The sequence below is a fragment of the Furipterus horrens genome, unplaced genomic scaffold, assembly GCF_987537825.1.
Source record: "Furipterus horrens unplaced genomic scaffold, mFurHor1.1.pri manual_scaffold_4, whole genome shotgun sequence".
In the NCBI taxonomy this organism is placed as follows: Eukaryota; Metazoa; Chordata; class Mammalia; order Chiroptera; family Furipteridae; genus Furipterus; species Furipterus horrens.
This window is the reverse complement of record NW_028327174.1, coordinates 148,931,574-149,075,752: the sequence shown is the minus strand read 5'-3', so window position 1 is coordinate 149,075,752 and position 144,179 is coordinate 148,931,574. Positions and strand designations below refer to the sequence as shown.

Here is a 144,179-nt window from a genome sequence, read left to right as displayed (position 1 = left end):
ATTATTTAATAAAGATATGTAACAATGTGAAGTGATGGATGAAATAAATAAACTTATTATGGTAATAATTTTACCATATATACATCTATCAAATCAGTACATTGTACACCTTAAATTTATACAATCTTTTATATAAATTATGTTAATAAAACTGAATTTAAAAAAGAAAAAGTGGTTTATATGTATATATCAGAGCAAATAGGCAAGAAAAAGAAATAAAAGGAATCCAAAATGTAATCTTTCAGGCCCCACAATAGGCAATTACAAAGGTTTTACCAGGAAAGCCTCATGGGGAAAAGCTGCCCTCCCATACAGATCTGGTGCACAGTAAGTGCACTGCAGTTTCTAAAGGGAGTTGCAGTCAAGAACTCAAGGTCCCCTGTCCAGCCATGCTCTTACAATACATCTGCATTCTTATTCCAGCATCTCCATTTAGAGGTCTACTTAGGGGACCTAGAAGACACTTTTCTGACACAGAACCAGTATTCTACTCCTAGCCCTCCCCTTTCTTCCTTTCTTTTGGCACTACAGTTTGTAAAACTGTAGGAGTCTTTGTTTGGGGATTACTCAACAATGAGTCAACTTCACCCACACACCATTCTGTTAGGTAGCAGCTAGGAATGAGCAGCCAGAAGGGAAATAAAAGCAGAGCCCTCATCATTACAATCTAACTAAGAACTTAACACAGGAGGCTAGAAGCAAAGGAAGACATGTCTCACCCATTGACCCAGCAGTCCTGAGCCTGGCTTGATAAGATTGCTAGGCATTCCACACAACACAAAGATAGTACAGGAGGAGGGGAGAGTGCTTGAGACTGGGCTTCTGTAAGCTTCTGTAATGATCTTACTAAGATTGCCAAGTGTCCTGAACAACACAAGGCCTAGAAGGCAGGAAGGAAGTCCTTGAAATTCTATGTACCATTTTCACTATCTGGGAAAGAACCCACACACATACATACCTACATTTGGGTAATCACGTCCCTCTGGGGGAAGCTGGCACCACTTTTACCCACCGACCAATATGTAACTCCCTCACTCCTATCCCGCCAACTATATAAGTCCTCAAAACAAAGGACCTGATGCTTCTTGCCACCCTTGCCTCTTGCCAACCTTCCTTTTGCCACCCAAGCTCTTGCCTTTTACCCCCACCTTAGCTAGGCCCTTTCCCTCCCATGAGAACTTAATACTAATAAACTTTGCTTGCACACTAATAGGCTTGCTGATCTGTAATTCTCTACTGCATCGGCAAGCAGAACCAAGTTTCTCCCACAATTTCACAGTGGAAAATGAAGTGGAGGGAGTTGATACTTCCTCTGGTTTTAGACTCTTCCTTGTAGTGTTGTAATAAGTGATTAAGGACTTGACTGCTACTTTCATTTTGGCTCATTTTTAATCAGCTCCTCCAACAGATGACAGCTTAGCTCTCTCCAGTTCAGTTGAGTTCTGGATGAGAGAAGCATGTGGATTCCAGAGATATTTCAAAGATAATTGATAGGTTTGGCTATTAATTTGATTCAGAGTGGGAAGGATAGAAGACAGTTAGGAAGGATAAAAAGCCAAGGAAGCTGCCTAGTTTTCTTATCTGTGCAACTGAGTAGTTGATACTTCCATTCACTAGAACACAAAACAAAGAACAGAAACAGAACAAAAGGGAGATACTTCCTTTTGGGGTCTGTGGGTCATCCAACTCAGATGGTCCATAAATAGTTGGGTATGTGAAAAGATATTTAGGGGAGAGGTCTGGATTGTGATATAGATTCAAGAGTCATTTATTTATAAAAGGTAATTACAGATATGGACATAGATACAATGACCTGGGACTAAGGCCCACCATGGTCTCATCTTACAGGTAACCACCCGGGGATCTCTACATAGTTCTTAATTATTTTATTTTACTTTTTATGACTCTAGCAAAACCCTTCTTAAACTTCCTGAATAAAATAGAGATAGCAGGTTATAATGGAGAGCCGATATTTAGAGTCAGCTCCATCATCCCTCTTCTCTGGTCTCCACATTCCCCAACCCTCACCCCCACAAGCTGGAGGATGATGGAACCAACTAAGCACCGTACTCAGACAGAAGACATCATGCCACTGAAACTCTGTAGAATAATTTCTTGAATCTTTTAATTTTTTTCTATTTTTTATTGGCAAGCTGAACTGAGCAAAAAGGCAGAAAACATGGGGTTGGGGGTTTAACTTCAACTGATAGGGGAACTCAAGAGTTAAAGATTTCAGCCTTAGCTGATAGGCTTAAGTAATCAACGCAGGTAGAAAGCTGTTGTTCCAAGAACTGGAATGTATGACTCCAACCTTTGTGCCCCAGAGGTTCTGCATGTGATGAAAATGGTATCTGAGTTGTTTACCAACAGAGAAAGCAGTACTAGGAAAATCATCCTGACTGCAACTTTTATCTGATTAATCTTTTTTCTAAACCCCTCACCTACCTTTTCTTCTCCTTATAAAAAGGTTGACTTGAGATGAAATATTAAGACGGTTTTGAGGGTACATAACCCACCATCTTCTCAGATCACCAGCATCTAAATAAAATGTCCATAAATATTCAATCCTTGTTTCTACTTATTGGTTCTGGTAGTGGCAGGCAGCACGAACTCTGGCTTTTCTGGTTCCACAACCAAAAATACTTAGATTAAAGCAATCTGACAAAAATGAGGATTTCCTGATTATTTAGTTCTTTTTACATTGTCACATTCCTTTGTTTTGTCTAAAATGCTCTTTTGAAACAAAAATCTGGCAAGAATCCCAAGTAGACTCTCTCCCATCTTCTATGTCCCCAGGAGACAGCATAGACCCCAAAAATTCTATGAAAAGAACACAAGCTTTGAAATCAGGTAGACTTGGGCTCAAATATGAGTTCCATTAACCAGATATGTGACCTTGTATCAACCACTTCATTTCTCTGAGCATTAACTGTCTACCTGCTTGGCTGGGATCCAGTATTTGCAAGGTCTTGCCTGACTGAATACATCTGCAACATGTAGCCTTTTGATAATGGAAGTTGGAGCAATGGGGGCTGGTGACAAAGCAGGAGCAGGGAACATCCTGACTATTAAAGTAGGAGCCATAGTAGTCCCTCTCTATATCGCGGTTCATTTATCGCAGCCTCACTGTATCACAGGATGTTTTAAAATACTATATTTAATTATTCATCACGGATTTTTCACTATATCGTGGGATTTTGCGGTACTGTATATGTATGTTGTTAAAGTTATGTAGGTTTAAGAGTAGAATAAATATAAGGTTCCTACTTCATGGGGGGGGGGTCTAAAACGTAATACCCATGATAAGTAAGGGAATACTATACTTGAAGATATCTGAGAACACTCCGCCTACCACTTTCTCGGGAGTTTCTCAGGAGTTTCTTAGAAGTTTCAGTTGTTAGTTTCACCTCCTGACTGCTGATGACAGTGGCTGATGTAATGCAATCTTATAACTAAATTTGGTGGACTTAGGCCGGTGTCATTGTCTCTCCATCCGAGGGCAATGGACCACCTGACCCTCGCTTTGCATTAATCTTGTGTTTTGTATCTGTGTTTTTCTTTTAATCTCCAGGTCCGCCCCTCTCTCTGGTACCTTAGGTTTCAACATCAAGCTGCACGGGTCGCAGCAAAATGATAATGTGTATAAAGCCTCAAGAACATAGTAAGTGCACAATAAATGGCAGCCATCATGATATTAGAATATTATTTAGCAATATAAAGAAATGAAGTACTGATGCATGCTATAACATGGATGAACTTTGAAAACATTATGTTAAGTGAAAGAAACAAGACATTGTTACCAGGAGGGAAATGGAAACAAACGTAGGTCCAGGTGCCTGCCAATACTAAAACCAATACTCAAGAAGCAGGTGCTGATGTAAAGGAAAGTGGTTTTATTCAGATGCTGGCAACCCAGAAGATGGAGAACTTGTCTCAATGCCTATCTCCACATCTCAGTGGAATTAAAGGGTTTTTAAATTTTTTAAATTTATTTTATTTTTTTCATTACCATTTGTCTCCCTTATACCTCCTCTCCCAGAGACAGAGGTTTTTATAAGGAGGGACTGGGGACGGAACAGAGATCAGGGGAGGGGGTTGAAAAGTTCTCTGCATGCAGACAAGCATAGTCCATTCCAATAAGGCAAGTGATAGTCTGGTGTGCATCATCCTGGTTTAGTCATCCTGGCTTTATGTTGTTCTGGCTCCATGGATGAAGGTCAGCAACTCTCCCAGAGATGAGATGCCTGAAGGTCAGAGTCTGTATCTTTTGAAGGTAGTTTCTAGGATTCATATACAAACATGCCATTTAACTACAAGCTACATATAGTCAGAGTCAGCATTTACAGAAACAATGCTAAAAGAATGGGGGGGGGGTGAATTAGAATTCCCCATGTTACAATTTCCCACTGTTACAGGGACCTGGCCTTGAGTGGGTGAGCTGGTAGTGTGTAGGTTGTTGACGGTACAGGAAAGATTTCACAAGGTAAGTCCAGGTAATTTTCAGGGTACATTTGTTAAAGCTATAGACAGTGAGACCAGAAAGGGCTTAGGGTTTTGGAAACAACAACAGGAGAGCCTAAACTAGGCTGCCTTGGTTCTCTAGAAATGTTATAGGAAAGAAATGAGCCTTTGCAGGGACATTTTAGTTCACTAAGAAGTCAGAGAAAGGGGGGCCTTGGGGACAGCATCAGGGGGTTAGCCCAGGACAAACTGCCACTGCCATTGCTCCCTGGTTGCAAGCCTTGTGGAGTCCTTTAGGGTTTAGGAAATACATGCCTCTGGAGGAAGAAGGGGAAGGGAAAAGTGCTGGCCTGCTCCAGGGAGGGAGAGCACACATTGGAACCTTCAGTGTAAAACTTTTTTTTTTTTTAAGATTGTATTTATTTTTAGAGAGAGGAAAAGGGGGAGAGAAACATCAATGTATGATTGCCTCTCACGTGTTCCCAGTTGGGAACTGGGCTGCAACCCAGGCATGTGCCCTGACTGGGAATTGAACCACCTTGGTTTGTAGGTCGGTGCTCAGTCCACTGAGCCACACCAGCCAGGGCTCTAAAGCTTTTTAAAGGTGGAGATCTTAGGTGAGGTCCCAGAGAAGGATCTCAATAGAATGTTCATCAGTTTTATGATGATGTGCCAAAGTGAAATTTACTACCTAATTTCATCTGTCTTTGGGTGAGGACAGCAAACAGCACTAATTAAATTTCTGTTATCTATCTCCCTGAGTAGGGTGATTTAAGCAATTAACCCTCTGGTAGGGGAGAAGTGTAAACCATTTACTCTTAAACAGGATTAGGATTTTGCAATTTATTAGGTGGCTGCAAACTGCTTGTTTAACTATATGTCTCAATTTCCCTGTTCCCCTTGTCCTGGCTTATTACCCTGCCTCAACACAAAAGGCCAGGCATAAGTGATCTTTTGCATGAATTCACCTGTGAAAGATCCAGATTAGAAAACTTCATAGAGACAGAAAGTAGATCAGTGGTTGCTAGGCTCTGGGATAGGATTAGGAAAGGAATGGGTAGTGACTGCTAATGGATACAGGGTTTCATTTAGGGTCATAAAATGTTTTAAAATTGTGTAGTGATATTTTTACGACTCTGTAAATATATTAGAAACCATTGATTTGTACACTTTTAAGTGAGTGAATTATATGTATATAAATTCTATTTCAATAAAGTTGTCATTTTAAACATAATGGTTAAAAACAACAACAGCAGCCACTCAAATGTCTGATTTCTTAAATTACTGACATTGCTCTATTTCCTCTTTCATTCCTCTTGGCCTAGATTCTGTGGGGATGACTTCTCAATATCACGAGTCATCACACTCAAAAAACAGTGAGAGCTAAATTTATTTTTTGGCTCCCTTTTTATCCCTCAAATTGTCAAGCTTATTCTTCAAGCTTTCCTTAGTAACCATTAGTATAAGATTAAAATATTTACTTTAAATCCTTCTGCTGTGCCTACATATTTTCTTTGTTAACATTCACTGTGACATACTAAATCATAGAAAATGTGAAATGTCTATACAGATAAGTAAAATATAATTGATTCCATCTTCCAAGTGAGATTATGAAAATATCCACAGTAGGATTAGCAGCCAATTTTTCTCTTTCAGATAAATATCTAATTCCCATTCTTACATAGTGATATCATTTTCTGAGTACAAGCCTATATTTATGATTTGAATTAAGTCATGAAGTATGACCTTTAATTTTTTTTTTTGCATCATGTTTCTCTCCTAAGAAGCATACTTTCTGAAAATTCCATTTACTGTATCATCTTCTATCAGCAACTACTTAATTTCCCTCCATACTTTACTTCTTCTTATATCCATTCTATTCTGCCATAGTTCTTGACATACACTTGACAAAAGTAAAAGTCTCTGGAATGTGTGCTCATGCATCCAAATCATGCTATTTATGGATACTTCATTGGGGAGGGTCTCACACCAGAAGTCCTAAGCACTGCATTTTTAAAGGCATAATGGAGCTACAGGAGGTCTAGAGAAGATCAACTAAAATGATTATAAAGAAGACTATAGTAAAAAAAGAGAGCGAGAGAGACTTTCTCATTTAAAAACAAAAATCCGGCCACACTCCTAGCACCGTTCTCTGTTCCGGTTTCCCGCACGCTTCCCGTACCTACCATGGCCACCATTCAGCAGCTGGTAGGAAGATGGCACTTAGTGGAGAGCAAAGGCTTCGATGAGTACATGAAAGAATTAGGTGTGGGAATGACTCTGCGGAAAATGGGTGCCATGGCCAAACCAGACTGTATCATCACTTTTGATGGCAAAAACCTCACTGTAAAATCTGAGAGCACATTGAAAATGACACAGTTCTCATGTAGCCTGGGAGAGAAGTTTGAAGAAACTACGGCTGATGGCAGAAAAACTCAGACTGTCTGCAACTTTATAAATGGCACATTGGTTCAACATCAGGAGTGGGATGGGAAGGAAAGCACTATCACGAGAAGACTGGAAGGCGGGAAAATTTTGGTGGAATGCATCATGAACAATGTCACCTGTATTTGGACCTATGAAAAGGTAGAGTAAAAATTCTATCATCCTTCTGGACAGAGATTAGCTGTGAGGATAAACAAGCTCAGTTCAATGAGCAAATCTCTCTGTGCTTTTGTTTTTTTCCATTACTATTCACTTACGTTCATCACAAACATTTTACATGCAACTATTTCCAAGTATGGGTTTAATTGGGACCAACTCTTTGGTTAGTAAATAAATGTGTTTATGCTAAAAAAATAAAAAATAAAAATAAAATAAAAACAAAAATCCTGGGAAGAGAAATCATCAATGCTTTTAAAATACTTAGAAGCTCATGCCATCAGACTATCCTACACACCAAACTTCCCATTCCTAATTTCAGTCATATATCATCATCCTGGCTGATTCTTTTTCTTTGTTAAATATTTGATTATAGTCTTTCTCTTCACCATTCATCTTGTCATTATTACTGATGATTCTAATATTTATGAAGGTAATCTAAGCAGTAGCCAGGTCATAACTCCTTGACTTTTTCACCTCCAGTGAACTTGTCTTCCAATCCACTGAATTATTCATTCTCATGGTCAGGTTTAAAATCAATCATTGTACCATCAACAAAATCTCTATTTCAAGCACATTGCTTTCTGATCACCACCACCTTTCTTTCCAGCTCATCCTTAGGTAACAAGTCTTTGACCTAAGGCACCTTCAGCTCACTGATCTTACTGCCTTTGCACTATCACTTCAATCATATTCTCCCTTTTCTCTCATTTGGTTGACATCCCATTATCAGTCACTGTCATCATTTCTTTTTAAAGTTTTAGTGTATTTTTTGCATTACCATTTAACCCCCTTAAACCCTCTCCCCATCATTTCTTTGCATACATCCTCAACTCCTTTGCTTCTATCTCCCTCCATCATTTTCATCCAACACATTTCCATTGTGTGTGTGTGTGTGTGTATGTATGTGTGTGTGTGTGTAAAACATCTTTTTATCCAGTCATTGCTTCTATATCTTGGCTATTTCTGATAATGCTACAATGAACATAACAATGCATATGCCTTTTCAAATTAGTGTTTTTATTTTCCTCAGATAAATACCCAGAATGATCATATGGCAGCTCTATTTTTAACTTTTAAAGAACCCTCCATATTATTAACCATAGTGGCTGCACTAATTTGTAATCCCACCAACAGTGTATGAAGGCTTGCTTTTCTCCACCTCTTTGCTAGCACTTGGTATTTGTTGATTTATTGATATGATTCTGAAAGGTATGAGATGATATACAATTATGGCTTTAATTTTAATTTTCCTGATGATTAGTGATGTTGAGCATCATTAATGTACTTTAAATATAAAGATGTAATTTAAATATAAAGACAAATAGATGAAAAGTAAATGGATAAAAAAATACATCACACAAACTGTTAAAAATAAGAATACTGAAGCATATCTATTAATATCAGATAAAGCAGACTTCAAACAAAGATACTATGAAAAAAGTGGGACATTTCAAAATAATAAAAGGAAGACCAAACAACAATAAATGTATATGTACCTAATAACAGGCTTTAAATACATGATGTCAAAATTGACAGAATTAGAAAGAGAAATAGACAATTTTACAAGTGTGGTTATAGAGTTTACATCCCTTGCTCAGCAATTGATAGAACAACTAGACAAAAATTTTGTGAAGAAACAAAATATCTGATCAACTCTATAAGCTACCTTGAGCTAACTGATATTTACAAAATACTACATTCAGGTAAAAAGTGATTTTGGATTAGGTGAGAGCAATCAAATGGTGACAAGTGATCAAATTCTAGATGTATTTTAAGACTGACTCAATAAAGTCATATAACATTTCAAAACATTGGTTATATATCTATGAACTGAAGATAAATAGTATCAACTTCATTGAGTATTGTGGAATTAAATGAGATAGTACATGTAAGATGCTTATCAAAGTGCATGATTCAGAGTAAATTATCATTACAGTTAGAATTAGTCTCACTATTACAATCTTTGAAAATAATTCATTCAGAAAATACTTATTGAGCTCTCTATGTGCCAGGGCCTAAGTTGGGCACAAAGGATACATATTTGAAAATTATGAGGTTCATCAAGAAGCTCATACCTTATAGATGCAATGGAAACCAAACACTGCACTTCACTGAAGTACCCACAGGAGCAGGAATGCCCATCAGTGATAACAATGGGACATAAGAGCCACCACATTCAGTCAGAGAAAGACAAGTACCATATGGTTTCACTTGCATGTGAAATTTAATGAACAAAGCAGACAAAAAAATTAAAACAGACTCATAAATACAGAAAACAGACTGACAGCTGTCAGAAGGGAGGAAGGTTTGTGGGACTGGGTGAAAAGGTGAACGAATTAAGCAAAAAACCAAAACAAACAAACAAGAAAAACCCAACCTTATAGATCCAGACAACGGTATGTAAATGGGGGTTAGGAGAAGGTAGAAGAGGGTAAAGAGGATATAAATCAGAAAGAGATTTGACTTTGGATAGTGAACACACAATACAATATACACATGATGTATTATAGAATTGTACACTTGAAATCAATATAATTTTATTAACCAATGTCATCCCAATAGGTTCAATAAAATGTTTTTAAGAAATGAAAAAAAAAATCAACCACATTCACTTGTCAATATGTGTTTCAGAAGGACACATCTGGGCTTCTGGCCAAGATGGAGACCTAGACAGACACACTGCTTCTCCCTCCATAACTAAGAAGAAATACAACTACCTCAAAACTAGAGACAACCAGAAAATCGAGCTGCATGGAAGTCCAACATACAAAGATATAAAGAAGAAATACTCATCCAGACAGGTAGAAGGGGCGGAGCCGGGATGGAGAGGATGTGGTGTGGTAGCGGCAGCAGTGGCAGGCCAGTAGAAGCACAGTCACACATTTTAAAAAGTCAGGAGGAACACCTGGAGAACATTCCCAGCTCCTTATCAGACTGAGCAGCTCACAGTCCAAGCACCAGGAAAAATCAAACCTCATTGCTTTTGACTGTGAAAACCAGTGGGGGTTGGGGCGGAGGAAGAAACTGCTGGTCTATCAGCAGAGTTTGCTTGTTTAAAGGGTCCCCATGATCCTAGAACATCCGCAGATCCACCCACTCTTGAAATGACAGCCAGGGCAATAGCTAAAGAGGCATCAGTCCCATACAAAGTGGGAGAAGTGCCCGGAAAAGGGGCAAGTGCTGAGCAAGTGACATTGTTCCCTCTCAGACCCCTCCCCCACATACAGTATCTCAACGTGGTGAAACGGGTCACCCCTCTACTGATGAATACCTAAGGCTCTGCCCCTTAAAACATAACAGGAGCGACAGCTCTACCTAAGACACAGAGGCAAACAAACACAGGAGCCTGTGAAGATGAGGAGACAGAGAAGTATGGCCCAAAAGGAATGGATCAAGGTTTCAGTAGGAGAACTAAGTGATGAGGAGATAGCCAACCTAACAGACACAGAGTTCAAAACATTGGTGATAAAGATGCTCACAGGCTTGACAGATATGCTTAAGTATAGCAAATGCATAAGGGAAAAAGCGAAGGCTATGCTAAATGAAACGAAGGAAAATCCACACAAAACCATTGGTGAAGGGAAGGAAATCGTGGTTCAAAACAATAATTTGGAACATAAGGGAGAAAAAAACAGTGAACCAGTACAGAATGTGGAAACAAGAATGAAAAAAAATAAACAGTGCTTAGAAACCTCTGGGACGACTTTAAATGTGCCAACATCTGAACCATAGGAGTGCCAGAAGGAGAAAAGGAAGAGCAAAAAATTGAAAACTTATGTGAGAAAACGATAAAAGAAAACTCTCCAAATTTGGTGAAGGAAATAGACATACAAGTTCAGGAAGCACAGAGAGTCTTAAACAAGCTAGACCCAAAAAGGACCACACCAAGACCCATCATAATTAAATTGCCAAAGGTTCAAGATAAAGAGAGAATCTTAAAAGTAGCAGGAGAAAAGCAGAGTTTCTTACAAAGGGGTGCCTATAAGACTATCAGCTGATTTCTCAAAAGGAACTTTGCCAACAAGAAGGGACTGGCAAAAAGTATTCAAGGTGATGAAAAGCAAGGACTCACAACCAATATTACTCTATCCAGCAAAGGTATGATTTAGAATGGAAAGGCAGAAAAATGCTTCCAGACAAGATAAAGCTAAAGGAGTTCATCATCACCACGCCATTATTATATGAAATGTCAAAGGGAGTTACTTAAGAAAAAGATCAAAATTATGAACATTAAAATGACAACAAACTCATAACTATCAACAATTGAATCTAAAAAATAAAAACAAAATCCAACTAAGCAAACCAGAATAGGAACAGAATCATAGGTGTGGGGATCATTTGGACGGTTATTAGCTGCGAGGGGGAAGAGGGGGAAATGGGAAAATGGTACAGGGATTAAGAAGCATAACTGTTTGGAACAAAATAGACAGGGGAAGTTAAAAATAATATAGGAAAGGGTGAAGCCAAAGAACTTATACGCACGACCCATGGACATGAACTAAGGGGGGTGGGATTGCTGAAGGGAAGGGGGGTACTGGGCAAAGGGGAACAAAGGGAAAAATAATTGGGACTACTGTAACAACATAATTAATAAAATACACTTTTTAAAAATCACCTTATTTCTATAGGGCTAGTTAGAAATAAGGTGATTAAAACAGGGGGAAATGATAGCAGGGCCCAGGTGTTAGAGTTTAGCCTTAATTGATAGGCTTAAGTAATTGAAGCTGTGACTGGATAGACTTTCTTTATCACCAAACCTTTGCTTCTGGAATTTTGCCTAGAGGGTGGCGGCAGGCAGCAGGACCCCAAATTGCTTTTCGGTAGCATAACTACTATTGAATCAAGATTAAAGCATTTCCATCTCCCTAAAAATTATCCTGTGTCTTGTTGTATCATCCTTTCCTCTAGCCCCATAGCCCAAGGCAACCAGTGATCTACTTTCTGTCTCTATAATTTTGCATTTTCTAGAACTTCATGTAGACTTTTATGCTTTGCTTCTTTCACTTAGCGTAATGCTTTTTTAGATTCATTTGTGTTGTTTTGTGTATCAGTATTTTGATCTTTTTTATTGCTGTGGATGTCTGTGACGCGATATTCTAGCGTCCGCATCGTTTAGAGCTGCGACTCAGAACATGGCGCGTTCCTAGAAGCCGCTTTCGGCATCAGTGGGCGGCGGCGCGTGGACTTGCAAGCGTGGGGCGCGGGACCAACCGACGCCACTTCGTGTTGGACAGTGGAAGCTGGAGAGCCGGGCTATTCGGACTGAGCCAATTGGTTTCCGTGGATCTCAATAGTGCCAGCACTGTTGTTCTTCAAGTCTTAACTCAGGCCACCAGTCAGGATACTGCTCTGTTAAAGCCAGCTGAGGAGCAGTTGAAACAGTGGGAAACACAGCCAGGTTTTTATTCAGTGTTGCTGGTAAGTTGCTTAAAAATAGTTATTATTTTTAATAAAATGAGACACTATTCTATTGTTTTAAAAACGTACTTGTGTTGGTGGTTTACTTAGTGAAACTGATCCAAATGTTTGGCTGCCATTGCACTGCCATTTACTAATTCGAGGCATGGCACTTGGAGGACATTTAAGAGATGTTTATTGTTGGGTGAGTATACCCAAGCAGGTTATTGGTAGTATCTGCTTAGAAGGTTACACTGCCAGTTTTCTATTTTAGCCTGTAAATGCTGCCCTCAAGACTGTAAAGGAGGAAAGAGGAAGGACATCTCTAAAATCAGAGAAGGAAAACTCTGACTCCAAAAAACCTCCGCTGCCTTGCGGCATACCTCTTCAGGGGAAAGGCTAAGGGAGTAAACCCCGACAGAAAATCCGGAGCCGGAGTCCCTAAGGCGGTTTGACATTGTAGTCAACACCGGCAACTCCTGCGGCGCACCTGAAGCCAAGCTGTATTGACTCCGTCTTTCCCTTGGACCCTTCAGCTGCGAAGAGAGGGGGGGTCTGCTGCATGGGCAACAGCAGACCCTCCATATCACCCTGCCCAGGCTCTGTAGCTTCAGTTTCACTTGAGAGGACACTCCAGCGTCATCACAAGATGTCGACTCAACACGGGAGGAGACAGATACCGGTTATAAGCTCATCCGATTGGCGAAGGAAACGAGCGCCAGGGGTCTCCTCTGACGGTGGGAGAGGTCATCGCACCTCACTGGACAGCTACCGTCTCGCCATGGCTCGCCTGCCCCACTGGGTGCGTGGGGATCAGAGAGGCGCCTCTCGAAAAGTGGGCCACAAAACACCCGCACCAGTTAATTCCAAGCAAACAACAAGAAAGAAGCCTCCGGCTCTTCGCCTCGCTAGCTGGAACATCAGGACCATGTGCCCCGGACTTACTGCAGACCTTCCGTGGATCAAGGGTGCCAGGAAAACCGCTGTCATCGATAGGGAACTGGCACGACTAAACATCGACATTGTGGCTCTACAGGAGACCCGGTTGGCCGACAACGGAACTATCAGAGAAACCAACTACACCTTCTACTGGCAAGGGAAGTCTCCGGACCAACCAAGACAGCACGGTGTTGGGTTCGCTGTGAAGAACACGCTTGTTAACTCCATAGAGCCACCCACAGGAGGCACAGAGAGATTACTTACCCTCCGATTGTCAACAACTTTCGGCCCAGTCAGCATTCTTAGCGCGTATGCCCCAACCCTCTGCGCCACCACCGAAGAGAAAGAACAGTTCTACCATGTACTGGACGAAGCGTTATCCAAGATTCCCAGAAGTAACGCTCTCTATCTCCTTGGAGACTTCAACGCAAGAGTAGGAGCCGACCACATGGCCTGGCCCACCTGCCTCGGAAACTTTGGGAGAGGAAAGATCAATGAGAATGGTCAGCGACTGCTTGAGCTTTTGTGTCACCACGGCCTGTGCGTGACAAACACATTCTTCAAGTGCAAAGAGATCCACCAGGTGTCATGGAGGCACCCCCGCTCCCGCCATTGGCACCAGCTTGACCTCGTCATCACCAGAAGAACAGATATTGGCAGCACCCTCCTCACCCGCAGCTACCACAGTGCAGACTGCGACACGGACCATGCCCTCGTGGTAAGCAAGGTGCGCATAATGCCGAAGAGGTTGCACCACTCCAAGATGAAGGGTCGCCCACGCATCAACACCAGTTGTGCCAGCAACCCAGTTAAGATCCAGCAATTCATCAACAAGATGGAAGATGCACTCGGCGAGGGAGTGGCGGCAGATGACATTATCGAATCCAATTGGCCACGTCTCCGCGACACCATATACAACTCCGCCATTATTGCTTACGGGAAGAAAGAGCGGAAGAACGCTGACTGGTACGAGGCTCACTGGGAAGAAATGGAACCCGTGATCGAGGCTAAGAGGAAGGCCCTACTGGCTTACAAGGTCACGCCCACTCCCAGTACACTTCAAGCTCTACGGGCTGCCAGGAACAAAGTCCAGAAGACCGCCCGCCACTGTGCCAACACCTATTGGCTAAACCTGTGCAGAAGCATTCAGGAAGCCGCCGATATAGGCAACGCACGAGGAATGTATGAGGGTATCAAGAAGGCAACAGGCCCAATCCCCTCCAAGATCGCCCCCCTTAAGTCCAAGACAGGTGAGGTCATCACTGACCAGGAACAGCAAATGCGGCGGTGGACCGAGCACTACCTCGAGCTGTACGCAACGAAGAACACCGTAACAGACACTGCTCTTAAAGCCATCCCAGACCTACCAGTCATGGAGGAGCTAGACACCCCACCTACTGCGGCAGAGCTCGGCAAAGCCATCGACCGCCTTGCTTGCGGGAAAGCACCAGGAAGCGACGGAATCCCTCCAGAAATCCTAAAGAGCGGGAAACCAGTCCTGCTACAGCCGCTCCACCATCTACTCTGTCTCTGCTGGAAGGAGGGTTACATCCCCCAGGATATGAGAGACGCCAACATTATCACCATGTACAAGAACAAAGGAGACCACAGCGACTGCCAACAACTACCGGGGCATCTCTCTCCTCAGCGTCATCGGCAAAGTATTCGCCCGGGTCGCTCTTGCCCGCCTGCAGACCCTTGCTTCCCGCGTCTACCCAGAGTCCCAATGTGGCTTCAGAGCTGGCCGCTCAACAGTGGACATGATCTTCTCCCTACGCCAGCTGCAGGAGAAGTGTCACGAGCAGCATAAACCACTCTACCTCGCCTTTATTGACCTCACGAAGGCGTTTGATCTGGTCAGTCGAAGCGGACTCTTCAGCTTGCTACGGAAGATTGGCTGTCCACCACATCTGCTTGCTGTGGTCATGTCCTTTCACGACAACATGCACAGCACAGTGTCCTACAACGGCGCAACCTCTGAGGCCTTCCCAGTCAGCAGCGGAGTAAAGCAGGGCTGCGTCCTCGCGCCTACGCTGTTCGGAATCTTCTTCTTCATGCTCCTCCAATACGTCTTTAAGGACTGCAGCGAGGGTGTCTTCATTCACACCAGATCCGATGGCAAGCTCTACAACCTGGCCCGTCTATGAGCCAAGACCAAAGTCAAAGAGGTGCTCATCCGTGAGATGCTCTTCGCCGACGACGCAGCTTTGACATCACACTCCGAAGAGGGACTCCAGCAGCTAGTCACTTGCCTTTCCCACGCATGCAAGGAGTTCGGACTAGCCATCAGCCTGACGAAGACGAATGTTATGGCTCAAGGCACGGGGACTCCCCCATGCATCACCATCGACGGATACACCCTGGAGGTTGTCAACGACTTCACTTACCTCGGGTCCACCATCTCGAGCTCTCTGTCAGTCGACTTGGAGGTCAACCGGAGAATCGCCAGGGCAGCCACAGTTATGGCCAGACTGAACCGGCGAGCGTGGAACAATTCCAGCCTCACTGAGAAAACCAGACTGCGCATCTACCAAGCCTGCGTACTCAGCACTCTCCTCTATGGCAGCGAGACGTGGACCACCTACGCAAGGCACGAAAGGAAACTCAACAGCTTCCACATGAGGTGCCTGCGACGCGTCCTGCATGTCTCCTGGCAGGATAAGGTCCCCAACACCGAGGTGCTGAAGCGAGCCAATATGAGCAGTTTGCATGCAGTTCTTAGCGAGAGACGCCTCAGGTGGCTCGGCCATGTCAAAAGAATGGATGCAGGCCGTATTCCCAAAGACCTCCTCTACGGCGAGCTAGCAGAAGGCAAGAGGATGACAGGGCGCCCAAAACTGCGGTTCAAAGACATCTGCAAAAAGGACATGACACAATGCTCCATCAATCTCAACACATGGGAAGTTCAAGCAGACGACCGCCTAGCCTGGAGGCTTGCGGTCAGGCAAGGTACGTCACACACAGAGGGTGCGCGCAACGAGGAGGCGGTCCAGAAAAGATCGAGGCGGAAGCAGCGTCAACAGCAGCAACAACGGCCATCTGCCTTAACCTGTACCAAGTGCGGCAGGGATTGTCACTCCCGAGTCGGACTGCACAGCCATTCTCGGCGGTGCAGATAGACTCTCAAGAAGCTACGCCATCATCTCTCGAGACGGACGGCTGCCGACGACGACGACTTTTTTAAAAAAGGACACATCTGTGATTCTCAGCATTTTACCACTCCCATAATTTTATTTTTGAGTCCCTATGCAGAGTCAGATCACCCAATAATAGCTTTAGGTCAAGAAAAATTGACAGAAAAGAATGAGTGATACCTGATGCAGGGTTTTCGGGTTGAATTTAGATTTTTCTGTCTTGAATGAGCACAGGGATTCCATTGTTTTTGGCTAAAGGAAAACTGACCTTTAAACAGTCCTGATTTCTGTGGAATTTAGAGGAGAATAGGGACTAAGAGCTAAAAACTCAAAATGGAGCATTTATAGTAGATAGTTGAGTAGCACATTGTTTAAGTCATACCACATTCTGGTCAATAAATATTTTGACAAGAGCCTTTTCAAAGTAATTTTTCAAAGCTATTGATCCTAGAGGGTCCTATATGGACTGGAAGAGAAATAGAGAAATTATGTAATATAATCTTGTAAAACTAGTGGGTAGAAGTGTTTCTATGGGCACTGGGTCAACACCTACATCTTTATCACACCCCACCACGAGCAAGTTCTGGGCCCAGAGAATACAAAGAAAAATGAGGCACTGCTAGAGGTTTCTTCCAGGAGGTGGTGTCAGTCTTGGAGGACACCTAGTAACCCAGGGATCATGCAACCAGCTCTGACTCAGATTAGGTTAGTCGCCTTCAGACAGACAGGACTGCTCAGGGCAAAAGCCTAAAGAAAGGGAGCCCCTGGCCTTTGGGCTTGATGCTTTGTGAGTAACCCTCCAGGCACAATCGCCACCACCTACAACCCTACTCTGTGACCATAGGGACTGACTTCATAGGCTTCCCACTTCTCTCAGTAGCCTTCCGGCTTCTCGTGAGCTTTCACTGAATGATGCTGCACAGCCAACAACCTCAGATTATTATAGCAAATATCTGTCCCTGTCTCCTGTTACACAAGGGCCAATCTAAAAATCTACTGTCAAATATAAGGTCAATAAGATTTATGTCTATATATTTTTCTAAGATGTTAATAGTTTTGGTCCTTAAATTTAGGTCTGTTTCTTTCTGCCGAATATTATTCCGTTGTGTAAATATGCCTTTTGAGGCAGCATGAAGGGAACTGGAGAATATTATGCTAAGTGAAATAAGCCAGTTGGTGAAAGACAAATACTGTATGATCTCACCTATAAGAGGAATATAAGGAACAAAATAAACTAATGAACAAAATAGAACCACAGGCATGGAAACATGAATCGTACTGACAGTGACCTTCTCGTGGAAAGAAGGGGAAGGGACTAGTTAAAGAGCATGTATGAATGCCCCATGGGTATGGGCAATGGTGTAGGAATTGACTCTGGGAGTGGGGGAGCGGGATGGGTGGAGGAGGAGGGCAAAGGGGGAAAAATTGGGACAACTGTCCCAATAACAATAAACAATAATAGAATAACAATAAGAGAATCTTAAAAATAATAACAATACTCACAATAAGCAACAATAAAAAATTAAGATGATAAAAAATTAGGTTTTTGGTCCATTTTGATGTATTTGTACATGGTGTGAACTAGGGGTCCAACTTCATTCTTTTAAATGTGGATATCCATTGTTCCAACATCATCTGTGAAAAAACTATTGCTTTTCCCATTGAATGACCTTAGCATCTTTGTCAAAAATTATTTGACCTTATATGTAAGGGATTATTTTTGAGTTCTTTAGTCTATTCCATTGTTCTATAGGTTTGTCTTTATGCCAGTATGACATTTTGATTACTGTGCTTTGTAGTAAGTTTTGAAATTAGGAAGTGTGCATCCTCCAATTTTGTTCTTTTTAAAAATTGTTTTGGCTATCCTGGGTCCTTTGCAATTATACATAAATTTTAAAATCAGTTTGTCAATTTCAACAAGAAATCTAGCTGAAATTCTGATAGGGATTATGTTGAATCTGTAGATTAATTTTGGGAGTACTGCCATCTTAATAATATTAAGGCCTTTAACTCATGAACACTGAATGTCTTTCCTTTTATTTAGGTCTTCTTTAATTTCCTTCAAGAACATTTTGTAGTTTTCAGTGTACAATTCTTACAACTCTTTTAATCAAATTTGTTCCTAAGTATTATATTTTTCATGACACTATTGTAAATACAATTGTTTTCTTGATTTTATTGTTTAATTTATTGCTATAGTGTAGCAATGCAACTAACTTTTTTTGAGCTGACCTTATAACCTACAACTTTGCTAAATTTATGTATTATCTCTAATTTTTTTGTGGACTCTGAAATTTTCTACATATAAGATAATGTATCTGCAAATAAAGATAATTTTACTTCTTTCTTTTCCAATCTGGGTGCCTTTTATTTTTTTCTCTTGCCTAGTTGCACTGCTAGGACTTCCAGTACAATGCTGAACAGAAGTAATGAAAGCAAGCATCTCTGTCTTGTTAGTGACCTTAGGAGGAAAGCATTCAGTCTTTCTCCACTGAGTATAATGCTGAGTTTTTCATAAATGCACTTTGTCATGTGGAAGTTTCCTTCTATTCCCAGTCTGTTGAGTATTTTTACTATTAAAGGGTAATGGATTTTGCCAAAAGGGTTTGTTTGTTTGTTTGTTTGTTTGTTTTGCATAAATTGAGATAATTGTCTCCCCTTCTTTCTATGAATTTGATTATGAGCTTGATTATGCTAAATTATTTTTGCATTCTTGGTTTAAATTCCACTTAGTTATATGTAGAATCTTCTTAATTGTTGCTGAGCTTGTCTGACTAGTATTTTGTTGAGGATCTTTGCATCTATATCCATAAGGGATATTGATCTAAAGTTTTCCTTTCTTGTGATGCTTTTATCTGATGTTGACAGAATAATTCTGATCTCATACTATGATTTAGAAAGTGTTCCCAACTCTTCTATTTTTTGGAATAGTTTGACAAGAATTGGTGTAAATTCTTCTTCAAATGATTGGTGAATTCCACCAGTGAAACTATTGTATTCTGGGCTTTTCTTTATTGTTATAGGTATGTTCAGATTTTCTGTTTCTCTCTCAGGCAGTTTTAGTAATTTCTGTGCTTATAGGAGTTTGTCCATTTCATCTAGGTTATTTAATTTTTCCCCCTTCTACTTGTAGTTAATTGAGAGTTCCTTCCTCTCTTTCTTCTCCTCACCTTATCTCTCTTTAATTTTTTATTGAATTTATTGGGGTGATATTGGTTAATAAAATTACACAGGTTTTAAGTGTATGATTTTATAATAATCATCTGTATAGTGCATTGTGTGTTGTACTATTGTTCATGGTATTCTCTTGTAATATTTTTTAATTCCATAAGGTCTACAGCAATATACCCACTTTTATGCCTGGTTTTGGTAATTGGAGTCTTCTTTCTTTCTTTTTTTTCTTTGCCATGCAAGCTACAGTTTTGTCAATTTTGTTGATCCTTTCAAATAATCAATTTTTGTTTCCAATGATTCTCTATATAGTTTATTTAATTTGTTTTTTATTGTATTTTTCCTATACCATTTGTCCCCATTATACTCCCTCCAACCCACAATTGCCACATTGTTGTCCATGTCCATGAGTCCTTTTTCTTTTTTGCTCAATCCCTCCACCTCCTCCAGAGTTGTCAGCCTGTTATCTATCTATGAGTCTGTCTCTATTTTGCTTGTTAGTTCAGTTTGTTCATTAGATTCCACATATGAATGAAATCATATGGTATCCGTCTTTCTCTGGCTTATTTTACTTAGCATAATGTTCTCCAGGTCCATTCATGCTGTCGCAAGGGTAAAATTTTCTCTCTATTGTTTTCATATTCTCTGTTTTCTTGATCTCAACTATCTTCATTTCCTTTCTTCTACTAGTTTTGTGTTGTTTGCTCCTCTTTTTCTAGTTTCTTAAGAGTTAAAGTTAAATTATTGGTTTGAATTTATTTATTTATTTTTTTTTTGCATAGGAATTTACAGCTGTAAACTTTCCTCTGAGTGCTGCTTTCACTATATCCTATAAGTTTTGGTATGTTTCATTTTTAATTTCATTCATTTCAAATTATTTTCTAATTTCACTTGTAATATCTTCTTTGACTCTTTAACTGTGTAAGATGTGTGAATTTCCTCACATCTGTGAATTTTTTCAGTTTTCCTTGTGTTATTAATGCCTAGTTTTATTCTATTGTGTTTAGAGAAGAAACTTTGGATAATTTTAATCTTTTAAAATTCATTAAGACTTGTTTTGTGGCCAAATATGTGTCTCTCCTGGAGACTGTTTTGTGTATGCGTGAAAAAAAATGAGTATTTTGCTGTTTGGGGGTGAAGTGTTCTATAAATGTCTGTTAAATCTAGTTCTCTATAGCGCTGTTCAGGCCCTGTATTTCTTTCTTGGCCATCTGTCTTGTTGTTCTACTCATTATTGAAAGTGAGGTGTTGAAGTCTCTAACTATTACTGTTGAATAGTCTGCTTTTCCCTTCAGTTCTGTCAGTTTTTGCTTCACATATTTTTGGGCTCTGTTGTTTTGTGTGTGTATGTGTTTATAATTGTTAATTTTCTCAATGGATTGACCCTTCAATGAATATGTAAAATTCTTTGCCTCTTGTAACAGTTTTTGTCATAAGTCTACTTTGTCTAATATTAGCACAGCCACACCAGCTCTCTTTTGGTTACTATTTGCATAGAATACCTTTTACCATCCATCCTTTCAACTTATTTGTGTCTTTGGATCTAAAGCAAATTGCTTTTACACAGCATATAGTCAAATTATGTTTTTTATTCATTTTGCTCACCTCTGCCTCTGCATTAGAGAACTTAATACATTTACATAAAGTAACTATTTATAAGGGCTTACTTTTGTCATTTTGCTATTTTTTCCCTATATGTCTTACATCTTTTTTGTTCTTCATTTTCTCCATCACTTCCTTCTTTTTTGATTAATGAATTTTCTTCTCGTGTACCATGTTTATTCCCCTCATGTCTTTTTCTGTGTATTTCTGTTTTCTTCTTAGTAATTATCCTGGGAATTACAATACAGCTTCACTTTATGTTAATGAAATTTGAATTAATATCAACTTATTTTCAATAGTATACAACCTTTCTTTATAATTCCATCCTCCTCCTTTCTAATGTTTTTGTCACAAATTACATGTTTTTATATTGTGTGCCAATCAACATAGATGTCAAATTATGTTATGCATTTTTATTTTAAATTATCTAGAAAAAAAGAGAAGAGTTACAATGTAAAAATATACACTATCAGCTTCTATATATACTAATGAAGTTACCTTTTAACATTGTTCTTGATGTCTTCATATAGCTTTATGTTACTGTCTAGCATCCTTTCATTTCAGAATAAAAGACTCATTCTTGCAGGGTGCATCCACTAGTGATGAATTCCATGCTTCTGTATATCTAAGAATGTCATAATTTCTTCTTCATTTTTGCCATATATGGAGTTTTTGATTGACAATGTTTTTCTTTCAGCACTTTAGATTATGTCATCCCACTATCTTCTCGACTCCATGGTTTCTGAAGAGAAACTGATCGTTACTCTTATTGAGAATACCTGATACATGATGAGAAAAATTTTTCTTGCTGCTTTGAAGATTCTCTGTCTTTTTTGACAGTTTGGCTATAATGTATTTTAGTGTGAATCTCTGAGTTTATCCTGCTTGGATTTCATTGAGTATCTTGAATGTATAAATGCTTATCTTTCATCAAACTTATGACATTCTTAATCATTATCTTTTCAAATGTTCTGTCTCATTCTCTCTCCTTTCCTCTGAGACTCCTGTTATGCATATGTTGATATCCTTAATGGTGTTCCACAGATCTCTTAATCTCTAATCATTGTTCTTTATTATTTTCTCTTTCTGCTCCCCAGACTGGACAATCTCAATTGACCTGTCACTGATTCTTTTCACTCTGAAATTTGCTATTAAACTTCTCTAGTGAATGAATTTTTTATTTTAGTTATTTTACATTTCACTTGTAGAATTTTTACTTGGTTCCTTTTTATATATATTATTTCTTTACTGATATTCTCTATTTGGTTAGACATCATTGTCCTGGTTTCCTGAGCTATTTGAACATATTTAATGCAGTTGATTTAAGGTCTTTGTCTAGGAAGTCCTACATCTATTGCTTGTTCTGATTGTTTTATCTTTTGCCCAGGCTGCTCTAGCCAGTACTTTAGCCTCTAAATGCTTTTGGTAAACACTGCCTGGGATGCCACTCCAGCCCTGGGAACACTTCAAACCAGATAAAACAAAGGCAAGACCTTGCGTAAGTACTTTAGAAAGCCCTGAGATAGGTCAAAAAAATTCTTTGAGTATAAGGTCCATCTTGCTCCCTGTGGCACTAGCACCTGCATCAGGTGTGTAGGCTGCCATCTTCATGGCTGCCATTGATTTGGGACATAAGGGATAACAAGTGGGCAATTTAAAATATTACAGCACTCTTTCACTGCAATGTATCAGTTGCTTTTTTATTAAGCTTTCTGTGGTTATTGTAAGTTATCACTGTAAAAACAGAGTCACTCAGAAAACCATCAAGATGCTGTAAGCAGATAAGAAAGTTTATTGAGGGAGTAGCAAGCCGGGAGGAAGCCGTGCCATGAGAACAGCTCCAACTCCAAAATCCTAAGGGGGAAGTGCGTCGCTTTATAGGGGGGAAGAAAAAAGGTATTATTGTATTCAGTATGTTTATCTTGCAGCTGTGAATTTGACGGGCTGATCAAGACCAAACTCGGTTCGGTTTGGCACACCCTGCGATCACAGGAAACTCCCGGCTCCCAGCTCAAAATATGGCTATCTCCCAACCAGCTGCAAGCACTGGGCCTGGATGGGGTAGCATAGGAACCGAGGCTGTCAATCAGTAGATTGCAGGACTATTAGAAATTTATTTCAACAGTTTTTTGCCAGTTTATTTGTTTCTTTTGTGGCGGAATGGAACTTTGGAATTGCCTACTCTGGCATATTCAATAAATTGAAATAGCTCTGCAACTCACTTTATAGGCAAGAACATGTTTAATTTTGTGAATGTTTTATGTGTACTTGAAAAGAATACATAATCTCCACTCTTAGTAAGTGCAATTTATATATCCAGTTTATTAGTAGTATCATCCAACATTTCTGTATTCTTACTAATGCTTTTTTCTGCTTAACAGTAATTGCTAAAATATATTTAATTTCTCACTAACATGATAGATATGTGTATCTCTCCCTAAAACTCTGTTTATTTTTGTTTTATATACTTTGGACTGTGTTAATAGGTGTTTGTTAGTTTAGATATATTTCTTTCTAGTGAACTGAATGTTTATTGTTATTCAGTAACCATCTTTATCTTTAGGTGTACTTTTAACCTTAAAGAATAACATGAATAAAGCAACATCAGCTTTTAATTGATTAGGATTTGCCAGCATATATTTTTCTATCTTTTAATTTTAATTTATAGGCTTTGTATATGTCTCTTCAAAACAACACATAAATGGATCTTTTACTGTTCAATATAACTTCTTTGATTAGAACATTTAATTTGTGTAATAAAATTATTAATATATTTTGTATTTTCTCTTTGTTTTGCCTTTCTTATGTTTTATTCTCTCTATTTTCTTGATTTCTATTTTATAGACTATTTTTTCTCATTCTATTTTCCTCCTCTAATAGTCTGGAAATAAGTTATGTGCCCAATCTTTATTATTTTGAAAATTCTCCTGGAAAATGTAATATGCATTCTTAATGTATTGGATCCTAAAGTTCAGTAATATTCATATCCTTTTCCTGACCAACACATGGTCTTTGGGAATTCTCATTTCTATCATCACCTGTCTGGATTTATGGGCTATTTTTTTATGTATTCATTTTCAGCTTATTTTTCTTAATATTACAAGATATTTTTATCATTATTTACACTGAATATTTGTTGATATTTATCATACTCATTGCTCTCCAATTCCACTTGAATCTAAGGCTTACTATTTAATGTCAAATTCCAGTTTGAAATATATCTTTTACAATGTCATGTTTTAAAGCAACCCCTCACTTTTAGCTTTCTTTCTTTTTTTAGGAACAAAGTAACATCACCAGATGTATCTATGGGTGAGCAAAATTTCACACATATACCTTTGCTTTACCCTGAAAAGGAGCAGTTGGTAGGGCAAATCTGGTATTTGAGAGGGAACAAGGGAAGAGAAAGCACTATAAAAAAGTCATAAAACCTGAAGTGACGATATCTCAGTGTTCACTCATTTGGGGAACTTCATTCTCAAAAGTTTTATGGCTTGAATAATAAATTCTATGGTCACTTAATTAAGACCAAATGACTTGCATTCTTCCTGGCTCTAGAGCCATCTTTTCATTTGTATTTAACACAAATATTTCTTTGCAGAAGATACTTTCACTTTGATGAAATGGAGTAGTTTGTAGTAGTCCAATGTTTTCACTTGTGAATAAGCAGAAAAGGCAGATAAAATACCAATAATACCAATAATAACAATTATAATAATAATAAAAGTAGGAGAAAGCTGCTAAAACATTGAGGATAAGGAGCCAAGATTCCAAGGAAAGTTGAGCTGAAGTTAACAGCTGCTTTTCCTCCAAAAGCATTCCTAACTGTGTGTGTGAAGCAAGAAGCAGGAATGTAAATATTATAGGAAGAAGGCTGCTCCTAGGAGACAGAGATAAGCAAAGCCTTTGGTTATCTTGTGGATTGAAGAGAAAATTGGAGGCTTGAATTGCCAAGAATTCAGTAGAAAGAGTGTTGGAGAACTGAGCCTGACATACAAAGAGTTTTCACCTCAAAACATTTGCCAAATAATGAAGTGGCATAAGGCAGAGGCAAATAAAAGCCTCTTAAAGCAGGATTGAAGTTTGGGAAATTTTTTGCTTTGTTTTGTTTTGTTTTCCAGTCTTACTCTACTGAGGAGATAGTAGTTATGATGCATAACTGCTAGAGGAAGATTTCATCATTTTAAAAACTGATTAATCCAAAAGATGCAAGAAAATGAAGCATGAACCACGGGGACAAATAGAGGGGGTAAAAGCAAGATTGTAGAAATAAATCCAAATATCTAAATAATTACAATAAATATAAATAGACTATTCCAGTTCAAAGGCAAGTGATAGTCATACTGCTTTTTTTTAAAGCCCAAACACATACTGCTTGTAAGAGACACTTCTTAAATAAATAAAGAGGGATATTTTAAAATAACGAAGGGTTTGGCCTACATGATAAAGTCACACTATTTATCCCTTGTAATCTCAGTATTTGTAAGAATCCCCAGTATGCCGGCATTCCTTTAGTTGTTATTTGTTGCCTTTCCCTCCCATTTACCTCACAATTCAATTCCCTAACAACACTAGTCATCTTGGGTTCCTGCCTGCTTGCCTTCATCTTCATTGCTTTGTCCCCAGAGTGGACACAGCCCTCTTCCTTCATTCCTCACAAACACAGCACTATGGTTTGTAGCAGATAATTGCTCAAGTTTGGGATGACAGAAGAACATTTCTACAGAAAGGAAACAGCTTTAAACTGAGTAACACACTTCAGTGTTCCTCCGTTCCTGGGTTATTTTTCCTGAAGGAACTTAATCACAGTTTCCCATCTCCTAGCCAGCTACCTGTTGCCATCAAATCTTCACTTTCCCCTGGATTCCAGAACCCTAAGTTTCTATTACTCAGTATGCCAAGAGTAAAACTAAAAGATCCTTGTTATTTAATTTTACAGAACATTTTTTCCTGCCCCTTAAATTCACCCTTTTAAATGTGTGGATTGAATGGTTGTGGGAGCTTGCTAAGCCTGCATGTATTTAACAGCCCTATCACAATATCCTTCTAAGTATAACAGCAGTCTTTCTTCTGATGTATGTTCTTACGATGCAGAAACAGCCCAGGTTTTTAAAAAGCATGTCTTCACCCCTTTGTTTCCTGCTATGGTTATATTACAGATGCCAGAAGAGAGGGAGAGAGGGCATGTAGGAGCAAAATTTCTCATGACGTAAGAAGAGATTGGATCTACAGTTCAGAATTTGCTTTGGCAACAAAAAACAGTATCTTCTGTGAGATTTTTGGGATAAATGGAAGGATAGAGGGACAACGAGGAGCAGAGAGGTGGGTCAGGTGTGTTAATTCAAAATGAACAGCCCTGAAAGTGAAGTTGTGAAGTTTAACTCTGAAGGGAGCCAAGCTGAAATGCGTGGGGAAAAGAAAAAGGTTGTGAGTTGGAGATGGGGTTAGGGTTGCATGTGAGATGATTTTGATCTTAGTTGAAAGAAAAAGTACCCTGCAGAACATAAAATCCATAAGTGGCGGAGTAATTTTAAGATGAAGGTGAGAGAAAGCAGGGTTTCTTAGATGTTGACAGGACTGTTCACTCTATTGGCTCTTCACATGTAAATTCGAAACCAAAAATCTCACCCCTCAGATCTCCCCCTCTGCAGCACTTTGGTTCTCTGCCAAATGCTGGCTAATAAGTAGAATCTGCAAGCGCTCTGAACACAAAGCTGCAGCTTTTCAGGGGAGAAATCCAAACAAGATCACGAGGTAAGAATGAAACTACTATTCTGCTAGATTTTTGTTGGGTTTTGCAAAATAAGATCTTGGGAATCATGAAGAACTGTTTTTTTTATTTGTATAAAATAAATTGGGCTGATTTGATATTATTATTGCCAATAGCACTATAAGTTGATGATAGTTGCTACTAACTTATAAATCCATTAAAAAAATTTTTGAGTGGTTTGGAAAATAAACTAGTTGCTGAAATAGTCTAGTAGCCTTTATAGTAAATGCTGCCCTACCCCATCACAAAACTTCACAAAGGAAGTTGATAATTCTACGTCATACTCCTAAAGCTTATCCAAGACAAACTTAAAATTGTTTAGGTGCTATTTCCTCAAAACCATCTCCTAAAAAATAAACCATTTGTGGGGGAAAAAAAAGAATTGAAATCCTAAATGGGCAAATATAAAAGCGCATTCGTGTTGCTACTTTTCTTAAAGATTTTTCTTTTAAGTTCTTATTGCTCTCTTTATTTCTTGCTGTCTCGTGGCACTTTGTTTTTCTTGCCCTTTTCTCTACCTTATCTTTTCATGCATGAATATATGCCTCCAGACTATTTTAATGAAGAAAATGGCACAAAATCCAAAAGTATTGTGGCTGCACACAAAGACCCACAGAAGGTCTTTGGAGACTTGAAGGTGGAATGTATAGGGCTAGGACTGGATGAATAATCTTCCTGACTCCCTCCTCAGCACTGTGCTTCAGCTTAAATTATCCCTGTATGCCGCCATGGATGCTGTTCCCAACATCCTAACCTATTGCTTCTCACTTTTGTCTTTCTAACACTTGATGTTTCTCTTTTAATTCCATCCCCGAAAGGCACAGCTCTGTGTTCAGAAAAATTCAGAATTCTCTACTTCCCAAAGTTTGAGGTGTTTGAACTGAATCACATATCTTGGTAGTACAGTATACTTTAAATAGTTAAGAACTCTGCACAGGTATCACTCTCTGCAGTGCAGATTTTACATTTTGTGTATTCTTTTTTGAAAGAGCCATGAATTTTCTACTAACCTTTGACTGGTAACTGAATAATTCATTTTCTCAGCAAGGCATTGACCTAGTTATTTCTCTCCTTCCCATCATTAACTCACAATATTGATATCCAGAATGTACCAACTACCCCTTTCCATTATACACAGGGAAGAATTCTTAGGGAAATTTTCACTTAGGGGTTGAAATAGGGCTTAAAGTAAGGGCAGAGACTGAGAAATGGGAGTTTCCACTCCTGGCCAGGGTCTATATGTTAAAGAAACAGAACTCCCAACTAACTTCATGGAATGTGCTGATCTTTAGTGGTAAGAAGTTCTGCTCCATGGATGAATTAAATCATTCTAATAAAACATGCAGTGGTAAGGGAGGTGGCTGGAAGGCTGGTGGGGGTAGGGTAGGAGAGTGGGGTTTGCCAGCAGCATTGGGGGAAGAAAAATTATACATCAGGGAATTTCTATGCCAGTAAATCTGATAGCATGAGGTCTTTTTTTTAAAGATATAAGTGTGGCTATCTTTCATTCAACAAGTTAAAATTTTGGCACACACAGTGGTAATTGAAAATGTTAGTCAATATTCTCCTTTTTTTATGTCAGTTTGCAGCAGGAACATTTAGAAACATTAAGACCAAAAATAACCTCCTTGAACAACATAAAGAAACCTTAATTTTGTCAAAAACTGAAAGGATGCTTGGTTCAAGAACTTTAGGAAATCATGGAACCTATACCCTCTTGTTGGTTTTCCTCTGGCGTCTATGGTGCTGACATCTACATACAAAATGAACCTTTAAAGGCACACAGCCTTAAAGGACAGGCAAAATTCATTGGCGATAGTGAGGGTAATGGGGAGTAAAGAGGTTGGGGTATTTCCTCTTTGAAGCAGACTCCTGGCAAGATTCATATACAGACCTTGTTATTTTTGGTAGATCACACTATATCTGTGAAGGTTTTTGTTTTGTTTTTGCCTTATAACCAAGGACATATACAAGACTGGTAGAAAGTGCAGAAGTGCGAGTGCTGCCTGAGCTCCCATGGTGGCCCCTGAAGTTCCAGAAGGATATTTCAGCAGCCAAGGGTAGGAGGGTTCTACCTAAGACATGGAAGCTAAATAATATATTATTAAACACTGAATGGGTTAACAATGAGATCGAAGAATAAATGAAAAGATACCTTGAAACAAATGAAAATGAGAAGACATCCCAAAAGTCTGGGGGATACAAGAAAAACGATCCTAAGAGGAAAATTCATTGCATTACAGATCTATCTCAAGAAACAAGAAAAATCTCAAATAAACCATCTAACTTCACACTTAAAAGAACTTGAAAAAGAATATCAAACAAAGCCAAAAATGAGAAGAAAGTAATAATAAAGATTAAAGTAGAAATAAATGAAATAGAGGAATAGGACTACTTCAAACTAAAAAGTTTTTGCACAGCAAAATAAAGAGATAACCCACTATATTGGAGAACATATTTGCAGATACATCTAATAAGGGGTTAATACCCAAAATTTAAAAAGAACTTATAAAACTCAATACCAAAAAATCCAATGAAAAGTGGGCCAAAGGCCTGAATAGACACTTCTTTAAAGAGGACATACAGATGACTAATAGACATATGAAAAGATGCTCAACCTCATTAATCATCAGAAAAATTTGAATTAAAATTACAATGAGATATCATCTCATACCAGTCAGAATGGCTATCATCAGTAAATCAACATACAAGTGCTGGTGAAGATGTAGAGAAAAATTTCCCCTTTTGTACTGTTGGTGGGAATGCAGACTGGTGCAGCCACTATGGAAAGCAGTATGGAGTTACCTCAAAAAATTAAATATGGAACTGCCTTATGACCCAGATATTCCACTTCTGAGAATTTATCTGAAGAAACCCTGAAACACTAATTTGAAATAATATACATACCACTAAGTTCATTGCAGCATTATTTACAATAGCCAAGATTTGGAAGCAGCCAAAGTGTCTGTCAGTAGAGGAGTGGATAAAACAACTATGCTACATTTACACAATGGAATACTACTTGGCTGTAAAAAAAAAAAAAATTTAACCATTTGTAACAACATGGATAGACCTGGGGAACATTATCTAAGTGAAGTAAGCCAGTCAGAGAAAGATAAATAGCATATGATTTCACTCATATGTTCATTATAATGAACAAACTGAACTATCAAGAAAAGTAGAGACAGACTCATAGAGAGCAGGCTGATAGCTTCAGAGGCATGTGGTGTTGGGGAGTAGGAGGATGGAGCAAAACAGAAAAAGAACTAATGGGCATGGACAACAGTGTGGTGATTTTTGGGGGGAAGAGGGGTGGGTGAAGTTGGAAGAGAGTATAAGGGGGATAAATGGTAATATGGGAAAATACAATAAAAATAAATAATTAAAAGTTTAATAAACTTAAAAAAAAAGTGAGAAAGATGAATTCCAAACAACATTATTTAGTGCATCTCTAATCCTCTTTGTGAAGCTATTTTTCATTCTGTTTCTATCATTCTCAAACATAAAAATATTAGTGAGATGACATTAAAATATGACACCTATTCTACATGCATTGCCATCTGAGGGGAACTGTACCCTGCCAGTCACCAGTCTCATAAGTAACTTCCATTTGCCTTTTCCATTGGTGTTGCCAGAACCAAAAGGAATCCACCCACAAAACTGGGTGGGTGCTTCACTTTTAACTAGCACGCTGGTCTACATCTAACATCTAATTCCCCTTTACTTTGAACACCTTATAAATTGGATGACTGTCACAATTTCCCTCACAATACTAGTGCATCTGAGACCTTTTGCAATTGAAAGAATATTTTGCTTGTTACTTCTCTTGAATTTTGTAGCAAAGATTTAATATTTTCATTAAAAATTTGACAGAATTTTATAGTTTTGTATGTCTGTTACATTCAAATCTCAACCACTAACTTGTTAGCCTGCTGGCCCTATCAGTGGCAGTTGTTTAAAAATGAAATGCTATTGAAAAAGTTCTACTTTCTTTATAAAGAGGAAATTATATGCCTTTTCCCATCTATATAAGAATGCTCACCCTGGCTGGTGTGGCTTAGTGGATTGAAGGCCAGCTTGCAAACTAAAAGGTTGTGGGTTCAATTCCCTGTCAGGGCACATGCTTGGGTTGTGGGCCAGGTCCTCAGTTGGGAGTACGTGTGAAGCAACTGATGGATGTTTCTGTTCTTCTTTCTCCTTTCCTTTCCCTCTCTCTAAAAATAAATAATCTTAAATAAACTAGAAAGTTTCCATGGAGTACCAAAATTTTAATTAAAAAAAGAGAATTAAAAAATTAATTTTAGAGAGACATGGTTTGTTGTTCCACTTACTTTTGCATTCATAAATAAGTTGATTTTTGTATGTGCCCTGACCCCTGTAGAAAATTTTTATAAGAACTTATTTGAACTAAATGGACAACAATGCAGAGAAGCAAGATCTCAAATGCTTCAAAGAATGAGTTTTGCGATTTCCTTTATACCTTTGGAATTAAGGAGGTAACATAAGGAAGATTACATAAAGGTGGAAGAAAGCAGGTGGATATTGAATTACAGGATAGTTAAAAAGATTCTGTGCTCTCCCAATGGTAGTTACTCCTTGAAAGGGGTATTACTTTTGGGATTTCAAAGGTGTGTTAATCTATAACAATGGACAGGGCTGGCTTAAAACCTTCTGCTAAAGAAATTATAGGTCTGGGGTGACACCACCCACCATGACCAGCTGGTTAGAAATTTATGATCACCTCACCCTGTGAGATTACTTTTGGTTAGCTTTATTATAGTTCCTCTTTTTTTGTCCACACCCCTGTGTTCTGTCACTTAGAGGCTTATTACACCCAAACATAAATTTTTCTCTAAACTGAATTTATTAGTTCCAGAGTTTTCCATCCCGAGGTTTTGTTGTTGTTGTTGTTCATTATCTTTTATACACATTATGTATTACTTGTCCACATTCTTTAGCAATCCTATTTAAATAATACTTTATCAGTAGTCAGCATGATTTCTTCATATCGGTAGAGGAGGAGGAGTAGTAATAGTAGTAGTAGTAGTAGCAGTAGTAGTAGTAGTAGTAAGTTTCCTTGAGTAATATTTCTTTTTAATATATTTTTTAAAGTTTCAGCCATAAACATAGGTGTGAACATTAATTCTAATATAATTGGTGGTTATCTTCACCTTTTTTTAGAAAAAATTACTATCACTTGTATGAGATCCATATTATGTGAATTATATGTAGCATTACTTCATCAAAGAGGCTGCATACTTTTCTTTAGCGACTTGCTCAAGAGCCATATAGTTTGTGAAACCATAATAGTAATTGTCATTATGCAGTGGTCATTTAATAGAATAAAGTGGATGTTATTAACTCAAAGGAGTATAAGCTGATTTGTTACTGAACAGCAAGTTGGGGTTTTGCTGCCTGCTGCCACTCTCTAGACAAAATTCCAGAGGCAATGGTTTGGCAATAAATCAAAGGAGTCTTTATTCAAAAGCTGTCACTTAAGCCTATCAAGTCACAGCTTTAATCACTTAAGTCTAACAATTAAGGCTAAACTCTTAACACCTGTGTTCTCCTATCATTCTCCATTAGTTTTTAGTTATTTTATTTCTATAGGGTAGTTTACAAATTAAAACAACATAAGATACAAAAGCTACACAATTTTGGAAGAATGGTAGGCTTTTGCCTCAGAGGCCATCCCCTCTAGAACAGTCAAAGAAAAAATAACCCTGCTACCTCTGCCAGGCCAGCCGACCTTAGGCTGCACCCAGAATTCCTTCCCATCCAAAATACCACCCATTGGGAAATGCAGGCAGCTGCAGCACAATCATCCAGGCATCCATGAGAATGAAGAGCCCAAGAACAAGCCCTCTTTATTTCCATTGGCTCTGGATGTTACAGAATCCCAGCTTATGCTATTCTGGAACAGCTTTTCTTGGTTTCAATTTCATAAAATATATTTTTCAATCTCTTTACTCTCAACCTATGTGTGTCTTTTGATCTAGGGTGAGTCTCTTGTAGACTACATATGTAAGGATCTTGTTTTCTTATTAGTTCAGCCACCTTATGTCTTTTGACTGGAGCATTTAATCCATTTGCATTTAAAGTAATTGTTGATAGTTATGTATTTATGGCTATTTTATTATTTATATATTTTAATTTCTTTTTCTTCTTCATCTTAAGGAAGTCCTTTTACATTTCTTGTAATACTGGTTGTGTGGGGTGATGACTCCTTTAGTTTTTTCTTGTCTGGGAGGCCCTTTATGTTTTAATTCTAAATAATAGCTTTGCTGGGTAATCTTGGTGTAGGTTCTTGCTCCTCATTTCTTTGAGTATTTCATGCCAATCCCTTTTGGCCTGCAAAGTTTCTGTTGAGAAATCAACTGACAGTCTTATGGGAGCTCCCTTGTAGGTAATTAACTGCCTTTCTCTTGCCTCTTTTAATATTCTTTTTCTTTAACCTTTGGCATTTTAATTATAATGTGTTTTGGTATGGGCTTCTTTGGATTCACTTTGTTTGGGCCTCTAGGCACTTCCTGGACTTGTGTGTCTATTTTCTTCACCAAGTTAGGAATGTTTTCTGTCATTATATATATATATATATATATATATATAATTATTTATTTGTTTGTTTGTTCGTTCATTTATTTATTTTTAGGGAGAGGGGAAAGGAGAAAGGAGAAAGAGAGGGAGAGGGACCTGACGTGCAACCTAGTCATGTGCCCTGACTGGGAATTGAACCAGCAACACTTGGCTCACAGGCCGATGCTCAATCCACTGAGCCACAGCAGCCAGGGCTTGTCATTATATTTTTAAATAGGTTTTCAATTTCTTGCTCTCTCTTCTCATTATGGCACCTCCATGATGCAAATGTTGGTACACTTGATGTTGTCCAAGAGGCCCTTTATACTACCCTCATTTTTTGGATTCTTTTTTCAATTTGCTTTTCTGATTGGGTGCCTCCTGTTACCATATCTTCCAAATTGCTGATTCAGTTCTTTACTTCATCTAAACTACTTTTGATTGCCTGTAATGTATTTTTCATTCCAGTTAGTATATTTTTTATTTATTACTAGCCACCACTGGTGCCCTGCCTGGGGCCACCCAACATGAGCTACAAAATGATCTGCAGATGGCTGCTACTTGTGCTGGGCTTGAAAGTGCCTGGGGGAGACCAAACTGTGAACCGAGGCCAGCTGCCACTAGTGCCAGGCCTGGGCCACTTAACAAGAATTACGGAGCACACCAAGACCAGATGCTGTTTGTCTGGGGTTTGTGAACTTTTGAGAGATTTTAGGAAAGTGTAGCATGAGCCAAGGCAGGCTGTTTGTATGAAAAAGCCACTGGACATGATTTGGGTGAGCCCACAGGTCAGATGGGGAGGGGGTCTCAGGAACTCACCAGGGCAGGCAAACAGTGTTATCCAGGTTGATGGAGACTCAGATATAGTGTCCACCTACAGGAGAAAAGCTCAGAAAGCAACACTGGCCTCTGTCAGCACTTCTGTTTGAAATAAAGCCAGCCCTCCAATCCTTGCCTCAAAGCTAGAAAATTCAGTTTCTCTTGTATGTCCCTGGTGCTTTTTGAGCTGCTGCCCCAGTGCTGGAGCCCAGAGTGAGTGAATCCAAGTAAATCTGTGTGCCAGTCCCTTAAGAGAATGGCCTGAGACTCTTAAGGCCCTCTATCTCACTGAGTCGCAATCCCTGCTGGTTTTCACAACCAGAAGTTATGGGGACTTCTCTTCCTGGCACTGGAACCCTGGGCTGAGGAGCCTGGTGTGGAGCTGGGACCCCCTCATTCCTCAGGGGAAACCTCTGCAGCTGACTTACCCCTCCTGTTCCACATCTCCAACCCTCCTACCAGTCTTGATGTGGCTTTTTCTGTATATCCTAGAGGACTTCTGTTTAGCTAGATTTCAGGTAGTTCTGAATGTTGGTTGTTCTGTAATTCAGTTGCAATTTTCATGTGGTCATGGGAGGATGTGAGTGCCATATTTACTTACTCTGCCATCTTGAATAATAATCTCAGTTCCTTCTTAAACACAGATGTTGATGTTCCTTTAATTGTTTTAACCATGAAATAGAGTGTTTATTTAATTCAGTTAATGAGTCTCTTTGACCACCACACTTGAGGTTGTGAAATCTATATATTTTAGAATCCATGTACAGTCTCTCTTTCTTTATCTTAAAATACATTTTATTAACATATGAATATAACACACACACAGAAAACTGCACAAATCATGACTGTGCAACTTAATGAATTGTCACAAAGTGAACAAACCGATGTAACTGTAATAAAGAGATAGAAAAGTAAAGAATTCCAGAAGCCTCTTCATGCTCATCTCTACCTCAAGAATAGCCATTATTATGTATTCTAATGTCATATATTTAATTTGCTTGTGTGGTTTCTGAACTATTTATAAATTAATTCATACATTACATACCCTTTTGTGTTTGGCCTTTCACTCAACATCATGTTCGTGGGATGCATCCATCTTGTTGAATATAGATGTAGCTTGTTTATTTTCATTACTGGTTAGAATTCCTCTAAATAAATGTGCCACAATTTATTTATTATAATGTAGATGGGCATTTGCATTGTTTCCAGTTTAGAGTTATATGACTAAGACTGTAATAATCATTCTCTTACATATCTTTTGGAGACACGTTTATGCCTTTCTACTGGGTATATCCCTTCAAATAGAATTGCTGGGCCAAAGGCAGCTTCAGTGGATACTACCAAATTACTTCCCAAAGTGTTGTAGCAATTTACACTCTCATCAGCCATGTATACAAATTTCAATTGTCCTGAATTCTTGCAAATACCTGCTATTTTCTGTTTTTCTCATTTTAGCCATTCTGATAGGTGGGCATTATATAGGCATTATGGTTCTTATCAACTTTAATGCATACATTTTGTTTACCCTTTCCTAGAAAAAGGTTATGTCAGACTGGGACATTTATTTTTTTTTTTCCCCAGACTTAAATTAGCTAGCAAATACACTTTATAAAAATTATTTTTCCCTAGAATTATAATTTTGGAGCTGAGCCACTCCTCTGTTGTGTCCCAGTTGCAAAGCAACATTAATTAGAGAAGAGAACAAGCCATCTTTTATATTTGGGTTTCAAAATGATAGTCAGAAATCACTTTTTAAAAAATGTTATATGATAGTATGAAAAAAGGATTATTTTCTTAACTCATGGTCACAAATTGAGTTTTTATATACTTTGAATACAACATACATTAAGGAAACAGTCAAGTTATTGTTGAATCATTATAAGCTAACAATAATCCATCCTCAATTTTGATTGGGCATTTTCTTTTTGCTTATCCAAATAGTTTCATTGTCCTCAGTGACTGATATTACAATCTTTTCTCTCTTTTTCAAATGTTCTGCAATTTCATACTTAATATATCAAGATGTGGATTTCTTCCTCTACTTTTTTAACTTGCTTAAAATTTACTGAATTTCTTGGATCTGAGGATTAGGTCTTTCAAAAATTGTGGAAAGTTCTCAGCCTTTATATTTTTAAATATTTCTTTTAATAAAAATATTTTATTGGTTATGCTGTTACAGTTGTCCCAATTATTCCCCTTTTGCCCCCCTCCACCCAGTAGCCCCATTCCCTTCAGCAATCTCCTGTCCTTAGTTCATGTCCATGACTCATGCATATAAGTTCTTTGGCTTCTCCATTTCCTGTATTATTCTTATCATCACCCTGTCTATTTTGTACCAACGATTATGCTTCTTAATCCCTACACCTTTTCCCCAGTTTCCCTTTTCCCCCTCCCAGCTGATAACCCTCCAAATGATTTCCACATCTATGATTCTAATCCTGTTTCACTTGTTTGCTTAGTTTGTTTGTTTTTAGATCCAGGTGTTGATAGTTGTGAATTTGTTGCCATTTTAATGTTCACAGTTTTGATCTTCTTCTTTTTCTTAAATAAGTCCTTTTAACATTTCATGTAATAATGGCTTGGTGATGATGAACTCCTTTAGCTTACTTTGTCTGGGAAGTACTTCATCTGCCCTTCCATTCTAAATGACAGCTTTGTTGCATAGAGTAATCTTGGGTGTAGGTTCTTGTTTTTCATCGCTTTGAATACTTCTTGCCAGTCCCTTCTTGCCTGCCAAGTTTCTTTTAAGAAATCAGCTGATAGTCTTATGGAAACTCCTTTGTGGGTAGCTCTCTGTTTTTCTCTTGCTGCTTTTAAGATACTCTATCTTCATCCTTTAACATTTTAATTATGATGTGTCTTGGTGTGTTCCTCTTTGCATCCAACTTGTTTAGGACTCTCTGTGCTTCCTGGACTTGTGTGTCTATTTACTTCACCAAATTAAGGAAGTTTTTTTTCATTATTTTTTTCAAATAAGTTTTCAATTTATTGCTCTTCCTCTTCTTCTTCTGGCATCCCTATAATTTGGATGTTGGTGTATTTTGAGATGTCCCAGAGGCTTCTTATACTATCTTTGTGTTTTAAAAATTCTTTTTTCTTCTTGCTGTTCTGGTAGAATACTTATATCTTCCTTATGTTCCAAATCATTGATTTGAGTCCCAGCTTCATCCCTTCTACTGTTGCTTCCCTGTCGGATTTTTTTAATTTCACTTACTATAATCTTAATTTCTTGTTTTTATTTCATTTTATTGTTGTATTCAATGAGTTCTATGAATATCCTGATCACCAGTGTTTTGAACTCTGCACCTGATAGGTTGGCTATCTCCATTTCTGGGATTTTGTTCTGTTCTTTCATTTGAGCCATATTTCTTTATCTTCTGAATCTGGCAGTTTCCCTGTGTTTGTTTCTGAATTTTGAAATCAGTTTTTCCATTTCTCGACTTTTCCTCAACACTTAATAGACTTTTCCAGCTGCCACTGCAATGGCAGCCACAGCCATCATCCAGCCCTGCAGCCACAGGGCTCTAAGACACCCCCTATCTTTAAATATTGTTTCGTATTCTATCATGTCCTTCTAAAATTCCAAAGAGATATACGTTACTGTCTTATTCTGCTGTGTCTCTTATTTCCATCTATATGTGTCCCTGGATTGTATTCCAAGCAATATCTTCAGATATATTTTCTAGCTCACTGACTCTTTATCTGTGTGTAATCTGCTATTTAATCAACTTATGGAGCTTTAATTTCACTAATATATTTTTCATTTCTAGATAGTCTATTTGAATTCTTTTAAAATCCATTTGTTCTTTGTTCATACTTTGAATTTTTTTAGAACTCTAAACAAACATATTAAACTCAGGTAATTTATATGTTATTTCTCATTGTTCTACTACATGAAGCCTTTTCAGATTAGTTTCTGTTATCTGTTTCTTTTGTGGGCTCTCACCATAGTGCTTAGTATTCTTGTTTGTGTTATAAATTGTGACTGAAAACTAACTACTCATTTGGCCCGGACATTTTTCTGTGTAAATACTCTGTGGCTTGGTCTGCAGCTGAGTTTCTCAAGATAAGATTTGTGTTTGCCCTTCCCATTTGTCGGAACTCTACCAACCTAAAACCATTTTATATTAAATTCTCTCTTTCAGGTTTTTGGAAGCACATAGATAGTGTGATTTCAGACTGTTACCCCACATAGGAGCCGACTTTTCACGAGAAGATCAATTCTCAGAGGAATAGTTTTCTTTCCATCAAGTACCAGAGTTGAAACAAACAAGCTCCCTAGCTGTCCCCTTCTGAAGGTGGGTTTATTTATCTCAATCAACCTTACATTGTGAGTTTATCCTTTTGGGCATCCAGGTTTATGAAGCAGCTTCCAATTAGAATCCCCATCTTAGGCATATCTTGGGATTTACCTCCTGGCTCCTGCACTTCATGTACTTGTCGGCCCTGTCTCTAGCATTTAGCAAACAATTTTAGAGAAAAGCCAAACTTGCTTGCATCCCACTGTTTTAGACACTATACATTCTTTACTTTCATGCCAGTCCAACAGTAAGTTTGGAAAGATGTTTTAAAAATATTTTTTCAGCATTTTAGTTATTTTGGTCAAGAGGGTTGATCATAGCTAACCTATTATGCTTGAAACAGAAGTTTCTGATTAATTAACTTTATATTGAGCAAATGTTAAAATTTTAAACATTAAACCATATTAATAAATTAATAATTTCTCTTTTCTGTCTCTTGGGGTTTTATGTAATGCTTGTTTTTCAGAAAAGGATTCTACTTCTTTAAAAATTTAAAACAATTTCCTCTACCAGCAAGCAAGTATAATGATTTCTCCTTATAATGCTGCTAATCTACTCACTAGGTAGATCCCACCACTGATGGTATATGAACTGGGCCTCCATCTCACTTTCCCTTACAGCAGCATATAATCCAGGTGACATGGACCCATGCCACATTTTCAAATGTTTAATTTTGTTTTCTTAGTTGCAAAATCTTTTTGACCTCTAAAAGTTTAAGCAGAAGCCCACTATTGATAAGGGGTTTCTTCTCTGGGTGTAGGATGTGGGAATAAAAGTCTGAATAGCAACAGGTTTGGATTCCTTCACCCCTTTGCAGGTACACCTCATGAATTTTTTAAATGTTTGCTTGAGGTTTTAGATATGGGAAGTTGGCCAAATTATTTGATTGCTATGTGCCTCAGTTTCCTCATCTGTAAAATAAGGAAAATAAGAGTGTCCCCTACAAGGTTGCTATGACAATTGAATGAGTTAAATATATAAAGCACTTGGCACATAGTCAACTGTGTATAAGGATTAACTTTTTAAAAACACAGAGCTTTTAACTCTGCACACTCCTATTACTTTTTTCATGCTTCTCTGATTTTTTTAAAAATGCATCATTTTTATATTGTCCATTCTTACTTTAAAAGAATTTAAGAAGTTACCCTGGCCAGTGTAGCTCACTCGGTTGGAGTATCATCGCATAAACTAAAAGGTCACAGGTTCAATTCCTGGTCAGAGCACATGCCTGGTTGCATGTTCAGTTCCTAGTCAGGGCACATAGGAGAGGCAACCAATCAATGTTTCCCTCCATTCTGTCTCCCTCTCTTCCCCTCTCTCTAAAATCAATAAGCATATCCTCAGGTGAGGGGAAGGAAAGGGCTGAACTGGGAGCCTACACAGAAGCACAGCAAAGAGAGTCAAAGAGATAGGAAGGCTTTTATCCACCCTCTCCATTTTTGGCTTAAAGAGACTGAGACATGCAGAGATCCTGGGTCTAAGCTTAGGAGTAGTGAGTTGGTTATTGTATCTCTGCTTCTTTGAAATCACTAAAGACTTGGTCCAACACACAGCTGTCTTCAAAGTATGTGAGGCATGAGGAGGGGCACTGGAGGGGAATAAAACACAATGAAATAAATAATTCAAAATGTTTAATCACACTAAAACTAGAGGTCCATAAGCCAAACCAAAAGTCAGCTTCTTTAAATGTTTTAGAAAGATCATTGACTCAAGAATGAGAAAACCTGGGTTCTATTAGGTCGATTTACATAACGTTGTCATTTTTGTAGGTCAAAATGAAATAATGACAATTATACAGTCCAGCTCTGTCATGCTGTAGATCTTTGGGATTTGGACAGGGTCTCCACATCTGTCCAGTGATGCCAGCCTTATCTGGTTTGCAGGTTTTTGGAAAGAACTGATCTACATTACATAACTCATTACTGAGTGTCTGCTATGGATAATTGTTTGGGAAACAAAGATGACAAAAGTACACCCTTGTTCCCAAGTTGCTGGCAGTCCAGCAGAGGAGACAGAAGGTCAAACACAGTTGGATACAGTAAGCAACTAAGAGAGGAACCAATAAATTCTGCTTGATTCTTGGTGGTTAAAGAGACAAAGGTTATAAGGGTTAACTAGCAGCATTTTGAGCAAAGGACAAGAGGCATCTATGGCAAGGGGAATAGCTTGGGCAAAATTATGGAGATGTAAAAGCGTGTTAGGAATCGAGGAACAGTAAGCAGTCCAGTGGGTCTAAAATGTACAGAGTGTGAAAGGAGGGGCTGTGTGGAGCTTGAAAGTTTAAAGGGGCAGGTAGTATCATTGTATAAAATTGATTGGGTAAGACCACCTCCAGGAAAACTGTGGAAGAGCATAGAAGTGCTTTACAAATTCTAACTGTTTTTCACCTGGAAGATGTAAATGGAATTTTCTCTAAAAATTTATACCATCCCTCTCCTCCTCTCACAAGGAGTTTGGCTTGTACCATAGATTGATTTGCCAGATTTCTTTTTTCAGTGTTTCCTCTTCTAGGAGAATGTTTTCTCCTGGGTCCAGGTAAGTGACATACAAGAACTTTCAGAGTGGTGAAGTCAGGGGACAGGAAGTGGTTCAGTTTAGGTAAGAAAAGTGCTATCCCACTGTTGCCCAGACTTCAACCTCCCCTTTTTCCACATCACTTATTCTGATCTCCCCCAAGAAAGAAGTGAAACCACTACACCCAAGGGAACAGTGTGAGCACCCTCCCATCTCACCCACTCCTTTCTGCTTCCCTGCAAAATCTCCCAGGATGAAGTCTTATAGTGTTGCCAAGCTTATTTATACACTCTATTTCCTCTCCCTCCTACCATTCAGGGCCAGTTTGGGGGTGCCCACACAGTTTTGTATGATCTCACCATACCCTCATAGATCCTCTGCCCCTGTAAGAGCATGCAACCTTGACAAGGCAGTGAATGGAATTTAAGGCCCAGGAATTCAATTCCATCTCCTTCATCCAATGACTCCCATGGAGTAAGAGAAAGAACCACATGGTCTTGATTTCAGACATTGGTTTTGCTACTTATTAGCTATGTGGCCTTTTGCAAGACACTTAATTTCACCTCAAAAATAGAGACAGCCATATTCAAATACCAAGGTCATGGTGACAATTGGAGATAATGTATATAAAGCATATGACCCACAGAAGAGGCCAAATACACCATAATTGCTCTCACCATTATCAACACCAACACCAATATTCAGAACTTGAATTAATGAAGACTCCCTGATGATTTCATTTCTTCCCTCTTACTATCCTCCATCTATTCCTCACATGGCAACCAGAGCACTCTTTTAAAAACCTCCCATATTACTTAAAATCCTTCTTTAGTTTCCCATTGCACTTTTAATAAAGTCCAAACTTCTTTTGGCCTCCAGGTTGCAGCCTTCCCCCCCACCCACAACACCTTCCCTTTTATCTCCACCTTCATTACATTATACTCCCCCACTGCCCACTCTGCTCCAGCCACACTGGCCCTCTCAGTTCCCTAAACATGATAAGTTCTATCAGGACCTTTTACCCTGAGCTTTTCTCTGACCAGAAGGCACCTTCTGTCCCCTCCATTCTATATTTCCTTTACACCCTTTGTGTACGGCTTAAATGCCACCTTCTTTAACTACATTACCTTAGTACCACTCTATCTTATCTTCTTTACCAGCCTAATTATTATTTATCACTGTTGATAAATGATTTATTTGTATGATTATTTGCTCAATATTTATATCTACCTCTCCAAAAGAGAATAAACTATAGGAGGGCAGAAAACAATTAGCTAGGCAACCCCAGTGTCCAGCCCAGCATGAGACAAGTGTTTGATTTATTATTGTTGTTATTGTAAAGCAGCACTCTGTGCTATGGCACAAACAAATACAAATCTCAGCATCATTTGTGACTTCAGGATCTCAGGGGGGTTAGGATTTTCTTACAATGATTACTAAATCATGTTTCTTTTCAAAGCACTTAACTACTTACGAGGGAAGTGATTTTCCATCTTTTTAATCTCATGTCACACATAAACTAATTACCAAAATTCTGCAGCACACCAAAAAAAAAAAAAAAAAAACAAACAAACAAACAAACAAAAAAAAAAACCAAAGATGTTTTTGGTGATCTGACAAAAATATATATGATTTTAATTTTTTCACATTGAAAGGGTATTGCTGTGTTGGCTGCTGTCATTTTTGTATTTCACAGTCTAAGGGAAAAGGGGTCAGTGTCCCTGGCCAAATAGGTATTGCATGTTTTAAAAATTCTTGTGGCACACTGGTTGAAAATCGCTGTGCTAAGGCATCAAAGGTTGAACTTTCAATTTTCTGTATTATCCAAATTTTCCATAAGAAGATGTATTTTTAATAAAAATGTCTTGTAAACTCTTTATTTTAACAACAAGACTCCTCACATGAAACCAATGTGATTAATTAAATGACTTTGTTTTAAAACAAAAATTCACAGTGAGGAAAGAAAGACCAATGATCAACTTAACATTCTTATTGGTATCAGTATTTTAAAAGAGGGAAATTGCTAATCAAAGGGCATAAGAGAAGGTTAGCGATTCAATAAATGGTTTTCCAGTTTGTCAAATGTAGAAAATATGACAAAGAGAAACAATTTTCATACAGTTTTCCATGGGTTAGTGCTAATGGAATACCTAGTCCCTGGTGAATAAAAAGCACTCAATATTTGTTGAATGTAAGTTCCTAGAAGCAAAGTTCGTTTGACATTTCATGTAATAGTAGTTTGGTGATGATAAGTTCCTTAAGCTTTATCTTGTCTGGGAAGCACTTTATCTGCCCTTCCATTCTGAATGATAGCTTTGCTGGATAGAGTAATACTGGTTGTAAGTCCTTGCTTTTCATCACCTCGAATACTTCTTGCCAGTTCCTTCTTGCCTGCAAAGTTTCTTTTGAGAAAGTAGCTGATAGTCTTATAGGCACCCCTTTGTAGGTAGTTCTCTGCTTTTCTCTTGTTGCTTTTAAGATTCTCTCTTTATCTTGAACCTTTGGCATTTTAATTATGATGTGTCTTGGTGTGGTCCTCTTTCAGTCTAGCTTGTTTGGGACTCTGTGCTTTCTGGACTTCTATGTCTATTTCCTTCACCAAATTTGGGGAGTTTTTCTTTATTATTTTCTCACGTAAGTTTTCCATTTCTTGATCTCCCTATTCTCCTTCTGGCACCCCTATGATCCGAATGTTGGCACATTTAAAGTTGTCCCAGAGGTTCTTAAACCTCTCCTCAGTTGTTTCAATTCTTGTTTCCTCATTCTGTACTGGGTGACTGGTATTTTTTTTTTCCTTATGTTCCAAATCATTGATTGGAACCTCAGTTTCCTTCCCTTCACTGTTGGTTTTGTGTGAATTTTCCTTTGTTTCATTTAGCATAGCTTTCACTTCTTCTCTTATGCATTTGCCATACTTAAGGATATCTGTCAAGTCTGTGAGCATCTTTATCACCAGTGTTTTGAACTCTGCATCTGTTAGGTTGGCTATCTCCTCGTCGCTTAGTTCTCCCACTGGAACCTTGATCCGTTCCCCATTCTGTGTCATACTTTTCTGTCTCCTCATCTTGACAGGCTCCTGTGTTTGTTTGCCTCTGTCTTAGGTAGAGCTGTTGCACTGGTTGAGTTGTAAGAGGTGGAGCCTTAGGTATTTGTCAGCACAGGGCAACCCGTTTCACCACATTGTGGCACTGTGTGGAGGGGAGTGGTCTGAAAGGGAACAATGCCACTTGCTTAGCACTTTCCCCTTTTCCAGGCACTTCTCTCACTTCCATATGGGCCTGACACCTCTCTAGCAGTTGCCCTGGCCATTGTTCCCAGAGTGGGTGGGTCTGCAGATATTCTAGGACTGTAGGGGCCCTTTAAACAAGCAGACTCTACTAAGAAACCAGGAGTTTCTTCCTTCCTCTCCAATCCCCACTGGTTTGCACAGTCAGATGAAATGAGGCTTTATTTTCCCCAGCACTGCAACTGTGAGCTGTGAGGTCTGGTCTGATGCTGGGAGTGCTCCCCAGCTGTCCCTCCTGACTCTTTAAAATGTGTGACTGTGCTTTCTGCTGGCCTGCCACTGCCGCTGCTGCCACCACACCACATCCTCTCTGCCTCAGCTCCGCCCCTCCTACTTATCTGGATAAGTATTTCTTCTTTATATCTTTGTTTGTTGGACTTTCATGCAACTTGATTTTCTGGAACTTCTGGTTGTCTCTAGTTTTGAGGTAGTCGTATTCCTTCTTAGTTATGGAGGGAGACGCAGCGTGTTTGTCTAGGTCGCCATCTTGGCCAGAAGTCTTTTTTTTTCAGGTTTTTAAAAAAATAATTTAAATATATATCATTTCCTCTGGAATGTTCCCCTCCCACACATACACACACTTCTTACCCTCCCTCTCTTTTTTTTTAAAGCTATTGCCTTTTATTATCTAAATATGGCTTCTTCCAGGTGACATCATTATTCTCAAAACCCTCCCTTTCCTTGTGTGTCCAGCTCCCAAGGCCAATAGAGAAAGTGACACATTCCTCATTTTCCATTGCCCTTGTTAACCCCAGCCCTAGGCCCAATGACTTATGTTAATTTCTTGATATTTTTGTCACCGGGGACCCCGATGATCTTTTCTATTCCATGGTGATTCTGCTGTTATCAGTCGTTATCACTTGAGTGCCTATTTTGTTGTTCCACAAAAGCTCATCCTACCATTATCAGCAGAACATTTCTACCTCTAGGATAGGGGACATTGGAATTTCCAGTTTACAGATAACCCTGCCCCCTTCCCATCTTTCTATTTCTCTAACTCCCATCTTTAAAAAATTCTTTATAAAAATATTTTCAACATTGTAGTAAAATAGACATTAAAATTTACATTTTAACCATTTTTAAGTATACAGTACTATGACCTAACCCTTTCATATTGTTGAGCAACCACCTCTAAAACTTTTTTCATTTAACTAAACTGAAACTCAATATTCATGAATAGTAGTTCTATTTCTTAGTTAATTTTTTAAATCCTCACCCAAAGATATGTTTTTTGTTGATTTTTAGAAAGAGAGAAAGGTGGGGGGAGAAACATTGATGTTAGAGAAAAACATCAATAGGTTGCCTCCTGTATGTTCCCTGACCAAGGATCAAACCTGCAACCTAGGTATGTGCCCTGACCTGGAATCGAACTTGCAATCTTTTGGTGTACAGGATGATGTTCCAGCCAACTGAGCCACCTGGCCAGGGCCCTTAGTTATTTTTTTAATACATTCTCCTAAAAGCTATTTCAGGCTTTTCCCAGTTATCCTCAAAAATTCAAACTCATGTGTATTTCTCCTAATCTCTCTAACTCTTTCCACAGTCTATTTTATGAAGAAGATTCAGGCCATTTACAAGACCCTCAAATTCATGTTCCTAGACCTTAAAATTTCACATCTCTCCCATTCTCTCCCTTTTCTTTCTCTCCTACAAAAAAAGAAGAATGCTTTTTCCTTTTCTTTTTTCTTTAATTTTTAGAGTTTACCTATTTTTAGAGAGAAGAAAAGAGGGGGAAAACATTCAAAGTGAGAAACACCAATCGGTTGCCTCTTGTAATCATCCTGAACCCACAATCCACGCATGTGCCTTGACTGGAAATCAAACCAGTGACCCTTTGCCTTCCAGGAGGACATCCAACCAATCGAGTCATATAAGACAAAGCTGCCTCCTCCTTTTCAAAGCTGACCCTTCCACTAGAGTTATTTCCTCTCTCTGTCTCCTCTAGGATTTTATTATGTCAGTTTTCTCCTTTTTATTTGTTCCTTTCCCTCTACATTAAAATATTCACAAGAGTCCCATATCACAATAAAAAAGCTCAATATTAACAATAATAAAATCATGTATTAAGTTTCTGTTATGTGCCAGCTACTAGGCAAAGTGCTTAAAATACACCTTCTCACCCTGGCTGGTGTGTCTCAGTGGATTGAGTACTGGCCTGTGAATCGAAAGGTCACCAGTTTGATTCCCTCTCAGGGCACATGCCTGGATTGTGGGCCAGGTCCCCATTTAGGGGTGTGTGAGAGGCATTGATTGATGTTTCTCTGAAACATCGATGTTTCTCTCCTCTTTCTTCCTCCCTTCTCCACTCTCTGAAAATAAATAAATAGAATCTCTTAAAAAATACCTTCTCATATAATTCTCACAAACCCAATGAGTTCAAATTATAAGGAAAATCATTATTTTGAAGAAACTGAGGCTTTAGAAACTAATTTGCCCAAGAGCACCTAGCTAGAAAGCAGCATAATTTCTTCTACACCTACTCTGTCAAGATGCCATTATCTCTTTTTTTGTTTTCCTTTTACTACTATACTTCTTGGAAAAGTCTCACTTCTTTTTTCTTCACACTCTGCAGTCCACTGCAGTTTCTTGGAGAGCCCACCATGCTGAAAAGACTCTCTCCAAGGTCTCTTATCTCCAGCTGGGTCTCTGTAGTGCTCATCACCAAATGTTCCTTTTTGAGATCTCCCTTAGCCTTCATAATATGAGCTCTTCTTTTTTTCTGGTCTTCTTTGCTAACTCTTTTTTTGCCCCTTAAATGTAAGATTCCTCATCATTCCATCTAAACAGATCTTCCTCTTCCTGCCCCACACTCAGTTGAGACAATCTTATTTATTCCCACACCATCAACTATTATGCTTTCACAAATGAAGACCAAATCCACATGGCTAAGTTTGGCCTCCCCCAACCATAACTCAGTTCCAGCTTCCTGCTGAAACTTCCACGTAATTGTGCCTCAAGAATCTCAAACACCACCTGCTCCATATCACACTCATTAACTGTCCCTGCCAATGAACTCCACATTTGAATTTCCTACCCTGAACCATTGTTGCCACTTTCATTACCCTTCACCTCTAATCCTCCCCAGTCCAGAGCTGATACACCCACATCTGAAAAGTGCTGTGAAGGCTCTGTGGCAGATGCAACCCTGAACTGGAGTGAAAGCTAGGTTCTAACCTTACCTAGCCACTAGGGACTGTGTGACTTAGTGGAGCTGGAACAGACATCTCCTGGACCCTTTCTCATGCTAGTTTCTAGTGTGACAGGCTAATAAGCCAGGACAAGTGGAATAGGGAAACAGAGACAGTTAATAGCCAAGTCATTTACAGCCATCTAGTAAATCCCAAATTTCTATCTTCCCTTACCAAGGACACAAGAGTAAATGATTTACACTTCTCCTCAGCCAGAGGATAAATAGTTTAAATTACTCTACTCAGGGAAATAGATAACAAGAATCCAATTAGCGCCATTGGTGCCAACTACACCCAAGGACGATGAAGTTAAGGGAGTAAATCTTATTTTGTCTCATCAGCATACAGCTCATGAATATTCTATTGAGGTCCTCCCCTAACATCTCCTTTAAAACTGCCAGTCTTTAAAACCCTCAAGATGAAGAACCCAGGGTGCACTGTCCCTCCCAGGACACTGTGTCTTTCCCTTTCCCATTTTCTTACTCTACAGGTGAGGATCTCCTCAACTCTAACGAACCCCATGAGACTTGCAACCAGGGGAGCAAAGGGCAGTGACAGCTTGTCCTGGGCTAACCCCCTGAATCTGTTTCCAAGGCTTCCTTTTCTCTGATTTCCCTGTGAGCTGACAGCAGTCTCACCTTGGCTCACTTCTTTCACTGAGACCTATTTCTCAGTGAGCCAAAATAGCCCCACCTAGGCTCTCGTCCAGTTTCTTCTTCTGTCCTACGCCTTTTTGTTTCACTGTCCTCAGCTTTAATAAATGTACTCTCAAAATCACCTGGACTCGTGTTGTGAAATCTTTCCCACATAAAGTCAAGAACTCACATGCTACTGGCTGGCAGCAAACCCATTTCAGCCTGGTCCTCTTCTGGTAAGACTAGGGCTACATGAGATGCATACAGCACTCATTAACTTCATCCTTTCCTTATGAGTCACTAACTTGCCTAGATCTGTCCTCACTGCTTTTTGCCAGGCTTTATATATATATATATTGTTTCTTTTTTTAAAATTTTTGCTCAGGAAGAATATTTGCCCATAAGTCACACAGGATTTAAGATTTTATTTATTTAGATCTAGTGAGAGGGGAAGGGAGGGAGAAAAAGAGGGAGAGAATCATTGACGTGTGAAAGAAAAATTGATCGGTTGCTCTCAAAAGCCCCCAACAGGGGACCTGGCCCACAAACCAGGCATGTGCCCTGACTGGGAATCTAACACCCGGACTTTCCATTTGCAGGCTGACACTCAGCCCACTGAGCCACACCAGCTGGGGCTACCAAGCTGTTTTAATTGGCCTCCTAACTAGCCTTCTTTTCTCTCTTTTCTTCCTTCAGATGGTTCTTTACATAGCCATAAAATTGCATTCCCAATACACATTTTTGATGATATTTCACTTGCTTTAAAAACTTTCAAGGTTCCTGTTAGCTATAGGATAAAATTCAGACTTCTTACTTTTGTACTCACAACCCTCTGCATGGAGGTCCATATATAAATTGGATTATATATGTGGTTGGGATAAGCAGTTGGGGGGGGAAATCTCTTACTTATTCTTCATACTAAAGGTAATAGTGAATCAAACCTTTAGGTATTAAAAAATAAACTATGAAAGTTTTAGAAAGTGGCATAATAAATTTATTTGTAATCTTAGAGGAAGGGAGTTCTTTTGAAGCAAGACACAAAACTCTGAAGTTCTTTAAAAAAATTTTTTTGAATTTAAGCACATAATATTTGAAAACATGTATGAAAAAGAAATGCCATTAACAAATTCTAAATATAAATGGTTGTGGGGAAAATTTCCAACACACGTCATAAGCTGGGGTTTTATTTCTTAATTTACAAAGAGTTCATATAAATCAATAATTTATAGAAATTGACAACAAATGTTTTTAAAAAGATGCTCAGTTCCACTAAATAATAAAAAGAATAAAATTTGAAGCTATGAGATATTGCCGCTAAGGCTACAGAGAAAAGGCATGAGCAGGGATTGCTGAAAAAATTATGAATTAATACAAATTACTAGAAGTCAATTGGGTGATATTTATTAAAATAGAAAATGCACATACCCTTTGATCCAGCAATTCCACTGCTGGAAATTTATGCTACTAACAAATTTACAAAGATTTACCAAGAATCATAACACACACACATACGCTCACTCAGCTGTCAGTTGCAACACTGGTGATATTAGAAAAAGAAAGGAAAAACTGGAAATGGATAAAGTGTTAATCAATAAAAGATTAGTTATGGTATTTTTATATGATTGAGTACTAGTAACATAATCATGCTTCTTGTAAAAGAATATTTCTGACATGTGAAGTGTTCATGATGTAGTAGTGTTAATTGAAAAATGAGAAAAGGCAGCTTACAAAATATTTGTGCTGTGATTCCACTTTTTCATAAAAAGTAGATATGCATAGTATTTCTATATTGAAAAAAAAGTCAGAATCTATAGCACATATGCTTTCCTGTCATTTATGCATTTCTAAGTACATATACACCATTTTTATAAATATAAAAAACACTATAAAAGTTTTCAACTTTGTAGAAAAGAGAAAGGCAATTAATCTGTGCCTGTATATGCTCTACATTAAGCAATAAACACTAGAGTCCATGTCATAGAGATTTATAAAAATTAATAATTAACTAAGAATAGCTCACTGAAAGGACTACAGTTAAAATAATATAAAAGTTCTGTTTAGAGTTTGCCTGGGGGAACACGATATGTTCCCATTCATCTAACCTACTCAACTGGCTCTATTTGCATTGCCTCATTTATCAAATGCTGCCACCCAATATTGCTTAATCCATGTGTGTGTATAAATAGTGTTCGAATATAACTGCATCAATTACTACCAAGTGTTACAGCAGGAAACCTTATCACTTGAAACCAGCCCTTCATATTTATAACTTAGGTGAGTATCATAACCAGCATGCGAGAATATTTGTCATATGTTACTGGAAAAGCAGCACAAAAGAGCCAATGATGTTTATATTGCTGTATAGTCTGAAATATTTTGATTTAAAAGTAGGAGAGTAAAGAGTAAATTTTTAATTCTGAAAAATTAGTGAAAGGAGTGATCATGTAGATTATTTACAGAGAATGCTTTGTTTTTTAGAATAGGATATGAAAATATTTCCTGACTGTGCTTTTTTTAAAAAGTATATTTTATTGATTATGTTATTATAGCTGTCCCAGTTCTTTCCCCTTTGTCCCCCTCCACTCAGTACTACCATTTCCTCCAGCAATCTCACACCCTTAGTTCACATGCATATAAGTTCTTTGGCTTCTCCATTTCCTTTAATATTCACATCATCCCCTATCTATTTTGTACCAACCAATTATGCTTCTTAGTCCCTGTACCTTTTTCCCTGTCCTCCCTCTTTCTCCTGTTGATAACCCTCCAAGTGATCCCCACACATATGATTCTATTCCTGTTCTGGTTGTTTCCTTAGTTTGTTTTTGTTTTTATTTTTTAGATTCAGTGGTTCGTAGTTGTGAGTTTGTTGTCATTTTAACGTTCATAGTTTTGATCTTCTTTTTCTTCAGTAAGTCCCTTTAACATTTCATATAATAACGGCTTGGTGATGATGAACTCCTTTAGCTTTACCTTTTCTGGGAGGCACTTCATCTGCCCTTTCATTCTAAATGATAGCTTTGCTGGATAGAGTAATCTTGGTTGTAGGTCCTTGCTTTTCATCACATTGAATACTGCTTGCCAGTCCCTTCTTGCACACAAAGTTTCCTTTGAGAAATCAACTGATAGTCTTATAGGTACCCCTTTGTAGGTAACTCTCTGCTTTTCTCTTGCTGCTTTTAAGATTCTCTCTTTATCTTGAACCTTTGGCATTTTAATTATGATGTGTCTTAGTGTGGTAGTCTTTGAGTCTAGCTTGTTTGGGACTCTCTGTGCTTCCTGGACTTGTATGTCTATTTCCTTTGCCAATTAGGGCAGTTTTCTTTTATTACTTTTCCAAATAAGTTTTTTAATTTTTTGCTCCTTTTCTTCTTCTAGCATCCATATGATTTGGATGTTGGCACTTTTGGAGATGTCCCAGAGTCTTCTTAGTCTCTTCTCATTTTTTTTGAATTCTTGTTTCCTCATTTTGTACTGGTTGACTATTTATTTCTTATGTTCCAAATCATTAATTTTAACCCTGGTTTCCTTCCCTTCACTATTTGTTCTGTGTGAATTTTTTTTTTTATTTCACTTAGTGTAGCCTTCTTTTCTTCCCTCGTGCATTTGCCATACTCAATCATTTTGAACTCTGCATCTGATAGGTTGGCTCTCTCCTTTTCACTTAGTCTTTTTCTGGGGTTTTGATCTGTTTTTCCATTTGGGCCATGTTTCTTTGTCTCCTCAATTTGACAGCCTCCCTCTGTTTGCTTCTATGTATTAGGTAGAGCTGCCGCACCTATTATGTCGCCCTGGTGAAGTTTCCCAGAGTGGGTGGGTTTGCATACATTCTAGGATTGTGAGGACCCTCTAAATGGACTCTTCTGAGAGACAGGCAGTTTCTTCTATCACCCCAACCCGCACTGGTTTTCACAGCCAGAAGCGATGAGGTTTTATTTTCCTGAGGCTTGAACCATGAACTGCACAGTTTAGCATCAGGCTGGGATCACTCCCCAAGAGTCCCTCCTGGCTTTTAACCACCACATGTGAATGTGGGACCAGTTGCTTTGCTGGCCACAGCCACTGCCTTGCCACTGCCACCTCGTCTCTACCACACTGCACCCTCTCTGCCCTGGCTGTTTGTCTCCACATCTCCTACCCATCTGGATGAATATTTCTCTTTAAGTCTGTGGTTGTCAGATTTCCATACAGTTTGATTTTCTGGCAGTTCTGGTTGAGGTTTTTTTGTTTGTTTGTTTTGTTTTGTTTTTGTTTGTTTGTTTTTTTGAGGTAGTTGTAATTCTTCTTATGGTTATGCAAGGAGGTGAAGCATGTCTACCATTGTCTCCATCTTGGCCAGAATTTAGGATATCTTTATTTTTAGAGAGAGGAAGAGAAACAAGGAGAGAGAAAAAGAAACATTGATGTGAGAGAACATTGATTGGTCACCTCCTGTATGTGCCCCGACTGGGAATTGAGCCACACCTTTTGGTGTACAGGACAATGCTCAATGCTCCAACCAACTGAGCCATCCAGCCAGGGCTTTTTTTTTTTTTTTTTTTTATGTCCATCCAGGAAATTTTTTTTCTAGGACATAAGAATCCTTGGATAAAAGACAAAACAAAAAATCCAGCAATGCAATTTTCATGTTATCAGTAAAGTGTTACCTAAACACCTACTGTGCGCTGGGTACTATTTGACTTATTTTCTGTACAATTCAACATTTAACTATAATAAGGTTACTGAACTGCACTATTATTACGCATTAGGATTAAAAAGTAACAATTCTATTCAGAAAGTTATTATTTCAAAAAAGTTGGACAACCAGCTAAGCATTTGAAGTTAAATTCCTAGTTCTGATTATTTTCTTCCTACATTTGGGTGGGGGAAAAGAGGAGACAAGGTAGGGAAGCTCTGGCATAACAGATGGAGTCAGGAGACTAGATTCTGGTTCCAGTTCTGCTTTTGTATGCTGAGCAAGGCGCTTAATCTTTCAGTCTTACTTAGCCCACTCATCTATAAAGTTAGGAGCTCAACCACAGCAGGCCAAGGGATAGGTGAAGGTGGTTGGAAGGGACAACATAAAAATAAAATAAAATTAGGAGTTCACTTAATGATGTCTAAGATTCTCTACTTCTAAGTGTTCTTGATCAGTAAAGGTGAGAGAATCAGAGGAAGAAGATAAGAATTGATGTGAGGACCTCAAGCTCTGTAGGATAATATTCCCTCCCAGGGGCAGAAGAGGGAGTACTCAACTGCCCTAACATTGAAGGATTTTGCTCATGAGACTGGCTATGTAGAATGGTTGCATGGAAGATTCTAGGTCCATCGAGACAAGAAAATTTCAGCCTATTTGGGGTTGTCCAAGGACAAATATAAAGGGGCATGAAGTTTTATTTTCTAGTGAGTCTTTTGACCCAGGAACTAAATGCTGCTTTCTTACTCTGCTAGAACAGCTGAGCAATATGAAGTTTATAAGAGATCTAAATGTTAACCACTACTGGGATATTTTGGATTTCATTTTGCTTAATCTAGGAAAAAGAGGGCAATACTTAATAAAAGAAGCAATAACTACTAGTGGAATTCAGCAATGTCAGGGAGATTTTAAGACTAAAGAAGTCCTGCTTCTCCCACAAACCACCACATCACTGCCTTACCTTGATGTTGAAGCCAGGTTGTCGTACACTATGGAAAGGATATGGAGCTTTCTGCAATTTATGACAGAGAACTCCATATTCTTTCATTACGGTACTACAACCCAGTTTGATAATCAAGGTATAACATCATTGATAATCCTTGCTTGAACCAAGTATTAAATTGGGGACTGTAAGATGATGATTTTTCTAATTTTATCATTCCCTCTGTAATAAATAAATTCTTCATTCTTTCTTAAGAAATGCTATGGAATTACGGTTTGTTTGTTTTTTCATCAAATGCTTTATAGTCAATTACCATTATTATTCTTTTTGGTGCTCAAAGTGTGCCAAATTTGGCCAGCAGAAGACATTTCATGTGTCCTTCTGACACAACCTCACTCATTTTTAAATGACTCACTGCTGCCCTGGCTGGCATGACTGAATGGGTTGAGTGCTGGCCTGTGAACAAAAAGGTTGCTGGTTCAAGTCCAAATAAGAGCACGAGCCTGGGTTGCAGGCCAGGTCACTGGTTGGTGGGCATGTGAGAAGCAACCAAACAATGTTTCTCTCTAGAAATTTAAAAACAAAAACAAAAAAACTTTAAATGACTCGCTGCTTTCTGGCACCACAGGATATTCCATGTTCACTTCTATTTTCCCAGCCCATGTCTAATCCCAGTTCCCTTTAGTGAAAAAAAGTACTTAGAAACTAAGATATGGGCATGCCAATGTTACTGATTCAAATTTAACATCACAGGAATTTCCCCTTGGCCATATATATATATATATATATATATATATGTGTGTGTGTGTGTAGCTCCTTTTCCCTGCAGTGAAGATCCTATAATATTAATACATCTATTTATTTGCTGTATCCTCTAGTAGAGCAGTCTCAGAATTACAATACCAATATTACCATATAACAAAACCGCTGAGTATAGCTTAAGATTTTTTTGCTGTTCTTTTTGTTCTGTGACTATATTCTAGCATAGACATATATTCAGAATACTATGTTCAAATATTACTGAAATAATTAATTTCTCTTGGTGGTTATGTTATCAGTTTTATATTGTGTTCTGTCTGTTTTCATGTTGAGACAATTGAACTAATCTATGTTTTAATCTAACAGAAGTCTGAAAAATAAAGCCTGAAATGAAGTATTCCCCAGCAAAGATGAACAACTTAGCAGGAAAAGCCCCAGTAAAATCTCCCAGGTTGAGAGGTAAGGACTTAAGCATTTCTGATTGTTTTTACACACTATTTTAAGAAATCTGTTCTCAAATATTTATTACCCAATGTCTATACATGCTACCTCACCAAAAGTTACTAAGACCATAAGAGCTGAAATTAAAGGAATGACTCATAAGTATGCAATTTAGCAGCATGTAGTTTTAACTGGACTACATATAGCCAACGTTTTTTATTTCTTTTTTATTTTTATTTTTTAATTATATTTTATTAATTGTGTTGTTACAGTAGTTCCAATTTTTTTCCCCTTTGCTCCCCTTTGCCTGGTATCCCCCTTCCCTCCAGCAATCCCACCCCCCTTAGTTCATGTCCATGGGTCATGCACATAAGTTCTTTGGCTTCACCCTTTCCTATATTATTCTTAACATCCCCCTGTTTATTTTGTACCAACTGATTATGCTTCTTAGTCCCTGCACCATTTCCCCATTTCTCCCCCTCCTCCTTCCACCTTCCAGCTGATAACCCTCAAAATGATCCCCACACCTATGATTCTGTTTCTATTCTGGTTTGCTTAGTTGGATTTGGTTTGACGTTTTAGATTCAGTTGTTGATAGTTGTGAGTTTGTTGTCATTTTAGTGTTCATAGTTTTTATCTTCTTTTTCTTAAGTAAGTCCCTTTGACATTTCATAGAATAATGGCTTGGTGATGATGAACTCCTTTAGCTTCACCTTGGTCTGGAAAGCATTTCATCTGCCCTTCCATTCCAAATGATAGCTTTGCTGGATAGAACATTCTTGGTTTTAGGTTGCTTTTCATCACATTGAATACTGCTTGCCAGTCTCTTCCTGCCTGCAAAGTGTCCTCTGAGAAATCAGCTGATAGTCCTATAGGCAACCCCCTGTAGGCAATTCTCCACCTCTCTCTTGCTGCCCCCAGGACTCTCTCTTTATCTTTCACCTTTGGCATCTCAATCATGATGCGTTCTGGTGTGGTCCCCTCTGTGTCCAGCTTGCCTGGACCCTCCATGCTTCCCAGACCTGTATGTCCATCTCCTTCGCAAAATTTGGGAAGTTTGCCTCATTTATTTTCAATTCTTGCTTCCTCATTCTGCACTGGTTGACTGTGTTTTTCTTCCTTATGTTCCAAATCATTGATTTGAACCCTGGTTTCCTTCCTTTCACCATTGGTTTTGTGTGGATTTTCCTTCATTTCACTTAGCATAGCCTTCATTTCTTCTCTTATGCGTTTGCCATACACAAGCATATCTGTCAAGCCTGTGAGCATCTTTATCACCAGTGTTTTGAATTCTGCATCTGTTAGGTTGTCCATCTCCTCATCTGTTAGGTTGGCTATCTCCTTGTCACTTAGTTCTCCCACTGGAATCTTGATCTGTTCCCCCTTTTGGGCCATACTTCTCTGTCCCCTCATCCTTACAGGCTCCTGTGTTTGTTTGCCTCCGTGTCCCAGGTAGAGCTATTGCTCCTGTTATGTTGTAAGGTGTGGGGCCTTAGGTATTCGTCAGTGCAGGGCAACCTATTGTGGCACTGTATGTGGGGGAGGGGTCTGAGATGGAACAATGCTGCCTGCCCAGCACTCGCCCCTTTTCTAGGCACCTCTCCCACTTCGCACCAGACTGGCACCCCTCTAGCTGCTGCCCTGGCTGTCATTCCCAGAGTGGGTGGGTCTGCAGATGTTCTAGGACCATGGCGGCTGTTTAAACAAGCAGACTCTGCAGAGACCGGCAGTTTTTTCCTCCACCCCAACCTCCACTGGTCTGCACAGTCAGAAGCAATGAGGCTTGATTTTCCCCGGTGCTTGGACCATGGTCTGCAAGGTTCAGTGAGGAGCTGGGAACACTCTCCAGGTGTCCCTCCTGACTTTTTAAAACATGTGACTGTGCTTTCTGGTGGCCTACCACTGCCACCACTGCTGCCGCCACCACACCACATCCTCTTTGCCTGGCTCTGCCCCTCATACCTGGCTGGATGAGTATTTCTTCTTCATATCTTTGTTTGCTGGACTTCCATGCAGTTTGATTTTCTGAAACTTCTGGTTGTTTCTAGTTTTGAGGTAGTTGTATTCCTTTTTAGTTGTGGAGGGAGATGCAGTGTGTCTGTCTTCATCCTATAGCCAACTTTTAATTACTTGATGCATCACAAGACAGGAATGGCTCAGATAATTTAAACCTGCTAATAGTAATAAGCATGATTATAGCCCTTCATATCAATCCCTTCTTTCCACCCACACCTCCTGCCACCAAGTCTCAAAAAGTTTTTCAAGATTAATTAACAAATTATAAACTGATCCATTTTCTCTTTTTTAAATTAATCACATATTTATTGAAATGAACAATTAAAATGTAACCATCAAAACACTCTCTGTAATAGCATAATCAATAAAATACAATTTAAAAAAGAAAAATTAAAATGTAGATAAATGATTTAAATTTTCTTTAAATATATACTTTTAAAAATAATAAATTAGTATTTATTTATTTTTATTATCATTATCAAATATTATGTTTTTTATTGTTTAATATTTATTTTATTTATTTTGTTTGTTTATTTATTTATTATTTATTATTTTGGGGGGGACCCCCACTCTGTAACAATCCCCCCTCTCAGACTTAAGACACTTTATAATCTTATAAACGACAATGGGCAAAGGTCTTATGCTCCTCTAGCTGCTTCAAGTTGGACAAGGTTGTCATCCTTTCTACCCTTGGGTCCAGAAATCCCTAATAAGAGTGGGGGTGTGGAGGGGAGGTTGGCCTTCCCACATGGGGAAGGATCTTGCAGAGTCCAGGTCAGTTGGCTCTCCCTGAGCAATGGCATGCTCGGTTTAACACGCTGGCATCCTTGTTGTATTTTGGGGACAACAGATTTGGTAACAGGATTAAAAGACAACACTAAAACCATAAGCACTAAATGATAAAAGGCAGGGATTAATTTTTCAATGTCCCACATTAGGAAAAAAAAAAAAGGCTTCTTTGGAGGAAGATGTGCAAGGCACGTCACACCTGTCCAAAGCCCTTTTGCCCACTATACTTAGTTTGGGCTGAGGGGAATATTTTAGGTTTCCCCCCCTCTCAGACCTCTGGGTCCTTTCTGTCCAAGCCATTAGGACAGAAAAGAGACACCAGTTTTAACGTGAAACCCACAGACCACCCCATACTTCACCTATCCAACCACTTAGTTCAGTCAAACCATTGAGTCTCAGGAGGCAGCGATGCAGACAAGATTAAGTGAGGCCTATACATACAGGAAATCACTCAGGTAATGAAATCATAGGCTTATGTCCTATGAAAAAAGAACACACATGTTAATTTATGCAACATAGCCCACAAACCAGTCTCTAAATCTCTGAGACTGTCTTATTGAGAAGAAACCCAGTTGCAAGTAAATTCTTGCCTCTAAATTAAGCATCTTTGATGATTAAACTGATCCATTTTTATTCAACAAATACCTTTGGTGTATCAGACTTGTGGTCTTAACTTACAATTTCTAATAAAGGAGAGAATGCTAGTGAAGATATTTGAATAATCCATGTCCCCAGTAGCGCAGAATTCACCAAATGATGCTCAAATATATCCAGTTACAAACTCAAAGGGTTTGGAATAAGCTGAAGGGTAGTAGTCATAGCTTCAAGATGAAAGGACAATATACCTCTTTGATCCTTATATTATCTATCCTGGGCAACAATTATACAAATTTATACTGATATTTATCATACAGGAACAGTTATACAAAAGAGTTAACAGAGATCTGGTGGACTAGTGCGAAAACAGGAGGAATGATGGTGGGGGCTGCATGTTCTTATCCTGTGTGCTCCTCTCCATTTCCCTGAACATCTTTAAGGCTAGAAGAGAAAGCAGTGTTAAAGTATATCATTTTTGCCCCCCTGCCCCAAGGCTCCAGCCCACCCAGGGTGTTTGTTCTTCGGTCACCAGGGAAAACACAAATTTGGGTCTGATTTCTAAATGGCCAGGAAATCACAGTTGTTAGTCCTTTTATCTGAGTCAAAGTGCTCTGTGCAGAAACAGTGACTCAGTGAAGTGCCTCTATATCCCCAAATACCCTCTTAATAAAGAATGGATTGTCTTTGTACCTCAGGAGATGTGGGCTCTTTTTCTTTTTAATTCTTGCTCAAAGATATGTTGTTTTATCTTATCTTATCTTATCTTACCTTATCTTATCTTATCTTATATGAACATTGCTGTGAGAGAGAGGCATCGATCTGTTGCCCCTGTACATGCCCTGACCAACTTAGTCACCCAGCCAGGGCAAGATGCGGGCTCCTTAAGACACTGGAATAAGGAAACAGGCTGGAGTTTACACCAGAGATACTGGCATTGATGCAAAAATTACAATATAACTTCTCCTTTAAGGGTGCAGTGACTATTTATACCATTTAGAACATCAGCAATAAAGATAACCGCCAAATCACTTATATGACTTTGAAATGCATCACATTATTTTTATCCTTCCTTAACAGATCTTCCTTTCCAATAATGTTGGCTCAGCTTAATACTAAAATTGTCATTATTTAAAACTTCTGGTCAAAAGTTCAATGGAGAGCTGTGAGGTGTGATACAGGTATGAACCACTTCTCAAAACCCAAGGTATAGTCTGGCCAGGTAGCTCGGTTGGTTAGAGCATCATCCCTATATGCCAAGGTGCAGTTCAATACCCAGTCAAGGCACATACAAGAATCAACCAATGAATGCATAAATAAGTGGAACAACAGATCAATGTTTCTCTATCTCTCTTCCTTCCCTTCTCTCTAAAATCAATAAACAAATTTAAAAAAAATTTTTTTAACTCAAGGTACAAGAAATGTCACATATTTTTCTGAAGAAAATACTCTGAGCCCCCAAGAAAGAAAATCAGAGAGAAATAAGGAGACTGGTGACATGACAATAAGGGAATAGGGGTTCAAAGAAGAATGTGGCTCCTAAAGTCAAATGCCACAACAGGCAAAAGGTAGTAAGCGGTGAGAAGACACCTTGGTGAAAAAAGTGTTTGGAGAAGAAATGAAAAATGAAGTGATTCACTTCTGTAGTTCTTGTCAGCCATAGTCCAGCTCTCCAAGTGGCAAAACTATAGGCAGACCCCCTCCCATTTACTCACTAGAAATACCTGAGGGAATTTCATCATGCTGTTGCTATAATGAAATTAGTTATTTGCTTAAAAGTCACAGTAAGACACTGCCCTCAGACAATAAACATGAGGGAGACTTAGGAAGTGGCAACACTCCTTACATAAGCTTGACCTGGCGCTTGGACCCCAGTGAAGCACTCTCTCCAACACAGTCTCCATGGCTATGTCAGATTTGTGATTTCCACCTGAAAATACAACCCTCACACCACATTTTCAGCTGCCCTGCATACCAAAGTATACCTTCTATCAAATACTCCCAATGTAAAGTACCTTTAATACTTCAACTGAAGTCACCCCAATAAATTATAGTCATAGTTTGTCCCACTAGACACTAGGCTGTACATTTATACCTTTAACTCATCTCTTCTTTTACATCCACAATACTTCCTCAGTATCATGACCCTCACTTCTAACTACCCAAGATCCATATCCCACTCCTCACAGAGTCCACTCTTAATATTAGACATGCCCGTCATGCCCTTATGGAATACAGATAAGCATATAAGGAATGAGCATGCTTACAGTATCATCTTATAGCTTTTACTTCTGAAGAAAGAATGTGATACAGTAAATAAAGTATTGTATTAAATTAGTTGTCAGGAGACCAAATTCAAAGCTGGTTCTAGGAGAGCTTTGTAAATTATCCTTCTAACTCTAAAAACACTATATAAATATGAGATACCATAGTTGATATTTCTGAATTGTAAAGCAATGTTAGGGAATTCCAGGGGGAATGTGAGTATAATTAAGTGGCTTTGCCCTATTTAGATAGTTGAAGATACTTAAAGGTAGATGCCCATTTAAATTGGAGGCAAGATATAGATAATTCAAAATAGTAGCCTACAGATATTTATTCCACTTAACTTTCAAAAGCATACTAGGAAGGCAAATCTCCTAGAAAAAAAAATTCATCAAATGGATCCTAAAGTCACAAGTAATTATTTTTATTTTCTGAATTACTGTAAATAATTGAAATCTGGCTATATTATAAAAATTGCTTGATAATTCATTTACTATAATGTTGAAAGTTGAGATTTTTTTAAATTTTTTCTTATTTTTTTGGTTTTTCAATTACAGTTGTCCCATTTTTTCCCCATTTCTCTCCCCCACCCAGCCCACCCCTTCTCCCACAATTATATCCCTCCCCGTTGTCCATGTCCATAAGTCATTTATACACGTTCTTTGACTAAACCTTTCCCTTACTCATCCCCCTTTTCTCCCTCCCCCCTCTCCCTTGACTGCTTTTCTGCTCTTTGCTCTATTTAGTTCTTTTGTTTGTGTTGTTCTTTAGTTTCCTGTATTAGATGATATCATATGGTATTTTTTTTTCCTTTGCCTGGCTTATTTCACTAAGCATAATTCTCTCTAGTTCCATCCATGTTGTTGCAAATAGCAGGAGTTCCTTCTTTCTTTCTGCTACATATTATTTCATTGTGTAAATGTACCACAGTTTTTTGATCCACTCATCTACAGAGGGGCACTTAGGCTGTTTCCAGCACTTAGCTATTGTAAACAGGGCTGCTATGAACATAGGGGTGCATAAGTTCTTTTGAATTAGGATTTTAGGATTTTTCAGGTATAATCCTAGCAGTGGAATCGCTGGTTCAAAAGGCAGTTCCATTTTTAGTTTTTTGAGGTAATTCCATACTGTTTTCCATAGTGGCTGCACCAGTCTGCATTCCCACCAACAGTGCAGTAGGGTTCCCATTTCTCCACATCCTTGCCAGCAGTTGTTGTTTGTTGATTTGTTGATGATGGCCATTCTGACTGGTGTAAAATGGTATCTCATTGTGGTTTTTCTTTGCATCTCCCTGATGGCTAATGATGTTGAGCATTTTTTCATGTGTCTATGGACCTTCTCTATGTCCTTTTTGGAGAAGTGTTTGTTCAGGTCCTTTGCCCATTTTTTAATTGGGTTGTTTGTTTTCTTGATGTTGAGTCGTATAAGCTCTTTATATATTTTGGAAATCAGTCCCCTGTCTGTGATATCATTGGCAACTATGTTTTCCCATATGGTTGGTTTCCTTTTCATCTTGCTCAGGTTTTCTTTTGCTGAGCAGAAACTCTTTAGTTTGATATAATCCCATTTGTTTATTTTTTCCTTTATTTCTCTTGCCTTAGGAGATGTATCCGTGAAGATATCATTACGTGAGATATATGAAATTTTCCTGCCTATGTTTTCCTCTAGGACTTTAATGGTGTCATGGCTTACATTTAAGTCTTTGACCCATCTTGAGTTTATTCTCGTGTGTGGTGTAAGTTGGTGGTCTAGTTTCATTTTTTTGCAAATCCCTGTCCAGTTCTCCCAGCACCATTTGTTAAAGAGACTCTTCTCACTCCATTTTATGTTCCTTCATCCTTTATCAAATATTAGTTGACCATAGAGGCCTGGGTTTATTTCTGGGCGCTCTATTCTGTTCTACTGATCTATATGTCTATTCTTATGCCAGTACCAGACTGTTTGGTCACAGTGGCTTTGTAGTATTGTTTGATATCTGGTGTTGTGATTCCTCCTGCTGTGTGATTCTGTCTCAAGATTGCTTTTGCTATTCAGGGTCTTTTTTGGTTCCATATGAATTTTTGGAGGATTTGTTCTAGGTCAGTGAAATATGTCATTGGTATTTTAATAGGGATTGCATTGAATCTGTAAATTGCTTTGGGTAGTATGGCCATTTTGATGATGTTGATTCTTCCCATCCAAGAACATGGTATTTGCTTCCATTTATTTGTACCTTCCTTAATTTCTTTCTTCAATGTTGCATAATTTTCAGAGTACAGGTCTTTTATCTCTTTGGTTAAGTTTACTCCTAGGTATTTTTTTTTTTTTTTTTGTAGCTATAGTAAATGGTATTTTCTTTTTGTCTCTGTCTCTGATATTTTATTGTTGGTGGACAGAAATGCCTTAGATTTATGTATATTTATTTTGTACCCTGCTATTTTGCCAAATTCACTTATTACATCTAGTAGTCTTTTAGAGGAGTTTATAGGGTTTTCTAGGTATACTATCATGTTGTCTGCATATAATGTTAGTTTTACTTCTTCTTTCCCAATTTGGATGCCTTTTATTTCTTTGTCTTGTCTGATTGCTGTGGCTAGGACTTCCAACACTATTTTGAATAGAAGTGGGGAGAGTGGACAGCCTTGTCTAGTTCCTGATTTCAGGGGGAATGCTTTCAGTTTTTGTCCATTGAGTATGATGTTGGCTTCAGGCTTCTCATAGATAGCCTTAATTATGTTAAGGTATGCTCCCTCTATTCCCATTTTGCTGAGTGTTTTCATCATAAATGGGTGTTGTACTTTATCAAATGCTTTTTCTGCATGTATTGATATGATCATGTGATTTTTGTCTTTCATTTTGTTTAGGTGATGTATTATATTTGTTGATTTGTGAATATTAAACCATCCTTGCATCCCTGGGATGAATCCCACTTGATCATGGTGTATGATCTTTTTGATGTATTGCTGGATCCTGTTTGCCAATATTTCATTGAGGATTTTAGCATCTATGTTCATCAGTGATATTGGCCTGTAGTTTTCTTTCTTTGTTGTGTCTTGACCTGGTTTTGGGATTAGGGTAATACTGGCTTCATAGAAAGAGTTTGGGATTTTTCCCTCTTCTTGGATTTTTTGGAATAGTTTGAGGAGGGTAGGAGTTAGTTCTTCCCTAAATATTTTGTAAGATTCGCCTGTGAAGCCATCCGGTCCAGGGCTTTTGTGTGCAGGGAGATTTTTGATTACTGTTTCAATTTCCTTCTTTGTTATTGGTCTGTTGAGACTTTCTACTTCTTCTTGATTCAGTTTTGGAAGGTTATATGTTTCTAGAAATTTGTCCATTTCTTCTAGGTTGTCAAATTTCTTGCCATACAGTTGTTTGTAGCAATTTCTTACAATTGTTTGTATTTCTGTGGCATAAGTCATGATTTCTCCTCTTACATTTCTGATTTTGTTTATTTGGGTCTTCTCTGTTTTTTTCTTGATGAGCCTGGCTAGAGGCTTGTCGATTTTGTTTATTTTTTCGAAGAACCAGCTCCTAGTTTCGTTGATCTTTTGGATTGTTTGTTTAGTCTCTATGTTATTTAATTCTGCTCTGATCTTGATGATTTTTTCCTTTTTTTTTTTTTTTTTTTTTTTTTTTGCCCTAGGCTTTGTTTGTTGCTGTTGTTCTAGTTCTTGTAGCTTTAGGGTTAGATTTTTTATTTGAGATTCTTCTAGTCTTTTCAGATATGCCTGTATTGCTATGAACTTCCCTCTTAGGACTGCTTTTGCTGTGTCCCATAGGTTTTGGACTGTTGTGTGTTCATTGTCATTAGTTTCTAGAAATTTCTTGATTTCTTCTTTGATGTCATTGTTAACCCAGTCATTATTTCATAGCATGTTATTCATTCTCCATGAGTTTGGGAGTCTTTGATTTTTTTTCTATGAGGTTGATTTTCAGTTTCAAGGCATTGTGGTCTGAAAAGATGCTTGATATGATTTCAATTTTCTTGAATTTGTTGAGGCTTGTTTTGTGTCCTATTATGTGGTCTATCTTTGAAAATGTCCCATGTGCCTTTGAAAAGAATGTATATTTTGCTTCTTTGGGGTGAAAAGTTCTATATATATCAGTTAAGTCCATATGGTTTAGTGTGTTGTTCAATGCCTGTATATATTTGGTGTTTCTTTGCTTGGATGATCTGTCTATTGTTGATAATGGAGTGTTGAAATTCCCCACTGTGAGTGTGTTGTTGTTAATATCCTTCTTGTGGTCTTCTAGTATTTGCTTTATGTATTTGGGTGCTCCTATGTTGGGTGCATATATGTTTATCAGTGTTATATCTTCTTGATGGATTGTTCCTTTAAGTATTATGAAATGTCGTTCTTTGTCTCTTTTTATTGCCCTTGCTTTGAAATCCGTTTTGTCTGATATGAGGACTGCTACCCCAGCTTTTTTTTCAGGTCCGTTTGCTTGGAATATTTTTTTATATCCCTTTACTTTCAGTCTATGTAAATCTTTTGTTTTGAGGTGTGTTTCTTGTAGACAGCAAATATGTGGGTCCTGTTTTCTTATCCATTACGTTACTCAATGTCTTTTAATTGAAGCATTTAATCCATTTACATTTAAGGTTATTATTGACGTGTATTTATTCATTTCCCTTCGTATCTCTGTTCCTCTACTCTTTTTTTTTTTCTTCTTCTTCTTCTTTCTTAGAATATTCCCTTTAGCATCTCTCGCAATGCTGGTTTGGTGGAGATGTATTCTTTTAGTTTTCCTTTGTCTGAGAAACTCCTTATTTCACCTTCTATTTTGAATGAGAGCCTTGCTGGGTAGAGTATTCTTGGTTGTAGGTCTTTGTTTTTCATTGCTTGAAATATTTTTGACCATTCCCTTCTGGCTTGTAATGTTTCTGTTGAGAAATCGGTCGATAGCCTTAATGGAGCTCCCTTGTATGGTATTTGCTGTTTTTCTCTTGCTGCTTTTAGGACTCTCTCTTTGTCTTGGAATGTTGCCATTTTAATTATGATATGCCTTAGAGTGGGTTTTTTTTGGGTTCCTCTTCATTTGGAACTCTCTGTGCTTCCTGAACTTATATAACTTTTTCTCTCATCAGGTTGGGAAAATTTTCTGTCACTATTTCTCCTATCAGTTTTTATATTCCTTGTTCTTCTGATCTCTCTTTAATTCCAATAATTCTGATATTGTTTTTTCTTTATGTGATCCTGTAATTTCATTATTTCTTCTTAATACTTTTTCAATCTTTTTTCATTTTGCTGTATTGTCTGGGAATTTTTCTCTACATTATCTTCTAACTCACTAATCTGATCCTCTGCTTCGTTTAGTCTGCTTTTGACTGATTCTACTGTGTTTTTCAGTTCAGAGAGTAAATTCTTCATTTCTTCCTGGTTCTTGTTAATAGTTTCTATGTCTTTTTTTATGCTGATGTAGTTCTCTGCAAGTTCCCTGTAATTTTCTTGGAGCTGTTGGTAACTTCCTTGGAGGTTGTCATAGTTGTTTTTAAGGTTGTCGAGTATATTGAGCTTCTTTACCACCATTGTTTTGAATTCCGTGTCTGACATTTGGGCTATGTCTATTTCATCTACCTCTCTTTCTGGGGATTCCTCTTTTCCTTTCATTGAGAGGTTATTTCTGCCTCTTACCATGTTGGATTCTTCTTGTTTATTTATTTTTTGAGTTTGTCTGCTTTGACTTCCCACCTTTGTGGTATGAGACTTTTTATAGGAGATCTGGGGGTTTCAGTGGTGCAGTCTCATTGATCTCCTGAGCCTGATGTTCTTGGGTTACCCTTTATGTCATTTGTTTATGCCGTCTGGTTATATTTCAGATGCTCTTTGGTAGGATCTTCCTTCTGGCTAGTTGATTGAGAGTCACTCTATCCACTTTGTCTTGTGTTCTTTTGTGGAGATGCTGTTAAAAACATAAACACCCAGCCCAGGCAGGAGACCCATGCCCTCAAAAATATCCCCCACCCTCTATCCCACTATTGTCAGCCAACGAGCCAGTATTAATATAAATGTAGAGAGATTAGAGCTTTTATACTATAGGAAGAATAGATAAGAGTTGTTTTTAGGGAGGAAAAATATAATTTTTGAGAGAGGGGATGATAGATTAATAATAGTTGAGACTACGCAAGACAGTAGGTAATATTTATATTGTATGTTAATAACAATAGAAGAAAAGAATGGAAAATGCAGAATATAGTAAGAAAGTGGGATTGTATAGTGTTGGATTTATATAGTAATTATATTCTATTTATTTAGAGTGAAAGGGAGTCTAAATTAGACACACAAATAAACAATGATTAAAGAGGAAGGATGAGAAGGAGAGATTATATAAAACGAATTAGAGATATAGTTTTTTGTGTTGTTTTTTCCCCCCTTCCTCTCTTCTCTTCTTTTTTCCCTTTTTTAAGGAAGGGGGAGGGAGGAATGTTTTTACTCAGTTCAGCCTTCGTGTGTCGTCTTATTTTTCTGCGTCCCCAGCTGGTCTAATATGGCAGGTCAGAGTTTCTTGTTCCTTGCAGCAGCAGTGTGCACCCGCGGTGGTTGGCACGGGGCGCTCCCTTGGCGCCCGCTGCAGTCAGTCGATGTGCCTTTGCGCGCGCGCGCCCCTGCGCACGCAGGGCAGCCCGGGAGCTTGCCTCAGTCCCGCTGAGCCGAGCTCCAGGAGTTGGTCTCTTACCTCTTAGGGTGGGGTCCTGGACACTTGTGCACAGTGGAAGCGAGCCTCTGTGAGTCGCTGCTCCCGCTCTGCAGCTGCCTGCTGTTCCTGCATCATCCGCTCTGCAGCTGCCTGCTGTTCCTGCATCATCCGCCTGGGCGGGCACCAGCAGAGCCTGAGCAAGTGGTCTGCTTTCTGGCCTGAGCCCACTGGAGCTGGCTAGGGGTGTCTGCTCATGGTCTTCTGCATGATCAGTGGGCCCTCCCTGTGCCCGTTGGGGCACTGATCCTATGTTTGTTGGGGCGTGTCCGAGGGGCACCTGGACTCGCAGCTCTGCGCACCTGGGCCAGTGAATGAGGGCACTTCCCTATGTGTGCCAGTGCGACCCAAGGGTAGGGTTGGGGAGCGGACGAGCGCACCTCTGCGCCTGTGCTCCTCAAGAATGTCCCACCACCCCCAAACTTTCTACCCCCCTTCGCAGTCCACAAGAGAAAAATATAAAGGAAAATTACATTCTCACTTGCATAGCAGTACGCTGTCTCCTGTCCTTCAGCGCCAATGCCACCTGGTCGAGTCTCGTTTCTGCCAGTGGGCAGAGACCCACTCTCCTCCCAACTCCTCTCTGGGGAAGGCTGTGGTCACCAGAAAGCCTTTGTGTACTTCCAGCCGCAGCTCGGGCAGCCACCTCAGTCAGGAATCCTGTCTCGTCCCTTTTTCTTCTGCTATCCTCACTAAACAGGTTGTTCCCAGATGGTTTTTCTCTAATCCAGCAGTGCCAAGGCTCGACTCCTGCCAGTGTCCAGCTGCTCACTGAGATGTTCTGTCTGCAATTAGTCCAAACTACAGACGGGTCTCAGGAGCCTGAAAGCGCATCCTCCCCTCACTGCTCCGCCATCTTCTCCGAAAGTTGAGATCTTATGACTCAAGTGTTACAACTTTCTTTTCTATTTGACTCTGAAAGTCTTTTTGTGATTATCAAGTAGCAACTCTAATTTTTTTTTTGAGACTTTAAATTTTCTTTGGCTAATTAAATGCTAATGAAATTTGAATTACTGAATAATTAATTTTTAAATTCAACTGATTTGTGTTTTTTAATCTCTAAAATTGCATTGTAGTACTTTATTAGATGAAAGTAGATAGAAAGAGTAGCTTTGATATTAGACACACTGAGTCACAACTTCTTACCAGACCTGTAACCTTGGGCAAATGTGATAACCACTAGATCATCACCTGTAAGGTGAGGAGGCTAATCCCCTTCTTCTATATTATTGTTAAGCATTAAATGACATAGCATGTAAAATTATTAGCACAGTGGTTGTTCCACTGTAGACACTTAGTAAATGACAGCTATTTTTAAAATCAATAAGCTTTATAGACTACAGCCATGGCTCCAAAATTATCAGGCTTTGTATGACCATAATAGTTCCCCCTCAGTTAGGCAAAGATTGATATATGTTGGATATAGATCCACAGTTATTTGTCAGCAAAATAATGACCTGAGCTCACTTGAGAGTTAAAGCCTGACCTGAACCACCATAAAGTGTTTATTCCACTTTTATAAAATTTCCTATGTTTCCCTATAACATTATCAATTTTTGAATTTGGGGTACTGCCTTAGTTTCTGCTGGGAGTGCTAAATATATACCACATATCTTCTACATGACAATTCTACAATCTAAAAAACTCTGAATCTTGAAATACAACTGGCCCCAAAGTTTCTTATAAAATAGTATGACTCTGAAGTTGCTTTCTCAGTCTGCTACACTCAAGGTTTCTAAACTGATAAAAATGGATGAAATAAAACAGTACACAATTTTTTTTATTTGTTTAGAGTCCCAACAGAAGGTCAAAGAAGTTTGCCAGATAACCTCTATGCAGCTACGCTCCGGCCTTACCATAGAAAAGAGGGCCTGTTACTTTACAAGAAGAGCCAAAAAGCATTCACCAAAAACAGGTAAGGGGAAACTACTTTCCTGGAAATTTTTCAATTTAGTGATGAGCATCTATTTGCCTTCAGTTACTACATCTAAATATATAATCTTTTTTCCCTCACTCAAATTTTTCTTCTGGAAGAGTAAAGATGATAAACTATTTTAAGCCATTTTTAAAAGTTATATAACAAGTTTTTAATGTAATGGGAAAAATTGTAACTTTATAATGTTAAGTAAAAACAGAGGATATAAAATTATATATATAGGCATACCTTGGAGATATTCGAGTTTGGTTCCAGACCACCACAATATAGTGTGTATCACAATCAAGTAAGCCATGATCTTTTGCTGGTAGGAGGTGTTCCCCTCAAAGTAATAAATGTAACATCTGTAAAACATAATAAAGCAAAGTACAATAAGGTGATGTATGCCTGTATATTTACAATATCTTTTAAGTAATTTTTTTTTCACTTAAAAGAGGTAAACTAAAATGTTAATAATGGTTGCCTTTTGGGTGTTGAGACATGGGTCACTAGTGTTCTTCCAACTGGACTCCAATGGGTGTGCCCTTCTGGGGTGTAAGTGTGCCAGAAAGTACTGATCCCTTCAGACTATGAAGAGGCTAAAGTCCCGGGGCCACCCACCACTGTCAACAAGCAGCCTTGAATGTGACTCTTCAAAACAGAGGTTGTGAGATGGGAAGGGAATCTGGGCAGAGTGCGGACTGATAGTCCACTTCTAACCCCACCCCTGTCTCACAGCTGGAAAGTACAATGAGCGACATCTGCTATCCCCTTCCTGTCGGCCTCCCCTTCATCAGTCTTTGGAGAACCTTGCCTCTGATATACCTATGATCCGGCGACATAAGAGGACAGTAAAAGTTTCAAGTATCCGAGGTGTGACTGGTAACAGGGTGGTGTGGGAGTGAGGAGGGAGGTAAGACACAGGACCCTGCAAGTGCTACTCCAGAAAACAGCCCCAAGTCCAGGTCTTCATGTATATTAGAAACTTCTGTCCATTTTCTGTTGATGTGCCCATTTGTGGTATCTCAAAGAGGTGCAAGGTAACTGCTCTAACAATGCATGAACATTTTATAATTAACAGTCCATCATTATTTTGAAATACTTGCTATGGATTGGAACCCCGTATAAATTATTGCTGGGAAAAATATATTATCTTTTGCAGAAAAGAAACCCAAACACATTATCCCCTCAAATTTCAACATTTTGACAATGAAAGAAAAGAAGGTGCTATTATATTTTTTAAGTATAATTTTGACTCAGACATTTTAAATAGTTGTTAAAATGTTTTTATATTGCATCACCTACTTGAGCAAATAAAGTCTAAGTTGATGGTGACTATCAAGACTTGGAGAGACCATTAAGAAACTTGATTAGAAATTACATGTTGCCATTTCAAGCATCATTCCTGACATAAATGCCTTAAGTTCTGAGAAGCACATTGAAATTTCTTACTATTGTTAAATCCTTTTACTTTAGAAGTTCACATACAAATTCAATATTTAATATCTCCTTAATGTTTTATATATTTTATTAGCATAATTCTATAATATAAAGAAAATACAATAACATTTTTTCTCCAGGACCCTTCTAGGTAGTTCCTAAATCTGCTCCAGTTTACCCCAGCATGCCATTGAAATTTTATAATTTCCTATGTGCATTGGAATATTTTTAAAAAGTTGGGAGTACTGCTCTAAGTGTCTCTGTTATTTAGCCAGAGGACAGAATGGAGATCACATCTGTGTTCTCCATGACTGTTGGAAGTCTCTGAGTAACACCACACCCTACAGATCGGTATTTATTTATCCAGGTCATTGGGGAGCCTAGGAACCAGAGGTTTCCTCAGGCAATGTCTATCACTTTTCCGGCTTCCTTCTTCCCATCAAAATTTTCCATAAACATATTAGCATGGCCTCCCATGGCCTTCATTCAGTAAATTAGCATCTTTAATCCCATTCAGCCTTTGAGTTAAGTTTAATTTGCACCAAAGTCTTTCATCTATCCAACAGTGATGGACAAAGTACAGTTCAAATTTTTTAAAAAATTTTTTGAGGAAGCATTTTTTAAAAAATTGCTAGGAGATTGCTCATGAGTACAAATTTTTGAATTCTTAATGACAAGATTTTCACTTGTTACAGAGGATTTTGTTTCCCTGAGCACATACAACGATCAATCCGTTAGTTTTGTTTCTGCGGATGGAGGTTATGAGATCTATGTTGAAGATTTGAAAAAAAACCAAGAGAAAGGTAGAATATTTTCTTTTGTCTGTAATGATATAATGATGACTAATAAATAACAATCAGTTTACCAAAACTATAAACAATGCATTGACTCGGATGTGGCAAATCGATGATATGCTGTGCGGTAACTCCAATATATTGAATGCCTGAATATCATTGTGTTGAGAACGATTCAAAAACTTAGTTGGGATTTATCAGGAAAGAGTGCTGATATTGAGAAGTGGTATCTGCTGGGAAACATGAAAGGCAGACCATATGTATATATTTGATACCACTAAATTACCTATTAGATCTTTCCAACGTTATCGATATCACCAAAGTAAAACTTCTAGTAGTCCTGACTGGTGTTGCTCAGTTGGTTGGAGCAATGTCCTGTGAACTGAAAGGTCATGGATTTGATTCCTTGTCAGTGCACATGCCTCGGTTGTGGGTTCAGTCCTGAGTCAGGGTGTGTTCAAGAGGCAATTGATGGATGTTTCTCTCTCACATTGATGTGTCCCTCTCTCTCTCTCTTCCTTTCTTTTCCTCTCTCTAAAATCAATAAAAATGTCCTCTGGTGAGGGTTAAAAAAATAAAAAGGTATACACCTCCAGTGCTATGAACAATTATTTTAAATATTTTATGCAAAATTCATAGAGCATATCATATAGTTTGAGACCACAAAATAAAAGGCACAAAAGTTTTGCTTTTATTAACATGTAATAAAAGAGGAGGATATTTTCTGATATTATCTATATGTGAAAGTTGAAATCTTTTGATAGATCACCAAAGGAATTTTATGCTTTCTCTTTCAGACAAGGTGTTATTCCGTTACTATGGGTCTCAATTACCTGACAACGAAACAGGTAATTTGTAGATCTGGGTAGCTGTAATGTTTGAATTCTTAAATTTGGGTAAAGTCAAATCCAAAGATGCTCCACATGGGAAACAGTTCTCTCCAGCCCAAGCTCACAGTAAAATCTAAGGTTCTTAGAGGATTTACTCCATCCCAACCATTTTGCAGTTTAATAGAATAAAGATTTGGCTATATTTAAGAGACCTGGAATAATAGTGGTTTAAACTAGGCAAAATTCTATTTCTGACTTGCCCAGGGACCCAGCTCCTCTCTTTGTGGATCTGCCAACATTTGCATGTTTCAAGATTATTTGCCACCATGACAATGTCCAATGAGCAGGACAGAGGAAGATGGGTACATGAATTCTTGGGTCATGAATTCTCTTTCCCACTAAGGACACAGATTGGAAGTTGCACCTGACACTTCCACTTGCCTCAAATTGGTCAGAACTTAGTCACATTTCTACACTTAGCTACAAAAAAAAAAAAAAAAAAAAAGGCTGGCTGGAAAATATTCTAATGTTGAGGGACAACTATGTGTGGCTTTACATGCAGACAGTACAGCTGACACCCAGAATACTAATTAGAGTCACAATTCTATAATTAGAAAGCATCTAAGAAAACTAACCTTTCTTCTTCAAGTGGCTTAGAATTATCCCCTTCTTGTCTAATGCCTCTTTAGTTTCATTTGGGTGCAAATATTTGTAAGAGACATATTACTGAATGAAGTAGATATTTTACATGACATCTGAGATTCATTTTTTGGGTATTAAATTCATTTAAATTAAAATGAGTTACAATTTTAACTTTAGAATTTATATATTTTTAATTGCAAGGTGATGATGTTGATGGTTGGAAAGTAATGGTAAACCTGAGTCCTACAAACGACAAAGACTTCTTGCTGCATGCCAACAACAAGGAGCACTCAGTGGAGGTAATAGAAATACACACTTAGCTGTCATGATTGGTACCACTCATTTGTGCAGATTTGGATATTTGGGGTATTTTGAGGAAGGACTTACGTTTGTGCTATTGTACTATACATAAAACACAATCAGTTACTACCAATAACTTGCTTCTGGACTAGGAGAGAGAGAGAAATGGCATATGTAGCCTTGCTACCAAAAGTCTGGTCTCTGCCAGCAGTACTGCAACACCTGGGATTCTATTATTATAGAAATGCAGAATTTCAGGCTCCCTCATAACTTAATTAGAATCAGCATTTTAACAAAAATTAAGGAGATTCATATGCACATTGAAATTGGAGAAGCACTACTATATATAATGATCTCAAATTCTTCCTATTTGGTTTTAGAAACTACTATGTTCTTCCACAAAGTGGTTTTTTTTTTTTTTTGTAAAATATAGTTTTCTTTGGAAAATGCAAAACAACAACAACAAAAACAAAACACTTCTTATTCTAAGCCTGCTAAAGGGAAGGTCATAAACATTTCTATATGCCAAAATTGAGAGCATAACCATCTACATTCTAATCATAGGATTCACTGCATAGTCTTTTCAGCAGTATTTTTATATTGGTCATGATGAAGATTATAAACATCTTAAGGAACAAAGAAGCCAAAGGTTGAGACAAGGAAGAAAATGAGGGTATAATATAGAAGATGAATTATATAAATACACAAAATTATAAAGCTAACTCATACAGCCATGCATGGTATTAATATAAAACTGGATGGTAACCAGTATCTCTCTTAACAAAACAGTACTTAGCATATGTAAGTACTCAATAATAAGAGATGACCCATATTGAGCTCTATTAAGTACCAAGCACTATGCTAAATATTTTACAAGTATTATCTCATTTAATTCTCATAGTAACTCTATGATAGCGTTTTTGTATTGGTCAGGTATTGCTCTGTAAAAAACCACCCCCAACACTTAGTGACTTAAAATAATAATAATTTATATCACTCACATGTCTGTGGGTAAGAGGTTGATTGATCTAGAAAATTGGTTAGCCAAAAATCTAAGGCTTAAGAAGTAAAGCAATGTACCCATATCTCAGAGATAATATGGGGCAAAAGAGGGGTACAAATCCAGAACTGTTGCATTTAGATCCAATCATTCTAAGCCATATGTCTCTCTAAGAATACTATCAGTAAAACAAATAAAATATTCCCACATTGACCCTATACTTCTTTCTTCTTCCCCCTTCTCCTATCCCCTACTTAGTAAGTGGCTTTACTAAAAATACCAAGTTATAAATAATTATCTCCCTCTCATTTCTAACACAGGGATGTGAAATTGACTCTGGATTTTCTATTCACATATTGGTTGCTCTCTCTTTTGTTTCCTCAGCTACAAAAATGTGAAAATCCATTGCCAGACCAGACCTTCTTTTTCCTTCATAAGGAGCCCTGGCCCTCTTCATGTGTTTCATTTGAATGTAAGAGCAATCCTGGAGTATTTATAGGTGTAAAGGATAACCATCTTGCTCTAATTCAATTGAAGGACCAAACTGAGCATTCAAGAAGAGAGAAAACCATATTTAAGCTCTCTAAAACTTAATGTGATGGAAAGCTATGGATCCTGGCATGGGTAGCTCAAGTAGCTACCATTGAAGAGATGTCAAAAAAAGAGAGTGAGATAATATTTAAGGGAAATAGAGAGTGCTTAGCATGCTGAATGTTTCTCTTCTGTTAAAAAAAATTTTTTTTTGTAATCCTCAGTTCCGTTTTTTATTTCCCGCTATATCATTGCATATTCAATATAAGTATTGATATATTAAATACGGCATTGGTAAAGAGACCTGCAAATATTCTGAAGACATACAAACCTTCATATTTTTATACTTTCAGCCCAGAGAGAACTTTATATTTAGAGCTGAGACCTCTGGGAGAAACAAAGGCCTTAGCCCAAGTACAATTTTAAACAGAGATCCATTTTAAAAAACTACATAAGGACATAATTTTCTCTGTTTCCAAACAATGGGCTTAACTACTAGAGCTGCTAGTAAAAACCTAGATTGACTATCTCACAAACATCAAGTTTGTAGATGCCCCAAACCAGATACCTAATGGTTACGCAGATAATATAAATATGCTAAAAAGGCAATAGTAATTTAAAAATTAAGAAATATAAATAAAATATTTGTACAGTAAATTTCACCTCTAATTATTTCATTTTAAAAATTCTGATTTTTATAGACTGAGTTAAATAAAGCAAGGCACTCTTATATAAGGAAGTGAAATAAATTTTAGTTCAGACCTAATTGGAATAATTAGAAATATTTACCAAACTAAAACACTTTTTTTAAAGAAAAAGCACTGAGCCACAACATAGGTTAGGGCATCCAAGTACCATGGTGAGGCTAGAGATCTTAGATGAGACACAAGATTAATATTATAATTTTAATAATTGGCTGTCCCTTATGTTTGTAGCATACCATGTCCTTCTGACCTGGGCTTCCAGGGATCAATGACTTTTGATATACTTGCCACCTTGGACAAAATTTTTTCTAATCCTTTCTTTCTACGTGCACCAGTATTTTTGTTGTCCAGCTTCTGAATGACCCTGCTTGCTATGAAATATTCATTTGATTTCTTTTCTACCTTCATTTGTTTTGACCAACTGTATTCTTGATATACCTTTGGCACCCATGAGCTTTATTTTCAAATCATCTGACATCTGAATGCTAAAACCTTTTTTCTGCTTTGTCTACCTGATGTCATAAATATTGATGGCAATGTTTTTTTTTATTAAACATCTTTGTGTTTTACTGTTACTAAGGTAAGAAAATAATTTATATTCAACCACAATAACAACATTTTAAACTACTAATGGAATAGTGTTTACTTATCTTAGGGCCTTAACAATTTCCACTGCAATTTTTCATAGGCTTAACACTGACAATAAGTGATAAACATAAGAACAGAATAATTATGAAATATGACTTTTTCTGAAATTGTAGGCTTTTTGACTTCTAATTTGTTGAGATATATTGGATATAATTGCTGGTAGAACATAAGATAGAAGAGGCTGAGAATTACTGTATAGAGGCAAGCAACTGTAGAACACTATATCTTGTTTCATTACTTTGTCAATAATTTTACTATAGAGACAAAAATAAAAGCAGGCTCTATATCACCACCTTTGAAAACACTAAATGTTGATCATGTGTATCTGTATGTAACCAAATATATCCATTACATTGTTTATATTCTTGAATAAACTGTATTTTCAAAAGTATGTAAGGCTATAATGATTTTATCATAAAATGGCTCAATATTCTGAAATTCTTAAGTGAAAGTAAGCATATCACAATTCACCAATATTGGTATCTGGAGTAGGTCATTTGCATGATACTTTTGGTGATTCAAAGCTAAGTAAGATTTTCCAGACTTCTGGTCAGGATGGCAGCATAGCTAAATATGGTACTCATCTCCTCACACAACCACATCAAAATTACAACTAAACTATAGAACAACCATCATTCAGAACCATCAGAAATTGAGTTGAATAGAAATCCTACAACTACAGAATTAAAGAAGAAACTACATTGTTACTAGTAGGAGGGGCAGGATGGACTCTTCCCACACCCACATGTGGTAGATAAAAATTAGGAAGGATATCAAAGGAGTAAAGGGTCCCAGCTCCAGACCATGCCCGCCAGGAAGATAAGTGCCAGGAAGATAAGTCCCCATAACTTCTTTTATTTATTTATTTTTTAATTTTATTTTTCGATTTTTCAATTACAGTTGTCCCATTTTTCCCCCATTGCTCCGCCCTCCCAGCCCATCCCTTCTCCCACAATCATATCCCTCCCCGTTGTCCATGTCCATGAGTCATTTATACACGTTCCTTGACTAGACCCTTCCCTTACTTATTCCCCTTCTCTCCCTCCCCCCTCCCCCCTACTGACTACTATTCTAGTCTTTGCCTATTTAGTTCATTTCTTTGTGTTGCTCTTTAGTTTCCTGTATTAGGTGATATCATATGGTATTTTGCTTTCTTTGCCTGGCTTATTTCACTAAGCATAATTCTCTCTAGTTCCATTCATGTTGTCGCAAATGACAGGAGTTCCTTCTTTCTTTCTCCTACATAGTATTTCATTGTGTAAATGTACCACAGTTTTTTGATCCACTCATCTACAGATGGGCATTTAGGCTGTTTCCAGCACTTAGCTATTGTAAACAGGGCTGCTATGAACATAGGGGTGCATAGGTTTTTTTGAATTAGGGTTTTAGGATTTTTCGGGTATAATCCTAGCAGTGGAATCGCTGGTTCAAAAGGCAGTTCCATTTTTAGTTTTTTGAGGTAATTCCATACTGTTTTCCATAGTGGCTGCACCAGTCTGCATTCCCACCAACAGTGCAGTAGGGTTCCCTTTTCTCTACATCCTTGCCAACATTTGTTGTTTGTTGATTTGTTGATGATGGCCATTCTGACAGGTGTAAAGTGATATCTTATTGTGGTTTTTACTTGCATCTCTCTGAGGGCTAGTGATGTTGAGCATTTTTTCATGTGCCTGTGAACCGTCTGTATGTCTTCCTCAGAGAAGTGTTTGTTCAGGTCCTTTGCCCATTTTTAAATTGGGTTGTTTGTTTTCTTGATGTTGAGTCGTATAAGCTCTTTATATATTTTGGAGATCAGTCCCCTCTCTGTGATATCATTGGCAACTATGTTTTCCCATATGGTTGGTTTCCTTTTCATCTTGCTCAGGTTTTCTTTTGCTGAGCAGAAACTTTTTAGTTTGAAGTAGTCCCATTTGTTTATTTTTTCCTTTATTTCTCTTGCCTTAGGAGATGTATCCATGAAGACATTGTTATGTGAGATATCTGAAATTTTCCTGCCTATGTTTTCCTCTAGGACTTTTATGGTGTCACAGCTTACATTTAAGTCTTTAATCCATCTTGAGTTTATTCTCGTGTGTGGTGTAAGTTGGTGGTCTAGTTTCATTTTTTTGCACGTCCCTGTCCAGTTCTCCTAGCACCATTTGTTAAAGACGCTCTTCTCATTCCATTTTATGTTCCTTCCTCCTTTATCAAAGATTAGTTGACCATAGAGGCCTGGGTTTATTTCTGGGCTTTCAATTCTGTTCCACTGATCTATATGTCTGTTCTTATGCCAGTACCAGACTGTTTTGATCACAGTGGCTTTGTAGTATTGTTTGATATCTGGTATCGTGATTCCTCCTGCTGTGTGATTCTGTCTCAAGATTGCTTTTGCTATTCGGGGTCTTTTTTGGTTCCATATGAATTTTTGGAGGATTTGTTCTAGGTCAGTGAAATATGTCATTGGTATTTTAATAGGGATTGCATTGAATCTGTAAATTGCTTTGGGTAGTATGGCCATTTTGATGATGTTGATTCTTCCCATCCAAGAACATGGTGTTTGCTTCCATTTATTTGTATCTTCCTTAATTTCTTTCTTCAATGTTGCATCATTTTCAGAGTACAGGCCTTTTATCTCTTTGGTTAAGTTTACTCCTAGGTATTTTATTTTTCTTGTTGCTATAGTAAATGGTATTTTCTTTTTGTCTCTGTCTCTGATATTTTATTGTTGGTGTACAGAAATGCCTTAGATTTATGTATATTTATTTTGTACCCTGCTATTTTGCCAAATTCACTTATTATATCGAGTAGTCTTTTAGTGCAGTTCATAGGGTTTTCTAGGTATACTATCATGTTGTCTGCATATAATGATAGTTTTACTTCTTCTTTCCCAATTTGGATGCCTTTTATTTCTTTGTCTTGTCTGATTGCTGTGGCTAGGACTTCCAACACTATTTTGAATAGAAGTGGGGAGAGTGGACAGCCTTGTCTAGTTCCTGATTTCAGGGGGAATGCTTTCAGTTTTTGTCCATTGAGTATGATGTTGGCTTCAGGCTTCTCATAGATAGCCTTAATTATGTTAAGGTATGCTCCCTCTATTCCCATTTTGCTGAGTGTTTTCATCATAAATGGGTGTTGTACTTTATCAAATGCTTTTTCTGCATGTATTGATATGATCATGTGATTTTTGTCTTTCATTTTGTTTAGGTGATGTATTATATTTGTTGATTTGTGAATATTAAACCATCCTTGCATCCCTGGGATGAATCCCACTTGATCATGGTGTATGATCTTTTTGATGTATTGCTGGATCCTGTTTGCCAATATTTCATTGAGGATTTTAGCATCTATGTTCATCAGTGATATTGGCCTGTAGTTTTCTTTCTTTGTTGTGTCTTGACCTGGTTTTGGGATTAGGGTAATACTGGCTTCATAGAAAGAGTTTGGGATTTTTCCCTCTTCTTGGATTTTTTGGAATAGTTTGAGGAGGGTAGGAGTTAGTTCTTCCCTAAATATTTTGTAAGATTCGCCTGTGAAGCCATCCAGTCCAGGGCTTTTGTGTGCAGGGAGATTTTTGATTACTGTTTCAATTTCCTTCTTTGTTATTGGTCTGTTGAGACTTTCTACTTCTTCTTGATTCAGTTTTGGAAGGTTATATGTTTCTAGAAATTTGTCCATTTCTTCTAGGTTGTCAAATTTCTTGCCATACAGTTGTTTGTAGTAATTTCTTACAATTGTTTGTATTTCTGTGGTATCAGTCGTGATTTCTCCTCTTTCACTTCTGCTTTTGTTTATTTGGGTCTTCTCTGTTTTTTTCTTGATGTGCCTGGCTAGAGACTTGTTGATTTTGTTTATTTTTTCGAAAAATCAGCTCCTAGTTTTGTTGATTTTTTGGATTGTTTGTTTAGTCTCTATGTCATTTAATTCTGCTCTGATCTTGATGATTTCCTTCCTTCTTTTTGCCCTAGGCTTTGTTTGTTGTTGTTGTTCTAGTTCTTGTAGCTTTAGGGTTAGATTTTTTATTTGAGATTCTTCTAGTCTTTTCAGATATGCCTGTATTGCTATGAACTTCCCTCTTAGGACTGCTTTTGCTGTGTCCCATAGGTTTTGGACTGTTGTGTGTTCATTGTCATTAGTTCCTAGAAATTTCTTGACTTCTTCTTTGATGTCATTGTTAACCCAGTCATTATTTCATAGCATGTTATTCATTCTCCATGAGTTTGGGAGTCTTTGATTTTTTTCTATGAGGTTGATTTTCAGTTTCAAGGCATTGTGGTCTGAAAAGATGCTTGATATGATTTCAATTTTCTTGAATTTGTTGAGGCTTGTTTTGTGTCCTATTATGTGGTCTATCTTTGAAAATGTCCCATGTGCCTTTGAAAAGAATGTATATTTTGCTTCTTTGGGGTGAAAAGTTCTATATATATCAGTTAAGTCCATGTGGTTTAGTGTGTTGTTCAATGCCTGTATATATTGTTCATAATGGAGTGTTGAAGTCCCCTACTGTGAGTGTGTTGTTGTTAATATCCTTCTTGTGGTCTTCTAGTATTTGCTTTATGTATTTGGGTGCTCCTATGTTGGGTGCATATATGTTTATCAGTGTTATATCTTCTTGATGGATTGTTCCTTTAAGTATTATGAAATGTCGTTCTTTGTCTCTTTTTATTGCCCTTGCTTTGAAATCCGTTTTGTCTGATATGAGGACTGCTACCCCAGCTTTTTTTTCAGGTCCGTTTGCTTGGAATATTTTTTTATATCCCTTTACTTTCAGTCTATGTAAATCTTTTGTTTTGAGGTGTGTTTCTTGTAGACAGCAAATATGTGGGTCCTGTTTTCTTATCCATCCCGTTACCCTATGTCTTTTAATTGGAGCATTTAATCCATTTACATTTAAGGTTATTATTGACGTGTATTTATTCATTTCCCTTCGTATCTCTGTTCCTCTACTCTTTTTGTTGTTGTTGTTGTTTTTTATCTTCCTTTTTCTTAGAACATTCCCTTTAGCATCTCTTTCAATGCTGGTTTTGTGGAGATGTATTCTTTTAGTCTTCCTTTGTCTGAGAAACTCCTTATTTCACCTTCTATTTTGAATGAGAGCCTTGCTGGGTAGAGTATTCTTGGTTGCAGGCCTTTGTTTTTCATTGCTTGAAATATTTTTGACCATTCCCTTCTGGCTTGTAATGTTTCTGTTGAGAAATCGGTCGATAGTCTTATTGGAGCTCCCATGTAAGTTATTTGCTATTTTTCTCTTGCTGCTTTTAGGATTTTCTCTTTGTCTTGGAATGTTGCCATTTTAACTATGATGTGCCTTGGAGTGGGTTTTTTTTTGGGTTCCTCTTTATTGGAACTCTCAGTGCTTCTTGGACTTGCATAACTTTTTCTCTCATCAGGTTCAGAAAATTTTCTGTCACTGTTTCTCCTATCAGATTTTCAATTCCATGCTCCTTTTCTTCTCCCTCTTGTATTCCAATGATCCTTAACTTATTTTTCTAATGCTATCCTGTAATTCCCTTACATCTTGTTCATATTTTTTCAATCTTTTTTCATTTTGCTGTATCATTTGAGAATTATTTCCTACATTATCCTCTAACTCACTAATATGGTCCTCTGCTTCATTTAGTCTGCTTTTGACTGATTGTACTGTGTTTTTCAGTTCAGAGATTGCATTCTTCATTTCTTCCTGGTTCTTGTTAACAGTTTCTTTTTTTTTTTTTTTTTCAGATTTAATGTGTTTTATTGATTAAAATATTACATTTGTGCCCCTTTCCCTTCCCTCTGCTCCCCTCCACCCGGTGGCCCCCTCCCTCCAGTTGTCCCCCACTTTTAGATTATGTCCATTAGTTGTGCTTACAGTTCCTCCCAACCTCTCTCCGTCTATTCCATTCCCTCCTACCATGATCCCCAATTCCTATATCATCTCCCTCCCTCTCCCCACTCCCCCTCCCTGTTGGCCTCCCCCCACTATGTTTCCCTTACCCACAGTTCCTTTTCCATTCTCGTTGCCTGTTTCGTTTGCCTTTGTTTCATCTCCCTAGCTTCTGTTTTTTAAACCAGTCCCTTTAACTTCTCATATAACAGTGGTTTGGATCTAATGAACTCTTTCAGTTTTATTTTGTCCTGGAAACACTTTCTCTGTCCTTCTATTCTGAATGACAATTTCGCTGGATAGAGTATTCGTGGTTGTAGGTTTTGGATTTTCATTACTTTGAATATTTCTTGCCAGTCCCTTCTTGTCTGTAGGGTTTCCCTTGAGAAGTCAGCTGATAGTCTAATTGGGACCCCTTTGTACATAATTCTTTTCTTCTCTCTTGCTGCTTTTAAGATTCTCTCTTTATCTTTAATTTTTGACATTTTGATTATAATGTGTCTTGGAGTGGTTCTCCCTGGGTCCAGTCTCTTGGGAACTCTCCTTGCTTCCTGGACCTGCAAGTCTATTCCCTTCCCCAAGTCTGGGAAGTTCTCCTTTATTATATTTTCACTCAATTTTTCAAGTTCTAGTTCATCTTCCTCATTCTCTGGCAAACCAATGATTCTTATGTTGGGCCTTTTATAGCTGTCCCAGAGGTTTCTGATCCTCTCATTGTTGCTTGCCATTTCCTCTCGCTGCATTGGTTGACTGCTTGTTCCTTCTCCATATTCCAGTTTGTTGAAATGGACTCTGGATTCCTCACCATCTGTCTCGTATGTGGTTTTGTTCCTTTCGTTATGAAAGTTTTTCGCTTCTTTCATATCTTTTTCCTGCTCTTTTGTGAATTCTGTAAGCCACCTGATAACAATGGCCCAGAACTGAGCCTCTGACAGGTTTCTTATCTGTTCATCTGTCAGGTTCTCTATCTGCTGCCTGGTGAGTTGTGTTACCGGGATCTCTATAGTTGCCTGCCTCATTTTGACAGATGCGTTTTGTTTTCCTGGGCCGGCTGTCGGGGGCAGGGGGCAGTGCCTGCGTACGCGTCACAATTCAGCGACCGCCGGCGCCTGCCTGTCCGCGACCTATTTCGCAGCCCTGTGGTGCTTTCTGTGGGGGCGGGGGTCCAAGATGGATTCACACAGTTATTCAGCTAGGAGACCGGGATCCGTCCTCCCGCCCCCCTGGGCCTCACTGTTCAAGGCGATGCTGCGGCTGCTCCCCAGCGCCCGGAGTCGCGCAAGCCAGGGGCTTGATTGGAGTCACGCACGCCAGGGGCTTGATTGCCTCCAGGATTTTTCGCCGCCCCGCCCCGCCGCTCCGCAAACAGCTTTGCCTTCTTTAACTCTTACCTGCCCAAATGGCACCGCTGGTTTATAACTTCATATGTTGGGCTTCCGTGTAGCTTTATTTTCTGGAATTTCTAGTTATCCTTTGTTTTAAAGTAGTTGTATTCCACTATAGTTGTAGAGGGAGACCTAGCGTGTCCGTCTAAGCCTCCATCTTGGCCGGAAGTCTCTATGTCTTTTTTTATACTGGTGTAGTTCTCTGCAAGTTCCCTGTAATTTTCTCAGAGCTGTTGGTAATTTCCTTGGAGGTTGTCATAGTTGTTTTTGAGGCTTTCAAGCATATTGAGCTTCTTCACCACCATAGTTTTTAATTCCATGTCTGACATTTGGGCTATGTCTATTCCATCCACCTCTCTTTCTGGGGATTCCTCTTTTCTTTTCATTGAGAGATTGTTTCTGCGTCTTACCATGTTGGATTCTTCTTGTTTGTTTTTGTTATTTGGATTTGTCTGCTTTGCCTTCCCACCTTTGTGGTATGAGATTCTTTATGGTAGATCTAGGGGTTTCAGTGGTGCAGTCCCTTTGATCTCCTGAGCCTGATGTTCTTGGGGTATCTTTTATATCATTTGTTTATGCTGTCTGGTTATATTTCAGATGCTTTTTGTTAGGATCTTTGTTCTGGCTAGTTGATTGAGAGTCACTCTATCCACTTTATCTTGAATTCTTTTGTGGAGATGTCAGTCCAGCCTTTGTGTGTTGTCTTGTTTTTCTGTATCCACAGCTGGTCTAATGAGGTGGGTCAGAGCTTCCTGTTTCTTGCAGCAGTGGACCCCCGCACTGCGTGTTCCTTTGGTGTCTGTTGGAGCTAGCCAAGGTGTCTTTGCAGGCATGCCTGTGAGTGGGTAAGGTGGCCCGAGAGCCCGCCTCAGGCCTGTCGTGTAGCGCTCCGGGAGTTTCCCAAGGTGGCCAGGGAGTTATCCTCAGGTCTGCCGCACTGTGCTCCAGGAGATGGTCTCTCGCCTGCCAGTGCTGGGCCGCAGACACTTGTGTATAGTGGAAGTGAGCAATTGGTGCCTATTGATATCGGCGAGGTATTTTGGCACTTGTGCGCCCCTGTTCGCCCAAGGCAGCCGGGGATCTAGCCTCAGCACAGCGCTCTGAGTGAGTGTCTGTGAGTCGCTGCTGCCTGCTGTTCTGGCGCCACAGCCGCCCACCGTTCCCACACCCGCCTGGGTGGGTACGCACCGAGCCCGAGCGAATGCTCTGCATTCCGGCCTGGCACTCGGGCCTGGCTCCCACTGGACCTGGCCAGGGGCAACTGCGGACAGTCTTCTGTGTATCCAGAGGTCCCTCCCTGCGCCCATTTGGGCACTGATCTTATGTCTGTTGGGGTGTGCCCGAGGGGCCCCTGGACTCTTGGCCCTGTGCACTTGGGCCAGTGAATGATGGCACTTCCCTATGCGTGCCCACGACCCAAGGGGAGGGTTGGGGAGTGAGCATGCGCACCTATGCGCCTGCGCTCCTCAAGAATGTACTTTCAACATGGACAACGGGAAGGGATATGATTGTGGGAGAGGGGGTGGGTTGGGTGGGGGAGAGAAATTGGGGGAAAAGGGGACAACTGTAATTGAAAAACCAAAATAAAAAAATTAAAAAAAAAAAAAAAAAGAATGTACTTTCACCCCCTAACTTTCCCCCCCTCTCCGTAGTTCACAAGAGAAAAATATAAAGAAAAAAATTACAATTTCACTTGCTCAGCAGCACGCTGTCTCCCATCTTTCAACGCCTATGCCACCTGGTCGAGTCCTGTCTCTTCCACCCGGTAGAGATCCGCTTTCCTCCTGACTTCCCTCTGGGGAAGCCTGTGGTCGCCAAAAAGCCTTTGTGTCCTTTCAGCCACAGCTCAGGCAGCCACCCCAGTCAGGAATCCCGTTTTGTCCCTTTTTCTTCTTTCACTATCTTCACTAAACAGGTTGTTCCCAGATGGTTTTTCTCTAACCCAGCAGTGCCAAGGCTCGACTCCTGCCAGTGTCCCAGCTGCTCACTGAGATGTTCTGTCTGCAATTAGCCCAAACTGCAGACGGGTCTCGGGAGCCTGAAAACGCAGCCTCCCCTCACTCCTCCACCATCTTCCAGTCACATTCCCATAACTTCTGACTGTAAAAATCACCAGAGATTGAAGCTGTGGGAGATAAAAACTGTTAGGCTCCCTGACAGTTTCTCTTACAAAGTCCATGCATGGACTTACTCAGACTCACTCCTTCTGAGCTCCATCACTGGGGCATCAGCTTGAAAGGCATCAGAAACATTCAGGGAGGAATTGAATTGTTCAGCATCAGGGTGAGAGCTGGGGGGGGGGGCAGCTTTTTCTCAGACACAAGTGCTGGCAGAGACAACTGTTCCATTTCTGAGCCCTCCCCCACAGAGCCACAGAGACAACAGGTGGGCACCCTATCTGAGACTCCATCAACCTGGCTCACACCGTGTCTACCCTGGTGGTTCCCTGAGGCCTTGCCCACCCAACTTTCAGGCCTACCCAAGCTGTTTCCATGAGTTTTCCATATAAATGGTTGGTCTTAGTTCATGGTTCAGTTTTTCCTAAATTATCTCAAACAAGCAGCATCTGGGTTCAGCAAGCCCTGTATGTCTTAGTAAGTTGCCCCAGGTCTGGCAATAGCAGCAGCCAGCCTTGGTTCACAGCTTGGCCTCACCTGGGCATCTCCAAGCCCAGCACAAGTAGCAGCCATGTGCAGAACTGGAGGGTGGACACAGCCCACACAGTGGATGTACCACGAGTACCAAGCTTGGTCATGATAGAGGTGGCTGTTTCAGTGGGCCCTAAAGGATACCTACTACATTAGGCCACTATCCCAAGCTTGGGAGATATAGCAGCTCTACTTAATACATAAAAACAAAAATAGGGAGGCTGCCATAATGAGGAGACAAAGAAACATAGCCCAAATGAAAGAACAGAACAAAACTCTAGAAAAAGAACTAAATAAAATGGAGACAAGCTACTAGAGCAGAGTTCAAAACACTGGTTATAAGGTTGCTCAGTGAAGAACTTAGTGAGAGCTTCAACAGCATAAAAAATTGCATGGAGCCCTGGCTGGTGTGGCTTTGTGGTTTGAGTGCTGGCCTGCAAACCAAAAGGTCACCAGTTTGATTCCCAGTCAGGGAAAATGCCTGGGTTGCAGGCTAGGTGGGGGTGTGCAAGAGGCAGCCACATATTGATGTTTCTCTCCCTCTCTCTAGTAATAAATAAGTAAAATCCTAAAAAGAAGTGCATGGAAACAATAAAAAAGAATCAGTCAGAAATGAAGGATAAACTAATTAAAAGAGAACAATTTACAGGGACTCAACAGTAGAGTGGATGAAGCTGAGAATCAAATCATCAATTTGGTATATAAGAAAGCAAAAAATACCGAATCAAAACAGCAAGGAGAAAAAATAATTTTAAAAAATGGACAGTGTAAGGAGCCCCTGGGACAACTTCAAGCATACCAACATTTGCATCATGGAGGTGCTAGAAGGAGGAGAGAGGGCAAGAAAATAGAAACTTATCTGAAAAAATAATGGAAGAAAACGTTCTTAACTTGGTGAAGTAAGTAGACATACAAGTCCATGAAGCACAGAGAGTTCCAAACAAGATGACCCAAAGAGGCCCACCCCAAGACACATCATAATTAAAATGCCAAAGGTTAAAGACAAAGAGAGAATCTTAAAAGCAGCAAGAGAAAAGCAGTTAGTTACCTACAGGGGAGCTCCTATAAGACTGTCAGCTGATTTCTCAAAAGAAACTTCGCAGGCTAGAAGGGACTGACAAGAAATATTTGAAGTGATGAAAAGCAAGGGCCCACAACCAAAATTACCCTGCCCAGCATAGCTATGATTTAGACTCAAAGGATAAAGAGCTTCCCAGACAATAAAAAGCTAAAGGAGTACATCACCATCAAACCAGCATTATATGAAATGATAAAGGATCTTCTGAAAGAAGAAAAAGATAAAAAATATGAATAATAAGAAGGCAATAAATACATATCTACCAACAATTAAATCTAAAAAACAAATTAAACAAGCAAGCAAAACAGAAACACAATAATAGATACAGAGAACATTTTGATGATTGCCAGATGGGAAGGAAGTTGGGGGATGGGTGAAAAGTGAAGGGATTAAGAAGTAAAAAATTGATAGTTACAGAATAGTCATGGCAATGTAAATACAGCATAGGAAATAGAGTAGCCAAATAACACAAATGCATGACCCGTGGACATGGACAATGGTTTGAAGATTGCCTGAGGAAGTGAGCAGAGGCTGGTTGGAGGGGGTCCAGAGGAGAAAATTGGGACAACTGTAAAAGCATAATCAACAAAATATAATAAAAAATAAAAATTTGACTAAAAAAATAAATGTAAGTAAGATTTTTTTTTCTAGTGGAGATTTTATTTTCTTTACCTTGTACTCCCAGTGCCCATCATGGTGACCAACACATTGGAGGTATTCAGTGATTTTAATCCAAAATTAAATAGCCAACATATACCTGCAATAGAACTTTAACCTAAGACTTCTGATTTCTTATTTAGGTATCTTTCAACCTGGCTATCTTTTGCCAATGTTTAATTTTTTCTTTTTAAAATACTTTCCACTATCACTGTAGTCAATATTATTTGATTAAAATATCAAATGTGTGGTGGCCTTTGTCACTTACTTGCATGTGTTTTGGTGGTCCATAACACATTACTGGAAGGAGCCTGTCCATTTTATTAGAAATGACAATTATGTCCAAACTTATTTTCCCTCATTTTATTTATATTCTTTGTTTTTTTTAAATGTATTTATTGAATAGTTTGATATTTTCAAGAAAATTTTATTTGAATGAGTAAAGTTACTTGGAACTGGAAAAGAAAACAGAGTAGAGATTTGGGGGATTTAGAAAGTTGTTAATTTAATTAGAATGTAACAGCTTGATTTAAGTCTTAAAATAGTGATTCATAACCCCCACATCTACAGCACAAAACAAACCAAAAAATAATAATGTTAAACTTTCTGCCTTATGCTGAGAAATTCTGCAGTAGATAGATAAATCTTAAGCGGTGTTACTCAAGTGGAAGTTGGGACAGGCTTGTCCCAAAATTTAGTCTCCCCTCAGACTGTCACCTACATAGCCCAGAAATCTCATCTAGCAGTTAAATACATGCCATGTTTACTGGACTCTGCTAGGCCCCATGAAAGCACAAAAGAAACCTAAGCTATGCTTCTTGTCCACAGGAAACTTAAAATATGTACTATATGTATTAAAACTCCAACTCTGCAGTACACAGTTATAAAAGGGTGAGAGAGAGCAGTGTGAATTTCTTATTAGGGAAATAAATAGGACTGAATTCTGTATCCCCATACCTTAGTACCCACCCCTGAGCTATTCATATATTAACTTTCAAGGTCATGTTAAACAAATTCCTTCTGCAGGTCTCAGATAAAAGGGAGTAAATTCAGTTGTTCCAAATCTTAATAGTCAGGGTTGGCGCTAGGGGGCTTAAGACTCTGAGGAATGAATGTAAAAGATGAAAGTAAAAGCCATTTGGTAGAGATGAAATCAGTGAACTATTTCCTGTTTAGGTGCCAAGATGAAGAAACACTTATTCTAGTCCAATTACCATCCCTAGCTCAGAGAACACTCCCATGAAGAGGATGCATGAAACACTGCCCAGCCTATTACACAGGCTTGGTTTACTACGTGTGGTTTGTGTGATTTCAGCAAGTTATGTAAACTCTCAATCTCTGTTTATCCTCTATAAAATGAAGAGGCACCAAATGTTGTAGTAGTTTACCTAATATCCATTGCCACCAACCCTACTTCCTTACCAACAGATCCTCATTTTACCCTGGGAAGCAATATGCACAACTAAAAATACACTCCCTCCCAGACTCCCATCCAGTTGATGTGATAACCATTTGACATTGTTCTGGACAATAAAATATAGGGAAGATAATGGTTTAAGAAAAATGTTTTAAAAGGAGACATACTCAACTGGTATGCTCTTTTTCAGTCTTTCATCTTCTCCCCTTCTTCCTACCTAGACCATAGGTATGTGACTGAATGTAGAGCAGCCAACTTCTGACCATGAGGTGATGAGCACGGGGACAAAAGCTTACACATTAAAAAATGTCAGGAGGGAGAGATGGGAGAACTCTGGTATAGTGAACAATATTGGTATTCTGCTCAAATACCCTTATATACTGGACTGTTTGATAATATTTCTATATGTATTCCATACTCATGCCACCGCCACTGCCACCACCACTACCACCACCATCTTTCTATATGCTTTCAATCACTTGCAGTTCTTCTTGCAAGGATTGCTCTTATGTACTGATGATGTTTTGCCCTCTTAAATAAAAGGTGAAAGTTTTTGTGAGTCTGCATTCTTCCCTCAGCCTCACAAGGTTTTTGAAAGCCCAGCTCCCTTGTCTCAGGTGAAAAAACTCTGCCCTAAATTTCACTCAAAAATTCCCCTCCAGAGTCCATGCTGAAACTACCCTATGCTAGACTTCAGCATATGATCATATTCTTGTCTTGGAACATTTCCTTAGTAAATCATATGTTCATAAATCAGGGTCTGCCTCTAAGAAATCTAATGTAAGACTTCATGTCACATATGATACTGTTTTGCTGCCATACTAACCTTGCAGTATTAATTGCAGACTTTCTTGTTGAGAAAGAAAAAATAAGCCCATGTGTATGTATATTAGTTAGTGTTGGGTTTTCTATTGAATGTGGCTTAAGGCAAACTTCACCCATAGAAGAATGGTAATACCTGCTTATTAGGAAGAACACTGATAAGAATTGCCTTTCACATAGCAAGCACTCAGCGAATGTGCACTTAGAAAGATAGGCAAACCTGGCTGATATTAAATGAGAAAACTTTTTCTTAGGTACAATTAGAACATAGACACAAAAGAATCTCTCCATGACTTAGGAGAAGCTACCTTGTAAGAGATAAAGTGGGGGGAAAATCAGAATGGATGAATCTAACAGGTATAGAAGTAACCCACCAAGTTAGCAAGTCTTTATTTGATTATATTCTTAAGCTATTAATAAGTTATATATAGTCTTTTATATGCACTAAGTATTAATTATAAATATAAAAAGAAAAATAAGTAGGACTTCTGGCCAAGATGGAAGTGTAGGTAGACATGCTGCGTCTCCCTCCACATAAGAGATAATACAACTACCTCAAAACTGGAGACAACCGTAAGTTCCAGAAAGTCGATTTGCATGGAAGTCCAACAAACAAAGATTAAAGAAGAAGCCCTGGCTGCTGTGGTTCAGTGGATTGAGCGTCAGCCTGCAAACCAAGTGTCGCTGGTTCGATTCCCAGTCAGGGCACATTCCTGGGTTGCACACCAGGTCCCCAGTGTGGGGCGCATGAGAGACAATCACACATTGATGTTTCTCTCCCTCTCTTTCGCCTTTCCCCTCTTTCTAAAAACAAACAAACAAACAAAAAGATATAGAAATGACCCCCTGCTCAAGCAGTGAGGAAGTGGAGGGCCCTTCAGTAAAAAATAAATAAAATAAAAAAGATTAAAGAAGAAATACTCATCCAGACAGGTAGTAGGAGTGGAGCCAGGGAAGAGAGGACACAGTGTGATGGCAGCAGCTGTGCCCGGCCAACAGAAAGCTTACCAACACATTAAAGTAGGAAGGGACACTTGGGAAGTGCTCCCAGCATCAGACCAGACTGAACAGTTCATGGATGCAGCACCAGGGAAATTAAAGCCTCATTGTTTCTGACTGAGGAAACCAGTGTGTGGGGGTGGTGGTGGAGAAAGAAACTGCTTGTCTCTCAGCAGAATCTGCTTGTTTAGAGGGCCCCCAAGGTCCTAGAACATCCACAGACTCACCTACTCTGCGAACCACAACAAGGACAACAGGCAGAGGGGTGTCAGTCCCATATGGGAAGTGGGAGAAGTGCTGGGAAAAGGGGTGAGTGCTGAGCAAGTGGCATTGTTCCCTCTCAGACCCCTCCCCCACAGACAGCACCACAACATGATGAAACAGGTTGCCCTGTACTGACAAATACCTAAGCTCTGCCTCTTGCAACAAAACAGGTATGACAGCTCTACCTAAGACACAGAGGTAAACACAGGATCCTGTCAAGACGAGGAGACAGAAAAATATGGCCGAAAAGAGGGAATGGATCAAGGTTCCAGTGATAGAACTAAGCAACGAGGAGATAACTAACTTAACAGGCACAGAATTCAAAACACTGGTGATAAAGATGCTCACAGAATTGACAGATATGCTTATGTACGGCAAATGCATAAGGGAAGAAGTGAAGGCTACGCTAAGTGAAACAAAGAAAAATACAAAACCAATGGTGAAGGGAAAGAAACTGGGATTCAAATCAATGATTTGGAACATAAGGAAGAAATAAGCGGTCAACCAATATAGAATAAGGAAACAAGATTGAAAAACACAAGCAGTGGCTTAGAAACCTCTGGGACAACTTTAAATGTGTAAACATCTGAATCATAGGGGTGCCAGAAGGAGAAGAGGAAGAGCAAGAAATTGAAAGCTTATGTGAAAAAATAATGAAGGAAAACTCCCCAAATTTGGCGAAGGAAATAGACATACAAGTCCAGGAAGCACAGAGAATCCCAAACAAGCTAGACCCAAAGAGGACCACACTAAGGCACATTGTTATTAAAATGCCAAAGGTTCAAGATAAAGAGAGAATCTTAAAAGCAGCAAGAGAAAAGCAGAGACTTACCTACAAAAGAGTTCCCATAAGACTGTTGGTGGATTTCTCAAAAGAAACCTTGCAGGCAGGAAGGGACTGGCAAACAGTGTGATGAAAAGCAAGGACCTATAACTAAGATTACTCTAACCAGCAAAGCTATCATTTAAAATGGATTAAGTGCTTCCCAGACAAAGTAAAGCTAAAGGAGTTCATCATCACCAAGCCCTTATTATATGAAATGTTAAAGGGACTTATTTAAGAAAAAGAATATCAAAACTATGAACATTAAAATGTCAACAAACTCACAAGTATCAACAACTGAATCTAAAAAATAAAAACAAAAATCCAACTAAGCAAACCAGAATAGGAACAGAATCATAGGTATGGGGATCATTTGGAAGGTTATCAGCTGGGAGGTGGGATGGGGAGAAATGGGGAAATGGTGCAGGGATTAAGAAGCATAATCGGTAGGTACAGAATAGACAGGGGAAAGTTAAGAATAATATATAGGAAAGGTGAAACCAAAGAACTTAACTGCATGACCCATGGACATGAACTAAGGGGGAGTGGGGTTGCTGGAGGGAAGGGGGTTACTGGGCAGAGGGAAGCAAAGGGAAAAGAGATTGTGACAACTGTAACAACATAATAAATAAAATATACTAAAGATAAATTAAAAATAAAAATAACTAAATAATTTTAAAAATATTTTTTTGAACTATAAACAAATTTTCTGGTCTTTAGAAAAGTCATATTACTTTATATAAAATGATAATCTAAAATAAATAAATAAATAGATAAATAGTTAAAAGATTTAATAGTGAAAATTTAAAATGACCTATATTACTTCAAAATATCCTTGGATATATAAAAATAGTCACAGGGATGTAAAGTACATCATAGGGAATATAGTCAATAATATTGTAATAACTATGTATGCTGTCAGATGGGTACTAGACTTATCAGGGTGGTCACTATGTCTAATTACTATATTGTACATCTGAAATTATTATACTATTGTATGTCAACTGTAATTGAAAAATAAATTTAAAAAATTTTAAAAGATCATTGAATATAAGTACAGACCTTCTAAGATATAGAAATAGGATAACTAAAAAATTATGTAATAATTTGTTATTATTCAATACATCAGAAAACAATAGAGAAATCAATGAAACCAAAAGCTGAATATTGGAGAAAGCTCAATAAACTTGATAAACATGCCATGGCCGGTGTGGCTTAGTGGATTGAGCGCCGGCCTGTGAACCAAAGGGTTGCTGGTTCGATTCCCAGTCAGGGCACATGCCTGGGTTGCGGGGAAGCTTCTCATTTGGGGGCGCAAGAGAGGCAACCACACAATGATGTTCCTCTTCCCTCTCTTTCTCTCTCTCTTCCCCTCTCACTAACAAAAAAGAAAAAAATTGTGGGAGAATGAGTGATGGGGAGCAATGAGGAAAAAGTGGGACTATGGTAATAGAAAAACAACAAGTAAAATAAAAAGAAGAAATGGTAAAGTTAACACTGTCCTAAACATAAAAAAAAAAGAAATAGTAAAGTTAACACTGTACTAAATGTATACACTTTCTCTAATAATTCCTTCAGTTAGAGTATTGCTAACACTGTCACAACATTCTTATGATTCATCGTGTGTTATAGTTAATGATGGAATTACTAGAGTACACAGAAGCAGAGATAGAATTTTCATGAAAACTAGGTATTTCTGTGATGTTCACTACATATTCTTTAGTAAGTATGTAGAAAAGTAGTTAGGGAAGTGGAAATTTGTGTAATTCTCTTGTTCATATGTCTTTTGCATTCAGTTTCTTTTGTATTTACTTGTTAAACTAAGAAAACCCTGTGTTTTCTAACCAAGCCAAGCAACTAATGTCAAGTTTACTAAAGAAGTAGTAAAGTTAACCCTGTACTAAACATATATACTTTCTCTAATGATTCCTTCAGTTAGAGCATTGCTATCACTGTCATAACATTCGTATGATTCACTGTGTGTTATACTTAACAATAGAATTACTGGAGTATGCAGAAGCTGAAATAGCAGTTTCATGAAAACTAGGTTTTTCTGTGATGTTCACTGCATATTCTTTAGTAAATATATAGAAAAGTAGTTAGGAAAGTAGAAATTTGTGTGATTCCCTTGTTCATATGTGTTTAGCATTCAGTTTCTTTTGTATTTACCTGTTAAACTAAGAAAAGTTTTTGTTCTCCAACAAGGCCAAACAAGTAATGTGAAGTTTTCTAAAGAAATAATAAATAATAACTGTGATTTGCATACTCACAACTGTAAACCTATTTTCTTCACTCTGTATTTGTGCAAGACCATTACAGAAACTACATAACTAATCAATAAAAACAGCCATAGACTGTGTGTTACTTTTGTGTCAGACCTCCATATTAATGGAAGCATGATAGACAGCAAAGAGCATGAATTTTGGTACTAGAGAGATCCTCATTCTAATATTAAGTTATGCTGGATAAAGGTCCTCATATTGCTCTGTACCTCAGTCTCACTGTCTGTAAAATGGGGCTAATGTATCTCCCAGATTGGGCTCTTGAGAAGATGGAATAAGGAAATGATTGTAAACACCTAGCATAGTGCCTGACCTATATTAGGATGAATCAAAGTTAATCCTACTTCTCTCCCTCTACAAGCATTTGCAATTTAATACTCAACAGCAATTTTACTTTTTCCTCAAGGAAGGCCTACTTTTCGAAGGACCATACTCAAGGAAAACAAACAAAAATGGTTAAGTTAGTGTTGCTTGGATTCAAAGGAACTGGCAGATGCTCCCTCAGGTCAAAACTTTTCAGCTGAATGGAATCTTCAAACAGAAGCTTTTTGGCAAGTCAAACACGGGGAAGAGAAAAACAAGTTTTGCTGCTGATAACATGCTATACTTCCCTTGCACAATATTGGCTTTTGCTTTTATTTAAAGAGCAATTACTATGCAATGTTTTCTAAGCAAACATTTAGGAATTTTTGAGCAAGCCTCAGCTGACACATCTCCTTTTTGGCCTAAAAAGTCTTTTCTCAGTGAGAAGTATTAAATAATTATAATAAAGAAATTGAGGCAGACAGTATGAACTGATTTAGTAATTCGGTTCCATGCAAGTACAACTTATTTAACAGGATTTCTCCTATTTCCCTCAGAATTGTTACCAAGGTCCCATTGCTGGAAACAAAAAGTATGGTAGTTTTCTCACTATAAAACACACCTGACCATAAGACACACCTAGGTTTAGAGGAGGAAAAGAAGAAAAAAATATCTGAACCAAATGGTGTATTAAAATATTTAATAAAATATAACAGAATAGTGCTCACTTCAGCAGCACATATACTAAAATTGGGATGATACAGAGAAGATTAGCATGCCCCTGCGCAAGAAAAAAAATATATATATATCTCAGAATAATATTTCAACCATGTAAAGTGAACAGTAGTCAACAGCAGTATTACAAACCATCATCACTGTCATTAACAAATGAGGAGAGACTTTAAGGTTCAAGTACTCTTCTAGTTTTCTGGGAACCCCAAGAACTCATCATTGCTAATGTCAGAATTTATGAAGCTCAGTTGCTCACAATCACTGATATCACTTTCTTTGCTATCTTCCTACTGACCAGACGCCCTGAGATTCAGCAGTAAAGTGAGACATTTAAGCATCCCCAAGGGTTTTGTGTGGGGCCACCGCTTCCTCTTCTAACAGATTTCGCCACCACTGACAGGTCAGGTAATACACATCATGGTCTGTGATGCAATATTCACTCCATAAGATGCACAGCCATTTGCCCTCCACTTTTTGGGGGGGAAAAGTGCACCTTATGGAGTAAAAACTATGGTAATTACCGAATATTTGAAATACAGCTATTTTAGCAAGTCATCTCACTCACAACATGCCTCTCCTCTTCAATGTAAAAGTGGACTAGAATTTGGTGGAAAAGTCATCTTTTTGAAGAATGCTAAGCTTATGAGGGGGCACCCCCCAAAACCAGAATTTATTTATTAAAAATTATGTATTTATTCTTACATGTTTAAACTTAAATTACCTCCAAGGTACTCTCCATTTGATGTAACACACCTATCAAGTTGCTTTTTCCACTGCTCAAAACAGTTTTTGAACTCATTGATTTTGATGCCTTTTGATGCTTCTGCCATTTTTTATTTCACTTCTTCCACCTCAGCAAAACGTTTCCCTTTGAGGACTTTTTTCATCTGGGGAAACAAAAAAAGTTGGTTAGGATGAGCCTGGGTGAATAAGAAGGGTGGGGCACGGTTTCATGCCATTTTGGGTTGAAAAGTGCTAAATACTCAACATGGTATGGGCAGATGTGCTTGTCAATCACCCATTATGAAATAGGCAAAAATATTGAAAGAGTCTTCAAAAAAATTCACTGAAGTAGAACAGAGCCTCTCACAACAATGCCGGTTGGTACACTGATACAGATGAGTTCTTAGAACACTCACCTAGGGGGGCAAGCCTGTACTATAAGGGACCACCCCCCATAAGATAATTCCATTTTTTTAGGGTTACCCTCGTATGAAAAGAAATAACCCTTTTCCTTCATCTCTTGGAAACCAGAAGTAAACATTTCCCATACAATCACCACTAAATTTTGGAAGCCAGCCAGAGAAGGAGACACATTTATTGCTTGGCTGATATCTACTCTACTACAGATCTGGTCTTGGTGCTACTGAGCTAGGGAAGCACACAGGAAAGAAGGATGGTCACAACCACAGTTTGAAACTTTAAGTTGACTACTTACAGAACACTTCATCCCAAAATAGCAGAATATATCTTATCTTCAAGGTATAGAACATTAACTAATAAGGAAATACAAAAGAATTGAGTCATACTAATTACATTCTCTAATCACATTGAAATTAAAATAAACAAAATACCTGAAAAATCCTTAAATGTTTGGAAATTAATTATAAACTTTTAAATACTATGGGTCAAATAAGAAATCAATTAGAAAATATTTTATTTTAATCAAAATATAAACATAATATGTCAAAATTGATGGTAATGGCAAAACAATGCTTAGAGAAAATTTTATAACATTAAATACGTATTTTTAAAAAAATTCAAATCACTGCCCTAAGTCTTTACTTTAAAAACAAGTTAAACAAGAGAAAATCAGACTTCCGGCCAAGATGGAGGCTTAGACGGACACGCTAGGTCTCCCTCTACAACTAGAAAGGAATACAACTACCTTAAAACAAGATAACCAGAAATTCCAGAAAATAAAACTACATGGAAGCCCAATGTATGAAGTTATAAACCAGCGGTGCTTGCCTGGGTAGATAGGAGAGGCAAAATCGGAACCGGAATGGAAAGATCTGGCGGGGCTGTTTGCGGTAGCAGTGGGGAGAGTGGCATGGGGAACAATCCCAGCTGCAATCAAGCCCAGGCAGCTCACGACCCCAACGCGGGGAAAGGCAGCACCCCCATTGCATCGGACAGGGAGGCCCAGATGGCGGGAGGACGGATCCCGGTCTCCCAGTGGAGAATAACAGCAGGAACCCATCTTGGACCCCCGCCCCCACACAAAGCACCACAGCGCAGTGAAAAAGGTCAGGATCAAAGGTAGTGATGAGTACATGGGGCTCCACCCCCCACAGCCTGCTCAGGAAGCAAAGCAAAGCACAAATCTGTCAAAATGAAGGAGACAACGATTGAAATCCCAGTGACACAGCTCACCAGGCAGCATATAAAGAACCTGATGGACAAACAAATAAGAAACCTTTCAGAGGCTCAGTTCAGAGCTATTATTATGAGGTAGCTTACAGAATGAACAAAAGATTTGGAACAGGACAGAGAAGAAAAGAAAGCCACTCATACTGAAATGAATGAAAACACATACGAGACAAGCAGTGAGGAAATAAAATCCAGAGATCAAATCAACAAATTTGAACATAGGGAAGGAACAGTCAACCAGTGCAGAAAGAGAAAACAAAAAGTAAGGAAAGTGAGGAGAGGATCAGAAACCTATGGGACAGCTATAAGAGATCAAACATTCGGATTATAGGATTGCCAGAGAGCGACGAAGAACTAGAACTTGAAAAATTATGTGAAAAAATAATGAAGCAGAACTTCCCAAACTTGGGGAAGGAAATAGACTTACAGGTCCAGGAAGCACAGAGAATTCCAGAAAAACTGGACCCAGGGAGAACCACTCCAAGACACATTATAATCAAATTGTCAAAAATTAAAGATAAAGAGACTCTTAAAAGCAGCAAGAGAGAAGAATCATGTATAAAAAGGTTCCAATTAGACTATCAGCTGACTTCTCAAGGGAGACCCTACAGGCAAGAAGGGACTGGCAAGAAATATTCAAAGGAATGAAAATCAAAAACCTACCGCAACAAATACTCTATTCAGTGAAACTGTCATTCAGAATAGAAGGACAGAGAAAGTGCTTCCAGGACAAAATAAAACTGAAGGAGTTCATTAGATCCAAACCACTATTATATGAGATGTTAAAGGGACTGGTTTAGAAGAAGGAGGATCAAAACTATGAACATTAAAATGAAAACTGCATCACAAGAACCAACAACAGAAGCTAGGGAACTGAAACAAAGGCAAACTAAGTAGGCAACGAGAGTGGAAAAAGAACTATAGGTTTGGGGAACATACTTGGGGGAGGTCAGCAGGGAGGGGGAAGGGGGAGAGGGAGGGAGATGGTATAGGAATTAAGAAGCATAGTAGGAGGGAATGGAATAGACAGGAAGAGGTTGAGAATAACTATATGCATAACCAATGGAGATGGACTAAAAGGGGGGGGACAACTGGAGGGAGGGGAGCCACCGGGTGGAGGGGAGCAGAGGGAAGGGAAATTGGGACAACTGTAACAGCATAATCAATAAAACATATTAAAAAAATAAAATTAAAAAAATAAAAACAAGCAGTGTGAAGAGGAAGCGAGAACGACCCCTGGATCGGCCAAAGCCTACGTGCTGCTGCATCCCCACGTCCAGCCCGAATGTCCCGCCACCGTCGCCATCATGCCCAAGAGAAAGGCTGAAGGGGATGCTAAAGGAGATAAAGCCAAGGTGAAGGACAAACCACAGAGAAGATCCGCCAGATTATCAGCTAAACCTGCTCCTCCAAAGCCAGAGCCCAAGCCTAAAAAGGCCCCTGCAAAGAAGGGAGAGAAGGTACCCAAAGGGAAAAAGGGGAAAGTTGATGCTGGCAAGGATGGGAATAACCCTGCAGAAAATGGAGATGCCAAAACAGACCAGGCACAGAAAGCTGAAGGTGCTGGAGATGCCAAGTGAAGCATGTGCATTTTTGATAACTGTGTATTTCTGGTGACTGTACAGTTTGAAATACTATTTTTTATCAAGTTTTATAAAAATGCAGTATTTTGTTTTACTTTTTTTTTTAAGCTATGTTGTTAGCACACAGAACACTTCATTGTTGTTTTGGGGGGGAAGGACATATAGTACTAATAGAATGTCTCCAAAGCTGGACTGACATGGGGGAAAAAACACCTTTCCCTTATAGTTTTGAGAGACTTCCTCTTGGTTCCTAGGAGGAGGAATCCCTTGGATGTTGACACACATTAGCCACCTTGGCACAAACACCTTGTGGTGTGGAAAAACTAAATTTCATTTTTATGTCCTTTTCTCCCTCTCCACTTTAAGCATAGACTTGATTCCCTTAAGCCCAGAGACCTGTTGGGACCTGGCCACCCTTCCCTCCAACCCCCCAAGATTGGTTACCAGTATGTTGGGCAATCTGGACTTTTCAGTGTCACCATTGAGATTGCATCCCTCAAAAGAGTGACAGTTCCTTTTTTAGATTGTGGATCTACAGATTGATAATTCTGCCATTTTCATTTGATTTCCTGAAAGTCAGGGTCGGCTTGTGAAAAGTTGTTAAACAACATGCCTAATGTGAAATGTCAACCCTCACTCTAAACTTTCCCTGTTCAGAGCATCGAATGAAGACTTCATTGGGTTTTATAGTGGCTTTCTGATTTTAGTAGTCCATAGAAGAAGGGAGTTTGGAAGTTGTTGTATACTGTTAATGATTGTCTGCCCATGTCCTGCCTAAAATACCATGATTGTTTATGAAAAGTACCTTTAATAAAAGCTGGATACAGTTTGGCTTGGAAAAAAAATAAAATAAAATAAATAAAAACAAGTTAAACAAGAGAAAATCAGACACAAAGCAAGAAGAAGAAGATATAATGAAGTGGAAAAATCAATGAAATAGAAAGCAGAAAAAAAAAATTTTTTTTAACCTAAAAACCGGTTCTTTGAATAGCTCAGTAAAACTGATAAACCTGTCACCATACTGATCAAGAAAAGAAGATACAAATTATAAATATTGGGAATGAAATAAGGGACATCACTCTAAGTCCTATAAGATTACATTTTTGTAGCTTAGATGAGCATATAGAACATCTGACAGCTTAGATAAAATGAACACATTCTTTGAAATAATTACTAAAGCTCCCTCGAGACAAATAAACTGAATCACCGTATATCTATTAAGGAAAGAAGAAATTAAATTTGTAGTAAAAAACATTGCCACAAAAATATTCCTGGCCCAGATGACTTCACTAGTGAATTCTATCAAACAATTAAGAAAGAAATGATACCAATTTTACACAAATTTTTCCAGAGGAGATAATACTTACCAATTCATTTTATGATAACAATATTACCCCAATAGCAAAACCAGACAAAGTCATTTTAAGAAAAAAAACAACAACCAATATCCTTCCTGGATCTCAACTTAGAAATTTTTAATAAAATATTAGTAAACTGAAATCAATAATATAGAAACACATAATACTCATGAAGTGGTATTTATCCCAGGTATGCAATGTTGGTTTCACATTTAAAAATCAATCATTATAACTTACCATGTGAACAGAATAAAAAGAAAAATTATATCGTAATCTCAACAGATACAGAGAAGCATTTGCAAAATTTAAACTCCATTTAGGATTTAAAACTCTCATCAAACTAGAAATAGAAGGGAACTTTGTCAACCTGATAAAAAGTACCTATACAAAACATAGATTTAACCTTACCTTTAATTCTGAAATATCAGGGATAAGATTAGCAAGGACATCTGTTCTCACCACCTCTATTTACCATTGCACTGAAGGAACTAACCAGCACAATAAGGCAAGAAAAATGGTGTTTGAACCATTGGGTATTCATATGTGGAAGGAAAGAAAAAAGGAAAAAAGGAAGGAAGGAAGGAAGAAACCTCTGCCCTTAACTCATACCATATACAAAATTAATTTAAAAACACCATAGACCTAAATGTAAGAGCTAAAATTATAAAATTTCTCTAAGAAAACATAGAAATATAATCTTTTTTAAAAAAATTATTTGTTTGTTTATTTATAGAGAGAGGGGTAAGGAGAAAGAGAGGGAGAGAAACATCATTGTGTGGTTGCCTCTCATTCACACCCACAACTGGAGACCTGACGTGCAACCTAGTCATGTGCCCTGACTGGGAATCGAACCAGCGACACTTGGCTCACAGGCCGATGCTCAATCCACTGAGCCTCAGCAGCCAGGGCTTAGAAAAATAATCCTTGTGACTTTGGTTTAGGCAAAGATTTCAGATAGAACACAAAAACTACAAGCCATAAAAAAAAAAATTATTGTATATTATAAAAATTAAACACTTCTGTTCCTTAAAAGATACTAAGAAAATGAAAAAAATAAGCCTTGGATCAGGAGAAAATATTTATAGAACACCTATCTGATGGAGGGCTTGCACTCAGAATAATATATAAAGAATTCTTATAACACAGCAGCAATACAAACAACCCAATAAAAATAGAAAAAGATTTGGACAGACACATTAGAAAATATATGGATAGCAACAAGCACATGAAAAAGTGCCCAATATCATTAGTTATCAGGGAAATGCAAATTAAAACCATACTAATATACAACTATACAACTACTGTAACAGATAAAATTAAAAACACTAGCAATATAAAATGCTGTGAAGGATGAAGAGCAACTAATTAGAACTCTGTCACACTGCTAGAGGGAATATAAAATTGTTCAACCACTTTGAAAAACAGTTTGAATTTCCTGAACCACCGGATCACCTGGACTGGCACACAAATCCCACGGGGCTCAGGAAGGTGTTTTCTTACCACAATCTCTTCTCTTCATGAGTGTCTCACAATCTGTGTTGAAATCTAGCAATGCTCAGCCCGCAGCTCAAAGAGCCCAATGCTGCCCAGGCTGCCCACTGCGTGAGAGCCTTTGGCTTTGTGTCTGGAAGAGGAAGGAACATGGGGCCAAGGGATGAAGAGCAAACTCCAGAGTCTCAAAATTGGTAACTTTAAACTTGGGCATCCACTGGGCAAGGGAAAATTTGGTAATGTGTACCTGGCTTTGCTCGAGGAAAGCCATTTCACTGTGGCTCTGAAAGTTCTCTTCAGGTTCCAGCTCGAGAAGAAAGGAATGGAACACCAGCTGCCCAGAGAAATTGAAATCCAGGCACATCTACAACACCCCAATATTCTAATCCTATACAGCTACTTCCATGATGTGTGTTGTGTGTATCTGGTTCTGGAATATGCTCCAAGGGGTGGGCTCTACAAGGAGCTGTAAAAGAGTCACTCATCAGATGAGCAGCATACAACCACAATAATGGAGGAGTTAGTGGCTGCTATGACTTACTGCCATGAGAATAAGATTATTCACAGAGATATTAAGCTGAAGAACCTGATGGTGAGGTTCAGGGTTGAGGTGAAAATGGCAGACTTTGGCTGGCCTGTGCACACTCCTCACTGAGAAGAAAAACAAAATGTGGAACTTTGGACTACTTGCCCCAGAAGTGATCTAGCAGAGAACATTCAATGAGAAGGTGGATCTATGGTACATTCGGCTGCTCTGCCACAAGCTGCTGGTGGGAAATTCATCTTTTAAGAACACCCTCTATTCTGAGACCTATAGATGCATCCTCAAGGTTGGTGTAAGGTTTCCTCCATGAGTACCTTTGGGGGCCCAGGACTTGATCAGAAGGTTCTCAGTTACCAGTCCTCAGAGTGGCTGCCTTTCACCCAGATCCTGCTGCACCCTGGGGTTAGGCCCTCTTTGAGGGTGATGCCTCCATCTGCTCAGATGGCTTCCTGAGTCCTGCCCACCCCTGTTCCTATATGTTTGTTCAGGGAGTTCCCCTGGCTCCACTATCTCATCTGTATTTTCTTTCTTCTCTTTAAAAATATAAGATATTAATTTATAAAAGATTAATCATTTTGTACTAAGTCAAAAAATTTAAAGAAAAAGAAAAACAGTTTGGCAGTTTCTTATAAAATTAAATATACACTTTTATAACCTGAAATCTCCGGTCCTAAGTATTTACCTAAAAGAAATATATTTCCATATAAAGATTGGTGTATAAATACCTATAGTAGCTTTATTCATAATAACCCCCAAACTGGAAACAACCAAACATCTATGAACTAGCAAATAGATTTTTAAACTGTGGTATATTCATACAATAGAATACTACTCTGCAATAAAAAGGAACAAATTACTAATACATGGAACAACATGAATGAATCTCAACATTATGCTAAATGAAAGAAGCAATGCATATATGAGCAAATTCTGTATGATTCTATTTATATTATGTTCTGAAAAGTCAAACACAGCATAGACGTCAGATTTGTGATTGCCCAGGGTGGAGATAGATTACAAAAGAGCATGGGGAACTTTTTGCAGTGGTGGAAATGTTCATATTTTGATTGAGGTGGCAATTATATATCTTTCTACTTTGTCAAAACTCTTCAAACTATACATTTAATAAAGTTGAGTTTTACTGTATGAAAATTATCCCTCAATAAATCTGACTAAAAAAAATAAAGGCCATAGAGGGGAAAATAGCAGATAGATGGTGCACAGCAGATTTTTAGAGCAGTGAGTCTATTCTTTATAATACTGTAATAACCTACAATGGGCAGCAGTCCCACTATATCAGTGTCCTGATGGAGTCCTTATCTGAATGTTTAGAATTTCAGTTTGGGGCATTCCAGGCCCATCCCAAGGGCATTCCCATTACACCCCATTACCTTAGTCTTGGGCATATTGGTACTTGCCATAACTGTAATGATTGACAGTGACTCCACTTTGGATTCTCAAAAAGTATTCAAAAAGTCCACTCTGCTCTTGATCTATACACATGTATTTGTAAAACCCATAGTACTGTGCAACACAAAGAGTAAACTCTAATGCCAAATATAAATTTCAATATTGGTTTATCAGTCACAACAACTGTAACTTATCAGTGTAAGATGCTAATAATAGGGGACGCAGTGGAAAGTGAGGTGGGGGGGTGTGCTTTCCACTTAATTTTTTGTCTTGATCTCTCTACTTTCTAAACTCCCCCGTAGCTGTCATCCTGCTCTCTATCCATGAGATTGTCTCTATCAATTTTTCTATGAATCTAAAATTTCTCTAATAAATAAAGCATATTAATTTAATATTTTTAAAAAGAAAGAATATATGATGACAGACACATATTACCTGACTTCAAATCCTGGCTCTGTTTCTTATGTAGTAGCTACATGACTTAAGCTAATGATTTATTCTCAGCTTTCTTGTGTATAAACTGGGGAGACTGTAATAACTATATTATAGGACTGTTTTGAGGATAAAATAAGTTAACATACATAATTCCCTTGGAAATGTGCTACTCAAAGTATGGTTCTTAGACCTGCAGCATCCACATACACCTGGGAGCAAGTTAGAAATAAAAAGTTTCACACCTCATCTGTAGAATCTGAATCTGCATTTTAATAAGATGCCCTGAGTACTTATACAAATGTTAAATCAGTGTTTGATGTGAATGGTTCTCTCTAGGGTCATGCAACACAGGACCTCTGAGGAAAGCCTGATAAAATGTGGGTGTCATTCTACTCTTACAGACATCTTTAAACTCTACTTTCCCCATGAAACCTTTGTTCTTGGACTCAGAAGATGAGGCAGAGGGCAAGCCAAGAAAGGCAACTACCCAGATTACCCCTTTCTCTCCTCTCTATAGCATGTCTTTTTTCCCCAAACTGGACTTTAGTTAACAACTACTTTAACCAAAGTGTCAAATTACCCAATGAAGGGATTGAACATGGTCATTAAAAAAAACAAACAAACAAAAATATCTCTCTCTTTGATAAGGGGTTAATATCCAAAATTTGTAAAGAAATTATAAAATTCAACACCAAAAAACCCAAACAATTAGAACATACAAGATGGCAGAGGAATAAGTGAAAGCTGTGCTGATCCCTTCCCAGGACCAGTCTGGAATTGCAACTGAATTATAGAGAGGTCATTTGGAATGACAAACTGAGCAGTGACTGGAGGGAAGCCTTATAACCACAGACAGATAACAGAAACCACTTCATCACAGTATGACTGGTATGAAGTGTGAAGAAGATGCAAGAGTGCTGGCTGGGTTCCCATGGGTGGCAACTGAAGAGCTGGAAGGATATTTCAGTGGCTAGGGGTTGTCCCTGAGATTTGTGGGACCTAAACCTCAGGCTGGGCTCTGTAGCCTAACCCCAGGCTGGGCTTCATAGCCTACAGCACCAGAGACAGAAAGGCACCCAAATAATGTCTAGCTGTGAAAAGTGGTAGGATTTCTGTCTGCCAGGGAGAGACAGCTAAAGATGTGGAGAGCCTTTTAAAGGAGCAACACATAAAATTTTATTTGCACTCACTTACCCTGGGCTCTGGCAAAGTGGGGCAGAGTGGACTAGAAATGCTTGAGGAGAGTTTGGAGATGAAGATTTTGGAGAGAGAACTGAGGGAGCAGCTGATGGGATCCTACGCTGAATCATACCCCTTACTGTGGTAGCCGTCTTGCTCAGGCAGATCACTCCCCTCCAAGAGGCATCAAACCAAGGGAAAGCAATAGCTCTTCTCACAGAATTACTCTGCCCCACCCTGTGGTTCTTAAATCTGACTGCTGAATACAAAGTGACTAGATTAACAACTGAAGGAGACAGCCAAAGACTGTGGATCCCTAGTAGTCTCGAACAGGCTGCCTAGACCCAGATTGGGACATGATCTGAGATCACCAGGGACATATCCAGAAAAAGAAAACAGTGGTAAAACTGGATTCTACTGAGATCAATTCCACCATGGTCTTCTTAAAGATCTGTGTTATTTTCTCTCCACTACAGCTAATATTTAACATCCATTTCTTGTCCTTCAAGTTTGTCCCTTTTAGGTCACTAGTTTTTATACTACAGTTTATTTCTAATCTTATATTTTGCTTCTCCCTTCCCTTGATCCATTTTATTTACTTTTCTCTTTTTATTTTCATTTCAGATTTTATTTATTATCTTCCTGTGACTTGTTTCTATACCACAATTTTACTAATTTTTCCCCTTCCAGCATCTCAAAACCACTTTTCTTGTCAACAGTAATCTCACATCCTTTTTCCCATTCTTAAAATACCCTTATTCTACTTCCACCTTTATCAAACTTTGCTCATTTGTTCTGGATACGGCAGTCACTGTTGAACATAGATGCTAAAATCCTCAAGAAAATACTGGCAAACCAGATCCAGTAATACATTAAAAAGATCATACACCATGATCAAATGGGATTCATTCCAGGGATTCAAGGATGGTATAATATTCCCAAATCAATAAAGCTAATACACCACATAAACAAAATGAAAGACAAAAATCACATGATCATATCAATAGATGCTGAAAAAGCATTTGATAAAGTACAGTACCCATTTATGATAAAAATGCTCAGCAAAGTGGGAATAGAAGGAGCATACCCCAACATAATAAATGCCATATACAAGAAACCTACAGCCAACAACATATTCAATGGTGAAAAATGAAAAGCTTTCCACTTAAAATCAGAAACAAGACAAGGATGCCCACTTTTACCACTTTATTCAACATAGTATTGGAATTTTTAGTAACAGTAATCAGACAAGAAAAAGAAATAAAAGGCATCCAACTTGGAAAGGAGGAAGTAAAACTGTCATTATTTACAGCTGACATTATAGTGTACATAGAAAATCCTATAGACTCCACCAAAAAACTACTCAACCTAAAAAGTGAATATGGCAAAATAGTGGGATATAAACTTAATAGTCAGAAATCAAGACATTTTTGTACACCAACAATGAAATATCAGAAACAGAAACTGGGGGGAAAATCTCATTTACTATAACAACAAGATAAACAAAATACCTATGAATAAACTTACCAAAGGAGGTAAAAGATCTGTACTTGGAAAACTACAGAACACTGAAGAACAAAATTAAGGAAGACACAAATAAATGGAAGTGTATACCATGTGCATGGGTTGGAAGAATTAACATCATTAAAATGTTCCTACTACCCAAAGCAATCTACAGATTTAATGCAATTTCTATTAAAATACAAATGATATATTTCACAGATTTAGAACAAATATTTCAAAAATTTATATGAAACCAAAAAAGACCCCAAATAGCCTCAGCAATCTTGAGAAGAAGAAGAAAACAAAGTAGGAGGGATCGCAATACCTGATATCAAATTATATTACAAGGCTACTGTAATCAAAACAGTCTGGTACTGGCATAAGAACAGACACATAGGTCAATGAAACAGAATAGAGAGCCCAGAAAGAAAACCATGTCTCTATGGTCAGTTAATATTTGACAAAGGGGGCAGAAGCATTAAATGAAGTAAAACTAGCCTCTTCAACATATGGTGTTGAAAGAACTGGACAAGGACGTGCCAAAAAATGAAACTAGGCCTTCAACTTACACCATACACCAGAATAAACTCAAAATACATAGAAGAATTAAACATAAGCCATGACACCATAAGAGTCCTAGAGAAAACATAGGCAGTAAGATCTTCTATATCCTATGCATCAATATTTTTGTTGATACATCCTTTAGGGCAGGTGAAATCAAGAAAAATATAAACAAATGGGACTATGTCAAATTAAAAATCTTCTGCATGGCTAAAGAAAACACTATCAAAATGAAAAGGGAACCAACAGTGTGGGAAAACATATTTGCCAATGATACCTTGGACAAAGGTTTCATCTCCAAAATATATAAGGAACTAGTGCAAATCAACACCAGGAAGACAATCCAATTTAAAAATGGGCAAAGGATCTGAATAGACACTTCTCCAAGGAGGAAATAGGAAGAGATGCTCAGCATCACTAGCCATCAGAGAGATGCAAAATAAAACCACAGTGAAATACCACTTCACCCCAGGTCAGAATGGCCATCACTAACAAATCAAGAAACAACAAGTGCTGGCAAGGATTTGGAGAAAAGGGAACCCTAGTGCACTGTTGGTGGCAATGCAGACTGGTGCAACCACTGTGGAAAATAATATGGAATTCCTCAAAAAACTAAAAATGAAATTGCCTTTTGACCCAGTGATTCCACTGCTGGGATATAGCCTAAGAATACTGAAACACCAATTCAAAAGAACCTATGAACCCTTATGTTCATAGCAGCACTGCTTACAACAGCCAAGTGCTGGAAACAACTTAAGTGCCCATCAGTAAATGAGTGGATAAAAAAATGGTACATTTACACAATGGAATACTGCACAGCAGAAAGAAATAAGGAGCTCCTACCTTTCAAGACAGCATGGATGGAACTGGAGAGTATTATGCTAAATGAAATAAGCCAGATGGTGAAAGACAAATACCATATGATCTCACCTCTAAGAGGAACCTAATGAAAAAAATAAACAAATGAGCAAAATAGAACGAGAGGTATGGAAACATGGAACAAACTGACAGTGACCAGATGGGAGGGTGGAGGGGAACAAGGGAGTAAAAAGAAGAAGAGCCTAGTCAAAGAACATGTATAAATGACCTATGGACATGGACAACAGGGTGGAGATTGACTCTGAGAGCAGGAGGTGGGAGGGGCAAGGGAGAGCAGAAGAAAAAATTTGGGACAACTGTAAAAGAACAACAATATTTTTAAAGAAAAAAAAAAACACACCCACAATCAATTAAAAAATAGGCAAAGGACTTGAATAGACACTTCTCCAAAAAGGACATACAGATGAGCAATAGACATATGAAAAGATGTTCAACTTCACTAATCATCAGAGAAATGCAAATTAAAACCACAGTCAGATATCACCTCACACCAGTCAGAATGACTATCATCAATAAATCAACTAACAAAAAATACTGACAAGGATGTGAAGAAAGGGGAACCCTTTGGCACTATTGGTGGGAATGCAGATTGATGCAGCCATTGTAGAAAGCAATATGGAGATACCTCAAATAGTTAAAAATGGATCTGCCTTTGACCCAGATATCCCACTTCCGGGAATATATCTGAAGAAACCCAACACACTAGTTTGAAAGAACATAAGCACCCCTGTGTTCATTGCAGCATAATTACAGTTGCCAAGATATAGAAGCAACCCAAGGGTCTATCAGTAGATGGACATTTATGGGACATTTACACAATGATACTATTCAGCCATAAAAAAGAAAATTTTACTTTTTGCAACAGAATGGATAGACCTGCAGAATATTATGCTAAGTAAAATAAGCCAGTCAGAGAAAGACAAATACCATACAATTTCACTCATATGTGGAATCTAATGAACAAACTGAACTGACAACAAAATATAGACAGACTCGTAGGTAGGAGCAAGTTGACAGCTATGGAGGGGTTAGGGAGTAGAATAATTGAGCAAAAGGAAAAAGGACTCATGGACATGAATAACAGTGTGGTGATTGCTGGGAAGGAGGGTATAAGGGGACTAAATGGTAATGGAAAAAATACAATTAAAAAAGCTCTCTCAACTAGGAAGACTCTTTGGTCATTACTCTCTCTCTCTTTCTGCCCCCTTCCACCCCTTTATTCTCTCTTATTTCAAAAATCTTAGGTTTTGGCTAGTTTTAAATTGCAGTAAAGCAATTTGTGAAGGCTCAGAAGATATTGACAACACTGAAGAACAATTTTTAACATAATTCCTATTGAGTTCGATTTTTCAGCTGTTTTAGACTTAAATAGGCATGCTGATTTCAAAACTGCAGTTAGTTTTCTTCTATAACACCAAGTTTTTTTTGCTACAGCTTATCTTAATTCGACCTCTCTAGGCTGGATTGAGCCTGGATCAAGGCAAGCACTAGTGCTCTCCTATTGGCTGAGAGCAAACCTCCCTCAAGTGGGGAGGAATGGGAGATGACCTTGGAGACCAGCGACAGTTCAGACTTGTCTAGGCTATTCAGTTACACATGAGACAGTGTGGTGAGAGGTTGGGTGCCGCTCTATATAACGAATTGTATTCCGAAGTGTAGTCAGAGTTCTTGTCTGTATACAAGGAGTTCGCAGATTTAATTTTTTTATTTACATAGGTACTTATTTCCTTTCCTTCAGATCATGTCTGCCTCTGCTATTTCTCATCATAAGTGTCTAAACAACCCAGATTCATTTTGTTATATCTGTGGCAGTTTCACCATTTCCAGTCAAAGGACAGACATCAGCGCATTTGTCATGAAAGCCTATTTTGCATATTTTAAAGTACAACTTGGTGATCAAGATAACTCTTGGGCCCCTCACAAGGTGTGCAAGCAGTGTGTTGAGAGTTTACAGGTGGGAACCATTTGGTATACCTATGGTTTGGTGAGAGCCCAGAGATCATTCAAGTGACTGTTACTTTTGTATAGTGAAAACGTCAGGATAGAACAAGAAAAATAAATGTAAAACAGAGTATCCTAGTTTACCATCAGCTATATGCCCAGTGCCTCAAGCAGCTGAAATCCCAGTGCCAGTTTTCATTGAACTACCCTCTTTCAAAAACCAGGAATATGGTGAAGAACTAAGTGACAGCAACGATGAAGATTTTGAAATTGAAGATGACTCAGTTCATAAGGGATTTCATCAGCATGAGTTGAATGATTTGGCATGAGATTTGGGACTACCCAAAAAGGCTTCAGAACTCCAAGCATCAAGACTGCACAAGAAAAACTTGCTTGAAAAAGGAATGAAGGCATCCTACTTTCAATCAAGAGAAAGTGCATTTCTGCAGTACTTTGAAAGTGATGGTGGCTTTGTATATTGCCATGACATACATGGTTTAATGGAGGAATTGAGAATTCCGATCTAGAACGTAAGTGAATGGCGACTGTTCATCGACAGCTCAAAGCGGAGCTTGAAGTATGTCCTCCTCCACAATGGCAATTTATTTGGTGCTGTCCCAAATGACCATTCAGTTTGTTTTTATGAAGAATGTGAAGACATAAAGAGAGTCATTGATCTGTTGCAGTATCACAAGCACAATTGGATCATCTGTGTTGACCTTAATATGGTCTGCTTCCTTTTTGGTCTGCAACACAGATACACCAAGTATCCCTGTTTTCTGTGTATGTGGAACAGCAGAGCTCATGAGAAGCATTGTGTGGAGTCAAATTGACCTCCAAGATCTGACCTCAAACCTGGTGATCCAAACATTCTACATGAGTCAGTTGTTGACAGAAAGAACATTATATTCCCACCTCTGCACATAAAACTGGGTCTTATGAAGCAATTTGTTAAAACTCTGCCAATTGAAGGAGACTGTTTCAAGTATCTCATTTTGGCATTTCCTAGCCTGTTGTTTGAAAAGATAAAGGCCGACGTGTTTGACGGTCCACAGATTCGACAGCTCATTAAAGACGAACATTTCTCAGGAGAATGTCAGAACTCCAAAAGAATGCTTGGTTGTCATTCAAAAACTTTGTTAAGGACTTTCTTGGAAATACACAAGCACAGAATTACACCAAAATTGTCCAGAAACTCTTGGAGAGCTTCAAAATGCTATAAGCATTAACTTTTACCTTAATATGTATGTTTGGTAGCAGAACTTTACTACTTGTACACAATTTGACTTACAGTTAGAATATATAGCTTTTATATGAATAAAATAACTCTAAATAAACAGTATATTCAGGTAATTTTTTTCTTTATTCTCCTGTGTATGTACATTTTGTATGATTTTTGGGACAAAGGGAGGGTATCTTGTACCTTAAAAAGTTGATGTGATAGAGAAAAACTGAGGTCAATTTTGGATTCAGATGCCAAAAGTTAGTAAAAAACAAATGTCAGATCTAACTCAGCAAAAATTGTATTCTACAGTGATCTGCCAGACACAACCACCATGACTTCCATTCTCACACTCAACAGCAAGCGCTCCTTCAAAGTGTGCCAGAAGTTTATGATATGTAAATTGAAATTTAGTAGATAAGACCACAGAGGATTAACTATACTGTATATTTGAAAGTTACTAAAAGATTAGATTCTAGAAGTTTTCATCACAAGAAAAAATTTTTCTAACTATGCATGTTGACAGACATTAACTAGACTTATTGTGGTCATCATTTTGCTATAAACAAATATTGAATCATTATGTCATACATGTAATACTAATAGAATGTTATATGGTAATTATATCTCAATTGAAAAAGGATCACAGTAGACTGAACTTTTGCTAAAGTAACCATTTGCCATACAGATGCCTTTGTTCCTAGTGGAGATTAGGTAGTACAATGTTAATGATCCAGTATAGTTCCATTACCAGTTCAGAGCCACGGTTCAGATGCTAGGTAATTTAGAAACTTATCTTTGCAGTTTAAAGTTTATTATCCATAAAACCACAATGAGATATCACCTCCCACCTGTTAGAATGGCTATCATCAATAAATCAGCTAACAACAAGTGCTGGTGAGGATGTGGAGAAAAGGGAACCCTCGTGCACTGTTGGTGGGAATGCAGATTGGTGCAGTCTCTGTGGAAAACAGTATGGAGTTTCTTCAAAAAATTTAAAATGGAACTGCCTTACGACTCAGAAATGAAATGGAATTGCCTTATGACCAGCAATTCCATTTCTAGGAATTTATCTAAATAAACCCAAAATACCAATTCAAACTTATATGTGCACCCCTATGTTCATTGAAGCATTATTTACAATAGCCAAGATTTGGAAGCAGTCCAAATGCCAATCAGTAGATTAGTGGATAAAACAGCTATGGTACATTTACACAATGTAATACTTCTCAGCTGTAAAAAAGAAGGAAATCTTACCTTTTGCAACATCATGATTTGACCTAGATATTATTATGCTAAGTGAAATAAGCCAGTCAGAGAAAGACAGACACCATATGGTTTCACTTATATGTGGAATCTAATAAACAAAATTTAAAAAAATCAGAATAGAAACAGATTCATTAGATACAGAAAACAGACTGACAGCTGTTATAGGGGACAGAGTGAGGGGAATTGGATGAAAAAGGTGAAGGGATTAAGCAAAAAACAAACAAACAACAACAACAAAAAAAAACACCTCACAGACACAGCCAACAGTATGATGATTACCAGAGGGAAATGAAGATTGGGGGAAGTTGAAGAGGGTAAAGCAAGGATAAATAGTGACAGAATGAGACTTTGGGGAGATGAACACACAATACAATATATAGACGAAGTATTATAGAATTGTACACCTGAAACCTATGTAATTTTATTAACCAATGTTACCCAAACAAATTTAATAAAAATTATAAAAAATAAAATTAATTTTAAAAGTTTGGAATCCATGCACATTTAGCATTAGTCTCTTTATTCATATTAAGCTTCAACATGTGTTGACTCACTTTGTCCAAACTCACTATTTTTATCAAGAATTCCAGGATCTTAATACATCTTAATACATGGTTTAAAGCATAGTTAAATTCAAACACCATCCAAGGAAAATTTTCAGGGTGCATATTTTTTGCTATAGTTGACTCTGCAGGCAAACAAACAAACAAACAAACAAAAACCAAATGACATATAAAGGGCACATGTCTCATAACATTCATATAGGAAAAAACTATTCCTTTTAGGACATTGATATCATGAGGAACATTGCTTTATCCATGGGTGAGTTCCTTTAAGCCACTAGCTAACAGATACTAAATAAAATAAGACCTCTAACAGGAAGTATTTTGAAAAAAAATTTTTTTTTATTATATATTGGACCCTTAAGACATAAAATCATGCCCCAAGCTTCCTCTAAGTGCTGTATTATAGGCCTTTTGATATAGACAATAGACTTTTTAAGGCTTTTTAGTAGGTTGTATCTTCTAAAGATGGCCACCTCAATATTTGTAATGCTACATGTTCTTCCATATTACCCTGCCCAGGCTCTGTAGCTTCAGCGTCATCGCAAGATGTCGATTCAACACGGGAGGAGACAGATACCATGTCACTCCCGAGTCGGACTGCACAGCCATTCTTGGCGGTGCAGATAGACTCTGAAGAAGCTACACCATCGTCTCTCGAGACGGACGGCTGCCGACATGTTCTTCTTATCATGTGCCATTGATATTTCTTCCATGAAGGAGCAGGGTCTTTCTCTTCTTTCCTTGAGACTGGGCTTACCTCTGTGACTGACTGGAGAAAGAGTACAATGGAGAAATGCTATGTGACTTCCAAGGCTGAATTGTTCAGACATTAATGCATTTTTGTCTTTCTCTTTTGGCATGCTTGCACTTGGAACGCAGCAACAATACTGTGAAGAAACTAAGAAGCCATGTTGAAAGACCAAGTGTGGGTGTTCCAGCCTATAGTCACAACTGAGGTCCTAGCCAGCAGCCAGCATCAACTCCCAAACATGTTAGTGAGTGAGCTCCCAGTCATCAAGTCACTCTTAGCCTCCAAGTGGTCCCTAAGGAGCTCACAGAATTCCTTCCCAATCCCAACCCAAATCACAAATTTGTGAGAAAAGGAAATAATTGCTGTGGTTTTAATCCATTAAATTTGAAAGAGATGTTGTGGTATTTGCCTATAGTCATACTGAGAGTAAGGGGTTAAGTCGGGATTTGAAACCAAAGTATGAGCTCTGAACCATTACACTGTAGTGCATCTCATGTTTCCAGCAGTCTCACTGGAAAAACTATCTGAAGCTTAGTTATGCTTGACTGTTTGAGGTTGGGAAGGAAATTCAGTTTGCAGATTAAATCTCTTCTTAAACTGTTTAGCATTAAGCCCTATTCTCTTTTTCTAATATAAATTTTCAAGGAAGTGTCTTTCTGCAGATACTTGTCATCTTACTGATGATGGCCCCCAACTGGAAACAAATTAATGGCCACTTAAACTTTTCAAATAGACATTTATTATGTAATTTCAACATAATTATTTGAGATTTGGTGCAATTCCCAGGAAAAATGGAGGCTGAGTAAATCATTCTATTTGTATATATTACAAATATTCTACATTTGTTTTTAAATATATTACAAAGCAATTTAACTACTTAAATACTGTTCCCTTTAAAAAACAATTTGACTTTTTAAAACTCCCAAGCTATCACTGATGTCTGAGGAGCATTGTTTATGCTTTAGGGACATAAGGTCACAGAAGCATTTGTGAAGGAAGGGAGACAGAGAAAGGGAGGGTGGAAGGAAGGGGAATCTCCAATCACTTTAGTTCTTACATCTGGCATTTATGCAGCTGTTCTGTTTCTCCTTTGGGATGCTATGGCCATAACAATGCATGGCATATGGCCTTTCGGGTAATATATTGAACTAATTCAAAAGACCTCTTTGACTGCAGCAGATAGAGGAATTACCTCACCAGGGAAGAGTCATCTTTCTGGGTGTTAGTTGACAGCTCTGAGCCCATCACCCCAGAAGCAGACTCTGAACTCTTTTTGTCCCAATAGGATCCCTTTAGGATCATACCTCTAACCTTAACCTTAACCCACGCACCACCTCTCACACTCAAATTACTACAATAAGTTTCAATCTATCAACAAGTATACAGTGAACATCAATTCATGAAAGGTCTACTTCTAGTCCCTGAAAAGAGACTAGAAATAGAAGGAAAGGAGGATAGTAAAGTCCCTCTCCTAAGGGCTCTGACAATAATGCCATGGATATGGAACATCTAAATAAAACAACAAATGGCATCAGAGGATAAGCCCTTGCACTGCTGAAAAGATAGACTTATAACATGTGCTATTGGAATAAGATCTGGTCACAGATCAAGTTACGACAGGATAGCGAGGGATTAAAAAAGTCTAAACGACTGGAGAAGAGAGGGGGAGGATTTCATGTGGGAGGCAAAAGGTAAAAGAGAGGCAAAAAAGCAAGAGAAATCTTCGGAGGGGAACTCATCCCATATGTACCAGGCAGAAGACAGAATGATTAGACTGACTCACCTTGTAGGGCACTGTCTGTCTCTTTACCTTTCATCTATATCTGTTCCCATCATCTACAGTAACCCTTTTAAACTACCGATTTTGTCATGTCACTCCTATGATTCTGCCCTTTCTACAGAGCTTCAGCAATCTAGAACTCTGTGACCAAGAGGCTTGTGGAAAGGTGTAGGGCCCTGAGGTAGGCTAGATTCAGAATTGTCAGAACATGGCAGCAGCTGGATTGCTCACCCAGACTTTAGACATATGCAAATGAACCATATGCAAATTAACCTGCTAAATGTGTTGATGGGTAAACTCACCCTAACTGAATGTATGTTCGGAAAGGTGTGAAAATGGAGCCTGGAGATGCATAGGCAGGCAATTATGGGACCACAATGGTGACCAAGAGTCTCCACAACCCTTTCCTTCACCCTTCTCTTCCTCCTACGGGGCCTCAAGTTGGTCCAGGAGTTTCCTCTTCCCTCCACTCCTTCCCCCTTTTTTCCCTCAATAAACCCATTGTCTAATCCTGGAATGGTCTCAGAGTGATTTCTCAGAGCAAGGTTACCTAACAAGAATGTTCAAAATCTATATTATCAAGTTAGGACTAATGTCCAGTTGTGATGGAGGAAGGCAACCAAAAGTCAGAGCCAAGAAAGCAATACTGTACATAATGTTGTTGATGAAAAGTTGTAGACAAGAAATTAATTTAAGGAACAGCAGCCAGAAAGGTTACTTGCAGAGTGTGAGGTGATTGGGGCAGATGATTCAGAATAAAGGAGATGAAAAATAGTATCTATTTATATATGGCATCCAGTTCATGGCACTAGGGTAAGAATGACAAATTGAAAAAGCCACATGGACAGACCAGAATACCCTCTGTTCAAAATCTATGCTGCTTTGCTGGGAAAGCAGGCACAGAAATGAACAGTCAGTCACAGAAGTGTGTGGTAATAATAGAATGGCAGGGGCTGTGGCCCACAGAGGTGCTCCTGTACCATCTGGGAAGGCAGGGAAGAGCTTCTAGAAGGTAGCATCCTCATCTGAAAGGTAAAGATTATAAAACCTACCTCAAAGGTCACTATGAGTCCATATACAAAAACCAGAGGGCAGAGTCCTAAAAAATATGCTGCAAAAACATTAGGTAGGTGGTAAAATTTCTGGCAGTTTTAATTTTCTTTACATGTGTGTTTCTAAATATCTGATAATAAGTCAGTGAAACACTAGAAAATAAAACTTAATTATTAAAAATTAGGAAAAATACATTTTTTAATATGCAGAATGTTATATAACAGAATGACTGAAAGATGATCCCATCAGCTTCTTCGAACTGGGGTCCTCACTGTGAGTCTAGTTTTGACTTTCAGACCCCACACTGCCAACCCAACCAAACCACCAAACAAGCTTTCTATCTTCTAGCTTCATTCATCTTTATCACATAAAATGATGCCATTCCTTGGTGCTTGAGGAGTACTTAGTTTTTGTTTTTGTTTCTTCTATCTTCAATGAAAATAGTTCAGGTTTTTGAATTAATGCTTGGTTAAATAATTCAGATACTCATGCCTTCAGTCTCACCCAGAAGAGTCCCAAACACTGCCCAGCTCATTTACAGAACTTGGACAGAGAGTCTGTCTGTGACTAAGGTTGACACAGTGACCCTCTCTCCCTTCCCCTAAGTCTGTTTGATTCTTGACCTCTTAGACTATATTAGTCACCAAGATCAGCATCCTGATCAGTGACACTCACTCTACTTCCCACACAGCTTCCAGCAGAGAAGCAAGATGATCAGTTCTTGCTGAGGGCAAATTTCAGTCCCTTTTCCTTGCTCTACATAAAAACCACAACCTTAGAGGACTCCTCCAGATTTCTTCTGAGTAATTCTAAAAGGAAAAAGTTTAAACCCTTTGTCTTCCTCTCATACTTAGAGTAAAGCCTGATTTTTCAAAAGAGACCTTCCTTATAGTGATTTTCAAAAGGCTTCATACCTATGAGGAGGATATTATATTTCCCAGAAAAAGTCAGCAGATGCTTCATTATATCCAGTTCAAAGAAGAAATACAACACTGTATTGTTGTTGTTGTTTTTAACTTTCCACTGTTTTAACTTGTTCTGACAGTATGAGAAAGGAGAACAAAGAAGAGGAACTAGTAATGGCTAGTGAAAAACAATTCATTATAATGTCTCTAAAATAATGGAGTTGAAGATGTAGATGTTTAAAAACAACTTTTTAGACCAACTAGAAAATGAGAAGACTACAAGGTTTTATAAAAATGCAATTAATTTTTCATTTTTGGTTATGAAAACTTCTAAGAAAAGAGAATGTATACATTGTATATTGGGTACTTCCCCCAAAAGAAATGTCTGGTTAAAGAATGTCTAGACTCTACTGACAGTTATTGGTTGAGTTAACTAGTTTCCCAGAACAAGTTTTCAACCCATTAAAGTTAATCAGAAAACTGACTGAGAATTTAGTAATGTTCATTTATTTCCAGAAAGAGGCTATAAACTATATCATATAGCTGGTTCTGTTCCAGGTTTGAAACAACTTTATTTTTTTTAATGAATAGATTTTATCTTTTAGAATAGTTTTAGATTTACAAAAAAAGAAAAAAAGAGAGAGAGAGAGAAGATACTACATAGAATTTTTTATAACCCAGACCCAGTTTCCCCAGTATTTATATCTTACATTAGTATGGTATATTTGTTACAGTTAATTAATCAATATTGAAAAATTATTATTACCAAAGTCCATAACATTCAGATTTCCTTAGTTGTTTTTTTTTTTTTTTTTAACCAAATGTTATTTTTATGTTCCAGGATTTTATCCAGGATTCTACATTACATTTGGTTGTCATAGCTCCTTAGGCTCCTCTTAACTATAATAGTTCCTCAGACTTTCCTTGTTTTTTATAACCTTGACTGTTTTGAGGAGTACTAGTCAAGTATATTGTAGGGTGTCCTTCTGCTGGAATTTGTCTGATGTTTTTCTTGTGAATAAACTAAGATTATGGGTCTCCGGAGAAAAATCATGAAGGTTAAGTACCAGTTTCTTAATTTAATATCATACTGTCAACATAAGGTATGACTTTGATTACTTGGCTGAAATAGTGTTTGTCAGGTTCCTCCACTGCAAAGTTACTCTTTATTTCCCCCTTTTCCATCCTGTACTCTTTGAAAGGAAGTCACTGTGTTCATAAAATTAGACATTCCTTCAAGGAGCCCTGCTTGCTTTTATTAGAGAGTGGAGTTAAAAACCAAGATCTGGGTATGCCTATTGCTACTAGAATGTCATTTCTTTTAACCATGTTAATTTTTCAAAAGGAATCCTAAAGGGCCATGGCCAGGTGGCTCAGCTGGTTGAGCATTATACCATGCACCAAAGGGTTGTGGTTTGATTTCTGGTCAAGCCACATACCTAGGTTGAGCATTTGATCCCTGGTAGGGGTGCATATGGGAGGCAACCAGTGGATGTTTCTCTTTCACATCGATGTTTCTCTCTCTCTCTCTCTCTCTCGCTCCCTCCCTCCCACTTCTCTAAAATCAGAGAGCATGTCCTTGGGTGAGGATTAAAAAAAAAAACATTAAAGGTAATTTTTCAAGGCAAACTGGGTATCACCTGACCTCGTTCACCTGGACAGTGTAGGTGAGTTTCAAGGGAACATGCTAAATTTAGCTAGAGAGTATATGAAACTGAATTTCTCCCCTGACACCCATTGCTCACCTCCACTAACCCCACTGTCATTCTGAACTTGAATGTTAGTTTATGATAAATTTTTCTCAATGAATATTCAAGATCAGCCTTGCACTTTCTGTTATTCTCTCCATTTCCTATGGCTCAGAATTTGATGGAAGTGAGGAGAATTGTGCCAAGTCAGCAGTTCCCCTTTGGTCCATCCATCCCCCTCCCTAAACCACATTATGGAAATTGAAGACCTCCCTCAAGTCAGTGACATCCCTTTTCTCTGGTGTCTTTAACTGATAATTCAGGGCAACAGTCCTCGCTCTGATGATCTTTCTTCGATATTGGTCGGCTTAGTGGTGGGCCTGATATGATAATGCTTTGCAGAACAAGTGACAGCACAAAACTAGGTCTTCATTCCTGATCCCTTCTGGATAGAAGCTCCTGCTCCCCAGGGACTCAGGCATTCACCCACCAGCTTATGGGGATGGGTTATTAGGTCACAACAGAAGTGGATTTTGCTAGACACCAAAAAAGAAAATTTGAGAGTGTCAATGGGAGAAAGGAGTGAGTCTCTATTGTACAGAAAACACCAGCGAAGTAGATAGTGTGTCCAGGGCAGATTCTGCTTCCCCTTACCCCTGGAGAGAAGGGTAAGGCCCAGAATCAAGAGGGTCACCATACACTCTGCTCCCCCAAGATGAAGCTGTTGCTTCTAGCAACCTGGGGGAAGGCAGACATTTTGAAGCGGAGCCATGCAGCTCTCAGGACAGGTGGAGGCAGCCAGACTGCCAATGGGTTTTAGGCAGGAAATTTTACAATGGCTTAGCACCAATCTAGGGTAGGGATCTCACTCCTAGCATTCAGCCTGCCCTTCTGGACTGACTCCTTGCATCACAGATTGTACAGAGAAACCTAATGGTTCAGCCCCCACATCCATGCAAGAACCCAGATGCCAGTTTCCTCATCCCTTCGAGCCCTCACTTTTTGCAGGGACCCTGGCATGCATCTCCCTCATTAAAACAAAACAAAACAAAACAAAACAAAACAAAACCTCAATTAAACAAAACGTTCAAGATAAGCCAAAGTTCTTACTCATCTGCTAGCTTTTCATGCTCCACAACTTAGACCATGTTAAAAAGTTTACTAAACCTCTCAAGCAAATGATCTACTTTTCATGAGGTGTTGTGAGTGGTTTTAAAAAAAAATCCTCACCCAAGGATATGTTTATTGATTTTAGAGAGAGAGAAAGAAGGAGAGGGGGAGAGAGAGAGAGAGGAAGAGAGAGAAACATTGATGTGAGAGAGATAACATCAATTGATTGCCCGTCATATGCACTCCAACTGGATATCAAACCTGCGGCCTAGATACATGCCCTGACCAGGGATGAAACCTGCAACCCTTTTAGTGTACGGAATGATGCTCTAACCTACTGAGCTACCTGACCAGGGATTGTGAATGGTTTTGACAGACCAAAAATAAGTAGACTATTCTCTACTTTGAGTAACTTTCTCTAACTGGGGCTTCTTCATTGACATTGGATGCCCCCATATCCTTAGGGATCTCTCCACAATGTGCAAACAAGTTCTCAGTCCCTAAATTGATGTGTAGCTGCAAAGAAATGAGTGCCAGGTCCAGTGCTAATGAGTTCTGATGCTAGCTCTGCCTTAGTAAAATCTTAGGTAAGTCACTTAACTCATTCATCCAACATATAATTAGTAAACATCAACAATATGCTAGACATAAGGATAATTTCTTCATCTGCAAAATAAAAGAGTTAAATTGGAGAGCCCTGAAAATTCTGTGATCAAATGAAGTCCATGATCTGTAGACACTGTGGTCTGATGACAAGTTCACAACTCTTACTTTTGGCACAAAAACTTTATTTGTTCTTCTTAGGATCATGTAAGGGAAAGATTAACCAAACTGTATTAATTGCCATTTCTTTCTTATCATTTTAGATAGAAAACAAGTGTTTATTTTCTAGAATATGACCCAACAAAACTTTGGTGGTTTTATTGCCTAGATCAAAGCTTTACAAATTTTTCCTCAGACAATGAAAACTTTCAGGAGAAGGCACATGTATTGCTCTGCATTCTGAAGGATGGCACAAGATTGAGGAAGCTGAAGGCATTCCATAGTAGTTAGTTCCACCTGGAGTACAAAGGAATACTCATAATAATGATTATTATCAAAAAGTCTCCTCCTCCATCTTCACCGTGTTTAGATTTACAAAGAATTCAGGCCCTGGGACCCTTGGACCTCTCAGTCAGATTAAAGTTATAAAAATCAATTAGTGAAGGGATGTGTTTAGGAGCGTTGCTGCCAGGCTATGAAAATCACCCCCTCTGACATCCCACCATCCTCACCTAAGGAATTTTTTAATGTGTTCCCTGTAGTAGTGCAACAAAGAAGGCAGGATTTCAACTGAAGGCTGAGAAAGCTAAAATGGAGTGTGAACTGGGGTCTGACTCTTGCCTGGGAAATTCAGAGATTGAGAAATGGACTGACTAAATGCTTTTGGCACAAGGATCATGAGAACACGGTTGCATAAAGATGGACCTGTATTCTCAAAAACTGTCTAAGCAAGATGTTAGTCATTTCTGAGGTTCAAAAGTGGGAAACAGAAAGAGCCAGTTTGTGATATTTTTCAGCCCTGTCTATTAAGGCCACTTTACACTGGAGAGTAGAAAAAAGTGCCTGGAATATATCACCAGATATCTAGGGGCTGAGGACAGAGTTGCAAGAGTTTATTTTACCTAGAGTAATAGAGGTGCATCTCTCCAGGATAAAGGATATGCAGTACACTGATCCATGAAATCTCTGAAAAGCATATTAAAGCACCAATTTGAGAGATTCACTTTTTACCATCTTTTAAGCTTAGAGGACACAATGTAGTGAGGAACTGTTTTTACCTCTTCTTCACCTTCAACTATAACTGTGGGTGACAACATCCTTTGAATGGAAAGAACTATGGCAGAGAAAGAGGAGAGAGCAGAAGGACCAAGTCTCCAATTTCTATGATGAGTCAGGTTCAGAGGTTGGATATTCTAATTAGTGAATTAAGACCTTTTTTTCTTGACTAAAAGTTCATTCCCTGAAAGTGAACTGCAAAGCCTTGAGAGCAGCCTGAGTTTTTGTCCAGAGAAAAAGAAAGAGTAATCCCACTGTATAAAGTTTAAAGAGATGATGGGAGACAAAAATAGCTGACTTTGATCATAATTCACAAGTGTTACTAGTTCAATACATTATACAAGGCTCTAACTAGTAACATCAATCTCATTAGGAAGCTGTAATGTGAATACTCTGGACACCACTGCCCAACTCATCCAGTTATGTAATGTTTTTTTTTAATTTAAGTATTAACAGTAACTGGAACTTGAGGCTTCACTACCAGGCAGCCCTTTCTCCTATTCTTTTACTGTCTTAAAGAGGAAAATCAAATTCACTTTTTAAGTATTGATATAGTTTACTCTTTAGAATGGAGAGTTAACTACTGGGAATTAAGGAGCACTTTTAGCAACCTTTGAATCCACCAACACTACCCACTCCTTTATGTATTTACTCAAATAGAAAAGCAATTGTGATATCACATAAAAATAATTATAATAAATATTTTGGTGGATTTTCTCTATCTTCCTAAGCATTAATTTGTATTTTTCTATAAAACACATGTGAAATATAAGCTAAATGTACAAACATTATATGTATATAGTAATATATGTAAATGTATAACAAACTACACACATGAATGGAAATGTTAGTTTACATTTGCATGTAATTTTCATGCAAAAATTATCATATAGACTATAATTTTATAAGATTTTTAAAATATTTAGTATATTGCTAATACTTTTCTTTATTACGTGTTTTGCTTCTATAGAACTTTATCTGCATTTTGAAATATAATAAAGTGCACAAAGTGTAAATATAAAGCTTAGTGAACTGCCATAAAAAGAATACAGATTTGACTCCTCCCCTCCCAGTTCAAGAACATAAGCAGCACACTGGAACACACACACATACATGCACCCACTCACACATACACATCCTTTCCTGATCACAACCTGATTTACCCCAGCAGGGCCATGATCCTGACTTTGATAGCACTCACTTCCTTGTTTTTCTTGATAGTTTCACTACCTAAACAATATAGTTTAATTTTGCTGGTATAGCATATATAATGTTCAAAATACTATGATATTTAGTGAGTATTTTACTGTTTGACTTCATTTATTAAACATTAAGTCTCAAAGACTCACCCACATTGTTTTATGTATCTGTGGTTCATTCAGTTTTACAAATTATTAGTTATAGATTATTTCATGCAATGAATATACACACATTTTTATCCATTCTACATTTAATGAATATTTGGCCTCACTACAAACAATTCTTCTATGAACCTTCTTATACATGTGATTCTTGTACCTGTGTCCTGGTGTAACTAACATGTATTTTTGTGGTTACTAGCAGGAGAATTGTGAGATCATGGGGTAGGTTTAACTTTAGCTTTGTTAAATTTTGCTGAACTTTTGTTTCAGAATAATTATTCCAATTTACACTATTCTCCACATAGAAGTGGATTACAGTTCCCATTGCTTATTAGCTTCATCATACTTTGTATTGTCACACTCTAGCTTTTGCCGATCAGATGTATATCTTTATCTCATCATTTTAATTTGTACTTCTTTGATTGTTAAAAAGTTGAGCCCTTTTTATATACTTATTGGCCATTTGGGTTTCATTTTTCATGAAATATTTGCTTAGGTCTTTCCCATCTTCCTAAAAAATTATCTTTTTCTTGTTGGGTGGGTAAATAATAGAGAGGGACTTTATGTACTCTATTTGCAACTTTTTAAAAAAGTATATTTTATTGATTACATTGTTACAGTAGTTCCAATTTTCCCCCCTTTGCTCCCTTCCACCCAGTATCCCCCTTCCCTCCAGCAGTCCCACCCCCATTAGTTCATGTCCATGGGTCATGCACATAAGTTCTTTGCCTTCACCCTTTCCTATATTATTCTTAACTTACCTCTGTCTATTTTCTACCAACTGATTATGTGTCTTAATCCCTGCACCATATCCCCACTTATCCCCCTCCCCACTCCCAGTTGATAACCCTCCAAATGATCCCCACACCTATGATTCTGTTCCTATTCTGGTTTGCTTAGTTGGATTTTGTTTTTATTTTTTAGATTCAGTTGATAGTTGTGAGTTTGTTCTAATTTTAGTGTTCATAGTTTTGATCTTCTTTTTCTTAAGTAAGTCCCTTTGATATTTCATAGAATAATGGCTTGGTGATGATGAACTCATTTAGCTTTACCTTGTCTGGGAAGTACTTCATCTGTCCTTCCATTCCAAATGATAGCTTTGCTGGATACAGTAATCCTGGTTGCAGGTTGCCTTGCATCACATTGAATACTGCTTGCCAGTCCATTCCTACCTGCAAAGTGTCATCTGAGAAGTCAACTGATAGTCCTACAGGCAGCCCCCTGTAGGCAACTCTATGCCTCTCTCTTGCTGCCCCCAGGACTGTCTTTATCTTTCATCTTTGGCATCTCAGTCATGATGCGTCCTGGTGTGGTCTTCTCTAGGTCCAGCTCTCCTGGGACCCTCTGTGCTTCCTGGACCTGTATGTCCATCTCCTTCGCAAAATTTGGGAAGTTTTCCTCATTTTTTTCAATTCCTGCTTCCTCATTCTGCACTGGTTGACTGTTTCTTTCTTCTTTATGTTCCAAGTCATTGATGTGAACCCCGGTTTCCTTCCCTTCACCATTGGTTTTCTTCCCTTCACCATTGGTTTTGTGTAGATTTTCCTTCGTTTCACTTAGCACATGCTTCACTTCTTCCCTTATGCTTCTGCCATACTCAAGCATATTTGTCAAGCCTGTGAGAGTCTTTATCACCAGTGTTTTGAATTCTGCATCTGTTAGGTTGTCTATCTCCTCATCGATTAGTTCTCCCACTGGAACCTTGATCCATTCCCCCTTTTGGGCAATACTTCTCTGTCTCCTCATTCTGACAGGCTCCTGTGTTTGTTTGCCTCCACGACCCAAGTAGAGCTGTTACTCCTGTTATGTTGTAAGGGACGGAGCCTTAGGGATTTGTCAGTACAGGGTGACCCGTTTCACCACGTTGTGGCACTGTATGTGGGGGAGGGGTCCGAGAGGGAACAATGCTGCCTCCTCAGCACTCACCCCTTTTCCAGGCACCTGTCCCACTTCCGCACCAGACTGGTGCCCCTCTAGCTGCTGCCCTGGCCATCGTTCCCAGAGTGGGAGGATCTGCGGACATTCTAGGACCGTGGAGGCTCTTTAAACAAGCGGACTCTGCTGAAAGACTGGCAATTTCTTCCTCTACCCCAACCCCCACTGGTCTGCACAGTCAGAAGCAATGAGGCTTGATTTTCCCTGGTGCTGGGACTGTGAGCTGCTAGGTCCGGTGAGGAGCCGGGAATGCTCCCCAGGTTTACCTCCTGACTTTAAAATGTGTGACTGCTCTTTCTGCTGGCCTGCCACTGCCATCACTGGGGCAGCCACCACGCCATGTCCTCTCTGTCCCTCCCACCTGTCTGGATGAATATTTCTTCTTCATATCTTTTTTTGCTGGACTTCCATACAGTTTGGTTTTCTGGAACTTCTGGTTGTTTCTAGTTTTGAGGTAGTTGTATTCCTTCTTAGTTGTGGAGGGAGATGCAGCGTGTCTGTCTACACCTCCATCTTGGCCGGAAGTCTCTATTTGCAACTTTTATGCGAGTCTAAAATGTTTTTAAAATAAAGAATTTAAAATGTGTTAAGACAAAAATGTATGTATAGTATTATTATTGAACATTTTCTGAAAGTGTTACCCTTGGTTTTAATTTCCTATTATAAATGAATTTGTTTTCCCAATCATTTGATATATGGATATACAGATAATTATAAAAGACCAAGAACCAGCCTTAATTTGTCCCATCCTTAAGAACATTTACTAAGGCCTCCCAGTTCCTATGTGGTGCTGTGTACAGATGTGGGAAGGAACAAGCTTGGCCTTTAGGAAGCTTTCAGTATTTACCAATGTTAATGGATGATAGACCCAGCCCTTAAGGCAAGGTTTTCTAATTAGCTTGTCTGTGGTTCTGCAGATTCTATAATTTGGTATTCAAATCATAACCTGCATTCCTGGAGAAAATAACCTAGAAATCTTATAAAAGTACAAGTTGTAAAACCCAACTTTGAGAAACAGATCAGTAACTGATTTAAAAGTGTGTGTGTGACTTCTCTTCTTTAAGTAATGTTATCAGAAAAAGCAAAGTATTTTGATTATCTTCACCAACCCTGTAGTCTAACTTGGATACCACTCTCATGTACTGCCATTACACTATTCTTCCCTCACTCTTATTATATGGCATTATAATTGTATGTTTACTTCTCTGTGTGAGCAAGCATCATGCCATTCTTGTTTATCATTTTATCCCTAGCAGCCAGCAGAATGTGAGAATATGACAGATACTTAACAATTTTTTGGCAGATGTATGGGGATGCAGGGAAGCCCAACATCAAAGTGAAGAATTTAAAGACATCTATGTACAGGAAGACCCCAAGAACAATCAACCTACAGAAGATTACATACTCCAAGGCACGTTAAAGGAAAGCAGTCTTAAGGTATGAAAAATAGGGTTCACTCCTGCATCTACTAAATCCCAGAAGCAAATCATTAACCACTTTGAGTTTTGTTCTTCTTATAAATGAGAGATAACCCATTTTTCTTTATAATTTTTTATGTTTAATGATAAAATATATGTTGTTAACCTAAAAATAAAAAGCTACGCCTTGGCTTCTGTGGCTCAGTGGATTGAGCATCGGCCTGCAAACCAAGTGTCTCTGGTTCGAATCCCAGTCAGGGCACATGACTAGGTTGTAGGTCAGGTCCCCAGTTGGGGGCGCAAGTGAGAGGCAACCACACAGTGATGTTTCTCTTCCTCTTTTTCTCCTTTTCCCCTCTCTCTAAAAATAAATAAATAAATAAACAAACAAATTAATTAATTAAAAAAAAACAAGAGTGGAAAAAAAAAGAAAAAAGCCACAGTGAGAGGCAACAAGTTTATTTGAGATCAAAGGATTGCAATCCAAGCAGCACAGATTCAGGTATAAACCCAAATAGCATTCTTATTTCAGGGTGCAAGCGAGGGGGTTTTATGAGATAAGGGAGATAATTACATAATAGAAAAAAGGAAGTTCTATTGGTGTTAACAAGCTAAGTTACTCTTTAGCTATACATGACTGGTTACTGATTCTACAGCATGTCCATAATTACCACTTTTTGTAGTAGGATGTTTGCTTTCCTGTTAGCTTGTCTGTAAGACAATGTTGATTTAGTCCACTCCAAAATTATTCTGCCCAGTTCAAACATTCCTAATGTTCAAGGAGTAAGATGTGCAAGGCAATTCCTCAGAAATGGATATTTTAGTTCTATTTCTAAATGGCTCCACTTATGTCAACTTTTCACAATGTGAAGGAAGGTGCTTGGCTAATTGTATAAAGTATTTTATGAAAGTATACAAAATACAGAATTTCATATTTGATTTCAAAAAAATTGTTCTATTTAAACAAACAATTATATTAGAAAGAAGCTCCTCCATTATATTTCCTGCTATTTATACCACTTTGATATTGCCATTTGACATTGCATCTTTAGCATATTTTATCTCACTTTAGTTTTGAAAATAAGAGTCACTAGCCAACTCTACTAGCTGTAAATGAAATGTTTTCTGAAAATCATTGTGCTTTGGAATGCTGAGCAATATTCTTAACTTATTTAAAATTTTTTAAATATGATTTTATTTCAGTGGTTAAAATATGAATGGAAGCTATAAATATAAAACATTTAATATATTTATATAAAATTATATTCTAAATATTTACTCGTCGGCGGCGGCGGCGGCGGCGGCAGCCATCCGTCTCGAAAGACGATGGTGTAGCTTCTTAAGAGTCTATCTGCACCGCCGAGAATGGCTGTACAGTCCGACTCGGGAGTGACACGGTATCTGTCTCCTCCCGTGTTGAATCGACATCTTGCGATGACGCTGGAGTGTCCTCTCCAGTGAAGCTGAAGCTACAGAGCCTGGGCAGGGTGATATGGAGGGTCTGCTGTTGCCCATGCAGCAGACCCCCCCTCTCTTCGCAGCTGAAGGGTCCAAGGGAAAGACGGAGTCGTTACAGCTTGGGTTCAGGTGCGCCGCAGGAGTTGCCGGTGTTGACTACAACGTCAAACCGCCTTAGGGACTCCGGCTCCGGATTTTCTGTCGGGGTTTACTCCCTTAGCCTTTCCCCTGAAGAGGTATGCCGCAAGGCAGCGGAGGTTTTTTGGAGTCAGAGTTTTCCTTCTCTGATGTGCCCTGACTGGAAGATCGAACCAGCGACACTTAGCTCGCAGGCCGACGCTCAATCCACTGAGCCAAACCAGCCAGGGTTTAAATATTTACTAGATTGTATATTATTTGTCGTTGTCGGCAGCCGTCCGTCTCGAGAGACGATGGTGTAGCTTCTTAAGAGTCTATCTGCACCGCCGAGAATGGCTGTGCAGTCCGACTCGGGAGTGACACGGTATCTGTCTCCTCCCGTGTTGAATCGACATCTTGCGATGACGCTGGAGTGTCCTCTCCAGTGGAGCTGAAGCTACAGAGCCTGGGCAGGGTGATATGGAGGGTCTGCTGTTGCCCATGCAGCAGACCCCCCCTCTCTTCGCAGCTGAAGGGTCCAAGGGAAAGACGGAGTCGTTACAGCTTGGCTTCAGGTGCGCCGCAGGAGTTGCCGGTGTTGACTACAACGTCAAACCGCCTTAGGGACTCCGGCTCCGGATTTTCTGTCGGGGTTTACTCCCTTAGCCTTTCCCCTGAAGAGGTATGCTGCAAGGCAGCGGAGGTTTTTTGGAGTCAGAGTTTATGTAATATATTAACATAATAAATTTTTATTATGTTAATATAAAAATTAATGGGAGATTTGGCTGACCTTTGTCTCTAGTTTCTGGGAGGCACCCTCCGAATCCTTGGAAATTTCCTGAGTGATAGGAGTCTTTGGTATTCACAACATATAATAAACCTGCAAACCACACTTGATAGTTTATGTTAATAAGATGAGTCATGATGGGCCCCTAGATAGTTTATGATAGGAAGATGACTCAGGATGGGAAATGACCATACTGCGTGATTAGAGGATTGGGCCTTTGAACTACATGAAACCAGCATGACCTTTAGGAAAGGAGTAAACTGGAAATTGATTCATTTTCTTGCCAATGATTCAATCAATCATGCCTATGTAATGAAGCAACAATATATTTTGGACACTAAAGTTTAGATGAACATTCCTGGTTAACCTTGGGGGTTAGAGCTGGGTAGAGAGAGAAATGTTCCAAGACCCCCTGAAACTGAGGATAGTACTGAATCCTATAGATGCTATGCGTTTTCCTGTACATACATACCTGTGATAAATTTAACTTATAAATTGGCATGGTAAGAGATTAAAAACAACTAATAATAATAAAATAGACCAATTATAACAATATGCTATAATAAAAGTTATGTGAATCTGGTCTCTCTCCTTCAAAATCTCTGGTAACAGATCTGATAATTGAGGGAGCTAATAAATGACTAACAGGTGTGAAGAGTATACAGCTGGGCAAGAAAGGATGATTTGTGTCCTGGGCAGGATGAAGGGGGATATCAAGAGAGTTCATGCTACTCAGTGCACAATTTAAAACTTATGTATTGTTTATTTACAGAATTTTCCACTTAATATTCTCAAACAGTGGTTAACCATGGGTAACTGAAACTGCAGAAAACTAAACCACAGATAAGAGGGGATAACTGTAGTCTGGGAATTGTTGCACATCAATGAGCTGACTCCAAAGGGGAGAAGTCATGAAAGCTTTGCATTTTGAGACCTTCCCAGACTTTTCCCTATGGTCTTGTTTTATTTGAGTGTCCTCATTTGTGTCTTGTTTCTCTTTTTTTTTTTTTTTTTTGCCATAATAAAATTATTATGGTAAATATAGCACCTTTCTGAGTTTTGTGAGTTGTTCTGGTGAATAGAGGAAACCCTGAAATTTGTAGCTAGTTGGTCAGAAGTGCAGGTGTCCTGGAAATGCTGGAGCTTGTGGCTGATGTCTGAAGTGAGGTAGACTGTGCCCTTAACTTTGAAGTTGATCTAACTCAAGATAGTATTAGAATTACACTGTAGGGCCCTACACATCCTGCCTACTCAATCCTCTCTCATATGCCTCTATCAAAATAAAAATGATAGAATCATTTGAAATTTATGAAGTCATTTAAAATGATACAATCTTTGAGGCAAGATTGCCTATTCCTACCTCTACAATTTTCAGGAGGCAGTATAAAATGATGGTAGTAAAGATTTTGGGCTTTAAAATTAGAATGCATGGGTTCAAACCCTACCTTTGCTATTTCCCTGGTTATATGAGCTTGAGCAAGCTAGTTAAATTCTCAGAGTTTCACTTTCTTCACCTGCAATATGGAAATAGTAAGAGTAGCAATCTCTTTGTACTAATTAAATGAAATAATGCTTAGCACTGCGCCTAAAATATATTAAGAACTCAGTGAATGTTAGCTGTTTCTTTTATTATTATTATTAAATATGAAGAAACAAGCCAAAGAAGCTGAGATTCTTGCTTAAAGGTATACAGCAAGCTAGAAGAAAAGATGTGCCTGGATCACAGGTCTCCTTACTTTGAAACTTCTATTTTATTCTACTCTCTTTGTAGCATGATGCCTCTCTCCTGTAGCTTCCTCATTGTTCCTCTACCTGGAACATTCATTCCTATCGATCTATTTTTTTCACACACTTGAAATATCCTCTTGATTCTTTTCCATCAATGTTATTGCCATTCTTTTTTCAAAATCCAGCTGTCTCCATTATGTTTTCAAGCCTTTATGGATTGCTCTAACTGTGGTGAAAAAGTTTATTGTAGTCTTCCTCACATTATATTTATGCATGATGTATTGGGTTGGCCAAAAAGTCCACTTTTTCTTACAATGGTGACTCTAGCAGTGCTTAGCTATCCTTAACTTCATTCAAAACTATTTTGTTAGATTGTATTGTGACAGCTGTCACATCAGCGTGCATTTTAAAAACTGACCAAAATTGGTGAATTTTTGCACAGCCATTTTAATATTGAAGGTGGAAGAAGATATGCAACATTTTTGGCGTATTATGCTTTATTATTTTGAGAAAGTTAAAAACACAACTGAAATGCAAAAGAAAAAGAAAAAAAGACTTGTGCAGTGTATAGAAAAGGTGCTGTGACTGGTCAAACATGTCAAAAGTGGTTTGTGAAGTTTCTTGGTACTATTGATATTTTGGCCAAATAATTCTTTGCTGTGGGGCTGTCGTATGCATTGGAAGATGTTTAGCAGCACCCCTGGTCTCTACCCACCAGAAGCCAATATCGAATGATAGCAAACATACTCAAAATATCCAAATCAATAAAGTTATTGGTGAAAATGAAAAGCATGTCTTTTGTTTTATGGGAAAAAAGGTAATGGACTTTTTAGTCAACCCAACATCTACCTATAATTTACTACACAAGGGTGTATGTGCCCCAAGGGGATGTGTTCTACTTGTTTGTTTGTTTTTAAATCTTCTTGCTGGTACATAGAGTAATCTAGAGCTAGGACAAGTTGAACTTTATTCTGTTTTTATTTGTAGATTTATCCCAGGATTATAACAATTTTTTGTCAAAACATGTCTTCAAGAGATTATGCCAGATCTCAACATTCTTGGTCCTAAGTTATTCTACTTTTAAACAGCTATTAATGGCTTAATTAATGCTTGAGATCTGGGTAAGTCTTTTCAAGCATACCACATTATTGATGCTGAATTCTCACACTGGGAAAACTGAGTTCCTATATGAATCTAATGGAATGTGTAAGGGAGAGAATATTGGTGGGTAAAGCAGAAAAGCAAAGTATGGGACATTTCACTTAGGACTTCATAAATCATGTTAAAGATATTGGATTTATCCTGTGTGCAAATGGAATTTACCAAAGCTTTGGAGCAGGAAGATGATAAATCCAATGAATTGGAAGGAAAATAAAAATATAGAAATGGATATATTAGTTGGAGAACTATTGCCGTAATCCAAGTTTTAAAAAAAAAAATGATTATATGGATTAGGGTGATTGTGACAGAGATAGAGTGAATGTTACAGTAGGTAGCTACTTAGATATTAATGGAAGGGAAGGGAACCAGACATCTAATAGGCCAGATTAACTAGGAAGCTACAGCTTCACAGACTATCCAGGGGACAGCTGCATCCTCCACCTAGGGATGTAAATTCCTAAGCAAGAAGGAAAAACTGGTTTTCCAATGTCCCCAGGAAATAACCAGCCTTGTTTCCTGGAATTTGGGAGAAGGGGAGGGATAACCAGGAAAGGGGAAATCCTTTGCTGGGTGCATGCACAGTAGAAGCCAAGATGGCACAGGAGGAGGTACTTTTACTAAGGCATGCACAGATGCACAGTAGAAGCCAGATGATGAAGCAGAACTTTGACCCACATGTAGTAGAAGCCAAAATGGCAACCATGAAAGGAGGAGTCTAGGCTGGGATAATCTGGGAAAATGATCAGATAAGAGAAGGGCAAGGAACTGAAGATGTAGGAAAGGGCTTAAATAGGAGGTCCCAGCACAAACCCACAAAGAATTAGGAAGAAGATTGGTTAGCATGAAAGAAAGCTTACCCTTTCCCAAACCCAAGCAGATATAATCAAAGCTTCACAAAGGCAGGTGCAGTTCTCCCTTCATAGCAGCTGTGTGGGCTTGGGTGTGGCAGCCCTGCAGTGGGAAACATAGTTCTGAAAGTGGGCTGGTGGGGAAGAGAAACTAAGACTACTGAAGCTTCAGGTGCCAATGCTGGGGCAATGGCACAATATCTCTGGGCCCTGGCCCTCCTTCTGGGCTTGATAAGAGCAGATATGGGCTTGTAGCCTCAGAGGCTGAGCTTTTTTTGCAGCAAGATGGAGATGAGCCACCTGGTTGCTAATAAAGCAGTGCAGTAGCCTCTTTAGGGGCATCTGTGCTCTGTGCACCCTTCCAATACATCTTGCCCCGACATCTCAAATCCTCCTATGCATGTATCATTGAAATGCATTTCCTGTGATCCTTTGGAAGAATCCTATTTTCTATGGCAACAAATAGACTGAAGATATATTTGAAGATTTAAATAACTCTTGGAAATGAACTGGATTGAGAAGTGAACGATGAGAGCATTTGGGAATGACTTGTTTCTGGCTTGAGCAGCTGGATGGACAAACATTGTTCACTGAGATAGAGAAGTATGAAGAGGAACAGATTTATGGATGGATGAGTAAGTGCTCCATTTGGGATAAGATGAGTTTGAGATACCTGACATAACCACATGCAAATGTCAAACAAGTCCCTTTATACAATACTCTGGAGTTCAAAGGCATTATGTGCCGATATAAAACCTGCACCATACAGAACTAAGTGATGAGGAGATAGCCAACCTAACAGACAAGGAGATAACCAGCCTAACAGACATTGAGTTCAAAACACTGGTGATAAAGATGCTCACAGGCTTGATAGATATGCTTAAAGTGTGGCAAACACATAAGGGAAGAAGTGAAGGCTATGCTAAATGAAACGAAGGAAAATACACACAAAACCAATGGTGAAGGGAAGGAAACTGGGGTTCAAATAAATGATTTGGAACATAAGGAAGAAATAAACAGTCAACCAGTACAGAATGTGGAAACAAGAATTGAAAAAAATGAGGAGAGTCTTAGAAACCTCTGGGACAATTTTAAACATACCAACATCTGAATCATAGGGATGCCAGAAGGAGAAGAAGAGCAAGGAATTGAAGGCTTAAATTAAAAAATAATGAAGAAAAATTTTCCAAATTTGGCGAAGGAAATGGACATATAAGTCCAGGAAGCACAGAGAGTCCCAAACAAGCTAGATCCAAGGAGGACCACACTAAGTCATGTCATAATTAAAATGCCAAATGTTAAAAATAAGAGAGAATCTTAAAATCAACAAGAGAAAAGCAGAGAATTGCCTACAAATGGGTGCCTATAAGACTATCAGATGACTTCTCAAAAGAAATTTTGCAGTCAAGAAGGGACTGGCAAGAAGTATTCAAAGTGATGAAAAGTGAAGACCTACAACCAAAACTACTCTATCCAGCAAAGCTATAATTTAAAATGGAAGGGCAGATAAAGTACTTCCCAGACAAGGTAAAGCTGAAGGAGTTCATCATCACCAAGCCATTATTATATGAAATGTCAAAGGGACTTACTTAAGAGAAAGAAGGTCAGAATTATGAACATTAAAATGACAACAAGCTCACAGATATCAACAACTGAATCTAAAACATAAAAACAAAATGCAACTAAGCAAACCAGAATAGGAGCAGAATCATAGGTATAGGCATGATTTGGAGGGTTATCAGCTGGAAGGGGGAAGAGGGAGAAACGGGGAAATAGTGCAGGTATTAAGAAGCATAATCGGTTGGTACAAAATAGAGAGGGGAAGTTATGAATAATATAGGAAAGAATGAAGCCAAAGAAGTTATATGCAGAACCCATGGACATGAACTACATGGGGTGGGATTCCTGGAGGGAAGAAGGATACTGGGCAGAGGGGAGCAAAGGAAAAAAAATGAAAAAAAAAAAAAACAAAAAACCTCCACCATAATTGTTTTTGCTGTTACTTAATTCCATTTTCAGTGAGAAATCAATCTCATTATTATACCTTCCAGAACTAGTCACCACAAAGTTGCAGCTTAAATTCTAGCATAAACATGGTTGTATGGAGACTCTTTTTAAAGATTCTGTTTAAAAAACAAAAACAAAACAAAATACTTTCAGAGCAACCTTTGACAAATGAAATGCATTGCTGAACTCAGGACCCAAGGACCCCCAACCTAAGGTTTATTGTATACCAATCATGTGCCAGGCTACATACTTTACATGTATTATCATATTCTCATAACAATCTTGCAAGGTGACTATTTTACTCTGCCTAGTTCACAAATGAAGAAATCTAAGCCTTAGGAAGATTAAGCAGCTCTCTCAATGTTATATAGCATCAGAGCCTAGTTAGTAAGAGACAGAGCCAGGACTAGAAGCTAAGTGTGTCTAACCCTTTCAATTTTTTACTGTTTTCTTTTGGTCATTGTTTTCCATAACATGACAACCTAAAATGACAGCAGTATTTTCTTTCCCTAGAATATGAAATACAACTCCCCTCTGCTGCCCCAAGTCTCCTTTTTCCCTATGGGATTTTCTTTATTTTTCTTTTTTTCTTTCTCTTGGAAAAAAAGAACACAAAACAAAACAAAACAAAAAACAGAAAAGTAGTTCCTATCTGAGTGATGGATGAGAAAAGCTGGGTTAGATTCAAATATTCCAATGATGCTGGTAAAAGTATGCTTCTTAAAGGTACTGTTAAATATGCTCACAACTGTCAGCTACAAAGAGAAAACATTCACCCTGGCACTGCTGCCTTCACTAAAAAACCATAATGATTTAATGGATGGGGAATGAACAAGTTTTACAACAGCTGCTTTATTCATTAACTAATCCCGTAGTCTTAGCTATGAGGAAAAGGCAATCTACTCAGACATTTAACCTGTTACTATTGCAAAAGCAACTGACCACACCCTCTGCATGGTCCTTGTAGTCTCATTTCATTGAGTGTACGTCAGCTTCATAATTAATACAAGGTAGGTGTGTAACTTAGAGACTGCCAAATTGATTTCAAAGTTGGTCTTGAAATTGTTTTTAAGTATTTTCTTGTATACACCCACTCTAGACTTTCCAGAATGCAGAAGTTCAATTCAGGTAATTATTTCTCTCTTTAGCTAATTGTTGACATCATACTCTTTTATTGCTAAAGGCCTGTGAATTATTTTTAAAGTGAAATGGGACAAAAAGAATATAATGGACCATGTTAACAACTGAGGGGGGGGGGTTGGGGGTTTAGGAGGGGGTGGGGTGGGGAGATTGAGCACAAAAAGAAAACAGAGAAAAAACTCATGATTATGGACAGCAGTGTGGTGATTGCTAAAGGGGAAGGGGAGAAAAGGTGGAGGAGGATAAAGGGGGAATAAGTGTTAATGGACAGAAACTTGACTTGGGGTGGTAAACAAAAAAAAAGCAGTGCACAGATAATATGTTATGGAATTGTGCACTTGAAACCTGTATAAACTTGTTAACCAGTGTCACCCCAATGAATTCAATAAAAAGGAGAAAAATAATTAAGGAGCTTTGAATCTTCCTTTTAGATGGTATGGCAGACAGTGTTCATGAACTATTCAACACTATCCTTCCTCCTTGTTTATGAAAGTAGTAAGCCTTATAGTTGCCTATGGACACTAGTCATTTTCTGTTTTTTGCTATTGCAAACTGCACTGCTATGAACATTCCTATACTTTCTTCACATGTCTCCATGTGCAAATGTGCAAGAATTTCTCTAAGAGTGGAGCTGATGAATCATGGGTATTTTTATTTATTTATTTTATTGTGAAATGGTTATACAATTTATATTCCCACCCACAGTGTATGTATTCCTCTTGCTTCGTATTATCACCAACACTATTTATTGTTACAGTTTTGGATTTTTGCCATTCTCATGGATAGGGTGACATGGTATTATGATTTTAATTTGTATTTCCTAAACTACTAATGAGGTAGAACATTTTTTTAATAGCTTAATTGGTTATTCAGCTTTTTATGTCCATTTTTCTGTTGAATGTTTTTCTAATTGATTGTGTAGAAGTAATATATATCCTGGATAGTGACATTCTTCAGTTTTACTAGTTGCAAATGGCTTCTCCTAATTTGTGCCTTGTATTCTTGCTCTAAACAGCAATTATAATGTAGTTGAACTTCTGAATATTTTCCTTTATGGTTTATTCTTTTTGCATCTTATTGAAAAATTCTTCCATATTCTAAGTCATTAAGATATTTTTCTATATTGTTTCTAACAATTTTGTAATTTTGCTTTTCATGTTTAAATTTTAATGCATCTAGAATTTACTTTTATCACATGAATAATCAGTTTTTCCAGCATTGCACATTCATTCTTTCCTTCACTGATTTGCTTCATGTTTCCATATACCCTATGGATCTATTTCTTATCTCTGTATTTTTTTCCATTTTTGTCTATCTTTAAACTAATAGCTTTATATCTAAATCTTGGTATCTAGTGTTCCGGTAAAGCAAGTCCCCCAGTTTTATACTTCTTCAGGATTTGTCCTTTGCATTTATACCTGAATTTTACAACTGGCTCATTAAGTTTAAATATACAATTGGAATTTTTATTGGAATTACATTGAAACTGTATGTCTCTTGGGAAAAGTGAATTCTTTAGAATAATATGTCTAATACTCTAAATAGAGAATATGCTATCTTCTCTTTCTAAAGACTTACGTAAAGTCTCATAATTTCTGCCATAAAGTACTTGGACACTTCTTGTTCTATTTCTTCATAGAACTTAATATTTCTTAAAACTATTATAAGTTTTATTAAATTACACTATCTCTTGCTACTGTACAAAAAAGTATTGACTTTTTAGTATATTTATATTGTGCCCAATAGGCATGCTAAACTTTCTTATTAATTCAAATAATTTAACTATTGACTAATTTTTTTAATCTTTATATATTTATTCACTTTTTGTTACCATGTCACAGTGGATAGAACCTTCAGTACAATGTTGAAAGAAAGCAGGTAATAGTCACTCTCCTCTTGTTCCAGATCTTAATGGGAATGCTTTCAACATTTCAAAATTGGGTTTGCCAATATTTAAGTTGAAGAAACTGAGCTACTGAAAAATAAATCAGTTGCTCAAGATTCTAAGGCCTGTAAATGATAAACCCAGGATTCAGCATTGATCCAAGACCCATGTTCTTTTTATCAATTTGTGTCAGTGGACAAAAAAGTTAACTAGTGAGACTTAAAATAGGCAGAGGCAACAAAGTATATTTGGATTTAAGACAACATAAACTCTAATAAAAATACAGGTCTTTGAGCTTTGCTAAAACTTCAGAAAATCTTCAAAATCATTTTGAAAGGCAAATATGGACATGATCCTTCCTTAAAACTGTCTGATGGCTCTCTACTGTTCACAAGGATAATATCCCAATTCTCAGCAGGCTACCTTTCCAGATCTATTTCTAGCCATCCTATCCCCAAATACCTTCAACTCTGCACTATTCATCAATCATTCCCCAACTCATCATATATTTTCATGCTACTGTGACATTGAGCATTCAGTCCTTCCCCTAGTCATACAATGAAGGCTCCTAACCATACATTCAGTCAACCAACAAATACTTACCAAGAGCCTAGAATGTGGCAAAAGTTGTAGTAATCCTTGAAGATATAATGGAACAGAAAACAGAATTAGTCCATTTGTTTCTCAAGGATTCAGAGAAGAGGAATTTGTGGAAGAGAGATAGAAGAATAGCAATGTCTTTGCATTTGCTTTAATTGAATTTTTGACTTGTAAGCTGTAGTGACCATTCTGAAGTCCCCTATCTTAACTATCTCTTTGCTTCTTATATTAATCAGAGTTCTCCAATGAAACAGAACAAATATGAGAATGAATGTGTATATATATATATATATATATATATATATATATATATATACACACACACACACACACACACACACATATATATATACACAGATACATATGTATGTATGTATGATATATATGTGTGTATACAGAGAAAGAGATTTATTTTAAGTAACTAACTCTTGATTCATGTGATTGTGGAGGCTTGGCAAATCAAAATATGATGGGTAGGGCCAGCCTACTGGAGACTCAGGGAAGGGTTGCAGTTTGAATCTGAAGGCAGTGTGCTGGCAGAATTCCTTCTTATTTGGGAGAGAGTGAGCGTGAGTTGTCCATCTTTGTTTTATTATGGCTTTGAACTGATTGGATGAGGCCTGCCCACCCACATTATGGAGAGCAACCTGCTTTACTTAGTCCACCAATTCACGTATTAATCTCATACAAAAAATACCCTCATAAAAATATTCAGAATAATATGTGACCACCATGGCTCAGCCAAGTTGATGTAAAATTAACCACCACACTTATGTTCTTCTCTTTCCTACATTCTTAATTGATTTTTAAAAAATTTATTATTGATATTTTTTAGAGAGAGAGAGAAATATTGATTTGTTTTTCCACTTATTTATGCATTTGTTGGTTACTTCCTATATAGGCACTGACTGGAGATAGAACCCACAACCTTGGTGTACCAGGATGATGCTCTAACCAACTGAGCTACCTGGCCAGGTCCTTAATTAATTTTTTTTAAAAAAGAACTTGAGTAGCAAGAGAGAAAAAGGGATAGGAAAAAAACTGATGTCAAGACTAGCTATCTGATTCCTTCTTTTTCTTCCAGCTTAAGCTGTGAGGAAGGTGTGTTTGAGGAAGGGCTCAATTATTTAGCCTGCTAAACCTGAAACCTTAACAAAGAGCAATGTTTTCATGCTGACCTCCCTTAGAAGTTCCTAATACATGCATGGATAACTCTGCCAACCTTGTTGCAGCTCATGAAAAAAAAAAACTTATGAAGCAGAGTATTGATTTTCTTTCTTAGGAAATGATAAATATGTTGTTTGGGAGTTTTGTTCAGTTATTTCAAACTTGAAAGGGTTCACCCAGAGTTCCCACACTAAAATAAATTTAGTTTTCAATCTTGATTAATAGAAATAACATAAAATGATTATTTAAAGTCATAAGAAATAAGAATATGGAAAAGAAAAATGTATTACATACAAAACAAGAGGGTTCTTTGGGGGATACTGGAAACGCATGTGTGTGTTTTAGAAAAAAAATACTAAACAACAAAATATATCCTGCTTGTAAAATCATGTAAAACAGTTTCTTCAGGATGACATAAGGCTCATTTTATCCACAGAGAAATGCCAATCTATAAAGCATTATAAAATAAGGGTGCAAATATACAAATCTGAATTCACCTCAGCTTAGTTGAATAGTCCACCATCAGAAGAGTTTACACTACCATCTAGTGGTTTATTTAGGGAAAAGACAATTGTGCCCTTCAAAATGTTTCAGCTATTCAATAGATAGGCAATCTAGTATATACAAACAGGTCATTTTATCCTGAGAGAAAACAGCCTAAAAACAATAAAACACTTATTTATACAGTAGGCCATGGAGGACATATGATTGGATTAAAGTCTGAGATCTGAGTTCTACCTCTGAGTTCTACTTTGTGGTTTGGGACATGTTTTACCTCTCCAAATTTGTTTTTCTCATTTGTAAAATAGTGACTGCATTAGATTGGTGTTTCCCAAGTGGCAGATTATAACACAGTAGTTATACAATAGATTTAATGTATCATGACCAGAATTTTTTAAAATTTAAATATAACAAAAAATATATCAGAGCACATCACATGTGATTTGATGAAGTAAATAAATGTATGCATATGTGTTGCATGAGTGTGTCTCTGCATGTGTATGTTTCCAGCAACATAATAGAAAATGTATCTGTTACTAATGGGTCATAGACAAAAAAAGTTGGAAAGCCTCTAAGCTTCCTATCAGCTCTATATTCCATGCTCCTATGAATTATGACCATCAGTCTTGACTAAGAATACTGATACAGGGTTTGAGCCTTCTTAATTTATAGTTAGATATCTGATAGACCTGTTTGAAGACCCCTAGGATTTTTGTTTCTCTCTTACAGTATCTTAAAAGATTCTAATTAAAATAGATTTTAAAAATATCTGCCTGGTTTTATTATGTGTTTTATTTTCTTTCTCCAAAAACTACTATTAATCTTTATGATGTGAGGTTTCTCAAACTAATAGTCCAGGGACCAAATTCTTTGGGAGTGCTTGTTTAAAATAAAAATTTTTGCTTCCCCCGTCCAACCTTAGATCTACTGAGTCAGAACCTTGGGGCAAGGAGTCCAGTAATTTGCACTGTCTTCAAGTAAACCTAGGTGACTCTTACGTGTCTTAAAGTTTGAAAAATACTAGTTTTATTTTCAATAATATTTATAATCAGAAAGCTCTTAGCAAGTAATTTTGTTGATACCTGTGCATCCTAATATTCTCTGTGCTATCTCTGTCCTTTCCTCCAATTACCTGTTCCAAAAGGAGATAATCCTTGGTCATTCCCTCTTGAGAAAGACAGATCTCTAGTATCTAGAGAATTAGGTCAATGGGAGCCTCAACAATTTCCAGACATAAAATCTAAAATATCTAACATTATACTACCTGAGACCAAATATAGTTTTTAATAATTAGGCTATACTAAACAGATATTAAGACAGAATTATTTATTTGTACATATTCATGCTTGATACTTTAAAGCAAAGCCATAATCCTTTACTTTCCCAATTTCCAAATAAATAGTTCTCAATATTTGTGGTTATATATACCCTTCCTACTCAAAGTGTGGTCCCTATACCAGCAATATCATATTGCCTAGAAGATGGTTAAAAAGAGACTCTCAAACTTTACCCCCAAATCTGAATTATCTGCATTTTAACAAAATTCCCCCAGGTGAACCGTATATACACTAAAGTTTAAGAAGTGCTACCCTATAAAAACAGCGGATATCAGATAGTAAATGCACAAGTGGTTATAGCCAGAATTTTTGATGGAGCTCACAGGAAAAAAAACGGTATGGCTTCTATGCATTTCTATGAACTGAATGTTTTTGTCTCCTTCAAATTCATATGTTGAAGCCTCAACACCAACTGTGATGGTAGTTGGAGGTGGGGCCTCTGGGAGGTAATTAGGTATAGATAAGGTCATAATGGTGAGGCCCCATGAGAGGATTAGAATCCTTGTAAGAAAAAAGGATACAAGAGCTTTCTCTCTCCATCAGGTGGAAATACCAGGAGAAGGTAGCCATATGCAAGCTAGGAAGTCAGACAGCCTTGCAAGCTAGTAAGAGAGCTCTCACCAGAAACAAATCTGCTGGCACCTTGACCCTGAACTTCCCAGCCTCTAGAACTGTGGAAAATAAATGGCTGTCGATTAAGCCAACTAGGCTATGGTATTTTGTTATAGCAGCCCAAGCTAAGACAATGTAATAAACAGTCTTCTTAAAACTGGAATATTCTCTTTCTTTTCTAACACCCCTCCTCCCTGTGTAGGAAAGTTCAGAGCAACACACTAGAGGAAGGGAGGGGGAGAAGGAGAGGGAGAGAGAGGGAGAGAGCAAAAGAAAGAGAAAATTTTTTAGATGGGACCACAGATCTCCATGTAGTTATTGAAGGTTCTGCACTAAGTGTGTAGGTGGAGAGACTGAGAAATACAGGATATCAGTATGAAGTCCCTAATACAAGAAAATGAGCAAATCAACTCCAGGAGTATCTGACACAGAAAAAGATCAGAGCCAACATAAATCAGTAAGATGCTAGAACAAGACTATAAGACCTTTCCTTTAACTGACAATTGCAAATTCCATCACCTAGTGTTACCAAAGCAGATATTATTGTTGTCTGGATGCTTACATGTTACAGAAGCCCCATAATTGCTGTCACAATATTTTAGAAAAGCTGAGTCTGTTTGGGGGAGCTACCTAGACAGAAAGGGCACAATTTTAAGACTTAAGGCTGAAAGAATTGATATCTTTGATCCAAATTGAAAGTGATAATAAAACTATAATTGTAATACCCTTGACATTAGAGCCAGTTCTTTCTCTCTTTTTTTTTAAATTATTTGTTTGTTTATTTAATTTATTTTTAGAGAGGAGAAAGAGAGGGAGAGAAATATCGCTGTGTGGTTGCCTCTAACTCACGCCCCCAACTGGGGACCTGGCATGCAACCTAGTAATGTGCCCTGACTGGGAATCAAACCAGCGACACTTGGCTCGCAGGCCGATGCTCAATCCACTGAGCCACAGCAGCCACGGCTAGTTCTTTCTTAAGAAGGATGAAATTAGTGAAATGAGAATCAAATATCAATAAATGCCTTGTCAGACCATATAATCCATCACCTTTGGAGCAAGAGAATTCCGTCGTCGTCGGCAGCCGTCCGTCT

The 144,179-nt window shown here is 38.2% G+C and overlaps 1 protein-coding gene, 1 non-coding gene and 3 pseudogenes across 5 annotated transcripts; all 5 read left to right on the top strand.

The window, feature by feature from the left end:
* Window positions 1-6,632: 6,632 nt before the first annotated feature.
* Window positions 6,633-7,233, top strand: LOC150013031 (fatty acid-binding protein 5 pseudogene; annotated as a pseudogene).
* A 19,747-nt stretch (window positions 7,234-26,980) lies between these two features.
* IL33 (interleukin 33) lies at window positions 26,981-76,738 on the top strand. Of its 4 annotated transcripts, XM_090274115.1 has the most exons (9): window positions 26,981-27,062; window positions 38,619-38,771; window positions 55,138-55,230; window positions 69,344-69,466; window positions 70,205-70,339; window positions 71,602-71,709; window positions 72,498-72,548; window positions 73,374-73,471; window positions 74,857-76,738. In XM_090274115.1, the coding sequence occupies exons 3-9, from the start codon at window positions 55,161-55,163 to the stop codon at window positions 75,064-75,066; spliced, it is 795 nt and encodes a 264-aa protein (XP_090130241.1). In that variant the 5' UTR covers window positions 26,981-27,062; window positions 38,619-38,771; window positions 55,138-55,160; the 3' UTR covers window positions 75,067-76,738. The 4 variants fall into 4 exon arrangements, with proteins under 4 accessions (XP_090130241.1, XP_090130238.1, XP_090130240.1 ...); XM_090274112.1 differs by lacking the exon at window positions 72,498-72,548; XM_090274114.1 differs by lacking the exons at window positions 38,619-38,771; window positions 72,498-72,548 and having other exon boundaries at window positions 26,983-27,062.
* An 18,857-nt stretch (window positions 76,739-95,595) lies between these two features.
* LOC150013029 (U6 spliceosomal RNA) lies at window positions 95,596-95,699 on the top strand. Its single transcript, XR_016510929.1, has one exon. It is a non-coding gene; the product is annotated as a U6 spliceosomal RNA (small nuclear RNA).
* A 3,493-nt stretch (window positions 95,700-99,192) lies between these two features.
* LOC150013028 (non-histone chromosomal protein HMG-17 pseudogene) lies at window positions 99,193-99,764 on the top strand (annotated as a pseudogene).
* Window positions 99,765-102,873: 3,109 nt separating this feature from the next.
* Window positions 102,874-103,409, top strand: LOC150013027 (aurora kinase C pseudogene; annotated as a pseudogene).
* The last annotated feature ends 40,770 nt before the right edge of the window (window positions 103,410-144,179 follow it).

Excerpts from the sequence above, each read along its gene's own strand:
- IL33 (XM_090274115.1), top strand. The coding sequence starts at position 55,161 with ATGAAGTATTCCCCAGCAAAGATGAACAACTTAGCAGGAAAAGCCCCA. Across the intron at positions 55,231-69,343 it reads AAAATCTCCCAGGTTGAGAG|AGTCCCAACAGAAGGTCAAA; the intron begins GTAAGGACTTAA and ends TTATTTGTTTAG. Across the intron at positions 73,472-74,856 it reads ACAAGGAGCACTCAGTGGAG|CTACAAAAATGTGAAAATCC; the intron begins GTAATAGAAATA and ends TTGTTTCCTCAG.